Source organism: Meriones unguiculatus, chromosome 6, assembly GCF_030254825.1.
Source record: "Meriones unguiculatus strain TT.TT164.6M chromosome 6, Bangor_MerUng_6.1, whole genome shotgun sequence".
Classification (NCBI taxonomy): Eukaryota; Metazoa; Chordata; class Mammalia; order Rodentia; family Muridae; genus Meriones; species Meriones unguiculatus.
In genome coordinates, this window is record NC_083354.1 from 6825440 (window position 1) to 6969618 (window position 144179).

At 38.3% G+C, this 144179-nt stretch overlaps 1 pseudogene; it reads left to right on the forward strand.

Moving 5' to 3' along the window:
* The first annotated feature begins 14964 nt into the window (after positions 1 to 14964).
* On the forward strand, positions 14965 to 106824 carry LOC110548370 (condensin complex subunit 1-like; annotated as a pseudogene).
* Positions 106825 to 144179: the final 37355 nt, after the last annotated feature.

Here is a 144179-nt window from a genome sequence, read left to right on the forward strand (position 1 = left end):
CTTCTCCAGCAGCCATGCTGCCATGATTCCCACCATGATGATAATGAACTAAACCTCTAAAAATGTAAGCCAATTGCAATTAAATGTTTAACTGTGTAGCCTTGCCAGGCCACAGAGGAAGATGATGCAGCCAGCCTTAATGAGACCTGATAGGGGACTAGGAAAAGGGCATAGAGGGAGAAGAAGGAGGGTGGGTAGGACTAGGTAGAGATGAGGGAGGGGGCTACAGGAGGGATACAAAGTGAATAAATAGAATTAATTAATTATTTAATTAATTTTAAAAAGAGTCTTCCTGGTCATGATGTCTCTTTACAGCCATAAAACCCTAACTAAGACACAACATTAGGATGGCTGAGATTCAATGCATTAAACTATTAAACCAGTAAAGATACAAACTGAAGGGACTTATTTTGGAACTTATGATATTTATATAGGAGTTCTTGCTTTGTGATTTTCAAGAAACTATATGGCACCATTTTGTGTGTTTTTCTAAATGAATGTTCTTTGTTATTATAGCTCATTACCTTCAAAACATATTAGCGGAAAATAAATAAAGCATGCCTTTAATACGCAGAAGCAGGCAGATCTCTATGTATTTATGGATAGTCAGGGCTACTTAGTGAGATCTTGTCTCAAACCAAACCAAAGCAAACCAAACAAACAACTAAACTGAAGAGATTAACATAAGGTGAAATGTCTTTTACTAATAGTACTGGCTATGTTGTTAAAAACATGTTGACCTAGAAATGGAGAAATTTTTCATTGTGTTCAAATAAAAGCTGAACTTTTGTGAAAGTTTGAGTTCTTAATGAAATTTACAGTTTTTTAATGTTGACACTGTTTACAGTAATGAAGATGATTTAAGTGATGATTTTAATGAGTAAGAAAGCATCTAAGATACTCCAAATGTTTGGATGATGTTACAATGTGGAAATCAAAGAGAGATTAATATGTACATCTATGGTAATAACACTGAATATCTTACAGAAATATGCTAAGCAGCTGAACTGTATCATTTAACATTCATAAAAACATAGGCACTAGAAATTTCCAGTCTCAACATGAAAATGAAGAAGCTAAATCCTAGAGAGCAAAAGTCACCCTCCCCATTGTGTCTAGGCACTGGGGAAAGGCATTGCGTTTAGAGTTTGTGTTCTTGCCAGGCAAATGAAGCCAGAATGAGCTCACAGATAACAACATATTTAAAATCTCAAATCAGGCAAAGCAACTGATATTGATAAAGAAAAAAAAAATAGTTCTGACAGAGCTAGTCTTCAGGCTTAATAGAGAATTAATGGATCTTTTCTTATAGAGACACAATATTTGTAAATCTTTATAGTAATTCAGCACATATACATAATGGGTGCTAATCAAATCATAGTTTAAAACATTTCTGTCTCTTCAATGATTAATAATTTTACCTGCTGCTGATATTGCACTCTTGAATCATTTTGAAATGTATCATAGGTTGTTAAAACCTGCAGGTACACTGTTGACTTTCACTGGCCTGTGCAGAGCTTGCCTGCTGGGCCTGGAATCTGAGGACCTGAAAGAATGGGGCAGACTACAGTCGCATGCTGTAAACAATCTTTCTTCAGTTTCAGTGTACTTTTATATACAAATTTACTGAAGAAAGTAATGACCCAAGGAAGGTTGTTTGAGTTCAGAAAAAACATGTAATTGCCAATAAGCACATAGTAAATATTAACAGGGCAGCCTTTACCAGGACGTTCTCAGGACAGACCAATGTAAACAATTTAAATTACCTGGCACCCAATACAGATCATACCTGGGACACATATAAACATGTCTTATAAATTGAATGTAAATGTTTGCCACAGGAGGCATGAAATCAGGTCCAAGAGCAATCCAGGAAACAATTGGCACCGGAGGTAAAGGGTCCTCTGCCTTTTTTTCCTGGAGGCTCTCTCGTAGTTCCCCAAGGCACTGTTCGCCATAGGCCATTCTTCTGATGGTGTTCTGACTGTACACTACTGTCTTTGGGGCTTGCTTATTCCTTTGGGGCTGAGGGTTGTATTTAGGATCTCTTCCATGAATGTTCATGCTCGGTACACACTGTATTTGCCCAGCTTCATCCCTACCTCCAGGCAGTGTTTTGGTGATCCTTATTGAATTTATTTCTGTCCCTTTTCTCTCTGCATTTCTCAGTACTCCATTGTTCTCTGTGTTCTTCTATGAGACTGACTTTTTAGCTCCCACAAAGGAGTAAGAATATACGGTGTTTGTCTTCCTGTATCCGTATACTTTACCTTCCTACAATCATCTCCAGTTCTATTCAACTCAGGATTTCATTCTATTTATGAAGATTATATATAATCTGTTGTTTATAGTTACATGTTCTTTATCTACTCATCCACTGAAGGCAACTGAGTTGATATCATAGTTTAGTGCATGAGAACAATGCTTCAATAAACACGGGATGCAAGTATGTCTTGGGTATAACTATGTTATCTTCTTTGATTACATCATGTTACAGTGCTGTGGAGCTGTAGAATTTTAAGGTAGTCCTGTTTATTAGAGTTTTAAGAGAACCTCTGTATCAGTTTCCATAATGAAAGTATAATTTATATTCCCACTGATAGCATATAACAATTTTCCTTTTCATATCCCGGGTATTGATTTATATTGTGATGGATAATGTTATTGATGATTTGACAGAATCTAAAATTGCATGGAGAGAAGCCTTTCAGGCATGCCTATGTAGAACTATCTGATTATGTTGCCATCTGAAAGGAAAGGAACAGAAAGTTATGATGATCTTAGGGTTTGGGTCCTGACCACTAACAGTGGTTATATCACAGGAGAGCATGATTTACTTTGGGTGTGGAGAGCAAATCCAGCTAGTAGAGTGTGTACATAGCATGGCTGAGCAAAGACTTAAAATGTAAAATTTCCTGGGCTTGATATCCAGTAGCACAGAAACAAATTGGTAACTAAGAATATAAAGAACAACAGTGATTCTGTTGGTTGATGAAGTGTGGTGAATTTGAATACCCTCTCTTGAATCCCCTCCGCCATGGGGCAACCTATGCTGCTCTTAGCAACAAATCCCCAAATGTTTGCTGTTAGTAAAAAAGTCTAAAAAACTTCTCTAGGAAGTGAGAGTTCAATGCAAATGCAATATTATCAAATTAAATACAGTCACATTAATTTGTTCTGCTTATGGGTTCTGTTTTGGAGTAAGCACTGCTTATGTTGGAAAGCATGTGCTACAATTTTGCTTCTGCAAAACCAGCATTTGCCTATAAAATAAGTGAGCGGCATAGATCAATGCCTAGCCCAATTGTCATCAGAGCGGCATCATCCAGCAACTGATAGGAGCAGATGAGGAGACCCACAGCCAAACACAAAGCCAAGCCAGGAGAACCTCAAAGAAGAGGAAAAGGAAAGATTCTAGGACCAGAGGGGTCAAAGACACCATAAGAACAAGACCCACCTAATCAACTAAACAGAACTCATAGGGGCTCACAGACACTGACGAGACAATCATGGAGCCTGGGTGGATTCGAGCTATAATATACACTCTGTGCTTGTGTAGCTTTGTATTCTTCAGGGACCCCTAATGCCTGAAGTGTGGGGTATTTATGACTTTTTGCATGTGCTTGGGAGACTTTTTCTCCTACCAGTTTGCCTCATCCAGCCTTGATACGAGGATTTGTGCTTAGTCTTATTGTAATTTGTTATGCTATGTTTGGTTGATATCCCTGGAAGACTTGTTCTTTTTTGGTTTTGGGAGGGAGGGAGAGGAGGAGTGGATTTAGGGGAAAGGGAGGCATGGGAGGTAGGAGAAGCTGCAATCATGTTGTATTGAAGGTAAAGATTTTAAAAAAGGAAAAGAAAGTGAGTGGAACCCCAGATGTGTATGGGGCTTTTTAGAAGCATCAAAATACATGATAATGCATATCAGAAAAGTAGCCCAAATTTTCTCATTCTCCATTATTTTCAATTATATTCATAAACAAAGAAAGCTGTGCTCTTCACTTCTGACAATCCATTTTTCATATTCATTCTTTGAAAGCTTTGCTTCAGGACGCCTTCATTGAATTTCACAAATTCAGAGGGATGAAACAACACATGCGGACTTTCCAAATAGGGCCTTGTTTACCCCTGAGGTGAGTGATCTTCATATTTTCATTGGAATCATGTTTAGAAAAGTTCTGTGCTGGGTACAGTGAAGAAGAAAATAGTCTGTTTCATCCTGGGCCTTACACTTTTGTTGGTAAAGATTATGTGAGCTCTAAGAAGAAAACATTTAGGAAGAGTAGATTTAAAGCAAGATTGCCAGAGTCACACCCATATCCTCCCAGGAGCCTACCCTGTTGCAGGCCTTCAGGGTATGACCCCTTCAGGTTCCCTTCTTGTTCCTAGCCCTCTCACTCCTTCCCCTGTTCTCCCCACATCTGACCCTCATCCTTGTTTCCCTCCCCATTTCATCTCTGGGCCAGTTCCCTCTCTTCATCCACTTCTGCTGTCTCTTCTATTTTCCCTCCTGAGTGACATTCCAGCACCCTCCCTTGGTTAGCTTCTTTGGGTTTGTGGACTGTAGTATGGTTATACTGTACCTTAGGTCTAATATCTGCTTATAAGTGAGTACATACCATGTGCATCTTCCTGGGTCTGAGTTACCTCACTTAGAATGATCTTTTCTTTTTTTCTTTTTTTAAATTTATTTATTTTTATATTAATCACAGGTTATTTACTTTGTATCCCAGCCATAGCCTTCCTTCCCTCCTTCCCTCCCAATCACACCCTCCTCTCCTCATCTTCTCCCTGCCCTTTTCCAAGTCCACTAATAGGGGAGGACCTCCTCCCTTCCATCTGACCCTAGCTTAATAAGTCTCTTCAGGCCTGGCTGCAATGTCTTCTTCTGTGGCCTAGCAAGGCTGCTCCTCCTTTGGGTAGGGGGGTGGGGTCGAAGAGCTCTCTGTTGAGTTCATGTCAGGAATAGTCCTTGTTTCCTTTATTAGAGAACACATTTGGACACTGAGCTACCATGGGCTATATCTGAGCAGAGGTTCTAGGTTATATCCATACATGGTCCTTGGTTGGAGAAACAGTCTCATGAAAGACCTCTGTGCCCTGATATATTTGGTCCTTGTGGCACTCCTGTACTCTCCACATCTTACTAACTCCCTCTTCTTTCAGATGATTCCCTGCATTCTGTCAAAGCTTTGGTTATGAGTCTTAGTATCTGCTTTGATACACTGCTAGGTATAGTCTTTCAGAGGCCCTGTGCTGTAGGCTCCTGTTCTGTTACTTGTTTTCTCCTACATCCAATGTCCATCCCATTTGTCTTTCCAAGAGAGGATTGATCATCATACCCTGGGTCCTCTTTCTTGTTTATCTTCTTTAGGTGGATAGATTTCAGTATATTTATTGTGTCTTATAGGTCTATATAAGTGAGTATATACCATGTGTGTCTTTCTGCTTTTGGGATACCTCTCACAGGATGATCGATTCTAGGCCCCACCATTTGTCTGCAAATTTCATGATTTCCTTGTTTTTAATTGCTGAGTAGTATTCCATTGTGTAAAAGTACCACAATTTCTGTATCCATTCCTCAACTGAGAGACATCTGGGTTGTTTCTAGGTTCTGGCTATTACAAATAAAGCTGCTATAAACATGGTTGAGCAAATGTCCTTGTTGTGTACTTGAGTATCTTTTGGATATATGCTTAGGAGTGGTATAGCTGGGTTTTGAGGAATCACTATTTCTACTTGTCTGAGAAAGTGCCAGATTGATTTCCAAAGTGGTTTTACAAGTTTGCATTCCCACAAGCAATGTAGGAGGGTTCCCCTTTCTCCACATCCTCTCCAGCATGTGTTGTCACTTGAGTTTTTGATCTTAGCCATTCTGATGGGTGTAAGGTGAAATCTCAGGGTCGTTTTGATTTGCATCTCCCTAATGGCTAAGGATGTTGAGCATTTCTTTAAGTGTTTCTCTACCATTCTACAATCCTCTACAGAGAGTTCTCTGTTTAACTCCAGGCCCCATTTTTTTAATTGGATTACTTGATTTGTTGCATTTTAACTTCTTGAGTTCTTTATATATACTGGATACTAGCCTTCTGTCAAATGTAGGGTTGGTGAAGATCCTTTCCCAGTCTGTAGCCTGTCGCTTTGTTCTGACTACAGTGTCCTTTGCTTTACAGAAGCTTTTCAATTTCATGTGGTCCCATTTATTGATTGTTGCACTTATAGCCGGTGCTGTTGGTGTTCTGTTCAGGAAGTTGTCTCCTGTGCCAATGAGTTCTAAGCTGTTCCCCACTTTTTCTTCTAACAGATTTAGAGTATCTGGTTTTATGTTGAGGTCTTTGATCCACTTGGACTTTAGTTTTGTGCAAGGCGATAAATATAGATCTATTTTCATTTTTCTGCATGTAGACATCCAGTTGGACCAGCACCATTTGTTGAAGACGCTGTCTTTTTTCTACTAAATGGCTTTGGCTTCATTGTCAAAAATCAAGTGTTCATATACGTGTGGGTTTATTTCTGGGTCTTCTATTCAGTTCCATTGATCCTCCTTTCTGTTTCTATGCCAGTACCATGTGGTTTTTATTACTATTGCTCTGTAGTACCACTTGAGATGGGGGATGGAGATACCTCCAGATGATCTGTTGTTGTACAGGATCATTTTGGAGATTCTGGGTTTTTTGTTTCTCCATATGAAGCTGAGAATCTTTCTTTCAAGCTCTGTAAAGAACTGACTTGGTATTTTGATGGGAATTGCATTGAATCTGTAGATTGCTTTTGGCAGGATGGCCATTTTCACAATGTTAATCCTACCAATCTATGAGCACGGGAGATCTTTCCATCTTCTGAGATCTTCTTCAATTTCTTTCTTCAGAAACTTAAAGTTTTTTTTCAAACAGGTCTTTCACTTGCTTGGTTAGAGTCACCCTAAGGTATTTTATGTTATTAGTGGTTATTGTGAAGGGTGTTGTTTCCCTAATTTCTTTCTTGGCCCTTTATTCTTTGGTATACAGAAAGGTTTCTGATTTTTTTGAGTTGATTTTGTATCCTGCCATTTTGCTGAAGGTGTTTATCAGCTGAAGGAGTTCTCTGGTTAAATTTTTGGGGTCGCTCATGTATACTATCATATCATCTGCAAATAGTGACACTTTGACTTCTTCCTTTCCAATTTGTATCCCCTTGATCTTCTTTAGTTGTCTTATTGTTTTAGCAAGGACTTCAAGTACTATGCTGAATAGATATGAAGAGAATGGGCAGCCTTGTCTTGTACCTGATTTCAGTGGGATTGATTTAAGTTTCTCTCTGTTGAGCTTGATGTTGGCTATAAGCTTGCTGTATATTGCCTTTACTATGTTTAGGTATGTGGCTTGTATCCCTGATCACTCCAAGACTTTAAACATGAATGGGTGTTGGACTTTGTGAAATGCTTTTGTGGTATCTAAGGAGATGATCATGTGGTTTTTCTCCTTCAGGTTTTTTTATGTGGTGGATTACATTGGTGGATTTCTGTATGTTGAACCACCCTTGCATGCCAGGGATGAAGCCTACTTGGTCATGGTGGATGATATCTTTGATGTGTTCTTGGATTCAATTTGCAAGGCTTTTATTAAGTATTTTTGCATCAATGTTCATAAGAGAGATAGGTCTGAAGTTCTCTTTTTTGTTGGGTCTTTGGTTTAGGAATAAAGGTGACTGTGCCTTAATAGAATGAGTTTGGTAATGGTCCTTCTGTTTCTATTTTGTGGAATAGTTTGGAGAGAATTGGAGTTAGCATTTCTTTGATGGTCTGGTAGAATTCTGCAACGAATCCATCTGGTCAAGGGCTATTTTTGGAAGGGAGACTGTTGATGACTGTTTCTATTTCCTTGGGGGATATAGGACTATTCAATCTTTCTACCTGACCTTGACTTAATTTTGTTAGATGGAGTCTATCTAGAAAAATTTCAATTTCTTTTAGATTTTCAAATTTTGTGGCACATAGGCTTTTGTTATATGAACTAATGATTGTTTTGATTTCCTCACTGTCTGTAGTTATATCCCCCTTTTCATTTCTGATTTTGCTGATTTGGATAGTTTCTCTCTGCCTTTTAGTTAGTTTGACTAAGGGTTTGTCTATCTTGTTGATTTTCTCAAAGAACCAGCTCTTGGTTTCATTGATTCTTTGAATAGTTTTATTTGTTTCTAATTGATTGATTTCAGCCCTGAGTTTGATTATTTCCAGCCGTCTGTTCCTCTTGGGTTTTTCTGCTTCTTTTTTTTCTAGGGCTTTCAGTTGGGCCATCAAGTTGCTTGTATGTGATGTTTCAAATTTCTTCTTGGAGGCACTTAGTGCTATGAGCTTTCCTCTTAGCACTGCCTTCATGGTTTCCCATAATTTTGGTTATGTTGTGCTTTCATTTTCACTGACTTCTAGGAAGTCTTTAATTTCTTTCTTTATTTCTTCCCTAACCAAGCTGTCCTTGAGTAGTGAGTTGTTCAGTTTCCATGTATGTGCAGGCTATTTGCTGTTTCTGTTGTGGTTGAGGTCCAGCCTTAGACCATAATGGTCAGATAAGATACAAGGGATTATTTCAATCTTCTTGTATCTGCTGAGATTTGCTTTGTGACCAACTATATGGTCTATTTTGGAGAAGGTTCCATGGGATGCTGAAAAGAAGGTATACTCTTTTGATTTGGGGTGGAAAGTTCTGTAGACATCTATTAGGTCCATTTGATATAGGGCTTCTGTAAGTGCCCTTATTTCCCTGTTTTGCTTCTGACTGGATGACCTGTCCCTTGATGAGACTGGAGTGTTGAAGTCTCCCACTATTAAGGTGTTGGGATCAATGTGTGATTTCAGCTTTAATAATGTTTCATTTACAAATGTGGGTGGTCTTGTATTTGGGGCATAGATGTTCAAAATTGTGATGTCCTCCTGTTGGAATTTTCCTTTGATGAGAAGGAAGTGTCCTTCTTCATTTTTTTTTATTAATTTTGGTTGAAAGTCTATTTTATTAGATATTAGGATCACTACCCCTCTTGTTTTCTGGGACCATTTGCTTGAAAACATTTTTCCAGCCCTTCACTCTGAGGTAGTGTTTATCTTTTTTGCATAGGTGTGTTTCTTGAATGCAGCAGAATGTTGGATCCTGTTTCTGCAACCGTTCTGTTAGTCTGTGTCTTTTTATTGGAGAGTTGAGACCATTTATGTTGATAGATAATAGTGACCAATGACTGTTAGTTCCTTTTAGTTGAGCAAATGTCCTTGTATGGTTGAACATCTTTCAGATATATGCCCAGGAGTGGTATAGCTGGATCTTGAAGTAGAACTATTCTCTAGCTAAGACTCCTAACAGGGGGAACATGAGATTGAAGTGACCACCTTCTAGCTAGGTACAACTAGTGGAAGGAAGGGAACAACAAATCACCGAAATACCCTGTGATCCAAAAATCACCCTGCCTACAAAAAGTGCAGGGATAATGAAGGAACAGCAATTGAGGAAAAATCCAACCAATAATTGGCCCAACCTGAGACCCACCCCACGTAGAGAACCAACCCCATGACACTAATGATGATATTCTGCCATGCTTGCAGATAGGAGCCCAAGTTGACTGTTGTCCTGCAGGGGATGGAGACAGATGCTGGGACTTGCAGCCAAACATGGGGCGGAGTTTTGGGGGTCCTGTGAAAGTGTTGGGTGAAAGACAGAAGGACCTGGAGGCGGACAGGAACCTCACAAGAAAACCAGCAGAGACTACCAGTCCCATGGGGGCTTTCAGAGACTGAGACATCAACTAAGGAGCATGCATGATCTGCACCTAGGCCCCTGCACACATTTGGCCGGTGGGCTGCTTTGTCTTCACATAGGCTGCCTGATGAGTGGAGTGGGGGTGTGCTGTTTCTGACATGGACTCTTGCTTTCAGATAACTCCCCTCCTGGAAGGGCTGCCTTGCCTGGCCTCAGGGGATAAAGATATGCTCAGTCCTTATGTGACTTGATGTGCTGGGAAGGCTGATACAGGAGGAGGGGGTTCCCCTTTCTTCAGGGAAAAGGAAGAGGAAAAAGGGGATGGAGGAAAGGGAAAAAGGAGCCAACTGGGAAACTGGGAGGAAAGGATGGAGTAGGCACCCTTGTGATGAAAAATAAACAACAAAAAAAAAAGAAAAAGAAAGAAAGAAAGAAAATAAAAAATAAAAAAAACAAAGCTGGTTTTCCTCATTTTTTTTTTTCTTCTACTATCTCTAGTGGTTAATCACAGTATCTCATTTTCTAACTTCCCATTCTCACAGCTGCCAGTTCATAAGACTTCTGACCATGTTTTCACTTCTCCCACTGACTCTGGTATTATCTTCAACCAACACTCTCTTACAAAAGAGATATTCATTCTGCTTTCTACCTGACTTTGAGACATATATAGCAAAATCATTGTCAAATAATTTATTACATATGGAAAAAAAAACTCAGCCTACATGCACATAATAATTTCTTAGTCAATAAAATATACTTAACTGTCTACTTCCTTTGCACTCTTATGTGATATACTTAACAGCATTCCTAAGGAATGAAAATCTCTAGGTTTGGAATGTGATTATGTCACCTCTATTTTCAGATGATTTTATTGGGGGTGGGGTTGAAACAGCTTCTCAAACTCTAGCGCAGACTTGTACAGGTCCCTGTGTAGTCATGGCTGGACTGAGATTGTAACATTCTTTCTGCCTAGGCTCACTTAGTGCTTAGATTAGAGGCATGAGTCACCAAGCCCAGCCTGAAATCTTTGGACATTGTGTTGCTTTGTTCTCTAGATTTACCTCTAGTCAGATTCTCCTAGCACAGAAATGAACATATTAAAAAAAAATTAAACTGTTGCTTTCCACACCTAGTACCTTCACCTGCCTCCTGGTTTTTGTGCATGCTGTTTCTTTCCTAGGGTACACAGACTTTTTAATTTGCTAACACATTTTCTCCTCATCTCCCATGAAGGTGGCCTAAAAGCAAAGTGTGTGTCTCAAATGCTCCCCTAGAATCACACACTTCTGTTATCATAACGATAATGGCACTATATTTTCATTGCCAACTTACTCCTTCAAATGCCCAGGGATTTCAAAGTCCTTGAGTGCAAGGACTATATATGTTCCCCACCCCCTTAAATGTTGAGTGGCTAACATAACGCTACATGCATAGAGAATATGTAGAATTCATTTGCTAAGTTGAAATCCACAGTGCAGAAATTAAAGATATACGTGAGTCAGTGCCCAGTAAAAAATTGTTCTATCTTTATTAAACAGCTTTCTATATGTGCCAAATATGGACATACCTGCAGTCTTGGCGATACCATTGTGAACATTTTTAGAATTCTCATCATCCAATAGTTTAGTTGTGTATTTGTTGTTGTTGTTTCTCTTTTACATATGAACTACCATGTTAGTTTCTTTGTTCATTTTTACTTAAAATGGTTTAAGGAACCTTAAATCTTAATCCAGTTGTACTTCACAAAAAAATGAGAATTAAAGAAGGTTAATGACTTCTCTCTAAAGAATCACCACAAGTATAATAGAAAAAAAGTGTAGTTGATCTTCCAAATGGTATTCATAGCATGGAAAAAGGTCTAGAAAGTCTAATTTGATATAAAAGTAAGTGGTGCTTTGCTAAGTAGATGCAACAATTAAGCTAGGTTACAGATATGATGTGTGAGGAATGTAAGTGGGGCCTCAGTCATGAGAAAGGAACTTGAATGGATGATGACTCCCTCTGGCTCATATATTAGAATGATTAGTCTCCAGTCAGTGTGACTATTTAGCATGGATTAGGAGTGGCCTTGTTGTGGGACATGTGCTGGGCATGGCCATTCCCAGCTAGAATTCTCTCTCCCCCTTCTCCTCTCCTCTCCTTCCCTTCTACTCTTTCCATAAGCCACTTACTCATGGATTAGAATGATTAAGGATATAAATTCTCAGCTTCTGCACCAACACCATGTTTTTTGGCATGTTGCCAAGCTTCAATACATGGTGGCCATGAACTTACCCTTTAAAACTGCAATCTTTTCCCCCAGCAAACATTTTTTTTTAAGTTTCCTTGGTCATACAGTTTTGTTAGAGCAATAGAAGACATACCTAACACAATGACCTTGAGGAAGAAACAGATTATTTTTAGTAGATTTGCTGAGATTTGCAGGCAGAAGCAAATAATAGGTGGTTTTTACACAAGATCTGTACTGGTTTTTATGTAAGACACATAATAAGCATTTTCTATATTTAAGGGTTGCAGAAATATAAAATGAGAAAGTTGAAATTACAGTGAAAAGGCTGAAAACATGCTCAAACATCTTCAATTAATTTACAATGATAACAGGGCATTTTGTGGGCTAATAATTTTAGTCCCAAAAATTCAGTTAAATATTCATGCTGGCATAAATAACATTGGCCTTTAACAATTTTGTTGAAAATAGTCAAAATTATAAGCCTCATGACATTATAAGAATATGATATTTTCTATGTGAGAAAATTAACACATATACTTCACAAGTATTGTCTTCATTTTAAAGATAGCTAAATAAGGTGTCATCCCTCCAACTTACATCTTTTCTGTGAAGGATAAACAGGATTTCTCAGACCCTGAAGTAGAGGAAATGTGGGAAGGATACATGTAAAACTTTACGTGTATTAGGAATTGTTTAAGAATATTCTTTAAACTTTTAAAGAGAAAAGTTTATGCAAGAAGAAAGCATAGATATTTAAATGTACATTTGAAAATACATTTCACATTTTTCTACAATCTTTAAAGCAAATGAAACATATGATAATTTCTAAACAGAAGTATTTAGTTCATATTCCTTTCTTTTGAGGAGCTGTGCTTTATATCTTAATTTTTTAAATATACTTATTTTTTTAATTACAATTTATTCACTTTGTATCCCTGCTATGTCCCTCTCCCTCATCCCCTCCCAATTCCACCCTCCCTCCCTCTTCTGCTCCCTTGCCCCTTCACCAGTCCACTGATGGGGAGGTCCTCTTCCCCTTCCATCTGACCCTAGCCTATCAGGTCTCATCAGGACTGGCTGCATTGTCTTCCTCTGTGGCCCAGTAAGGCTGCTCCCCCCTCAGGTGGAGGTGATCAAAGAGCCAGCCACTGAGTTCATGTCAGAGACAACCCCTGTTCCCCTTACTAGAAAATCCACTTGGAACCTGAGCTGCCATGGACTACATCTGTGCAGGGGTGCTAGGTTATATCCATGCATGGTCCTTGGTTGGAGTGTCAGTCTCAGAAAAGATCCCTGGGCCCAGATTTTTTTGGTTCTATTGCTCTCCTTGTGGAGGTCCTGTCCCTTCCAGGCTGTCCATCTCCCCCTTCTTTCATAAGATTCCCTGAACTCTGCCCAAAGTTTGACTATGAGTCTCAGCCTCTGCTTTGATACCTTGCTGGGTAGAATCTTTTAGGGGCTCTCTGTGGTAAGCTCCTGTGCTGTTCCCTGTTTTCTCACTTTTCTGATATCCATCCCATTTGCCTTTCTGAATGAGGTTGAACATCTTACCCAGGGTCCTCCTTCTTGCTTAGCTTCTTTAGATGTACAGATTTTAGTATGTTTATCCTATTCAATTTGGCGCTTTCTTAGAAAATTAGGAATAGTGCTACCTCAAGATAAAAAAAATCCAGCTATATCACTTCTAGGCATATATCTAAAATATGCTCAAGTATACAAGGACATTTGCTCAACCATGTTATGTTCATAGCAGCTTTATTCATAATAGCCAGAATCTGGAAACAACCCAGATGTCCTGCAGCTGAGGAGTGGATACAGAAACTGTGGTACATCTACACAATGGAATACTACTCAGCAATTAAAAACAAGGAAATCATGAACTTTGCATGCAAATGGTGGGAACTAGAGAAGATCATCCCGAATGAGGTATCCCAAAAGCAGAAAGACACACATGGTATATACTCACTTATAAGTGGATATTTGACATATAGTTCAGCTTCCTTTAGAAAGCTCAATTTAATTTCATGTGGAGGTTACAGAAAACTAGAAATTTGATGAAGCATAATCAATAAGCAATAGGTGATTCATAAAGTAAGTTCTGAGTTTTGGACAAAGTATCCCTTCAAGAAAGCGTAGAACAAATAAAGTAGCTGGGGATTTCTCTGATAAGGCTGTGGAATGAGAGCTCTTTCCTCTGAAGTTTTTCTTTGAAACACATGTTTTATTTCAACACATTGATTTTTTTTTCTAAGAAAGGAAGAGAGATCAAGCTAAAAATAGAAAACAAAATATTTAGAAAGAGCAACAAGTGAGTAGAAAATATAAAAGCAAAAAAATAAAAACCAAGTAAGGGATACTATTTGAAGAGTGGATGATTTAAAGGAATATGGACTACTGCAAGAACCAGAGTTTCCTCTGAGAAGCCCACATGTCCATTAATAGTAATCTGATGTGGTCTTTCAGTCCATATCACCACATTTGGAAATTTTTGAGGCACCCATATTCCCGGGACCTGTTCCAAGACTTACTGAGTCAGTCTTCTGGGTATGAGGCACAGAAGTCTGTGTTTAATGAGCTCTCCATTTCTTTTGAGGACCATTTTTATTTATTGCTCCTGGAGCTGTTTATTGATGGTTCTCTCCAGGTGGGTTTCTTCTGTGTGATTCAGAAGGAACTCAGATATACTCATGTGAGTCTCCACAGAAGCCAGGGCACAGGTAGATTTGATTCTACTTCCTAGGAAGAACTCCCTGCTCCATGGTCCTGAGAAGAATCCCTGTTTCTCTTCCTTAGCCAAATTAAAAATTGATGGATAGCTTTTGAACATTAACAGTCCACTTCCTGCTTTCTCCTTGGGTATCTGAATGCTAGTTTATTTCACTTTTGTGAGATGGAGTGTCCCTCTTCGGTCCAATGTTCTGGAGCCCTAGGAATCTCCCTATACAGTCCAGCCTAACCTTACATGTATGATCTTTCTTCCCCAATCTCCTGACGCTGACTGGGATTATAGTCATGGCCACCACACCCTGGTAAATGATTTAAGGTCAAAATAGTTACAAATTTTTTAATATTAGTGTATGAATCTGGGGTCCTTAATTTCCTTAAAGTTCTTTCAATACTCAGACTACACACTTGACTTATATCCTTCTTAGGTGTTCTATAAGCCAGGTACCATAACTGTATCCTTGGCTATTTTTCTAAGCATAGTTCATAGGACATGATTATTCCCTAAGAATAGTTTTTGGTTGTTGTTCTTTTGTTTGTTCCTTTGTTTGCCTTGCTTCGCATATGTATTTCTGTTTTTCTTGGAGCCATCTAAAAACCATTGTTTAAAATAATTGTAGACATGCTAATTAAGGGGGAAGTAATTTTTGGTTTCCTTCTACGTTCCCTCACTGTGATGGTTTTAATAAGAATGGCCTCTTACGCTCATAGATTTACTGCTTGGTCATTGGTGTGCAGTACTACTTGAGAGGGTTAAGAGATGCATCCTTTCAAGAGTAGCCACGGCTTTGTTGGTGTAGTCACTGGAGATGGGCTTTTGAGATTTTAGGAACCCAGGCTCAGTGGTGCTGTTTTTTCCTGCTATATAGCTCTTATTTTCCCTAGCACCATGTTTGCCTACCTGCTGCCAAGCTCTCTGCCATGACAGCAGACTTATCCTCTGAACTGTAAGCCAGGCCCAGATTAATGCTTTCCTTGATAGGAGTTGCTATGGTCATGGTGTCTCTTTATAGCAATAGAATATTAATTATGACATGCACTTTCTCATATGTGTACAGATCACCCTTTACCTAAGGCCATTTCTTCCTCCTCTATGCACAGCTTGCACACCAGGGATTTAACAAATTTATGGCTGACAAAACATGTCACTCAAATGTACTACTCTGTTTCCTAACCTCTTCTCCCAGAGCGATAGATACTTGGTGTCTCTACTATGTTAATGGAGTTAACTTCATTTTCCAACAATATTTTCACAGGATAGTACAGCCCTGAAGATATTTTTTTTGTTTCTTATAGTATTTTTCTTATTTATTTACTTATTTATTTATACTCTGTAAATATGAAGTAAATACTTAAGTGGCAGCATTTATAATGGTACCAATATATATGTGAATTAAAGTAACACAAGCGTTGTTCTAGCTTGCTTTGAATTGCTGTGACAAAGTCACCAGGACCAAAAGGACTTTAAGGAGGAAGGAATAAACTAGAACACATGCTTCTACATATTCTATATGTGCTGTTTTTTTTTTTTTTTTTTTTGAGAGAAATATCCCTTGTGTATGGTTCACTCATACCATACTCTTGTGGAGGGCTGTTCCTCAAGTTTTCCCATTTGGAAAATAATAAAGAACTTTTCCCTAAGAGAACTTTACTTATTGTTATCCATAACTCCAAGTAAATGAAGGGTCCCACTTGAGCCTGAGATTTTATACACAAAATATTTTAGATTAAAATAGTTGAATCAGGACCCCAGTCAGAGAAGTGAAGGGTGAGCAGTGTTGGGGTGTCCAGGTGAACCAGTGGGGGAAGGCTGTCTCCCCAAAACTTTGAATTCCATACGCCCTTACCTCCAGAGGAGCTGCTGAAAAGTGGAGATATCAATCAGTATGTTGTTCAGGAGGTATTACCTGTCAAGCATCTTCCATCTCAGCTTAAAGCATTCTGGTCGGCTTTCTAAACTTGGAGGACCCTCACCATACTGAAACACTCTGATACTACCTACCGCATTTTACATCACTTTCAAAGTATAGATCCTGGTCTCAAGGAAGATACCCTGTAATTCCTGATGAAAGTGGTGTCTGGCCACTCCCGGGAACTTTCATCCATCTTGGATGATGCAGCTCTGAGTCTGTCAGATAGAAGTGCCCACCTGAATGCCCTCAAACAAACTGTTCTGCTCTGATATCCCTCTTGGAGTCCGTTGAGAATACGACCAGCCAGACAAGCCTTGCTGACCTGGACACAAAAAAAGCCCAGGCCAAAGAAGCCCTTGGCTCTGATGGAGATGGAGAGGAGCAACCAGTTCTTCAGCTTTTACCACAGCTGTTTCAGGTGGACATTTGTCGCATGTGGGACCACTCAGTAATCGAAGTAGAATTTGTCAGTCTGTTTTTTGGCTATTGCTACCGACTTTTGGAGAATCACACCATTAGTCCCCAGAAAAACTGCCCCACCAGGAAGCCATAGCACACCTGGTTGGGGTGGCCTTGGTTCGTTTCTAACCATATGCTCAGTGCAACTATGAAGATCGTCCAGATGCTGCAGCACTCTGAACACCTGCCATCTGTCCTGGTGACAGCTGTGAGTCTGTGGGCAACCGAGTATGGAATGAAGAGCACAGTGGGAGAGATTGTAAGAGAGAGTCGACAGAAGTGTCCTCAGGAGCTGAGTCGAGACACAGTCGGGGCAAGGGCTTTGCAGGTTTCCTCGCTGAGCTAGCAGAGCGGATCCCAGCTGTCCTGATGTCCAGCATGTGCATTTTGCTAGGTCATCTGGGTGGAGAGAACTACATAATGTGCAATGCTGTGCTAACAGCAATGACTGAAATGGCTGCAGGCTCTAAAAGGTAACCAACTAGAGGAAGCAGCCTGAGAAACCAGAAATCAGTTCTTGGACATCTTGCAAGCTCAAGCTCATGGTCATGATGTCAACTCCTTTTTTTCGAAACTGTGTTTTGCAGCTCTTTACCATAATTGTCCAGCATAAGGCACTGCCTCTGACCCTTTTTCAGGCAATAGTGGCCTTTACAGTGGGAGACATCTGGCAGATAAGTCAAGTTGGTGCTAGTGTGTAAAAATGCCATTCAGCTGCTGGCCAGGTTTCTAGCCAGTAAATCCCCTTTCCTGCAACTTTAGTGATACTGACCTTGCTGGACCACTTCAGAAGGAGACCTAGAAACTACAAGAAGTGAGAGCCCAGAGGCAAACTACAGATGTGTCTGCAGCACTAGATCCAGAGGAGGAATGGAAAGCCATGTTGCCAGAACTGAAGTCTACCCTACAGCAACTTCTAAAGCCTCCCTAGGAAGAGGTAGATCAACAAACCCTGGAAACACAGACTACAGAAGAGGTGAAAAGGACGCATCCACCAACTGCTTGCCAAAGCTAGTTACAAGCAGACTCTTATTATGGAAGCCACCAGCCACTTCCAGCAAACTGAGCCCTTCAGCCACACAGACACAGAGGAGAACAACATCCTGAATCTCTTGGGAATTATCTTCAAAGGCCTAGCAGCTTCCACACAGGGGTCTCTTGGAGACGAGGTCCCAGGGCTGACTGGTAGTAGAAACACTCCCAATGTGTCTGAGCCTGAAAGATTACAGAAGAGTGAGATGGAGAAGCAGCAGATACTTCTGCAGTATCTGAAGGATACCTACAGCTTCTCCCAGAAGGTTACAGAGACCATTGGTATCATCAGCAAGATGATGTATGAAAACACAGCTACAGTGGTGCAGGAGGTGATTGGATTCTTTGTGATGGTATTGCAATTTGGGGTGCCTCAGTCCCTGTTTAGGGCATGCCCTATGCTGCCTCTCATCTGGTCTAAGGAGCCTGGTATCCTGGAACCAGCTGCTATGGGAACGGGCCATGGAGAAGGTTCCCTACTCTCCTCTGGAGTGCCTTTCTCTGTCATGGTTCTCGGCATGATGGCACTAGGAAAACCAGAAACTGTAGGAAGGAACTTAGATACTCCGGTGAAGATAGGGTTGGATGAGAAGTTTCCACAGGACTACAGGCTGGCCCAGCAGCTGTGCCTTGCCATTGCCAACATCCTGGAAAGGAGGAAGCCTTCCCTGGGTGAACGTCATCCTCCCTTTTGGCTGCCTCAGGATCACAGATTGTTTGAACAACTTCGGGAGATGGTCACAGAGGACTTTGCACACACAGATCCACTCTGGTCCCATTCAAAAGAGGTTGCAGTGACCCTGAACTACCAACTGGCAGACGGCCCTGAAGTGATCTGTGCCCAGATATTGCAACACTGCGCAAAACAAACCTTCAAGAAGCCTGAGAAGAATACCACTGAGGAAGGGGACTTCTACAGGGACTGTCTCCGTACTGCCCACATTCCTGCTGATGAACTTGCTGTCACTGGCTGGGGATGTGGCCTTACAGCAGATGGTACATTTGGAATGAGCAGTGAGTAGAGATCTGGGTAGGCGGTGAGCAGGAGCACAGGGCCTAGGCCCCCAAGGAGAAGAATACAAGCTCTGAAACTACTATGGATGAAGAACTGGGGCTGGTCTGGGACAATGCCGATGACGTGGAGGCAGAGCTGATCTGTAGCATCTGTGAGAAGAACCTGCTGGCTGACAGTCTGCTTTTATCTGCAACAACTCTGGCTCTATACAAAAGCCCACTGGGGATCTGGCTACCCACTTCCCTAACCTGGTGGATCCCTGGACTCCTCATCTGTACGCCCGCCTCTGGGACCCAGCTTAACAGGTGAGGAGGACAGCTGGGCTGGTGATGATGCACCTGAGCCTGAAGGAGACGGTCAAAGTGAAGCAGCAGGTGAGCGAGATGGCCGTGCTGCTCATCAACCCCGTGCATCAGATGGCTACCCTGGCCAAGAACTTCTTCAATGAGCTCTACCACAAGGGCGATGCAATCTGTAATCTTATACCATCAGTTGCCTGTCCGACCCAGAGAGCCGGGTGGAGGAGGAGCCCTTCCACACCATCATGAAGCAGCTCCTCTCCTGCTTCATCATGGACAAACAGACCAGGAGCTTGGTAGAAAAGCTGTGTCAGCGGTTCCGCACAGCCCAAACTGAGCAGAAATACCAGGATCTGGCCTAGTATGTCCCAGCTGCCCCTCACAGAGCGAGGCCTCTACAAGATGCTGGACGACTTTGACTACTTTGGAGATAAGCTCTGTTACATGAATCTGTCTTCAGTGTATTTATTTTTATTTTTTTTTTATTTTATTTTATTTTATTTTATTTTATTTTATTTTTTGTCAGTTGTAGGTCAACTGCATCGTGGGACCAAGCCTGAGGTCAAGGCCATAATACATGAATTTGAGCAGAAGCTTCGTGCCTGTCACACCGGAGTCATGGATGGAATAGAGGAGCTTGAAACTGGTAAGGAGGAAGCCAGAGAGCCCTGTCTGCTAAGAAACGCACTGTCTTAAGGCGGCAGGCTCTGACTTCTGTAGACTCAAACAATGACATTGTCACACCTAAGCCTCAACATGCCAACCAACGTTGTCCAAATATTCAGCAATGCAAGCCCAAGAAGAAAGCTGTCTTCTCAAGTGACAAGTCCAGTGAGGACGAACTTTCAGCGGAGGTGACAGGAAAACCACCTCACCTGCAGAGACACAGGTCCTAGGAGTGGCCTCTGCCTCTTCCTATCCCTGCTGTGCAGTGTGTCTCGTCAGATGATCTTGATTTCAATACGCCCTTTGCATAAATATCTGTTGCCTCCTTGTTTTTAACATGTAAATGGTCTTCGCATTCAAGGCTTTTCTCTTAGAGCCCATGTGACTACTGCTTCCACAACCAAGAGACAGTTGGCAATCCCTGTGTTCGCTAAGGAAGAAATGTTTTTATAGACGTTAAAAATATAAAAAGAGTTTAATCTATAATTTAATATGAAATCTAAAAAGAAGTGTGTGTGTGGCATATGCACAATGTATTAGGAGAGTTCATGCCCACATGCACATGTGTTGAAGCTAGAGGAAGACCTCAGGGTTCTGCATTATCACTCTCTGACTTAGGTCCATGATGCTTCATTCATTGCTCATTCAGCTAGCAAGGCCAAGCAATGTGCCTGGGGTGACAGATACACATGGTGGCCATTCCTACCTTAAAAGAATTGTTACGAAAGAGTCTATGGAAAAATACAATTTATAAAAGAAAGAAGATTTAGTGTATTTTAAATTGTCAATATTATACAAATAAACCTATTCAGTTGAAAAGGTGAAAGGAATAAAATAGAAGAATTTATAGAAGGTTTAATGTATGTGTGCAAGAGACAATGAACGCTACTTGGATAATTACATGCTTAAAGTTTCGACACTCTCGTCTCTTATTCTTACAAAATTTAGACACGTGGGTTCACCAGGGTATCAGGCCCACATGCTTTCTTCAGCTGCCAAGGTTAGATTGCTCACCTTCCCCTGGGAGGGCCTCTAGCTACTGTTTGGTTTCTACTTTTTAAAGTAGAAAATTGTTAAACGCTCCCTTTGCAAATGATGAAACCCTTTACATCTTGGTTCTGCTGTGACCCAGGGCGGGAGTGTGAACATTTAAAATGGAATGAGTCCTTGTACAATGCATGAGGAGACTCTGGTAGAACCTTGTCACTAGCCTTTTTTTTTTTTTTTTTTTTTTTTATGATCATGTCAGTGAGAATATTTCTTAAAAGCTGAGTTATTGCTTGAAAAAGACCTTTAGGACTATGAGCCTTCACTGACTAGTCATAAAATATTTTTATCGACTATTGCAATAACAAATTTTCTTCTCTCTCGAGGTGAAGTTTTTGCTCTTTAAATTTTCCGGGTTAAGATATTTGAGTTTATAATTATAAGCAGTTCAAATTTAAGGGTACTTCAGAGAGCTTCTTGTTCTTTTTCTCTGCTACATTGATATGAAAATAAAATCTCAGGAAAGATTGTGACAAATACAAGTCAAAGAAGGCCCCAGGGTACAGGCTTTCTGGTCCTAATTCTATGATTTGTTTGCCTGACAATTCTTACTAAGGGAGGACTGGGTATCTTCCTCATGAAAATGGAACACCGGAATGCTGGATTTTTTTTATATATTGTTGATTCTGTACAACAATATTATTAAAATTACTTGGCAGACTCAACAACAGCATTATAGCTGGTCACACTTAAGTGTAGATATCCAATTTCAAACTCCAGAAGTCCAAGTACATGGTCAGCTGCATTTATTCAATTGTTCAAGGAACAACTATACCCATCACTGCAGTGGCAATTCTTGATAGATTTTGGAGGGTTTTTATTAGAATAATTTGATTGGTGTGATAGTGTTTTCCACTTGAGGGGCTCTAGAAGCACGTGAGAAACCAACCTCTGTGAGAAGGATTATCTTCACCACGTTATTGTGGGATTAATTAGTAGTTAATCCTGTGTTAAGTGTGGAAAGCAGCAATCCCAGACTGTATAAAATATAGGACTTGACTGATCAGCAGGTAATCCTTACATTCTGCTTCTTAGCTGTGAGCTAGTATGGCCAGTTCCCTCAATCCCTTCTGAAATGGAACTTGAACACAGAGCCAAAATACCCTTCTCCCTTTAAGGTGCTTGGTCAGAGTATTTTATCAAAACAACAGTATGAGAAACTAAGATAATTGCTAATGTAAATTGTTACCAAGTGTCCAAATTTATGATACTGTATAGACTTAAAAACTCAGACGCTTCATACAACTTACCTTGATTAGGTTGTAGACAAACTCTGAAAGAAAATAATGATGTGTTTTATGGGATTAAAGACTAAGTGAAAAGACAGAAATAGCTGAGCACAGGACTCAGAATGGACTTACAACATCATGTGGCACTATCAGGTTTTTATTTTATCAGAATAAAAAAAGAGTTTTAGAAAATAGTTTTTAAAATACTTAACAAATAGTTCTTAAAATACAAATCTCTGTAATAAACACTTTAAAGTAAGGTGGCTATAAAATTATCCTCATCAAGAGGAGCATAAATATACTTTACAGTACAAATAAAAAATGTTGTGGCAACTATTATCTTTTCTGTAGTCATAAACAGAGACATGAAAATAGTCTTTTGTGTAGTAAATAATATTTCTTCACTTAAAAATAACTACACCCATTGAAGAAAAATGAGAACAAATATTTCTTTGTTGTTGTTGTGTGTGTGTGAAACTCATGTAAAATGTAATAGAAAATAAGTCATCTTTTCCACTAAAAGCAAACAAGAGTACTAGTTTTAAAAAAGTATTTTTTTGGGGGGGGCTACTGATACTTTTGAAAGGAACGTAGGTATTAACCACTTGATAGTATTAAGAACTGCAAGCTATAAAGTATGAAGAATATGCCAAGAAAAGTATTTAAATGGTTCAATAGACTGTTTATTTGGGAAACTCAAATGAATAATAATGTGAGTCTATCTATACCAAATTAACTACATTTTAGCTTGGGAATGATGTCTTAATAAATGTCTATACGCCGTAGGCCCAAGAATAATTCATTAAAATATTGTCATAGCATTAAATGTAAATAAAATAGTATAATAGGATTAAAAATCCATGTCAAGGACAGGGAAAATACCTTCGTGTGTAGACTACTTGCCTGGGGCTCATGAGGACCTGAATTCGGATCCTCGGGACCTATGTGAAAGGTTGGGCCTGGTGGTGCACTCTGGCAGAATCTCTGAGGGTAAGATCGGAGGTGGTCACAGGGGACCCTGGGCACTTTGTGTAGTTGTACGCCAGTGAGACCCTCTGCTTCAAACATATGGTGGAGGGGCCTCTGACCTCCATAGGTGTGCACCCACATGGGTACATACAGGCAGCTTTCTCATACATACACACACACTCACAAATGCTGTTAAAATTTCAGTGATTTTTTTTTTCTTTCTTTAGTATCAAAATAGGGTAAAGTTTATCAATAAATCTGGATATTGAAAAAGAAATTAGAAAGTGCTTATATATTGTTGAAATACTACAAATTATTAGGTTACTGCAAATGTAATTGTAGATTTTTAAATTTCTCATTGAATATGGGAATACAATCTTAGTAAATGCTGTTATGTTACTTATCACTTAAATGTACATTTTTCTTTCTTTTGCTAATGACTCATTACTTGTTTCTTTTATGATTATTTTATGCCATGGAAACAATACTAGAAAAAAAAGAAAGAAAGAAACTAGGAGTATTCATATGTTGTAAATTGGTCTTAAAGAAGTGGCATAACTTACAATATCAACAAGACATTTGTCCCAGGAACTGCTAACATAGAGTGTGGTAGCTAAAGGCATTTTACAAAGGGAGTTGAGAGATCTCTGAAGATGGGGAACATGGCCATCAGAAGTTGACAGTGGCCAATTCAGAACAATCATTAAGGCACATTTCCTTACAACTGCATAGCAATTTGCCAAAGAACTCATTTAATGATCCTTAGCATTTGAAGCAAACTAGAAAGGCGAAACAACTCAATATTTGTGTGCCTCATAAACTGATCATGTTTTTAATTGTCATTTTTAGCTGTCATCTTTTCTTCTCTGTGAAACCGTAAACCATGTGCCAGTCAGACTTGAACGTGCAATGAACAGTGGATTCTTTATGACAGCTGATGTCTCAGTAGTGGCACTGAAAAGTTCTTTAGCACCTTTCAAAGCCAAACTTGCCCCTTCTCCAAATGTCATCATCACAGGTTATCTGGCTGTCCACGATCCACTGAAGATCTGGAAAGTGTGCTATGCAAATCCATGAGATACACTAAAACAGAATTTTCTATAACATTCATCTACAATTAGACAATCAATGCTTCAGCGTTTGAGTGAATTTGGTTATGAAGTTTTTTTTTTCTTTATCCAACATTCATACCTGATATCTTTCCACCACAATGCCATTTTTTGTTTGTTTGTTTGTTTGTTTTCAGATAGCTCCACACTTTGTACAGGGAAAATGCTCCCACAGGCAATAGTATGTAACAGATGCTTTCGATCCAAAAGGACATGTGGTTTTGGGGGAGGGATTACAGAAATAAGCAACTTTGTTTATTGTTGGAAAAAGTATCTTGATTGTAATGATTTGTATCTTGATTGATGCAAGAGTGTTTTAACTAGATATAATAATTTACATTTCATGGCCTAAAGCTGCCTTTGTCTTTGCTCTAACCTAATAGTTTATAACCAAGAAAATTACACCTGTGTGATGATTAATCTTGAACTTCAACATGATTGGATTTAGAAGGACTTTGGAGACAGCAAAGAATATGGTCTATGTCCATTTGAAAAGGCATTTCTGGAGAGGACTGACTGAGAGAAGAGGGTTACCTGGAATGTGGATAGGAATATCAGTTCCTCTGGGGATACAGGGAAAGCATGCGAGGATAGGCTTTACTTCTGCTTCATGACTATGGTATTGTAAGTTGCTTTGTTCCACCAGGCCCTCCACACAAAAACAAACAGAAACCTTTGGAAATAAAATCTTTCCTCTTTTAATTGTTTGCTAGGTATTTTGTCAGAAGGATGGATGTGATACCTTAAAAGTTATGATAGAATGGTGTAATGTAGATACTTCTTTTAAAAATAGAAGTCTGATAGCAAGGAGGTTAAGGTATGATGGTGAAACAGGCTCTCTGAAAGTGTGGGACTATACTTGCTCCCTTAAGTAGTTTATGTCAGCTGCTCTGACAGCCTGATAAGAAAGGTAACAGTATTTTTCAAAACCTAATTTCTCTTTATCTCTATTTTTACTAATAATTAAGAAAGTATAAATATTAGAGAAAAGATAGATAGATAGATAGATAGATAGATAGATAGATAGATAGATAGATAGATGTCTAATTAGACCGACATTGAGGAATTTAATTGATATCTTTAGGTTGTGTCCCTGGTTATAGCTGGAACAGACTTTGGGATCACTTAGAAACATTTACATATTTTCACCTAAATATATTTTCCAATAATTAAGAAGATGATGTTTTACCTTAATATTTTAATCAAAAGTAATTGTTGAATAATCACTTTAAGTTGTTGGATAATGTGTGTGTGTTTAAGAATATGAAGAAATTTTTTTTATCTTGCTTACTTAACTAATATAAAATTTCTGCTTTCACTGTCTTAGCTATAGTCTCTGAGTTTTCGTAGCTAATAAACATCTGCTTTTGAAAGAAGTAACTATATAGTATAACCCCACAACAACTGTGTAGTGCCTTATATAAGTTTCATCATGTTGACTCTTCAGTTTTTGTATGTTTTACTTGAAGCCAGGAAATCAGGAGGGGGCAATGATGGTCTGAATGAGAAATTCCCCTCCCAGGCTCCTTAAAAACTTGGTCTCTAGTTGATGGTACTGGATACTTACAGAGCTTCTCAACCTATGAGTCACAACTCTTTTCAGGGTCACATACCAACTATCCTGCATAACAGATATTTATGTTATAATTCATAGGTGTAGCAAAATTACAGTTACAAAATAGCATCAAAATAATTTTATGGTGGGGGGGAGCACCTTAATATGAGGATCTGTATTAGATGGTTTCAGCATTCGGAAGGTTGAGACCCACTGCTTCGGGAGGTGCGGCCTTTCCAGAAGAAATATAGCACTGAGGGTAGGCTCCCCTTTTGTTCCCATTGCTTGCTGTGAATAACTGAAGAGATAGTCTTTCAGCTTCTTTTCCAACTGCCCACTACCATGCTTCCTCTGCCATTATGGACTTTCCTGGAAACTTAAGCCAAAATAATTTCTTTCTTCTATAAGTTACTTCTGTTCATGTTTCGTTGTTGTTGTTCTTTTTTTTTTTTTTTTTTAATTACAGCAACAGAAGTGTAACTAATAAAGGGTCCATTGACCGTTGTAGGAGATGCATCAAGGGAAATGGAATAGTAGAATAAAAATTAAAGTGAAAGGAAGAATATTGAGTAGAGAAAGGTCTAAGCAGGGAATAAGTACGGAAGGAAAACAACTACTGATTGGGAAATTTCCTTTGGGTTTACCAGCTTTCATACTACTATGAAGGTTGATGGGGGATAAAAGACATAAATGGTCTTATCCATTGAAGGACTCTGCATACCACAATATTGACCTTCCTTGTAAGATTGAAGCACTATTTGTGCTATAGTGACATACTATAAATACAGCCTTTATATTAGTTGTAAAGTAAAACATAAGTTATATTCAACACATTTTAGCTTTTTCTTTTTTGTTGTGTGAAGTGCTTGATAGTTTTTCTTTATAATAATTTTTATTTTTCCAGTGTAATTGAAATTAATAGTTTAGATAAAATAATTGAAAAAAGATGTCAGTTTCTCTATTTTAACCCATTAAAACCAGTGCCTTCAAGGTGAACTTTATTGCAGTTTTCAAGTGTTTGAAGGGCATGATTTTTCGATAAAAATATTTGTAGAAACCTATAAAAACAAACAGCTCTTTTCAACCTTTGATTTGCCTTTGTCATCACATGCTTTACACAAAATTTATGTTCAGTTTGACATTTATGCTGATACTGTAACACTCCCATTAGCACATTTACACAATTTAGAAATTACAAAAACTTTCTGTTTGTATTATTTTATAAAAAGATTCCCAGGCCATTACCTGTGGACGTAGTGAGTACTTCAATGAACAGAAGGGAGAGGTACCCTATGAATCATCTGTTCAGGTTCATTGCCCAATTTTTCACAGAATGTTAACTTCCTCCTATTTATTTGTAAGAAACCTGAACAAGCTGTTCATCCTTTGCTAGTCTGGCACAGTAATTGGACAGATGGGTCAAAGCCAAATGGCTTGAGTGCAAATCCTAATTCCACCATTTTCTAGTTGAAATAAGCATTAAGAGTTTTTTTTTTATTAACCTTATGCATTCTCCTAGCTAAAAAATAATGACAATAAAATTATCCATCTCTTTCTACCACTAGCAAAGATAGTTATCAAATATATGCAAACAGTCTGTCTTGATTTTTCTCTTCCTTGAAATAGAGTAATGAGGTCTTTTTATAATACTAAAATACAAATAAAATCGTTCACAAAGCGGGAGAGACAGCTCAGTTAGTGAAGAGCTTGATGCAAGAGCATGCTGACCAGAGTTTGGATTCCAGAATCCACATAAAAAACAGATGCAATGGAGGCATGCTCTAGTCTCAGAACTGGGAGGCAAAGACAGGAAAATTCCCGTGAGCTTGTTGGCCAGCCAATTTAGTTGAATTGACAAGCTTCTGTAGGAGACCAGTCGCAGAAAATACGATGGAGAAGAATTGAGGAAGGAAACATGTCCACTTCGCCTTTGCAAAGCCCTTTATCAATTTGACTTCTGACCCCCTCTATCAGAAATGTGTCAAATTCGATTGAGTTCAGCCATCAAATGTATTCCTGTCAAAGCCCTAATGGGATATAAGCTATAGAGGAAAATCAAACAACCGGTACAACTAGCAACACTTTTATTTCAAAAGGGCAAACTTCAATATTTATATAGCATTGCCAGAAAATTCTATAGTGCCTTTTGAGTAATCTCTTTCTTTTTCTACATCTAAGTTTCTGAAAGGTTTTTCTTCCTTATCTGTGAACTTTTTCTTTATGGCTCGTGATAAGTAATGTATCAAAATTGATAATAAGGGTTCACATTTAGGGCAATTGAAGGACTGCTCTTAATTCTACTGAATCTACTGTTAAAATAACTTGCTTTGTATTATGTTCGGCTTTCAAATTTTTAATTTCTAAGCACTTCATTATTGTCATGTTCTATAAATTATCGTCCCATGGTATGATGAAATTAAAAATTAAAATTGTACTTTACCCCAGAAAATTTCAGAGATACTGTACAAGGTGTCTAATATATGTTGTCCATTAACTTAGTGAATAAATATGAGATGCCTTCTTAGGGAGATAAATTAGATTTATATGTATTACAAGGACCAAAATATCAGTTGTCCTCTTAGCTTCTTTATTCCTCTTGCCTTTGTCTTTCAGGTGTGGTAGTTGGACAACCAGAAGGTCAATAATACCAGGCCTGAAGAATGAACAGTAATGTAAATTTCAGCTATTAGATATTACTTACTCAAAATTTATCAAAAAAGATCTTTAAGTAAACCTTGTATATTAGTTATTTTTCTGTTGCCAGGATAAACTTCCCTGACCAAACCAACTCAGACACAGAAGAGTTTATTTGGAGTTAAGGTTCCAGAAGGGGAAAAGTTCATCTTGACTGGAAATAAAATCTTATATTCTCAATTTTAAGCATGAAAGTGAACAGGAAGTGGGGTGAGATTATAAAGACTGAAAACCACACTTAGTAATGGACTTCTACCATCACGGTTCTACCTCCCATAACTTCCTCAAACATTGTCGTTGACTAAGGACCAAGTGTTTGAATACCTGAGCCTAGGCAAACATTTCTCACTCAAACCACACATTCCAATCCTTGGCCCCCATAGGCTTGACCTATCATAATACAAGATGCATTAAGTCCACCTTCAAAAACCCTCATGTCTTTCTCAGTTTCAACACTGTTTAAAAGCCTAAAGCCTCAAGTCTCTTCAAAGACTCAAGATGATTTCTTAATTGTAACTCCCTGTAAAAGCACAAAGCAAATTTCATACTTTTACATATTGTCAAGATAATGGTATTGAATGTGCACTACTTTTAAAATGGGAGAAATGAAGACAGCACAGTAAGAAGATACCATCCTAAACTAAGACCAGAACACAGCAGGGCAAATGCTAAATTCTGTAACTCATTATCCATTCTAAAGAGATTAGATGGCTTTTCCCCACCAGCTTTGTTGTCTGAAACATACATACATATCTTGAGCTGGTTCTACTTCTATACAGCATTTTTTGGCAAATGTCTTCTGCCTCAAGCGTCCTTTCACAGTTTCATGAAATTGAGTCTCATAACTTTCATGCAGAGAAACCAGTGCCATATGCTACCTGGCTTCAGAAGCTCTTTGACACCATGAAGAAAAAAAAGTCCCAAACCTTTTCCTCTTGCATCAGTTTTTACTCTAAAGCACACAGAGACAATATTGTCAACTTTGGGTGCTATCATGGGATGTACCCTTAGTCACTTGAACCACGTTAGCAGAAATTATTGTTTGAAATTGCTTTCTAGGAACAAAAACAACAACAAAACCTGTGGTCTCTGCAAAGTTTGAAGCTTATCTGGGTAGGGTCTTTTTCTGAGGAAACATTTCCCTGTATTCCTGTAGAGAGTAGTCTTCTCCTTAATGCCAACAATCTTCTTGACAATTACATCCTGTCTTCAAGCACTTGCCCTGAGTGTAAAATTAAGCTTCCTAATGCTCTGTGTTTCTCCAAACTTTACATTTTATGTGTCCTTTTTGTCCTATTTGATTTTTTTAATTTTAGACCAAAATAATTATTATCAATTATAACCATACCACAGACTCAACATTATGCAATGTTGACAGTTCTACAGCCATAAACATTAGTCTATTACTTTTAAATTTAGCCTTCTATAGGACTTAGGAAGAAATCAGCCAAATATTACATGAATGGCCTCTAGCCTGGTTGCTGTTAAAATCCCTGTTTACCTCTACAATAACATTCCACATTACTCTTGACACTACAGTGTTCTAGAATCCTACTAAAATGGATCATTAATCTCTACATACAACATTCAACCACTTCTGGCCTAAGTTCCAAAGTCTTCCACATTACTGCCAAAACAATGTGATCAGGTTCTTCATATCAACAACCCACTTCTGGTACCAAATTCTGTCATAGATTAGTTTTTCTTGTATTCTTTTTGTTGTTGTTGTTGTTAGTTCCTTTTATTTTATTTTTTAAAATCTTTATTAATTACACTTTATTCACTTTGTATCCCCCCTGTGGTTCCCTCCCTCCTCCCATCCCAATCCGAAACCTTCCTTCACCCTCTGCATGCATGCCCCTCCCCAAGTCCACTGATAGGGGAGGTCTTCTTTTCCTTCCTTCTGATCCTAGTCAATTAGGTCTCATCAGGAATGGCTGCATTGTCTTCTTCTGTGGCCTGGTAATGCTGCTTCCCCCTCAGGGGGAGGTAATTAAAGAGCAGGCCAATCAATTCATTTCAGAGACAGTTTCTGTTCCCATTACAATGGAACCCACTTGGATACTGAACTGCTATGGGCTACATCTGTACAGGAGTCTTAGGTTATCTCCATGCCTGGTACTTGATTGGAGTATCAGTCTCAGAAAAGACCCCTGTGCTCAGATTTTTTGGTTCTGTTGCTGTCCTTGTGGAGTTCCTGTCCTCTCCAGATCTTACTGTTTCCCACTTCTTTCATAAGATTCTATGCACTCTGCCCAAAGGTTGCCCATAAGTCTCAGCATCTTGTACTCTTAAATGCAATAACAACAACAACAACAACAACAAACAACTTTGAGAAAAAGGTGATCTGAATAAGAATAGCCACCATAGGCTCATATATTTGAATTCCTGGTTCCCAGTTAGAGTAAATACTTTGAAAGAATCATTATGTGTGCCATTGTTGGGGTAGATCTGGCCTAGCTGGAGGAGGTGTGTCATGTGGGGTGGTATTTGAAGTTTCAAAAAACAGGCCTATTATGTCTTTCTCTGTCTGACTGAATGTAGATTAGGATATAAACTCTCTGCTACTTCTCCAGAACCATCACCGTCTGCTTCTCCATGATGATTATGAACTAACCCTCTAAAACTGGTGGTAAGCCTCCGATTACACATCATCTTTTATAAGAGTTGCCTTGGACCTGATGCCTTTTCAAGGCAAGGAAAAATGGTTTAGTTGGTTTAAGATTAGGGTTAATGAGATAGGAAAGCCAAGGCAGGAATCTAGAGGCAAAAACTAAAGCAGAGACTGTGGAAGGATGCTGCTTACTGGCTTTCTCCTAATGGACTGCTCAATTTGCTTTCTTACACCACCATGGACCACTTTTGATCAGGGTTGTTGTTACCCATAGATACCTAAGTCAGCTACAAGTTTGTCCCTAAGCAGTTATTATGAACATTAGTAAAAAAGAAAAAAAAAACAAAATAAACATTTTATAGATTATACAAACAACAAAACCCACTATAGACCAATAAATGAAAAAGAGAGGTGTTTCAATTTAACACCATAGTTTTTGCTAAGAGAAATTTTTAAACTTCTATCCATAACGAAAACATACATTTTTAGTTTTAACAAATATATTGATTGGTTTTCACTTGTAAGAAACAAGAAATGCCTCATTCTCTTGCTACTGAAATGAATTTTAAAGCACAGGTTGACAAATCTTAACAATATGAATGGACTGGTGGGCATTTTTCTCTTTCAGTGGTGAATTCTAAAAAAAATGATTGCTTTGTCTCCATGTGTGATATGAGAAGTTAAGTCTGGCAGTATGGTTATCTGATATTTTGAGGTGAATCTTGACACTTACTTTTCAGCGAAATTCAGTGGCCTTTTCTATATGAATCATTCTGATCTTTATGTAACTTTTCCCCTTACAGCATTTTTCTTTTGTGAATATGAAAAGAATTGTAGGGTCTCAGTAGAATTGTCTTGTACAATATGCCTGTCCAATTTGATATATTGTGTCTTACAGTGGAGGGGGGGAAGAACCTAGATATTTCCTAGGTGAAATTATTTGTATTTTAAGAAGAATCACTTTCAATTTCATCTTGGAGAATAAACGTTTTAGTGAGGTCTTTGGGGTTCAAGATGAAAGACACATCAAAGGTGAACAGAAGAATCAATCAGGCTCCTCTGTAGTTATGGTTCACATACTGGTATCCCTGATTGTTGATCCTGTTTCTGTGGTGGATGGTGTGGAAGCGTTTGGAATTTATATATGAAAAATTTGTATTTGAGTCTTGACACCATTTTCCACACACAAGGTAAACTCCTTTATCCTCACTACATTTCTCATAGGCTTCTCTTTGAATCAGCATTTGGTTATGTATACAGAACATAAGGCGCTCAGGACTTTGGTTATGCATACAGAAACACAAACATATTCACTGGCATAATTACCCTCCTTATTACACATCTGAAAAATAAAACTTTAAAATATACAATCAACCTTTCCTCGTCTTCTCCTCAACTTTTATACATTGAGAAGTTAGAGTTAACTCATTGTTGAGATCTCGGCTGAAACACTTTCTTGTTTTGTTTTATTTACCAAGCTAGGTTAGGATACCCATTAGGTATTTCTATAATAGTTTATAGTTTTTTGAAAGACTATCAGAATTTCAGCTAATGTACAATCATCCTCTCCTATATCACTTTCAAGGTGATATCACAAAATTCTCTGGTTAGTTGAACAGTCTATCAGTCATGACTAAAGCATTTAGGAGCCGATAATAGATGTTTATGGAATCAGTGTACTTGGAAGGTTGATGATGGCTTTGTTTGCTCAAAGGTTGTAGAGTGAAGCCTCAACAAGTACTTACCTTTTACTTGCATCTCCTTTTCTATTATCTCATCTCGAATGTGGAAATTACTCCATTTTTTCACCTGAATATATAAATACATGCAGTAATCAACTAGACACACCACTGTTAAGCTCTATGAATATTAGTGATTCAGGGACTGACTCTATACATATTTCTATCTCATTTACATTCCTTGGAAGTCTTGCCATTTCTTTGTGTTTTCAGGTGCCAGTATAACTGAAAATATGAAAAAAATAGCATAACAGCCTAATTTTGAAACATTTCTTCCATTTCCAAGCCTTAAAAGTGAAGAGGAGCTTTCTTTTCTTTACCATCAAGAGCACCTCTAGCTATCTGCTTTAATGTATTTGTGGGCCACAAATACTTTCTAGGCAGACTTGACCTGGCTGTTGGCTAGTTCATTTAAAGCAGTTCTAAGAACATTCAGAATTTTTTAAATTGAAAATAAATTCTTCTCTTATCCTGACCACAGTTTCCCCTCTCCACTCCTTCAAGCTCCCTCTTACCTCTCCTTTTCCCCCAGTCTACCTCCCCTTCATTGTCCTTCAGAAAGGACCATGCCTCCAAGAGACAACAACCAAGCATGTCAAAACAAGATAGGATAAGACAAGGCGAAGCTATTTATATGGAGGCTAGATAGGCAACCAACAGGAGGAACAGACAAGAATAGGCAAAGCAATCAGAGACAAACCTGCTTCCACTATTAGAAGTCCTGTAAGAATGCCATGCTAACAGCTATAACATATATGCAGAGAACCTGGTTCAGACCTATGTGGGCCCTGTTCTTTCTGCTTCAGCCTATGTGAGTTCACATGAGCCCTGCATAGTTGATTCAGTAGGCTATGTTCTCCTGCTTTTCTTCATTCCCTCTGACTCCTACAATTTTTCCTCCATTTCTTCCAAGGGGTTCCTCATACTCCACTGATGGAGGCTTCTCTCTCTGCATGTTGTCTGGCTGGGTTTTTACATATGCACCCATCTGCTGCGAGAGGAATCCTCTCTGATGAGGACTGCAAAGGCACTGATTAATGAGTATAGCAGAATATAATTTGGAATCCTTTCATTGATTTTCTTTTATAGACTAGTCACATTTGGTTCTTCCTTAGCTCTCAGGGCTAACCAGTCTCCAGTTTTGGGCTATACAGCTAGTTCTGGTCATGGTTTCCCTCTCATGGTGTGGGCCTCAAGTTAAACCAGATATTACTTGGCCTCTCCCACCATTGCAAATGGGGCAGATTATAGCTCAAAGGTTTTGTGATTCTGTTAGTGTCTGGGTTTCTCTTTTGGTAGCCTTCAGAGTAACTCCCTGCATCAAAGGGACTAGAGTGTAGTGTCGAGGGCTCCATGCCGGAACCAGCTCTTCTTCTCTATGTTCAATCATCTGTGTGAAAGTTGTTCTCAGCAATGGAGTCCTGCTTCCAGTCTTTGGAAAGCAAACTTCTATTCTAGCATCAGCCTGGGTTGTTTGAAGATTTTTACAGGACCCCCTCAACAAAGTCGATTGAATACATCCCTGGCCCAACTTTAGAAGCCTTCTCTGTCTATAAAAAAATGTCCAGTTGAGACTCCATATCTTTCATTACAAGGATTCCTCATTGGGGTCACCCCCATTGATTCCAGGAAGTTTCCACTGGACTAGGTTTCCACACTACCCTCCAAATGACCCCAATTCCTACCCCTCTGGCTCTAATATTCTTTCCTTTTTCCTTTCCTTAGAATTCCCTGAGCTCTGAGAGGAAGGATTTGATGGAGACATCCCATCTAGAGATGTGTGTTCCAAAGTCTCTCTCTCCATCTGGCTGTGAGGAGTTTCCACATCTGTTCTTGTCTGCTTCTGGAGGAAGCTTCTCTGATGACTGGACAAGGCACTGTCCTATGAGTATAGCAGAATATCATTAGGATTCATTTTATTAATACTATATTTTTAGACCAGTAGCCTTTGGTTTTATTCTGGATCTATTGGTTCTCTAGTCTCTGGTTATTGGTTACTCAAGCAGGGTCAGGTATAGCTTTCTTCTTGTGGAGTAGGCCTTAAGTCAAATCATACATTGGTTGGCTACTCCCACAGTTCTGTGCTTCCATTGCCCTAGCATACGTTGTAAGGACAGAATGTAGGTCAAAGGCTTTGTAGCTGGGCTGGAGTTTATGTTTTTCTTTTTGGTAGCCTGCAGAGTATAGCCACACACCAAAGATATTAGAATATAGGGGAGACATGTAAGTACCATCTCAACTTCTTAATGTTCAATGAGTTGTGTGGATGTTAGCCTCAGCATTGGGACATGGTTTCATTTTGCAGAGAGAAATCCATTATCTTAGTAACAGCTAGGTTGTTTGGGGATTTTCATGGAATCTCTTTGGCCAACAACTCAACTGAATGCAACTTAATCCTTGGTATATAAATCCTTGTTTGGTGACAAGAGATGGCCAGTTGGGACTCCATACCTACCATTATTAGACTACATTAGGATCACCTTCATATATTTTAGGAAGTTGTCTCTCAATTACAGATGTCTCTCCTCTCATTCTTTTCCTCAACAATTTCTCCTTTTTTTCCTCTCCATGTGATCCTCTGTCCTATTCCTGTCCCTATCAACCCTCCTGTCCACCCAAACAATCCATTTTATTTCCCCTTTCAGGAAAATCTATGTGTTCCCTGATTAGTTCCTTCCTCTATACCTACCCTCTCTGGATCTATAGATTGTAGGTTGGTTATCATTTATTTGAAGGCGAATATCTATATATAAGTGAATATATACTACATTTATCTTCCTGGATCTCGGTTACCTCACTCAGAAATTTTATGCTGCCTTCCCCCAAAGACTTGAGTAGCTAGTGTTCACAGTTCCACCATTCTAGAAACCATATATCTGTAAGGGGAATGCATGTTGATATTCTAACTTCAGTGGAGTCATAGAAGAAAGTGAACTACAAGATGTCAAAATTGCTGAGACTATTAATTTAAACAAATCATTTTTTTAAAGAAGTAATCACATTTAATGGGAAAAATGAAAAAAAAATAGAAAATGAGTACATGGAGATAAATCTTCAGTGATGTTATTCTGTTTCCAAGATTCCAACAGGAAATACACACTGGGCATCTGGAGAATACAACCCCATAGACTTTTTACATTGTGCTTGTCACTAATTTTAATTTTGATGAATAACCTTTGAAAGAAATATAGCAACCATGGAGATTCCATATGTTAGATATACTCAATTTTTCTGCTAGATACAAGTAGCTAGCCAATAATAGTCATACATAAATGTATGGCAATAATTATAGAGTAATTAAGACTAGAACAGATGGGCATGCTCTGGTACCTAAATTCTATAGGTTTTAATTACTGAATCCTGCATTTAAAGGTACATAGTCTGTCAGAAGAGATAACTTAAGCAATATAAAGATAAAAGGGAACCACAATCTGAAAAAAAGTAATGAAATAAATTTAATTCTGTAAGGTAGGTTTTGACTCTGAAATGATAACATTGAAGTTTGATGATAATATTGACTATTTGAATAAATTATCTCTTATCAGCCCATAAATCTAGTTTTATAATTCTTATTCACAAAAGCAATGAAGATTTTAAGGAAAAAAAGGAATATTCCAACAACTTATTGCTAGCAGTGTTTTGGGTTCTGATTTTACACCCTTTTTGATATTATCCTGAGGAAAAAAGAAATAAAATTATAAGAAATCTGTCATTTTGTCTTTCTTTAAATACAGAAAATCCATCATTGAGGAAAAAGAAAGACATGGTGGGAGTGAGCTAGGAGTGGAAAAAATAAAGATTTAATATGGTTCAAAATCTTTTAAAAACCAGCTAGGCTTTTCACCATTGATTCTTAATGTGGCAATGGTTTCCATCCAGACAGGATTCACATAGATCAATCTAATCTATCTAATAATAAATCACCACAAAAAATTAGGTAGACTGCAATTGTTTGTTTTTATGTTGCCTTCTGGTTTTGTAATTCAAGGCTTCTTTTATTGTTATTATTTTTTTATAGTAAATGGTCTGTATCTGCAACAGAGAGCTCTTCTAAGCCTCATTTCTAACCATGGAAATCTGGGATCCCAAAAGCTTCTCTTCATTTTGAGCTACCTCTATTATCTACAGAAGAGACTGATATAGCCTCCTTTAAAACACTGTTTGCCTGCTTTCTCATCACTTTCCCCTGATGAAATTTCTCTACAAGGCCACAGGGGAGGAACATGAACTCAGTCCTCATGTGAACAGATGACCTGGAGTGTCTGTGTAGGGGGAATGTGCAGGGGATGCAGGAGAGGAAAGTGGTACTGGGAGAAGAGGAGAGAGGGGCCTATGAACAAGAAGTAAATTGAATTAATTAATTTAAAGAAACAAACTGACTTCCTGGAATTCTGTTAGACTGTTCTCCCATGCCCCAAAGCCAGATACACCACTCATAATCTATATCCTTTCATTTAGCCACCTCCAGTATTTTTAACACTGATTCCTACCAATTCTCTGTGTTCTCACCTAAGGATATTACAAGAATGTATCTGAGTTGATTGTTCAATACTCAGATAGTTAAAGAACTGCAAAGTGTTTTTATTTTCTAACCTGCTGTCTTGATTTTTTTATATTTGCTCTAAATCCTGTTTTTCAGAGCAAGCACTGTCTTTTTAATCTCAATTTAATTCTAGACATATACAAAAACCCACTCTCTGTTTCAAGGTCTGCCTGGGTATCTCTGCACCATATTGCTGTGTATTATTATTCCTGGGGAAATGTGAACAAACATTTATTCTCCCCAGTCAGGTAACTAGCAACAAACCAAAGTATGGATGCTACCAAAGTCAAATTTGGTGAACCAATGAGTTTTATTGGAGTAAATGGCATTTAATAGGGTTAGAATATGAATGAGGCATTACTTGCAAGAGCAGAGATTACTCAAAGACAGCTGCATTGCCAGAGCTGAACCCAGGCATAGGTGATGAAAGCTAGAAATTTAATGTATTTATTATTTAATGAATTGCATAGCCATTAAGCAGCTCAATAGTTTGGAAGCTGTCCCTTCCAGGTAGCTCAACTGGCCTGAGAATCTTCTAAGCAGCTTGCTCACTTTGTTTTTTTTTTTTTTTTTTTTTTTTTTCTTGGCAGTTTAGCTTGTTTCTGCTTCTTCCAGGCTCCTGGTCTGGTCAGAGCCTCTTCTGGGCAGCTTGTCTGAGGATGTCTTTCAGCAGTTCTTATTTTTCTTAATTATCACTGCTTATTTATCTTTGGGAATTTAAGGGGGCTACTGAATCTGATCCATTTCAGAGACTATCTGAAGTTATTTTGTGTTGTTTACTTCCTGAACTTAATGAATTTTACCAGCCCCTTTGAGCAGTGGTTCTCAAACTGGGGGTCATGACGCCTTTGGCAAACTCTCTGTTTTCAAAAATATTTATACCATGACCCATAACAGTAGCAAAATTACAGTTAAAAAGTAGCAACGAAATGGTTGGAGATCACCACAACAGGAGGAACTGGAGTAAAGGGTATAAAAGGAAAGTTAAGAACCACTTATTGAGAACATAACTTTTTTCCACCTTCCTGTAAACATCCTGTCTTAAGAGAATGAGGGGGTGAGCATGTGATTCTATTTCATAAAAAAGAAAACAATAAAAAAATCCTATTAAATTAAATTGTTTCACTTTTGCATGTTACAACCTGTAAGCATCCTAAGGAGCTTTTCCCTTATCTGCTACATAACGTACTTTTACAAGTCAGAAGACTTCAACTTTTCTCTTCCTACTTAGGGAAGGATTCAGTTTTGACAATAATTGAGAAATGCCCTTCTGACATAAACAGCAGGGCCATTGTTTTTTCCATTTGTCTTCAGTGTTACAGTCTCTAGCAACAACTTCCCTGGTACTGTTTTATGTATTAGCTACTCATTCTTTGTAATAAGACACTCCAAAGTGTAGTGTCTAAGAAAACAAAACAAAACAAAACCAGAAAATTGTTTAATTTGTTCAGCCAGGCAATATTTTTGTTTTTGTTCTTGAGACAAGGTTTCTCTGGATAGCCTTGGCTATCCCGAAACTCACTCTTTAGAGTAGGCCGGCTTCGAACTCACAGAGATCTGCCTGCCTCTGCTGGTATTATAGGCATGTGCCACCATACCTGGCTTTTTATTTCCTAATACAGCTAATGTTGGTATTATTTGTCTTTGCATTCAACGTTATTACCCATGAATAGGGACTATATTAGAAATAGATAAACTATATACTTTCTGTTTTCTGTACAGCAATTGGGTCCAATAAAGTGCAATAGAGTTAGCATGTCACAAAACAAGTTACAAAATACAAAATAAGAATGAAGTTTAGTAATATTTAGTAAAAGGAAAAAGATTTATACAATCTGAGAGAAACCACAAGGAGAAAACAAGAAACAGGACAAGAGCCTATCACAGAGGGCCTCTGAAAGACTCTACCCAGCAGTGTATAAAAGCAGATGCTGAGACTCATAACCAAAGTTTGGGCAGAATGCAGGGAATCATATGAGAAAAGGTCTGGAGAGGATAGGAGCTCTACAAGGAGAGCAACAGAACCAAAATATCTGGGCATAAGGGTCTTTTCTGAGACTGATACTCAAACCAAAGACCATTCATGGGGATAACTTAGAACCCCTGCTCAAATGTAGCCCATGGCAGCTCAGTATCCAAGTGAGTTCTCTAGTAAGGGGAACAGAGACGGTCTCTGACATGAATTCAGTGGCTGGCTCTTTGATCACCTCCATATGAGGGGGGAGCAGCCTTGCCAGGCTACAGAGGAAGACTATGAAAGACAGTCCTGATGAGACCTGATAGACTAGAGGAAGACAATGCAGCCAGTCCTGATGAGACCTGATAAGCTAGGGTCAGAGGGAAGGGGAGGAAGACCTCACCTATCAGTGGACTTGGAGAGGGACATGTGAGGAGAAGAAGGAGGGAGGAAGGGATTGGGAGGAAATGAGGGAGGGGGCTACAGCTGGGATACAAAGTGAATAAACTGTAATTAATATAAAAAATAAAATGTAATTAAAAAGATTGAAGTTTAAATTTTATAATCATTAAAATTAAACACATGAAAACCATATAAATATGCACAGTACTTCTTACCTCTTTGCTTTTAGTTCTCATTTTTTTATTACCTATGGTCTATTTTTTTATTGTGTAAGTTTATTTATCTATTCATTTTACAGCCCGATCATAACCCTCTCCCTTCTCTCCTTCTGGTCCCACCCTCCTACCATTTTCCCCCTATTATACCTTACCTTCTCTTCAGAAAAGGGGAGCCCACACCCCCTACCAACCCTCACAACTGAGCTTATCTTCGTCTGCTGTGGCCAGGCAAGGTCTCCCCACCAGGGGGAAGTGATTGTAAAGTATGCAAGTGAGTTCATTTCAAAGACAGTATCTGCTCCACTTACTAGGACCCCCACATGGAGCTGCCTATCAGCTACATATGTGTAGAGGGGCTAGGACCAGTCCATTATGGTCCTTAGTTGGTCCTTCAGTCTCAGTAAGCACCCCTGGGTCCAGGCTAGCTGTATCTCTTGGTCTTGTAGAGTTCTTGTTCCCTCCTTGTCCTTCCCTTCTCTTCCCATCTCTCCAAACGACTCTTCCACCAGGCTCCCTGTGTTCTACCTAATGTTGGGCTGTGAATCTCAACCCACTGCTGATGGAGCCTCTCAGAGGACAGCTATGCTAAATCTCCCATCTCTAAGCATAGTATCATTAATAGTGTCAGAGGTTGCCTCTCTACTATAGTGTAGATTTCAGGTTTGGCCAGGCATTGATTGGACATTCCCTCAATCTCTACTCTCTCTTTATCCCAGCGTATTTGTATCCAGAGTAACTTTTGGGTCAAATGTTTTGTGGGTAAGTTGGTGCTCTCCTCCCTCCACTAAAGTCCTGTCTGACAAGAAGGGGCCTCTTCAGTCTCCACTAGCTACCACCCCTCCCCAGCCAGGCAATCTTGCACTATTTTTTTTTTTTCAGGTATGTGGACACTTTAATTGAAGTGGGCATTTCCAAGGTACTTCAGCTACATATCTGATAGTCTTTTCTACTGGGCTTCTTGTCATTCTGTAGCCACAAATTGCTTTTCATAATGAATGGTTCATTCCAAATAATAGAGAAAAGTAATTCAGTCACTTAAGAACTAGCGTAATTGCTCAACACATTATTTTGCACATATTTTGTTGTTAATTCTAATCTCAAAGTTCCAAAATTGCAAAGTAGAGAAATAGTCAAACATAAGAAACAAAGAAATGATAACATACAGTCAAAACTATGGATTCTAGATGTGTAATTTTCTAAGAATACCATCAAACATAGAGAAAAAAGACTAAGAAAAGGCCCTTGAGCCCAAATTGTAAAGTATACAACAAGGACATTTATTCACCATGTTCATAGCAGCTTTATTTGTAATAGCCAGAACCTGGAAACAACCCAGATGTTCCTCAACTGAGGAATGGATACAGAAATTGTGGTAATTTACACAATGGAATATAACTCAGCAATTAAAAACAAGGAAATCAGGAAATCTTCAGGCAAATGGATGGAACTAAAAAAGATCATCCTGAGTGAGGTATCCCAGAAGTAGAAAGACACACAGGGTATATACTCACTTATAAGTGGATATTAGATATACAATATAGGATAAACATACTAAAATCTGTACAGCTAAAGAAGCTAAGCAAGAAGGAGGACCCTGGGTAAGATGCTCAAACCTCATTCAGAAAGGCAAATGGAATGACATCGGAAAAGGTGAAAATAAGGAATAGGGCAGGAGCCTACCACACAGGGCCTCTGAAAGACACTACCTAGCAGGGTATTAAAGCAGATGCTGAGACTCAGCTAAACTTTGGGCAGAGTGCAGGGAGTCTTATGAAAGAAGGGGAAGATAGAAAGACCTGGAAGGGTGTGGAGCTCCATAAGGAGAACAACAGAACCAAAAAATCTGGGGCCTAGGGGTCTTTTCTAAGACTAATACTCCAACTAAGGAACATTCATGGAGATAACCTACAACCCCTGCACAGCGGTAGCCCATGGCAGCTCAGTCTCCAAATGCACTCACTAATAAAGGGAACAGGGACTGTCTCTGACATGAACTCATGGGCTGGCTCTTTGATCACCCCTCCCTGAGCGGGGAGCAGCCTTACCAGGCCAAAGAGGAAGACTATGAAAGACAGTCCTGATGAGACCTGATAGGCTAGAGTCAGATGGAAGGGGAGGAGGTCCTCCCTATCAGTGGACTGGGGAAAGGGGCATGGGAGGAGATGAAGGAGGGATGGCAGGATTGAGAGGGGATGAGGGTGGGGCTACAGCTGAGATAAGAAGTGAATAAACTGTAATAAATAAAAAATTATATGAAAATGAAAATTCAAATTGCCAAGATAAGAACTGAGGTTAGACTGTGTTCGTATCTTTCAATTGACTTGTGTTAATAGCTAAGCTGACTTACTTTAGAAACATACTTCTTGTTTGTCTTAAAGTAGTTAACTGAACATATTTTGCACAAACATTGCTGTATAGAGAATTTTTATAAAGAAATGAACAGTTACTGTATGTTCTAGTATAGTCTTTTCATATGCATCTGCACTTTCTTACAAGTTTCCATAGTAGTTTCTTGTTTATAAACTGCTTAATCAATGTGGTATTTTTTCATTTAAAGCAATGTAATGATATTTTTTCCAAGTCAATCACAAGCTTCATTGATCCACTGAATATGAAGTGAGTTAATATTATTGATTTCTGTTTGCATTTTTGTTGATATTTCTTTATTTCATCTAGTAATTAAAAATAGTTTGCAGCCTCATTTTGTTTTTATTTTAATTAATTTATTTTTTAATTTTAATTTTATTTATATTAATTACAGTCTATTCACTTTCTATCCCAGCTGTGGCCCTTCCCCATCCCCTCCTAATCCCACCCTACCTCCCTCTTCTTATCCTATGCCCCTCCCCCAGCCCACTGATGGGTAAGGTCCTCCTCCCCTTCCGCCTGACCCTTGTCTATCAGATCTCTTCAGGACTGGTTTCTTTGTCTTCCTCTGTGGACTTGTAAGGCTGCTTCCATTTCAAGTGGAGGTGATCAAAGAGCCAGCCTATGAGTTCATGTCAGAGATGGTCCTTGTTCCTATTATTGTAGAACCCTCTTGGACACTGAGCTGCCATGAGCTACTTCTGTGCAGGGGTTCTAGTTATCTCCATACATGGTCCTTGTTTGGCATATCAGTCTCAGAAAAGACCCCTGTGCCCAGATTTTTTTGCTTCTGTTGCTCTCCTTGTGGAGTTCCTGTTACCTCCAGGTCTTTCTATCTCCCCCCTCCTTTTTTTTTTTCAAAAGATTCCCTGCACTCTGTCCAAAGTTTGGCTATGAGTCTCAGCCTCTGCTTTGATACCCTGCTGGGTAGAATCTTTTAGGGGCTCTCTGTGATAGGCTCCTGTCCTGTTCCCTGTATTCTCCCTCTTCTGATGTCCATCTTGTTTGCCTTTCTGAATGAAGACTGAGCATCTTACCCAGGGTCCTCCTTCTTGATTAGCTTTCTTAGGTGTACAGATTTTAGTATGATTATACTGTATTATATGTCTAATATCCACTTATAAGTGAGTGTATACCATATGTGTCTTTCTGATTCCGGGATATCTCACTCAGGATGATCTTTTCTATATCCCACCATTTGCCTGCAAATTTCATGATCTCATTGTTTTTAATTGCTGAGTAGTATTCCATTGTGTTAATGTACCATAATTTCTGTATCCATTCCTTACCTGAGGGACATCTGCATTATTTCCAGGTTCTGGCTATTATGAATAAAGCTGCTATGAACATGGTTGAGCAAATGTTCTTGATTGGGAAAGGATCTTCACCAACCCTCTATCTGACAGAGGGCTAATATCCTCTGTCAGAATATATAAATATATATAATAAACTTATCTTATGTAAGAAGTGGGAAATAGTAAGATCTGGAGAGGGCAGGAACCCCACAAGGAGAGCAACAGAACCAGAAAATTTGAACACAGGGGTCTTTCCAGAGACACATACTCCAACCAAGTACCAAGCATGGAGATAACCTAGAACCCCTGCACAGATGTAGCCCCTGGCGATTTAGTGTTCAAGTGGGTTCCATAGTAATAGGAAGAGGGACTGCCTCTGACATAATCTGATTGGCCTGCTCTTTGATCACCTCCCCCTGAGGGGGGAGCAGCCTTACCAGGCCACAGAAGATGACAACGCAGCCACTCCTGATGTGATCTGATAGACTAAGATCAGAAAGAAAGAGAGGAGGACCTCCCTTATCAGTGGACTTGGGGAGAGGCATGCCTGAAGAAGGGGAAGGGAGGAGTGGGACTGGGAGGGGAGAAAGGAGGGACTTACAGGGGGATATAAAATGAATAAAGTATAATTAATAAAATAAAATAAAATTTAAAAAGAAGTTAAACAGTAACAAATCAAGTAGCCCAATTTAAAAATGGAGTACAGAGCTAAACAGAGAATTCTCAACAGAAGAATATTGAATTGCAGAGAAACACTTAAAGAAATGCTCAACATCCCTAGTCATCAGAGAAATGCAAATAAAAAATGACCCTGAGATATCACCTTACACCCAACAAAATAGCTAAGATCAAAAACTCAAATGACAACGCATGCTGGAGAGGATGTGGAGAAAGGGGAACCCTCCTCCATTGTTAGTAGGAATGTAAACTTGTACAACCGCTTTGGAAACCAGTCTGGCACTTTCTCAGACAATTAGGAATATTATTACCTCAAGATCCAGCTATACCACTCCTAGGCTTATTTCCAAAAGATGCAGCCTCATGTTGTTTGAATGATTTTCATCCCTGTTTCCTCCTCATATTTTTGTCTTTCTTGCCTCCTTCATTTTTGATTCGGGTTGTCTGAGAGATGTTTCCTATTAATTCACATTGAGATTCTAGTGTACTGTGTTAGCTTTTCTTCCTCTGTGATTAAAGCTAGGCGGCTTTATTGTTTTTATGAGACTTTGTTTGGAATCTCTTGTCTTGGGAGCCTGTAAGTCCTTATGAACCTTAGGCACAGATGCCAGGACAGTTAGCAGCCAGCCTTTATCTCTAAGCGATGCTGAAATTAGACACTAGGCATAAGGAGAATGTTTTGGTCCTTGCTAAATTTCTGAAACAAAACCTCAGTTTCCTGTTGCATTTTATCTAACCTGGTCTGAAGTGAGTTTGACTTCAATCCCGGCTTACACATATGTTTATCTGTTTCTAATGTTGTTTATTCTTTATTGTTTTTTTACTGTTATAATTCTTGTAGTACTATGCATATTAATTTAAAAGGACATAAAAGTTATGTAGGCAGCGGTCTAAATATTCTGTTTGTTCTTAGCACTTCTTCAAATTCAGAAGAATAAACAAAGGTTAGACATAGAAATCATAATTCTAATGAAAACTTATATTTCAACACAGAATTAAAGTCCTTGTCTTTTGGTGATATTGTCAAAACAGCAAGGATCCAGTGTCGTGGAAGACAAAGCTTATCATGCTGTAAGAATGTTTTCTATATGTTTCAAATGTACCTACTACATTTAAAATTAAGGCTAACTTCCTTTTATAAGTTATGTCTTATTCAGCAGTGCATCTGATAAAAAAATCTTCTCAAAGATATACAATGATGCAGTGCTTAGACCTAAAGGTAGAATATTAAAAAAAAAATAATAATAACACCACAAAAACAAATAAAATTATTTCCTTTCAAATACATTTTTTGTCACAAATAATGACAAAAATTTTACTAAGCTTTGCGTAAGGCTGAGATGTTGTGCTGTTTTCATTCTAATATGCTGATTAGGTGTTAATATGACTGTAAAATGGAAAACATTATCTGATATATAGATAAATACGAATGCATTTGAAAGAGAAACGTGGATATACACAAAAATACACACAAAAATAGCATTGCAAGCAGTTGATTATGGATTCTAAAGGAGATGACAGTGTAATGGTAGTTAAAATAGGATAGATCCTACCTGCTTATTGCTATTCACAATTTTTAAATATTCAGATGAACCAACTCAATGCAAGCATTATCATTAAGCAAGAGAGAATATAGCCTTTTTGCTCTTTCCCCAACATTTTCCCATGTTATGGGAAAAAAAAATTACATTAAACAGTAGGGTTTCCTGAGTATTCCGTATTCTTGTTAGTAGTTTAATAATAGTTCATCTAGGAAATCTTATTCACATGATAACACAGGTCTGACAGTTTGCTCAAACTGGAAAGTTTAGTATTTGGAAAGCTGAACTAAAGTTGCCAGAGCTTCCTGAACAATTTCAACTTTTCCCTGCTGTCTAACTCAGATTGTCTTTTGTGGGGAGCAATGTAACACCCCCTAACGACTTGTCAAATATTGTATGAGGAAGTAAATACTCCAACCTTCACTGAGATTTCAATGGATGCTGGTCTCAAACCCTGTGTGTCCTCTTCCCATAGGGACTTCCTCAGTGGGGAGTTTCAGAGAAGAACATTCACTGTGGGTTTCCTGGAGTTTCCGAAGCCATCAGTGACCTCTTGTTCTACAGATTCAGCACTTCCCACTCAGAAATCTTTTGCTTCCTCCTGATTGAGATATTGATACATTTACTGTTTAGTACTCTAGTCTTTTCTGTTCTTAGTGAATGGATACCCTGGGGGTTATTGATCTACGATACAGCATAACAAATTATACTCTTTTAACAGTATGGTTTTTAAAATGTATTCTCCAGGATTTTTCTTCTTGTATTTGTCATTTTTGTCTATATGATGTTTTATTACCACTCTGGCTAGCTAGAAATTCCCAGAGTGCTTTGGGATTACTTTAAAGGCAAGAGAAATTATTCCTTAAGATTAATAAAAGTCCTGTCTGATAGATCCTCATAAAACAAATTCAATTTCTATCATGATGGGTTCGTTCCCTAAGTGAAACTGCAAATCCTACATGAAAAAAATAATTGTAAAATTTTGTGTGCATTAACTTTTTGCCTTACGTAATTTATGAGAAAATTAAAATATGAAAATAATGACTGTAAGTCAAGGTATAAATACATTAAATATTTTACCAGATCTATTCATGCAGAGTGTCTCTCTGTTTCTTTAGTCAAGACATTCAACTGCCTCAGCTTATTGTTGATTTTTTAGTTTTGCATTTATCTACCTCAGCAAATTCAGGTACATGTATTTGAAAATATCTCCAAGATCTTCAATAGGGGTTGTGCTTTCATATAGGATGCAGAAAACTTCAGGGGACTATTATTCTTCCCTTAAAGACAAGGAGAAAACAAACAACCTGCACATTTTTACAGCCTGGAGACTTACTAAAGTGGAGGCCTCAAGGCCACCAAAGGAAGTGGATTCCAATATGAGATAGGCAGACTTTTCAGAGGAGATGGAACTCAATGAATCACTTCAGACAAAAGAGGGGGAGAATGAATAGGCATAGGAAAGCAGGTTAAAATGAGAATAATTCAGTTTCAGTTCACTGTTATGGCTTGGGTAGAAGTTAGTGTTAAAACTTAGAACAGCTTCTAAACTCTGCAGTCACTGAAGATACTCACTGGCCACTTAGAGTCTATGGGCCTCCACTGGCTACTCATAGGATAGAGGGGGTGGTAGAGAAGGAAGAAACTACTATTAGTTATGCATGGATGCAAAAGTTTATCTATATCATGGCCCATGCCGTTAAATGAAGGATATACATCAAGTAACGGAGGAGTGAAATCTAAGAAAAACTCACTGTAAGGAGAGGGTAAGGAACAAACCGTTTGTTGCTAAAGAAGGAAAAGCAGTATTCTGTTTCCTTTTAATAGGGAAAAGATATTCATGAGAACCCCATCCACAAACTGTGCATTGACTATCATACAAAGGAAAAACAAGGAATCATCTGGACTGTGAATTAGAGTAGGTTTGGTCAAATGAATCAGGGACTATCAATCTCTACTCCTACCACCATTGTTTGTTTTGTTGTTGTTGTTGGTAGTTTTTTTTTTTTTCTTTTTTCCTATGTAAAATTCTATGATGGCTGCCAATGAGGAGGAATAAAACCAGAGAGGCAATTATCTGTGGTTCACACGTGAAAGTCCTGTTGGTAGCTAAGGTTGGATAAGAAACACAGATGATTAGCTTCTGGTGTACCAACACAAAGTACTATCATTTCTAATCTGGAGGAATCAAAAGAAATTTATGGCCAAAAATGATACATAGAAACAAAAATTTTTAAGCTATCTCAATAAACTATTATTTTGACTTAATTTACTACCTAATACTCGTATGAAGAACAAAATTGTACACACACACACACACACACACACACATAGACCACAATTAAGAATAAACTTCTCACATTAACAATAAGTAAAAATAGTTATAGAAAACTATGATCATTAACAAACTATGACTAGTCAGTTAAGAGATGCATAGGAAATTATATAAGAAATCCATAAAAGAGGAACATTCCAGGAATTAGCAGGATATGTAAGAAAATGTGATAAAATATATGAGAGTTGAATTATTCTTTTGACAGAATTATCAGTGTGGAATAAAAGCATAGCAATAGAAATGCTAACACAACCTAGTAATTTAAAATCAGTTATTTTTTATTTAGTTCTAAACTATTTTATCTTGTTTTAATTGTTTTAATAAGAGCTGTATCTATTAATGGGTTGCAGTATGAAATGTTAATATATTATGTAATAATTAAATTGGGGTATCTAGCAAATTTATTATCTTTTATATTTATAATTTCTTATGATAAGAACATTCTAAGTCACTTCTCACAGCCATCATAAAATTCTTTTTATTTATTTTTTTATTTATTACAGTTTATTCACTTTTTATCCCAGCTGTAGCTCCTCCCCTCATTCCCTGCCAATCTAGCCTTCCCTTCCTCTTCTCCTCCCATGCCCCTCCCTGGTCCACTGATAGGAGAGGTCTTCCATCTGATCCTAGCTTGTCAGGTCTCATCAGGGCTGTCTGTATTGTCTTCCTCTGTGGACTGGTAAGGATGCCCCCCCACCTCCAGTCAGGGGGAAGTGATCAAAGAGCCAGCCACTGAATTCTTGTCAGAGACACTGAGTTCATGTGAGAGAGAGCCCCTGTTCCCCTTACTAGGGAACCTACTTAGAGACTGAGCAAAATTATTATCAACCATAGCCCTTGTGCTGTTCAAAAAATCCCAGAATTTGGTTTTCTTGACTCACCAGAACTAGTACCAACAGGCTCTCATTAACCCCCTTTTCCATAGCTTCTGTAACCTGAGGGTGGTTCCATGCCAGTGAATATGATATGAACATATCATATTCAGTCCACAGAGGACCTACAACAAAGACCTAGCAACTCCATATATAATCCATCATTCCTTCCTTTCCTTGTCTCTGATGGGTCAATTTGCCTCTGTAACCAAAACATTGGATATTATTTGTGAACCCCACTGAAATCTAAGGAAAAGGCACACTATACCAATCTTAAAATTTGGAATAGATTATTGCCATTTATTAGTAGTACAATGGTCATGTACAATCTACTAAATATATACAATGCAGATAAAATCTATTTAGCTATTCTTTAGATAAGTGCATAATTTTCCTTATTCTTTTGTGAAGACAGCACCCATATTTACCCAAATACCGTCTTGTTTTCTTTCTCACTTAGCATCAATAAAGTTCATGGGAAACTGCATCACTGCACTGCTTTTCCAAGCTCCTTCGGGTGAGAGACTTCTCCTATTCCTGTTACATATCTCTGTAAGAATGCAGCAAGGCTAAAGAGGAGAATAAAAAGTTACAGTTCTAAACAATGAGGACTCTGTGCTGTTACTTAATAATAACACATACTTCAGAAGCAGTCGTGATGACGCTCATGATACATTTCACGTGGATTGCCAGAGGTGACTTCTGAGTCTCATAAGTCACAAAATATCACTTTGTTTCTTCCCAAGGGCTTTACACATGAGTTAATATAATGGAAACATAAAAATATAAGTACTTTCAAATAATACATCCTTAGGTCATCACTAAAATCAAATTTTTTTTTTTTCAGAAAAATGTCCCCGAGCATCCGTAAAATCTTTTCAAACGTTAACTTATTTCTCAGTCTAGAAGCACAGGGTAAGCTGTAAACAGCAATATAAATTCACAGCTAATGTATAGAGCTCATTGTTTTAGAAGCAAAGAACTAACAAGACTGGCTTCTCATTCTTTATTGCTAAGGATGAGTTATTGTTATTATCTTTGATCCAACTCGAAATAATTCCACAATACATCTTTAAAGACCAAGTAGGTGAATGGGCATTACAAGGTGCTTGCAGAGATGAAATGAAAATTGAAAATACACTCTCCACCCTCTGGGTCTGATGTTAAAATGAAGGACAGACATAAACATGAATGAGCACCTCGGTTTATGAGGATGTAGAGTAAATACTTGCAGAGACCTTACTGTGCTTTGGAGCTGTATGATAGAAAAAACAAATCTTAATTCTGCCTGTGGGGGTGTGAAAAGGCCACATTTACTAGAAAATCTATAGTAGGAAATACTGATATCCCAATGATTTTTATTTTTTTAACAGTGATAGAAAAACAGTAGGCTGTGCTCCGAAATAGTGACAACACCAGTAGAGCAATGACTGTGGAGCTCAGGGGGGGGGGGAAGCCAGAGCCCTCTAGGATTTAACAGGGCTGAAATAAATCAAAGCACACAGAGAACAATCACAATTAGACATTCAGACATAGCTTTCTTATTAATGCTAGGAGAGGTGTCTGACTAGCAACTTGCTCTCTCCTTAATCCTGGGAAGTTACTGCGACAGCCTTAAACCAGCACTAAAAGTTTCTTAAATACATCGTCCTATGAGAAAATGATTTGTGTGTCTGTGAGTGTGTGTCTGTAGAAGTACTCTCCCTTCTCCATGAGAAGTTCCAACTGTTTTCTTTCTAGAATTCCACTGAATCATCTCATGGAGTGTGGGCTGAAATAACTTACCCAGAGAAAAAGGTGAAAAAAGCTTGGTGATATCTTGAAGCAGAAAGAAGGTGGCATGTGTAACTACAGCCACTCGCCAAGTCTACAAAGAGGCAAGACCTGGGTCGGCGGCTTCTGCTTTCTGGAAAATCGGCCTTTTGTGTTCCAAATAATTCTGAGATTTAAATGACTAAGAACTCCTTATCATCACACACTTTGCCCTTTACAAGATTGTAAGTGTGGAGATCCCAAGAGTCTTCATAAATCAAATGCTTCTCATTCTCTTGTTAACGTTTCATCCAAAGACTAAGATGCGGCCGGAAATGCTCCGGCTAAAACCCATCTAAGTGTAACAGAATGGAATTAAAAACCTTTGACTTTAACTATTCTCTTGGCTAAACTTATATACCCTTGTCTGAACTAAGTCAGATTTTACTATTGTTTGCAGAAGACACATTTTCTTCAGGAAATCATTTTTTAGCAAATGAGTCAGAGTGTAACATCCTAGTGATCACCTGGTGGAAAGGAACACAGTCTTTCCTCACTCTCCAGATTGCTCTCTGGAAGTGCACTTCCTTGGATGTAAACGACTGGCAGGTCAGTGCATTTCAAAGCAGTGGGACACTTGCTGGCACCAGCACAATCTGACATGCATCTGTGTAGGGTATTAAAAGTAAGTTCAATTTTTCAGTCTCTGGTTATATGAAATATGGAGCAGAAGGTGGTTAAATAAAACAGAGGCACACCTCACTAATAAAATCCTCTTACCTATGTGTTCCTTTTTCAGGGCCGTCATGTGGCTCCCTCGTGGACAATCACTCCTTAGTAAGCATGACTCCCTAACTATTCATCTGCAGAACTTGACTACCCCTCCTCCATTGGCCACAAGATGAATGTAGTGAATTTACATGAAGCAAAGACTGTATACCTTTGAAGATTTTATCTTCAAGGTGTGTGTCACCTGCGCCAATTCTGTTATGGGCACAAGTCACCAGCCTAGTGTTTTAAAGTTTCTGGCCAGAGTTCAGAAAGTTTTGAGTCCATTACTTTGTAAGGATGTTCCTTTTTATTGTAAGTATCAGTAAGTGTAAATTGATCTGCTTGCTTCTTTATAAGAGCATTATGCACTTAAGCCAGGGCAAAGGTGGCATGTTTATAAGAAATACAAGCTACTAATCAAATGCTTACTAGAAAATACATTCTTGGACAAGTCAGACATTAGAAGTCACAGCAGAAGGTTGGAGAGCAAGAATGTACACACTTGTAGACGGTGGACAGATTTCACAGTAGTGGTCTTCTACTCTAAAACCTGTCCTCATAGATTGTGTATGGGAAGAGGAGCAAATATGTGCCATGCATTGAACTAGTAAATAAACTTTAGAAACCTCTCCAGTGTGTTCCTTTTCTTGCACTTTGATTCTGAACCTGACCATAACCCTTAACAGTATCACCAAACATTGGACAGATAAATGAATTAACTGTCTTATTAGACATTGTGGATGATTATTGTTGTAGAAGAGAAAGACTGAGGGAACGTGGCTGTTTAATACAGGAACGAAGCTATGAAAAAGGACTGCATAGCTTGTCTCTTGACCTAAATAGTGCTGGACTGTTCCCTAGCCTTCAATTCCATAGCAAAATACACATTGTGGATGTTTATGCTTCTCTCTCTCTCTCTCTCTCTCTCTCTCTCTGTGTGTGTGTGTGTGTAGGGATGGGGGAGAGATACAGATAGACAGAGGAGGGCTGGTAAACAGTCTATTGGTAAGTTTAGAATAGGGCTGGGAATATTAGTGAAGGCTTGGTTCTAACAAAAAAAGAAATCCTTTAAGTTGCTATATGTCAATAAAAAAAACTGAAAGCTTCATGTATGTAAGCTATATTAATGTATAGCTTAATGCTATCAACAATGGAAATCAAGCTTACAACCTGCTTGTCACTTAGCTACCTCACAGAACTCTCAAATTTATTGTCGCCACTTGTACAGCTTAGGCAGAGATTCTGCCGTCCTATCAACATCGTTTTAAAATTTGTTATAATTTATCATCATATTAAACATGGTTTATATAATGTACAATGTATCTCTGTGCTTCTCCTTGCCTGCCTCTTCCCCTCGGGATGGTCAGGCTCATTGATTATCAAGGTTCACAGAAAGGAGGGAGGCTCAGGAGGGCAGATAGGGTCTGCCTGGTGAGTGCGCAGGCAAAGAACGGCTTCAGAGAACTGGTTCCATTCATTAGAGGGAAAATGGGGTCTTTACACCCATGGAGATGTGGGCAGACTATCTGGGGCAAGGTTTGTGTGGCCAGAATAGGGGTATTGAAAAATACCTCATCTGCATACTCCGGGGGAAAACTTTTTAAGGTCAAACAAGGAGTGAGGTATGAAAACCGTCAGAGCAGTACATTTTTATCAAGGTTGATGATGGGGCAGCTGACTTTCTGGGGTCAGATTGGGAGAGGGAAGGAAGACAATGCCTGCTGTCCTCACGAGGTACAGGGGTTGAATCTCTCTTTGAACCTTCCCACAGTTATCTTGGGCCATTACGTTTCCACATTTCTGTATTATCATCATCATGCTACATTTAGCTGACAATTTTGTCTAGTTTACACAATGGCACATAGCTTTTGATGTCTTACTGTTTTTGGTACATAGAATTCAATATAATATCAATTTTATAGAAATAATTATTTATAAATGCATTTCTGTAGACATCTGGATTTGGTGACTAATAATAGAGTTTCCCACTTACAAGGAGAAAATATAAAATTATTAAGAATATTTAAAAACAAACAAACAAAAAAACACTTGAGAGAGAGGATGGTGATTTAAAAAAGAAAACAAGTGTTTGGACCTTAGACCGCTTTGTTTAAGCTCAGAGGGAAACAAGGGCCAGGATTCCCTTCATCAAGATGGCTAGCTAGCCTCACCGAAAGAAAAACTCCAGATTTGGTGAAAGACCTTGGCTCAGTAAGGCATAGAGCAGCTGAGAAAGACATCCTAAGTCAACCTTGGGGAACTCCTCAGATGAGCGTGTGCTTTCACACATCACACTTCCATACATCACATATAAGTAAAAAGCTGAAGTAGCAGCAGCAGCAGTAGCAACAACAACAACAACAACAACAACAACAACAACAAAAAACCCTCCGGACTGCTGTTAAACTTGGGTTAGGGAAAACACCAAGTAGCTGGCAGCTTCCCCCATGGAGATTTCTTATCATCACTGAGTGCCTGCGGAGATGCAGAAGTCACTGGTTTCTGAGTATGAACAAAGTAGGCTCAGGTAGTCAAAGACGGTTTTTAATTTGAGGCTTCTAAAATTGTACATATTGATTGGCAGGCCACGTTGCTAGAAGCAAGAGATGAGGAAAAGGGTTACATGCCTCTTAATATTTTTGTTTGTTTTTTGTTTTTTATTACAATTTATTCACTTTTTATCCTAGCTGTCACCCCCTTCCTCATCTTTTTCCAATCCCACCTTCCCTCCCTCTTCTCCTCCCATATCCCTCCCCCAGTCCAACTGATAGGGGAGGTTCTTTTCCCCTTCCCTCTGACCCTACCCTTTCAGGTCTCATCAGGACTGGCTGCACTGTCTTTCTCTGTGGTCTGGTAAGGCTGTTGAGGTGATCAAAGAGTCAGCCACTGAGTGCATGTTAGTGACAGTCCTTGTTCCCCTTACTAGGGTACCCATTTGGAGCCTGAGCTGCCATGAACTACCTCTGTGCAGGGGTTCTAGGTTATCTCCATGCATGGTTGGAGTATCAGTCTCGAAAAAGACCCCTGTGCCCAGATTTTTTGCTTCTGTTGCTCTCCTTGTGGCGCTCCTATCCCCTCCAGGTCTTTCTATCTCTCCTTTCTTTCATAAGATTCCCTGTGCTCCTCCCAAAGTTTGGCTATGAGTATCTGCATCTGTTCTGATGATGTAGTTGTAATGTTACCATGTAATGTAACTTCATAGTCTCAGCTTTCAGGGTGTTGTATAGCTGGGATTGTAAAGCAAAGTCCTTTTAGATTGACTTTGTTAATGAGCAACCACAGATTAAGGATCTTTCAGTTTTATGGATTGATTGGTCATTGTGTGTGTGTGTGTGTGTGTGTGTGTGTATGTGTTTTCACAAAATAATATTCCATTGTAAGACCACATAAATTATTATCACTCTATTATTGAATACTCTCTTGGTTCCTTGCTGTTTTGAGCAATTATGAATATATAAATATATGTATATATAAATACACAAAGATCGTAGGCATACTCTTATGTTGAAATAAAAGTATGATATAAGCTCTTAAAAAATTTGGGGAAATACCTCGGGATGTGATAAGTGGATCACAGGATGATTACTCATAATTGGAAAGTTCTGTCAAACTGTTTCCAGAAGTACATAGAACAATTTGGATTACTACCGGCCATGAGCAAGTGAGCTTACTTTTTGTTTCATATCCCTGCATTCATCTGGAACCATCACTTTCTTAGGCATTATGCATTTTGACATGTCTGTTTCCTTGATGTCCTCCATTTCCAATGGCTCTTTTAATCTTCCATCTCCTCTTCTATAAACTATCCTGAGATTTGAGGGAAGGGATTTGATAGAGACATTCAATTTAAGACAATGTTCCAAAGTCTCTCATCCTCTGTAAATTGTCTAATTGTGGATATCTATCTTAGTTACCACATATCTCCAGTAGAAGTGAGCTTCTCTGATGATGGCTGAGAAAGTCATTGGTTTACGGGTGTTATCAGATATCGTTAGCCATCACTTTTGTTGCTGTTTTCCTTTAGAGAACAATAGTACCTGGTTCTACCCTAGATCTAGCTAGTCTATTCCATCTAGTCTCAATTTCTTGGCCACTTAAACAGTATCACTTAAACAGTATCATGAAATATGGATTTCATTTCATGAAGTGGGCCTCAAATTCTATCAGTTAATGGTTTGCTACTCCTTTAAATTTTGTGTCGTGTATCATCATACCCAGGCAGTTTACCATTGTACATAAAAGATTTTGTAGCTTGGTTCCAGCATCATGAACTCTCGTCAGTTGCCTAACATTTTAGTTAGGCAACAACATGACTTTGCCATGTTTAATGGGACATATAGGTGTTGGATTCAACAACAGGGCCTTATCATCAGTTTCTAGAGACCAACTAACAGCCTGTCAAAAGCCTAAATTTTTTGAGGGGGTTTACATGGGACTTCTTTGGCCAACAAATCAGTTCAATTAAACCCTTTTCTGACACTGGAGGTTTTACTTGGCAGGAATGATGTCTTACCAGAGCTTTGTCTTCCTTGCTATTTGGTGATTCCATTTAGATTTCCTTTATATTTTACAGTAACTTTTATGTGAGATTATTTACAAGAATGTGAACGGGTCATCAGTGACTATATTACAAAGAAAATGTCTCTCCCTTTCTCATCAACCATTATATAATATATACTTACAGAAGGATGTGGACTCATGAGTACCTTCTTTCTGGGTTATAGAAATTACATACTGCTTATAAATTTAAATTTAAGTGAGAAGTCTAAACTGGTGAGTACCTCTTTATGGCAAGATATGTATGAGTCCAATCTTATTAAAGGCTTGTACAGCTAGCTAATCACAGCTGCTAATAGTGGAATGCTTGGAAGACAGTGTTTTACAATTCTCTCCGGATCTTAAGGTCTTTCTTTCCTCTCTTCTGTGATGTCCACCAAACCTTACAGGGATGATAGATGTCTCATTTATAGATGAGCTCCTAGTAATCACTTCTTACGACTTTGGCCATTCACAGGTCTCTTCAATTACCATTCCCTGTTTAAAAAGCAATTTCTCTGAAAAAAAATTGACAGCATCATTAATCTATAGAAAAAAATAAAATTATTTAGAAGGCGATTTGACAGGCATATCATCTTTGGTGAATCAACAACATCATCATCCTCTCCCCACTATAGTCTATGGCATCCCTAGGATGTTGTTGGTTTTTACAGTACTAGATACATATTTCTGCCTGTGGTTTGGGATATAGTAAAGTTATTTTTCTTCAAACTAAAGCACTTTCTATTTTTCCTTTAATGTCTTCTGTGATTCAGCTATTTACAAGTACTTTATTTCATTTCCACCTACTTATATTTGTCTTTTGTTTGTGCTGTTCATTTCTAAATTAGTTAATTCCATTATGAGTTGCACAGATATATTGTACATTAATGTCGGGGTTGTTAGTGTCTGGAATATAGTCTGTTATAGACAGCAGCTGTGGCTCCAGTTCTGGAAGCTGCAAGTTATTCCTTCTTGGACTTGTATTAACTTCCTCTACATATATTTCTTAGTGCATGACTTTGATCCGTTTCTAGATCCTTGATGTTGTTATAATAACATTTTGTATAGTATATACTTTCTGCGGGAAAATGAAAAAAAAAAAAAGTCCTAGTGTCAACGATACCAGGGCCAGACATTGTTTGTTCCTCTATAGTAGACTGCATTGACTCAACTTTTGCTTTGCATAAGTTGACACTCAAGCTATATTCTTTTTTAGTTCCGTGATCTAGATGACCTTATTTTACTTCTGTTGCTGTGAGAAAACATCCTAACCAGAAGCAACTGTGGAACGAAATGATTTATTTGACTTAGAACTTTAGTTCACAGCCCATTGTGTGAAAGAAGTCAAGGAGGAACTGAGATAGCTAGAAACACCACACCAAGCACAGAGGGAAACAAATGCTGCCTGCTTGGTTCCTGCTTCTTAGCTAACTTTCTTCATTCTTACAGTTCCAAGCCCAAACCATGCAATGGCAGCACCCATGTGTAGGGTGGACCTAACTAACAGCTAAGACAATTTTCCACAGACCTGTCCACATGCTAATCTGAACTAGAGCAATCCTCAACTGAGACTCCTTTCTTAGGTGACCATAATGGATTTAAACTTGGTTTTTCTATTATACCATCATCCATTATATTTATAGTTTGCCCAAATCTCTAAGATATTTGTACTCCAATATTAGTTTCTGCTCATGTCTAATAAATTGTAGTAAAAATCATATCTGACAGACGCTTGTGATTTGGGAATAACATTATTCTAGGATAATAAATTCAGCTGCTTGCTAACATTCTTGTTTCCTCTGAGATCAATCTGACTTAAAATACGTCCGCTAGATCTCATGTTCTCTTTAGGCCTTTGGTAGTGACCACAAATTAAATGTTAATTGCATCCATTCATTTGTTCTTTTATGCTTTGAGAAAAACAATATCTTTTTATAACACTGAGATTTCTTAATTCAAGAACACCACTTAAAATAATTCAAAAGCTTTAGCCAATAGGAATATGCAGAATAAAACTATGTTGAGTTTTCATCTTACTTCAGTTAGAATGGTCAATATTAATAAAACAAATGGCAGCTCATGCTGGAAAATATGCAGAGAAAGAGCACCACTTAATCATCACTAGTGGGAGTGCAAACTGCAACAGCCATTATGGAAATAAGTGTGGAGGTTCCTCAAAAAGCTGAAAATATACATACAACAAGATGCAGAGATACCACTCTTGATATACTCACAGGACTCTACATCCTACCCCAGGGCTCCTGACTCATCCATGGTCTTTGCTGCTCTAGTCATAATCCTCAGAACTTGGAAACAGCCCAGATGTCTATTAACTAATGAACTGATAATGAAATGTGGCACCTTTACACAATGAAATCCGGAAATTTGCAAGTAAGTAGATGGAGCTAGAAATAATCATCCTGAATGATGTAACCCAGATCCAGGAAGATAAACTCTGCATGTTTTCTCTAATATGTGGATATTAGCTTTTAAGGTTTAGGTATGTACTTTTCACTCAGAATATGAGCAAAGGTGGGGTAGCTAGAAAATGGCTAGGGGATAAATGGTATCACCCAAGGAGATGAAAATAGAATTTAGTGTTATAAATGGATAAAGGAGAAATTAGAATAGGAGGATTAAATAAGGGATGATGGGAGGGCAGGGTACAGGAGAGAATATGGCCCAACATGCTGCTTACTTCCTGCTTCTAAAATGTGGGAGTCAGTATTTACAGCTGTGTGCCCCACAGTGTACTCTAAGATGTGCTCATCCACAAACTCATTTAAAACGAAAGTCCCTGTGCACACACCTTGCTGCATGCGCAGTCATTCCCTTGTAGGTTACAAACTGCACAGTGGATTATTGGTGTTTAGGAAGCCCAGATAATTGAAACTGGCTTCCTCCGCCGTGCCTTTACCAAAATTAAATACCACACGTGTTTAACTTGTAATTTACTTGTTCTATAAGGGGTTAATGGTCTGTGAGACACACTTTGGGAAAATCATCTCTGAGATTTTGTTTTATTTATTTTCTGATTTCATAGAGACAACTTTTCTTACTGTTGAGTGGTGAGAAAAGATGAATATAACTCTAGATGTAAGCGTTAAGTGGTGAATGGAAGCCCAAAAATCTCAAATCCAGAAGTAGATGTGATGGCAAGATCACAGGTTACAGGATTGTGGCAAAGACCCCACCCCAGCATCATAGATACCAGAATATATGACTCTCAATACTCTGTTCTCATTATTTTAAGGTCTGTGGTTTGAGTGAGATTGCTATTTTTTCCTGCTTCACATTATGTAATTGATTTGTTTCACATTCAAATGGAAACAGTAGCAAGACAAAATGCCTATTAGAGATCTAATTTAGCTGTGATGAATGTCATAGGATCCTGATAAAATAAAGGCAAGGCAGAATACAACAGAGGATATCCTGGCTTTTCTGCATTCTCTAATACTTCATTAGGTTTCATTAAATTATTGGAAGATTACACGAAGCGAATCTTGAAATTAGCAACAGCCCTAGTGTTGAAGCAAAATAATATCTCAAGGAGACTTTGATGTGACCACAAATAAGTCCTGCTTCTTCAACTCATTATGGACTGGAATAAGTTTTCTCAAAAACATCACTCATGTTGTTAAATTTCCTTAGTGTTAAATTTTCTTATTTTTGCTTTTTTAATGAAATTCAGTAATGAATCATCATTACTAAAGGGTGAAACTAAAATAAGAAAACAAAGCAAGTGTTTGGGTATATCACAACATGTAGAATTTTTTTCCCACAAGCTGTAGAGCAGTTGTTCTTAACCAAAATTAATCAAAAAAGATGAGGAGGGGCACTTCATTCTCAGCAAAGGAAAAATCCACCAGGGGGATATCACAATTCTGGACACTAAGTTTTTTATATAACCCTTTTTAGGTTAAAATTTGTCCTTTCAGAAAGATAGTGCCTCCCTATCTGCTAAGAAGAGTTCTGGAAAGTAATCAATAAACAATGTGTACACTTGCAACGTTCTGAGTATAAATGCCGTATCCTCAGGTGTGTTGCTTGGCCACTTTAAAATACAATACGTACAACCATAGACAATGATAGTCGCCCATTTTCCTTTTCCTGACTCTAAAAGCAATATGTCACATTACATGGAATCCATCTATGCGGCTGCTAATTTACCAAAGCTTTTATTTTTTTCAAATATTTTCTCCCTTGAAGTGGTTTGTGTTTACTTTTTAGTGTGACTACACTTTCTACCATGATTGCCACTGGGCTTTAGTCAAATGTCACTTTGCCATGAATACAAATATTTGAGTCCATGTAGCATCTATGAAACAATGGCCTCTCAGACTACAGTAAAATGAAAATGCTGCTGCGAACAGACACAAGATATCTGTTAAAAAGACAGTAAAGCCGTGCTTCCTGAAGGGATGCCCTTTTTCTTCTTCCACTCAGGAGGTTACATTTTCTTTCTTTTATTTCTAGAATGAGGATATATGGGTTGTCAGGCTTTCTGTTCTGTAACATTTCAGAGTTCTGGGTGTTTGTTACTATGTATCAGATTAATTACATCCCACAAAAGTTGTAAGGGAGCAGGGACTTTCTCTGGCATGAACTCAGTGGCAGGCTCTCTGATCACCTTACCCCTGGGGGGGAGGGGGATGCAGCCTTGCCAGTCTATATAGGAAGACAATGCAGGTGGTCCTGATGAAGCCTGATAGGCTAGGGTCAGACAGAATGGGAGGAGGACTTCCCCTATCAATGTACTAGGGGAGGAGCATAGGGAGAGAAGAGGGAAGGAGGGTGGGTTTGGGAGCAGTGGAGGAAGGGGGCCACAGCTGAGATACAAATTGAATAAATCGTAATAAATTATGATAATAATAATAATAAAGAAAAAAAATGTTTTAACATAGTGCCGCAATTTTGCCGCAATCAGTTCTTGTTTGACTAACGATACTGATAATTTATCTGTTGGTTTGAAGCCTGAGGTCTGCATCTTCCCTTACAGTCCTTTTAGCAACACAGCTCTCCCAGGGATGCAGCTCTCTTTATTGGAGAGATTAAGGACTATATAAATCTTAGAGATGTTAGTAGGGGTTTTCAGGCGAGTGAACAACATTGGCTAGGGCTAAGGTTCTGGAAATGCTTGATTTGAATGGCGAGGAATTCCAGGTGCTAGGCTACCTGATTACGTTGGTGAATCATGAGGGTGGTGGTTACAAGACTACCTGGGGCGGGGCATGTAGGCACAGAACAGGAAGGAAGCAATCCTTACTCCTGCCAGTCTCGGAACTGAGATTTTCAGTGTTTGGACACCTCTCGACCTCACTCTAGCTCCATATTGGTTTTCCCAGTTGCACAGTTCATGTTTCCCACATTTACCTTGTTTATAAATGTATAATTTAAACTTATCTCTTATTTTTTTCTTTTAAGGCTATGATTACTGTGTAGGATTCATAAGCCAATTCCTTGCTGTTTGAAATCTCTTCTAGGGTCCCTTCATAAATATTTGATATGTGCTTCAATATTATTTGTATTTTTATTTACTGTCCTAATGTTCTGTGCTTGTATCTTAGACCATTCAGCATAATTCTTCACATCCATAGTGACCATTTGCCATTTTAATGTATTATCTTCTGAAAGAGAGGTCTTAATGCTCCAATCTCTTTTTTCCCCATTGATTCATATAATTCTCATTTATAGGGAGTCTCTATAGCTGGCTCCATGACCAACACTTTCTGTTCTTCCAGAGGACCTAAGTTTATCTCCTAACATCCAGCTCAGGCCCTGTAATTTTAACTTTATGGATCCAATGCTCTTTTCCGGCTTCCACAGGTTCCAGCACATTAGTGGCACACAAATGCACATGCATGCACACACACACACTCATATGCACGGGTGCAAGGGGGAGCTTTTGGATTGTTACATATTTCCCATTAAATCATATTATATTTTAAAATAATTTCCTCAAACTTGACTTTATGTACAGTGTGACAGATTGATTAGATACAAATGTTAACAAGCCATCTTTTGCTGGTTTTATAGTATTAATAAATTATGTGTTTTACACATTAAATTCACAGCAGTGCATGGACCTAACAAATGTGTATAATCTAAACTCTCTAAAACAAAAGCCCAAATTTTGAACAATTGCCTCCTTCCCTGCTGTAAATAGTAAACAATGACAGAATTCACACAAGAAACAAAAGGCTCCTGGGGCAGATGTTTAAAGACATTCATACCAGCTCTCATGAACCCAGATCCTGAGCCGGCACCAGAATACTGTTTTCTTCTTTCCTTCCCTTCAGTGTCCAGTTTGTTTTTTGTTTGTTTGTTTGATTGATTCTTTTGATTCTTTTTCTTTCTTTCTTCTTTTTTCTGAACCGGAAGTTATATTGTATGCACTTTACTTACTGATTGCCCTTGAATATTTTAACAGAGATTGATTTAACAAACTACCTAGTATCTTTAGCTTGCTTCTGATTAATCTATGATATTATAAGTCGCTTTAATTTTGACCCTTCTTCCAACTTCCATGTTATTTCTGTGTGATATGGTTTTTGAACCTCTCTGAATTCATCAAAATTCCACTATTTTAGTATTTTAAAGTCTATCTTCAGGACTTATGCTTGAAATGCCATAATGACATTATGTAGCAGAAGTTTGTAAGCTTTTGTGGACACTGTAGACATCCACCATACAGGTATCTAGGGGCTGCTGGTATGACTGTCAGTAGCCAGTGTTTTTATGCAATAATCTAAACTTTAAACAGCTACTCCTTTTGACTGTACTTGGTACTAATAGTCTCTCTTTAATAGATTAATATATAACTTAAAGAAAATACAATATACCATATTGAGTAAATTTTTGGTATATTGTGAATATTCATAAAAATATATCCTTATAAACAGAATATGAAAACTTTCAGTATCTGAAACATCACACACCCACACACACACAAACACAGACCCAAACACATACTCTCTCACACATACACTCACACTGTACCTCATTGTTCTTTCCTTAAGCACGTGAGCTATACCTGTCAGGTACCATTTCTCTAAGCAGAACAGCAGAATTTTGGACACTTGAGTGATTTCTCATTGCAGTGAATAACATGGCTATTTGGTATGGCTACTGCTTGTCAATCACTCAAATTCAATTTCAGTAGTCCTCAACCTGTGGATCATGACCTCTTAGAGGCTAACTGATCCTTTCACAGGGGTCACATATCAGATATCCTGCATATCAGATATTTATAGTATATACAAATATTTAGAGATAGAACAGCAGCAAAATTACAGCTATGAAGTAGCAACAAAATAATTTATTTTTAGGGGTCACCTCACCATAAGGAAATGTGTTAAAGGGTCACAGCATTAGGAAGACTGAGAACTATTGACTCAGAAGTACCATCTCTCATTTGCTTGTTTTGCAAAGCCATGTTTGCTAAAGCCAAGCATTACAGGTTGATTAAACAGATTAAAATCTGTCTCCAGTGCTTAAGTTTTGTGAGAACTAGAGAGATGTCATTCACTTATCATGTTAAAAATAAGTACTGATTGCTTTATTTCCATAGCAACAGAAGAATCCGTCTTCCTACGGTGCAGGAACTCTTTTATTCTTTATACCTCCACTGCTTCCTTCTAAGCCCAAACAAGAGACACATCTGTGATTTCCAGTTCCCACCGCTGTTGTTCATTCTCTTTATGGGGGAATGTTGTGTGAGCAAGAATACTTTTTGCATTGAATAATATTTTTTTTCCCCTTTAGGTCCCGGAGTTATCTGTGAATTCATCTTCTCAGAACAACGATTATAGAAAAGTATTTAGATTTCTGGACAATGGAATTTGATTTCTAACAAACAAATATGAGAAAATAAAAAAAAAAGAATTTGATAGGTATTGTGTCATGAAGCTAAGGTTTGGCAAGCTTGAAGAAAGAAGCAGATATAGTGCAGGAAAGATGGATCAGTGAGTAAAGGCTCTGGCCAGAAAGCCTAATGACTTGATTTTGATGCACAGAACCCACGTGTTCCTCTGACCTCTATAGGTGTGCCATGGCATGCAAATGGTTTTATTTCATATGTGCACATACGAAGCAAATGTTAAAAAATAAAAACAAAAGTATTTTCTTCACTCATTCATGTGTTGATGAGTTCCTAACCTGGTACCATGGCTTCAATATTGTGAAGACTGCAGCAATAAACATGGGCATACAAATTTCTTTGGTATGTTAAGTTAGAATCTTCCATGAACATATGCAGTGGTTGCATGGTTAGATTACTTTGCTGTTCTACTTTTAATTTTCGAAGCATCTCCATTCTTTTCCTCCTGGCAGCTGCCAGGTTAGAACCTCACCACCAGAAAATAAGGATACTTCTTTCTCCACATCCTGTATAGTACCTCATAGTGTGTGTGTGTGTGTGTGTGTATGTATGTTTATGTATGTGTGCATGCACATGTGGAGACCAACAGTCAATACTGGGGGTCTTTCTGCATCTTTTTCCATATTCTTTTTTGAGACAATGTATCGTATCCCTGATTCTGGAGTGCCTCTTCTTAACCTCTCACTGGTTAGCCAGTGAGTCCCTAGGATATGCTTCTTTACATATAATGTCAACTCAAGTAGTGGGTTATGCAGGCATGTGTCCCCACACTTGAATATTTTATGTAGGTAACTGGGATATGAACTCTTGGCCTCATTCTCGATGAGCATTTTACCCACTGAAACATTACCCTATGCCTTCAGTGTTTTCAGCTTCTATTCACTTACAGGTCCGCTTCTGCTCTTTGACTCTGGGTTTCCTCACCAGTGAGTCATGTCTCTTGTGGATTATACATAGTTGCATCTTGTTTTTCAATCTAGTTGTCTGGTCAGTGTTATTTGTAAGTCGAGGATTACTCTTCATTTATTTTGAAGAGTGTTATTGAGAGTTTTTTCTAATCACTGTGGGGTGGCTGTTTTCCTGTTTGTTCAGATTGAGCTTTGTTCTTTTCTTTCTCTTATTAGCTTCATGATTTTTCTGGTTTACTGTGTTGGACACAATGGAGGCTTCGCTAGCTTTGTTCATTTGTTCCTGCCACAAAGTTAATTTTTCATAGTTGAGAGTGTCTGTCTTTCTCCTCTGAGTATGTTATTCATTTAAGTTTCTTTTTTTTTCTGAAGTGATGGTTTGATGGTCATAAACAGCCTTATTTTGTGCTTGTCTCATTTATAAAGTTTAATATATATATAATAAAATATATATATTTAATATATATATATATATCCTTTTTGGATAGATCAGTATTATTTCATAATTATTTACTATTCAGACTTGAAATATACCATCCTGAGTTTTCTTGGCTTTTGGGTTGCTAGAGAAAGTTGTAATGTGTTTTCTTTTATGAGTGAATTGGTATTTTACTACTTTTCTTTGCCTTTTTTAAAATGAGATTTATTTGCACAGGCATATCTATAGAAAGTGCTCATGGGGGTAAAGGGTAATTCATGTATAATCATACGACTTCCTTGCTTTAAGTAAACGTTTGCTTTTTGAGATATTTCTTTCTTTTTATTTATTTACTTTACACCCTTGTTGTAGCCTTACGCTCCTCACCTCCCAGTCCCACCCTCCTTCCTCAAAATGCTGGCCAGTGAGTCTATCCAGACCACGCTTCCCTTGCAAGAAGACCCACAGGAAGCCTAAGCTGCCCATCTGCTACATCTTTGTTGGGGACCTAAGTCCAGTTCATGCATGATCCTTGGTGCATGTTTCAGTCTCAGCAAGCCTGTCTGAGCCCAGGTTAGTTGGCTCTGTTGGTCTTCATGACGAGCTCCTGTCACCTCCAGGTCCTTTTCTCTTTCCTCCCACTTTTCCACAAGACTCCCTACTCATCTCCCAATGTTTGTCTGTAAGTTTCGGCATCTGTTTTGAGGCACTGCTGAGTAGAGCTTCTCAGATATCTTAGTTGTAATGTATTAATTAATTAAGCATAATCTCTGGATATGCCTAGTTGAGATTCCAAAGGCTTCTTGTTTTTTGCTTTATGTTTCTTTCTTCAGATTGAGAAAATCTTTTGTTATAATTTCACTGAGTACATTATTAGTTTTTGTATGAGTTCCTATTTTAGCTTCATCTATTCTTAGTTGTTTTTTTTCTTCTATACCAGAATTCTTGTTGGTGCTCATGCATGCACACACAATATACATATATATATATATACATACACGTGCATTATGTAGTACATTTATGTATCTATTCTACTTCCTTTTCCATATTTGAATGTAGTTATTTGTCAACAGTCTCTTCTATTCATAATATTCTTTCTTCTGCTTATGTAAGTCTATTGGTTATGCTTTCTACTGCATTTTATCTTTTTTCTTTATTTTTAAATTATAATATAATTACATAATTTTCACTTTCTCTTTTCTACCTACAAACTCTGCCATATATTCCCCCTTTTCTTCCTTCCTTCGTTTCTTTCTTTCTTGCTTGCTGCTTGCTTTCCTTTATATTCATGTACCATTTTGTCTTTAATTGTTACAAAAACACACACATGTGCATACACAATAATATTCCTAAATACATAAATACAACCTGTTCAGTACATATGATGTTAATTCTCTGTATGTCTTTGAGACTGACCATTTGGTATTGGCTAAGTAATTGGTGTGCTCTTAATGAAAGAAGACTATTTCTCCAGCTCTCAGCATTCTTAAGTTGTCTGTAGTTCTTTGTATATAGCTGAAACTTTTTAAAGGTTTTTGCATCTATGTTAGCATGTCTATCAGTTTCATTTTTTTTGTTTCAGCTCATTTATAGGTACTCATGTGCATTTCTTCTTCTTCTTCTTCTTCTTCTTATTATTATTATTATTAATGTCTTAATTTTCAACATATCTGTTACTTATAATCTGAATTTCCTTCCTCAATTTTCATTTACTTTTTTTTTCATTCACTTTGCTGAGTTTCCATTCCATTTTGCTGACTTTATCCTCTGACTTTCTCATTTAGGTCCCCTATGGGATTCATTAAATTGTTCATATATTCTTTGAGATCAGTGTCAGTTTTTTTAGAAAGCTTTGGTACTCTCCATGTGGGATTTAAACTCTTTCTACATTTCTGAATTCAGTAGTGGCAGATGTATGATCTTCAAAAGGGCCATGCTGCCTTTTCTTTGTATGAGCCCTCTGTGTTGCAGTTAACATATGTAGTCACCAGATATATCTTCATGTTTTCTCTAGGAATCTATAGCTTACACTTAAGTCTCCAGTCTCCAGCATAACTTAGAGAAGAGAAGACAAACTCTCATGGTAAAAAAGAGCACTAAAGTGAATGGGACATCAAAATATATCTAAAATTGATATGAAAAGTGAACATCTAATACAGAGTGTGCCCTGATGCTGAACATTGTTCAGGGGACACGTAGAAACAGTAAATACGTAATGAAAGGAGATAAGAAAGAAAAGTAGAGAAGTGCTGCCATATAAAAAAGGGAATTTTAAAATGTGGGGAATTGTACTGTAGATGTGAAAAATAGGTTAGGAAATAATAACGAAGATGTTCAGTAAATTGGGTGGGAAAACATTTTCTAAATTTGGGTGGTTATTAGTGGCTATTTTTTTTTCACATTCTCAGATTACTCAAAATGGTGCCAGTGACCTGTCTCAAGCAAGCTATCTAGATGTGTGTCTTAGTGGAGGAATCAAGGTGCGCTGATATATCACTCTGAGGGCAGGGAAAAGTCGATGGATGGCAGTGCAGAGAACATTGGTGGCAGTGTCCAGAAAACAGATGGTGCCTTAGCATGGTTTTAGCACAAGACCAGAATAAGGATGTAGTCATGCACTCAAGAATCCTGTCATTAAGCCATAAAACATTAATGAATTACTGGGCGAGAGACTAAAGTACTCCCTTGAAAGACCTGAGCTTAATACTGAGAACTCATTCAACAAACAATGGCCGAAATAACATTGCTGTAATCTCAGAACCAGAGAGACAAAGACAGGCAGATCTGCTGTCCTAGCTTATTTCATGGGTTCCTTGTCTCAAGGGAAAGGTGAACAACATTCCTGAGGAAGGACATCAAAATGGTCTTCTGGCTTCCAAATGCACACATATGGAAAACACACATGCATGTGTGTACATACATGCATATGTCCTTATCGTAGAGAGATACACACTAACATCTCTCCCAATTGATGCACTAATATCCCCCACAAAATTTAAATTATTTCCTAGTCAGTAAAATCAAATGCATGTAATAATCAGAGCTGTTGAATAGGTTTCTTCGTGAGGACAGATGCCAGGAAAGTGTGAGTTTTAATAGCTGCTACACATGTTATCTAAAGGAAAGATTGAAACAGGACTAGAGAAGCTTGACAATAACTTTTACTCATTCTGCAAATTTATGTGGGCTTAACTCCAAGGATGAATGCTGTTGGGGGGGGATGTTTTCTGTGATTTCATGCAATGAGAAATGAAGCACAGCAGAGCAGAAGTGAGCTCGTCAAGCTGAGGTTGGATAACCCTCTGACTTTATGATAAGTAAGAAAAACTGAATCAAGAAAGGATTGCAAAGAACTAGAAAACATTAAGCGTTCTGGTAGAAGAAAAGCATCTTCAGAAAGGCATTAATTCATTTCCTTTTTTTTTTTTATTGAAGGATAGGCAGGCAATGCTTTAGGCAGGACTTCAAAACATGATAACTCTGTAAATATCTGCCTATGACCAGAAGGACCTCAGATCCTCGGAAGGGTCTTTGGCACAGAGCACCCCAGTGCCTATTTCCAGTGACATTGTTTAATCTTTTAGTACTTATTATGGATAAGATATATACCGCACAAAACATTTTGATAATTTTTTTAATCAGTGTCACAACCATGTTCGTAAATAAAGGAAATGTTTGGTAAGTCAGTAACTATGAAATAAATGCTGTAGCACGTGATGAGGCTCTTAACGAATCAACTCGAAAGACACCATAAGCCTCTAGTCTGCTCAGTTCAAAAGTTATCTTATTAAGAGAGGTAAAGCCCTATTGTCTCTCTATTCCACTGAAAAGTCCCCAGAGACAGGAAATGCAAACATGCTATAATAAAAAGTGAATGTTTGGCAGTAATGTTGTTTTAATAAAAACTGTATAATGTTCTGCTGGGGAAACAAGTTTTTTTTCTCTTCTACTCCAGAGAAAATGAACTGTTGCTTAGCAGTAGGAAAACAGGGTGTGATTAAACTATGTATTCCAGTCAGAAGACCCTGCGAATCCTGGACACAAATTTCCTTCTGTCTAAGTAGCTCCAGGGATGTGCTGTGAAAAGGAAGACTTTAGGTAATAAGCGAAATTGCTGAGTTAAGTAGCATCCACCCCTCCATGTGGCCACACATTGCTTTCTCTATTATACACAGAACAAACCTCTAGACGTAAGGCCAAGGTGTGTCTGTCTGATATCATTGAAGGTAATAAGCATCATTACATACAGTGTCAATAACTCCCTTTAATCTAGGAAAGACAGTAATTACGTAAAATGAATGTTGTATAGACTGTTTCTCTGTTTCCCATGGTGTATGCCAATTGCTGAGGCTTCAGATCTATGCAGAGGATAGGCTGTCAGGCTTAAAAGTGCCTAAGTTTACTTATTTAGAAGTAATTTGAAAGGGAACAAATATAATGGCTTTTACTGTTGAGAAATCAAACATATATTGGAAACACACAAAATTTCAAACTCAAAAATTAGTGTTTTCAAAGAGCTACGGGCAAGTAAGGAATAGTAAAATGGAGAAATAGTATTTCCCATAGGGTGACATACCAATTGATATTCAACACCAAATGATTATCCTTGAAAACATACATATGAGTAACATCATATAGATGAGCAGGTTGTATTCATGTGTGTGTGTGTGTGTGTGTGTGTGTGTAAAAACAATTACAGAAGAAAGTCTATGAATGTGAAAGAGAGCAAGGGGGCTGGAGATCTATGGGAGACTTTAGTGGCAGGAAAAAGAACGGGGATGACATAATTATATTATAATCCTAACATTTTAAAGTAATTTAAAAGAGTAGTGTGTTTAATCACTTTCATGTTTAAAGTAACACAAGTGAAATATATGGTACTGTTTGGGAAAAAACTGTGTGCCAATAAAGAAGGTGGGAAATGGTCAGTATGTTAACCAGCAAATAAGAAAATCATGAGTGGAACCTGGAAGATTATGGCAGGAGTAAGATTGTATCATGGCCTAGCTATGCTCAAAAGCATTTTGATTATGTTCTTTAATTTTTTTTTAAAGACTAGCATTCTGAACAAAGTAATATACCCTAATTGATCTTAATGTGAACAGAAATTGTTGTGTGCTTCTGAAATCTTCCCTTGTGTCTTTCTCTATTTGTAAGTGTACATGTAGACTTACTGATTTGAAACTGTGAACATTTTCATTACATATCTTAACTCAGAGAAACAAAAGAATCTGTCTTCTTCTCCGAGGATATTATTCCTTTAAACATATTGATTTATTTATTCTGTTATGTGCAGCAGAATATTGATTACTCTCATTGAGACATGGCTTGTGCTGCAAAAATAAAATTGTTTCCTTTAAAGTATCCTAAAAATAGGCATTGATTGACAGATGACAATGCAGAGAAAGCCTTTAGAACAATGAAAGACATCTAAATGTAAGGCTCACAGCCAGATATCACACTGCTTGGAATTATGTAATATGAGAAATGAACTCCAGACACACTAGGAGTTCTGTAGCACAAACAAAAAGAGGTCTTAACAGAAAAAAAGAAAGGTTTCTGAAGGAATCTGAAGAAAATTAACATTTGAAGATGCAGCGTGGATATTACTTGGATATTACCTTCATTCCCTTAATGTGCTCTGAGTTGATAAAAAGAAGCAAGGACTGGGTATAAATTGGATGGGAACTATAAGCGCTCTGAGTACCAGACATTTTTTAGACACAATGGCTGGAACCATACTACTGGTCTACCTAAGTGAACAGATATATGTTCTTGGGCATTTGAAATTAGAATGGATAATGACCGGATGTTGTTTGAATGTTTCCTCCTCCAAGATCCAGGTATTGCCAATGAGACAGAGCTTAGATGTAAGGGCATTAGAGGTAACTGAGTGAATTAATCATGTGGGTTTCCCTATAAAAAAAGGATCCTTCAATAGATTTTTCTCTTGCACTTCTGTTCTTGCCCCACAAAGACACTAGAAGAGTCCTCATCAGACATCAAATATTGCTCTCTTGATCTGGGACATTTAGGTTCTAGGACTGTGAAAAATGAATTCATGTTCTTCATAAAAACCCAGTCTGTTGTGTTCTGGTACAATAGCACAAAAATCCAGAAGTCAACCCACAGCAACTTGTATGTGACTGTGATATGAACAACAGGCAAGATTTTGTGTATCTGTTCTGGGTTGTTCATTATTGCTTATCTCTTCATACCAGAACTAATATAAGGTCCTTATATTAGTATCTGTGAAAGAGCAAAGGAAAAACACATCCTTTCTTTCTAAGATGGTAGCAGAGAATAATGAAATGAGTGTGTTAGTTAAATCAAACATTCCAAAGGCAAATTAAAGGAAATCAGAGTTTATTACATCCTGTATGTTATAGAAGGAATCAGGGCAGGAACCCAAGGGAGGAACTTTAAGCAGACACCATAAGGGAATGTTGTTTGCTAGCATCTGTAGCTCATGCTTGTCTAGCTCTTTTTTTTTTTTTTTTTAATTCAGTTTATTCAGGAACCTTGAACAATCCTCGGACCCTGGGGAAAGCCAGCCCACAGCTTAAATAGCCTCTGGGTAGCCAACCCAGGCATGCCACGTGGGCAATGCAGATAGGTCCACATACATGGAAGCAAGCCAGATCCTCAGCCTTAGCCAAATGTGGAATTGTTCGTGACAGAGAGCACTCACCATCGGGAAGGTGGAAGGCGGAAACCAGCTCCATCTTTAAGGCATAGCATTCCGCAGCTCTCTACAGTTCCCCCTTTTTGTTTTAGACGCATCAGGCAAGAGTAGAGGTCTGATCTCTGATATTAGAAATAAATTGGGACTTTGTACCAATGTTCATTTAGGTGTCATCCACCCAAAGAGCATCAGACCCATCCGATACCTTTTTCTCAGAGGCGGGACCTGGGGCATCAACCCGCATGCAATCAGACATGCTCTTCTCTGGGTCCAAAGCGGCTGACCCTGAGTGCAGTGCTTAGCCTCGCATCCTGAGCGTATCATTTTAGCTTTTTATGGTATCCAACCATGCTTGGGGAGAATGTCCTGCTTCAATGGCTGTAAAGGATTGTCACAGTAAATTCTACCAGAGTGGACGCAGGACTAGCCACAGGATTATCATCATGGATTGCTGCAGCCATGAATCATCTGAAGGAATGGGCGGGCATGGGAGCGTTAGCAGGCCTTCTGGTGTTGGTCTCCTTGGTTTGCCTGTGGTATATATGCAAGATTAGAGTCTCACAACAGTGTCTAGCTCTTTTATATAGTCCAAGACTCCTTGCCAGAGGAATGGTGGTGCCTATAGTGGGCTGGCTCTCCTCTATCAATTGGCAATCAAGGGATCCCTAATAGATGTGCCATAGATCAACTTGATCTAATCTTTCCTCAATTGTGGTTTCTGCCATCAGGAAACTCTAGGCTGTGTAAAGCTGATAATTGATGTTAACCATGAAAAATCCTCTTCTACCATTTCTAAGTCTGGGTGATCTGTCTAGAATGTGTCAAAAGGCTCTTTGGACACAAGTTTCAGCTGGAGCTCAGTCACCGAAAGAATATCAGGGAAGAACTAAGGCTGGAAAAGTTTGCTGATAAAGGCTGGCCTGAATCAGGCTTTCCTCTTTGACACCAACAGAACCATGGACCCTTCAGCCTCATCACTGGTGGCAAACCTATTTACCTTTCTGTTTCCTTACTTCTCTTGTCCTCTTGGCTGATGGTTTGAACTACAGTTGAGATATGAAGGTAGCAATAAAATGAAACAAAAGACAAATAATGTTTTTTTTTTTTTTTCTGATGGAGTAGATATGGTCTTTTGGAAGAAAAAGGAAAAATAAATGTCTACATGTATGGAGGGGTAGAAAACACAACAGAATAAACCCCACATTCAGAATCCTACCCATTGCTACCCGTGACTCAGCTCTCCATTACTCTAATACTTGAGCTACTCAACATCTAAAGAAAAAAGCTTCTTTACCTCACAGTGTTCAGTGTCTTTGATGGCAAAGCAGCACATAGCAGGAGTCCAGTCACAGCTACCTCAGGCATGCCAAGTTGAAAGCTTCTCTACTCCTTGGGATTGGTTTTCCTGTGTCATTGTTGGGGACAGAGGCTATAGAGTCTTATTTATGTTTCCGCTAAGGCATCATGGCTCAGATGTGCATATCTTGCATGCTTCAGTTACCACAGCTAACACTAGACATCCAGAGGCTATGGGTTAACACAAAATGGCTGACATCAGCTGCCTAGGGACCCAAAATTATACAGTTGTATAGTACACTATATATTATTTTTGGCAGAGGTTATTTTGTTTGACTGTGTATAAATATAAGCCTGAATTTTTTTCCCTTGGCTAACCAGATTCTTTTTTTGTATTTATCTGCAAGCTGTGCACCAGCTTACATGTGTGCCGGTGTCTACCCGTATGTACAGACATCTGGCCCCGTGCATGCTGGCGGTTCCCTGCCTAACAGTCTTCTCAGAAAATGAATCAATGTGTCATTTCTTCTGTGAGTCTTCAATATCTCCTTAACCTTCCACCTCATAATCTCATCTGAAAATATCCCCAGGGAGAAATTCAAGGTGAGTCTGGTCTTACCCTCTGTGCTTTCTGTTTTTAATAATGTATAACTCCACCATGTTAGCCACTTGTGTATGTATTACAGCTTCTGTAACAGTGGTTTATGAACAGAAGCTGTGTCTAGTACTGGTCACTACTCTGTATCTATTGCAGTGAGTTTCTCGGCGTCTTAATAGTCATTGTGTTCTTCTTTTGCATTTTTAGTTCTGCTCACTTTTACATTCTTTAGTGTTATCCTGAAGACTATAAAATCCATTCTTAAATTAATATACATTAAAATTAGTATCTTTTGTGTTTCTAACAATTTTTTTTGTACCTACAAGTTGTACAGTTCATTTCCTTTCTGCTCATCTTTAAGTTGCTATCACACACCTAGTTCTTTACAAATATTTAATTCTACCGTAATTCTATTATTCTATAAACACAGATTGAGCTGTATTTTCAAATTTATATAATTCCTAGTACCTATATTTTTCTTCAACTCTGAACTTCAATTTAGAATTATTTTCATCCTCCTGAACAGTTCTCCTTGTATTTTCTTTACTTTTTCTGACTGACCTACTTTTGAATATTTTCACTGGATACAGCATTTTAGGTTGACTGATTTTTTTTTTTCTTGTCTGTTTAAGGTGCTAGTCCACTCTTTACTGGCTTTCGTTTCTGATGACAAATCTTTTTTTTAATGTTGATTTATTATTACCAAATGTGGCTCACAAAATATTGTTGATTTTAAATTTCAATGTTTGTTCTTTTTATCCTGCTTCAGGTTTTAATCTCTTCTTGAATCTCTCCTAATTATTTCTGCCCATATTTAAGATTCTTTTTCAATATCTCTGAAATAATATTGGCTTTCAATCTTTTCCCTTCTGTTTTTTATAACTCATAATTCCCAGTGACACATATGTCAAATGCTTTTACTGTCTAATATATGTACTTTATTCACACACATAAACATTTTCATTAAATTTGTGTACTTTCTGTCTAACATTTTCTCCCAGTTAACTATTTTTTTTCTTTCTAGCTGTGCCTAGACAATTGTCATAAATATACTCATCAATTTTAAACTTCTGATCAATAAATTTTGTATTAGGTTTTCTGTCTTATCTGACTTTATACATTCAAGTTCTTTGATAAATTATTTCAGCTTAATCTCTGTTTTCTTAATCACATTTATCACAATCATCTTAAAGCCCATGAATAACAGCATTATTTGTATCAATTTGTTTTTGTTTTACATTTTTTTCTCTTTTTAGTATGCCTTGATATGGCTGGTAATTTATACTTGACTGCCAGCTAGTACATGTAAAAAACATAAGTTGTTTCTAAGCACTTCTAAGTGATTTTAATGAGTTTCAACAATTGAATTCTTTACAATACAGAAGTCAATGATACAAGGTTAATGCAGATTCATGGGACAGTTTCTTTGTAGGGAAAATAAAATTGCAACAGTCCAATTCTTGCTTTCTAACTTTGCAATCATCAGCCTATGAAATAGAAGCCATGGAAGACTTCTTATATATTGTTTTCCAGTGCATATTACATTCTACATTAAAACATTATTATTATTATTTGTATTTCAACTTTGTTTCTCCCCTGATGACAAAGTACATCCCCTTTATTACAATAACTTTCTATTATAATATTTATCATGACTTTTATTAATAAATTATGATCAAAGCATAAATTAAGGATCAAAAAGTATTGTTAACTTACACAGGCTTACTGAATTTGTAGTCTATATTGCAAACTCCATTTACCTGTTTTGTTTTGTTTTGTTTTGTTTTTCAAAATCTATTCTGCGTCTCAGGGTCATCATATTTGATGTAAAAATGTTAATAATATTATTTTATAGTCCTCAAAAATTTTATAACATTGTATTATATTTTGTGCTTTCTTCTGTCTACTGAATTCAATGAATCAGAAAATTAGACTTTAAAATTAGACTTTCTCTTTCTTGCTAATGTCAGTTATGCTTGTCAGAGAGAACATGTATTTAAAAACCACATGTCCCATGAAATGGGACAGATGCATCTTGTTAACATGAATGCCTGAGAAACTCGCGCAGGAAGCAGGGAATGTGGGTGATAAGGTTGTCAAACTGCTTAGGGATGTTAAAGGGGGGAAAGATGTTTGATAAGCTTTCATGCTAAAACACTGCACAGCTAATCCTCAAATAGTGTTTGCTAAAGATATCCTGTAGACAGGCCTGAAAGAGTAGGCCAGAGCTATGGGTGTGCTCAAGGTAGGAAGCGGGTCTCCAAAGTATGGGCTTGGGATAGGATCATCACAATTCAGAAGGTTCCAGGAGACCCTTCCCTCCTCTAATCCACCCCCTCTTGACTAGTGCAAATCCAGGGTCAAAATCCTAATAACGAATCTGCAGAGAAATAAGCCTCCAGAAGTGATTTTCTCCCCACTGCAATGAATTTCAATTATCTAACTGCCACTGCAGAAGGATGATTTTCCAACTAACTTTCACTGAGAATGCCAGGGGACAACTGGGGAGAGAGGAGAATGCAGAGTCTTCTTGATCCTTTATCGCTAAAAACATACACAGGCAAAGAGAGCTGAAAGTAGTTCAACAGCTGTAATCCCCAAGGAGAAGACTGGGGGCCCAGCTGTCAACTCAAATGCCACCTGAGAGCACACAGAATAAATGAAAGGATGTTGGTCTCCTGTGAAAGCTGGTGTCCCTGGTATTCAAAGGTACATCTGACATGCTGTCCTTGAAGGATGACACAAAGGCTGGCATAAAAAAAGGGTCACCTCATATGACAACAGAAATAAGCCTCGAGACTCTGGAGTATCAGAGGCAAATTGAAATACCCAGATTTTCAAGGTTATTAACCTTGTAGTACGGTTCCCCTAAGTCAGCAGTGTCATTTTCCTCTCTTTACTGAGTTCAGTCACAGTTAAGGCCCTCAGCACAGAGATGTAGTTAAATCCTGAAATAAGTCTGAGAGAACTGAGTTCAAGTCTCCACTCCACCACTTGTAAGTCCAATTAACTGTATAAATGTGTTTAATCACTTCTAAATTTGTTTCTCAGTGTGCCATCTCCTGCCCTATGGGAATGTTATGTGGGTCAGCAACATAGAGAACTCAGTCTTTGGGAGTAAGTCTATAAACGGTTTAAAGACACATCTAAAAAGTTAACTATAATCCTTTGGGATTGAGACTGTTAAATACGAGATAACCCAAAGCAAGGGGCCCCTGGTCTTCATAGCTGGTCATGGGTGTAAAATCTAGGACAGCAGATTCTAAGAGACTTGTGTCATGTGATCTCTTGTAGAGAAACCGTATAAATAACTTATTTTTTCTTACATTAACTTCTTTACTTGTATGTGTCAGGCATGCTTGTGTCCCAGTGTCCCTGTAGAAGTCAGATCATATCTTATGGGTGTTGATTTTCTCCTTTTACCATGTGGGTCTTGGAGTGCCCACTCAGATTTTCAGGCTTGGTCATGACTATCCTTGTTCACCGAGCCATCCAACCTGTCCCAAACATCTTTTAGGAGGTTTACCTGCCAAAGAATAGTATTTACTTCCACAAATATTTGTTGGTGGCTACTGTACTCGGGTAATTTGTTGGGTGGTGGGTACGCAACACTCTTCAAGATCAGCAAAGAACTGAACATATAATCAATGTTGAATAAGTTTACTCTTTGCTACACACACACTAACACACACACAGTGAGAGAGAATATTAATGCTAAATTATATTCTCAGGTGTGATGACTTTAACATTTATTAGAAGAAAAGACAATGAAAACAGTGTTGAATTGTGAGAAAATTGTTGATTCAATCTTGAAATGTCGTTTTAAAGCCCTTGGGATAAAATTCGGCCTCATTTTAATACAAAGAACAATTAATCGGGTTGTTTTTCTCCAAAAGACATTGTGACTCTTAGTTGATAAGAAGTCCCCATCTGTATTTGGTTTTTAAAAAAGAAAGTACACAACCAAGTCAAATCTACTCTGCCAGTCAGTTTTTGCTTTAATGTCTTTTTTATAATTTGAATACTGTAAAAAAAATCTTAACACGTTTTTAAAAAGGAGGAAAAATTAAAATACACCACAATCCAACTCTATCTTTTCACAAGTCCCCTTGGGAAGGAAGATGGCAGGATTTCTTGCTGGGCTAAGTCAGCTGGTGTCTGAACACAAGAGTAGAACTGAAAACAGTGTATTATATCCTGTATCTTCTTCCTTCTGCCCCTCTCTGAAGATTCTGGCTAAATGAACATTGCAGAAGAAGAAAACAAATAGGAAGAGTGTTGTCAACCACGGGATAATCCAAGCTGAGCCCTCAGATGCCCAGCTTCATAAAGTGAACCATCCCACTGTGACATCCAGCAGAAAACTAGAATGAAGATAATAAGGTCTGATACAGGCCTCTGACATGTACTGAGTCCCTTCTGATTAAGATATTTCTAAAATTGCGTTTATATGATAGCAAATGGCAGAGGCAGGAATTATATTAAAGATTCGTAAAAGTCACTGAGTCCTCACCTCAGCCCCTTTATCCCTTTCTGCCTTCTTGGAGCCAGGCCATAGGGGAGACATGCCACATCTCAGCCTTTCCTGTATCTTCCCTAATAAGCTACCTTCTTTCCTGCTAATTACTATGGCGTTCAACTGCTATCATAAGCAATAATGACACAGACACCTGTTAGATTTTAGATTTGCCTTATTTCACCAAGGGCTGGAGAGATAAATCCACCTTTGCTTTCTCATTATCTTCCAGCCCCCATCCCAGGTGATCTACTTTAACCATTCCTATCTGGACCATTTTCCATTCATAATGCCAAAATGCTTGCTTATTTTTTCATCTAGGCCATTCCTTTCCACGCCACCCTTGGGGTCTTTCCTCATAGTTCTTTCTGTATCCCATGGTAACTCTGCTTTCTCCTCCACCTCATTTTCCTGTGATCCTCTCCTGTACCCATAGACCTGGATTGGCCACACCTACCCCATTCACCTTGTCCAGGTATTTTATTGGTCTAACAGAGAGGCAAGGTTTCCAAAGTTTTTTGGGATAAGTGAGTGTCTGCAGGCAAAAAAAAAAAAAAACCAAAAAAAAAACAAACAAACAAACAAAAAAAAAACCAGACCTCAGGTGGGAAAGTAAATAACATTAAAATAGTTAGCACTAGACCAACTTAACCACCAGAGCTAGGGAAGTCATGTATCTTAAAGAAGCAACTACCTCACTTCACTAAACCAGCATATCTCCTAACTGCATTCTAAATATTTATTCTTCTGCTCACAGATAAGTATAATTTAAAGCCTTTATGGAAGAAACCTCTCTTTGCATCAGATAAAGACCATTCCAGAAACACCACAACTGGCACAGATGTAAACAACAACAAAACAAAACAAAACAAAAAAAAAACATAGGAAAAAAACTGCAAGAATTGAATGATCTAAGGGAGGAAGAGTTAAGCCTTCCCCAGGGATGAGCCCCTAAAATGTTCACCAATACCAAGAGGTTATCCTTAATGTTACCAAATTAATCAGAAAATGACTTCAGATAAATTCCTGGGCCTAGATTGTAGCTGAGAGGTAAGAGCATACATCTAGTGTGTTTAAGGCCCTCAATCTCATCTGTAGCATCAAAATATAACTAACACCAAGAGAAAAGACTTTGACTTAAAATGGTCAACTATGCTCATCCATCTACACCTTACTCCATCTGGAATCAGACTGAAATGCTTATAAAATGATGTGATATGGCATACATGACAATAGCCACCCACGAAAGATCAGAAGGAAGCCAGTACGTGTAGAAAGTTTGACAGGCAGAGTAATGACCTGGAATGTCCACAATCAGTCCATAGGGGCGGCAGATATATGGCTTGGCACAGGAAAAAACACTTTGCAGATAGGAGTAAGGTTCAGGTCCTGAGATGCAGAGACAGATTCCCATTTTAACAGTAGATATCTCTAACCACAAGTTCTTTAGAGATCTGACTTGTTGGGTTGGATGGTTGGTTGATTGGCTATTGAGACAGGATTTCCAACTCGGGCTGTTCTCAGACTTCCTAGGGAAGCAGAGCTAGTCTTGAACACCTAACCCTCTTTTCTCTTACCCCAAAGTGTTTGATTAACAGGTGTGTGCCATACACACCGTTACATAGTAAAGGCAAAGAGTCTTTCCTGGCTTCATGGTTGGGATACAAAAGAGAAGGAAGGTAAAGAAGAGGGGGAGAAGCCAGGTGGTGATGGTGCATGGCTTTATTCCCAGAACTCAGGAAGCAAAGGCAGGCAGATCTCTGAGTTCAAAGCTAGTCTGGTCTATAGCGTGAGTTCAAGGACAGCCGAGCCTACACAGTGAAACCCCGACTCAGAGGAAAAAAAATGAAGAAAAAAAAAGGGGGAAAAGACAGAAGAGACTACAAGAAAAATGTACCATTGGCTTTGAAGTGGAAAAAAAAGAAAGGGTCGCTACTTTGAAAAATGGACTCAAACAGTCTTCTGAAGTAGTATAAGGCAAGGGAAGTTATTTTTCCCTAGATCCTACTGGGAAACAAAAATCCTGACAATAACTAATTTTAACCAATTCTCAGACCAATCAGGTATTAAATTTGTGTTTATACTATTGTGTTTGGAGTAGTTTGTCATTACAGCAATAGAGCAAATACAAAACTATTGGAAGGATGTTGATTGATGAAATAACAGGAAGAAAGCTGCAATCCATCATTGACAGTCACAGGACAGAAGCTAAACTGGGCAAAAATAAGTTAAAGGGGACTGATAGGCAGTTGTGATGCCAAACTCCAGGGAGTTGTGACCTGACAGTGTCAGGTCATTTTGTGGGTCCCCAGTTCATTCTCACCAGAGCAAGTTCTTATAAATGCGTGAGTCACTAGTGAAAGGTCAAAGATATCCTCAGTCCTCTTTGACTTTATGTTTGTCATGTGACCTCTCTAACCCACATCTGCCATTGCCATGCTGTCCACCCGAGGGCCTCACTAAAGCCAAGCCAGCACTGATACCATGCTCTGAACCGTGAGATAAATAAAACTTTTCTTCTTTACAGAGTTGTTCAGCCTCGCTATTTCATTACAGCTTTGGAAAAGAGATTAATACAGCAACACCAGGTGTTGAAACACAATGAGGAAGTATCCTGAAAATTCTGAAACAAAACTGATTCTTGAATTCCAGTATGAAGCCCGATTACCAAACAGATGTAGTAATACAATAAACCTCAAACTGATAAGAATTTTAATGACTTTTCTCCTGAACATGGAGCAGTAAACAGTGAAACAAATTCAGAACTGCCCAAACAAACAGCAAATAAAGGTAGTCCCTGAATGACAACTGAGCTCTATTCTCAGGCCACTAAAACCTGGAGGAAGACTCCTAAAACATTAGTTTCAAAATGAGCCATGTTTTTGTTTGTTTGTTTATTGTTTCCCTTATATTATTATTTCCCTTAGAAAGCCACACACACACACACACACACACACACACACACACACAGAGAGAGAGAGAGAGAGAGAGAGAGAGAGAGAGAGAGAGAGAACCTCAAAAACATAGCAAATACGAAACAAAGCTTGGAGTCTGTTCTGTGTTGGTTAGCTACTGTTGGGGGTGCAGATCACTCTAGGGCATCATTTACATACCCAGTGTCACCCCAAGAAGAAAAAATGATTTTCTCTTTCCACTACTCCATTTCATACAACCTTATCATCACTTCATGATGAACTATTACAGAGAGCCTCCCAAACTCCTCCCACTTCTAATCTCCATCATTCATTTTTATATAATGCCTATTATATAATTTTAACATATAAAGATGAACATGCTACTTGTTTTCCAAAGACTCAGTGGTTTCCCTCAGCAAGCACAAAGGAAAGATCCATATAATGGCCCCGAAGTATCTAAACAACAAGGCTCCTAACTGGCATTCAATCCAGTTTCATTTATCATTCTTCTTTCTCCCTTTCTTCTAATCTCAGGGTCTTTTTCAGGATTTACCAAACTTTTCTACCACACTTATGCTCAGAATCTTTGGCCTTGACTTTTATATATTAGAGATACAAATATGCTAACCTCCTTCAGTGGTCACCTTCACAAAGGACCAGTCCATATCAACTTCTCTATAAGATACCCTCTATTCTCATTATTCCACATGGCCTTGCATTACTCTATGTTTTCCACAGCATATGCCTTAGTCACTGTTCTACTGTTTTGAAGAGAAACCATGACAACTCTTGTATATGAAAGCATTTAATTGTGGCCTTGCTTATGTTTTTAGAGGTTTTAGTCCATTATCATCATGATGGAGAGCCTGGCAGCATACAGACAGGAATGATACTGGAAAAGTAGTTGAAAGGTACATCCTGATCCACAGGCACAGTGAGGGAGTTTGGGTCTGGTATGAGTTATTGAAATATCAAAGCCCACTGACACACTTTCTCCAGCAAGGCCATGCCTTGTAATCATGACAAACAGTTCTACTTCCTGATAAGCATTCGAATATATGAGCCCATGGAGTACACCTTATTCAAGTCACCAAAGTAAATGATACTACCTGACATTGCATATTTACTTGACTTTCTTCATAGTTGTCACACTTGACTCAGGATGTGTGATCTATTAGAGCAGAGATAATCATGTTTGTTTGTCCCACACACTATCTGTAGGCCCCACACATAACCTGCTGTAAGAGGAATGTGAGACTATGAAATTATGTAAAATATTGGCAAGGAATTCTCTCTGCAGCAAAGTCCAAGGATATACAACCACAGTAATGTCACTGCTTCTCTAATAAAGAGCAGTCACACCCTGTGATGAAATGTGGCTTCTTGTCTTTTAGCTTTCAGAATCAAAATGTATTTAAATAGTTCACAAAGCAATGTGCATATCTTTCCTTGACAATGTAAAAGTTGTTTCCATTTTTTAAAAGGAGAGGTTGGGCAGAGCCAGAAGAGCAGCAAAGACAATGTTTTCTTAATACAAATGTGCAGCCCCACCTCACCCCAATACCATTTGTTGGTGATGCAGAAAACAAAAACAAAAACAACAACAACAAAAACATGCAGTAACTTGTTTTTTGTTGTTGTTGCTGTTGTTTTTGTTTGTTGTTTGTTTTTCAGTGCAGGGATTGATAAAAGAGGAATGCTCTGAAAACAGTGACTCACCTCTCTTTGAAGGAGGAAGGGTACTGAATGCAGAGAGGTTTTTGTAATTTACCTCTTTGTATGATGGCCGGTGTTCCCTTTAGTGTAGCTAATTAGGTTGGATGCCATCAGTATTGGTTTAGTATTTGTGATTAAGAACCAGAAACACGTTGTCTTATTCCAGTGAGAATAATCTTGTGTTCATGTTCTTCTTGTGCATCTTAAAGGAATTTGTAGTTAGAAGGATTTTATGAAAAAAACTTTTTTTTTTAACTTTCAACCTGCTCACAGACATGACTAAAGGTTGGGATCATAAACCGTTAGCACTGGGCAGTGGTGGTCATTGATGGTGCTGTTATTTCTGGATCTTGTGGTAACAACGGTATCTCGTCTTAAGGAGCAGCACACTTATTCTAAGGTTGGCAGTTTGCAGGCTATACTTTGAATAATACTATTTTCATAGTTCCTCATTATGCCATTGTTCTGGTGATCTATATGCTATTGTACATAAGTCCTGTGTGATTGAACACCCACCTGTCATCCACACTTATCTCCCTATTCTCTAATATTCATGCATTAAGACAACGGAAGATTACTCCCACTGCTGAATTTTTGTCCATTCTGGCATCCTCTCAGAAATACTCACTTTTCTTTTCTCATTGATCAGCTTCTATTCATTCTCTGATGCCCCGACCCACGGTTTGAACTTCATTGTGAATTTTCTCAAAGGGGTGTGAATAAACTGGTGCTTTTGTTAATTCCTCTGTCACTCTCGACTGCTTTTATTCTCATAGTTCCATTCCTAATGGTTTTCTAATTAGTTCAGAAGTTTTCATGTAATCTCCCTGAAATAAGCAAATAGCTCTGTGTGTGTTTTGCTTTTTCTTTTTTGGGGGATGCACTACAGTTCTTGGCGCAGAGATGACTACACAGTTAGTGGTCAAAATGTTATTGATTAAACAAGTCAGTTATGTTTCAAGGTCACACCTAGGTCAGGACGTGTCCAAAGAGAAAAGGCATTCAGAGAGTAAAATAGAAGCATAAGTACTATCTGGTTCTTTCAAAATAGATGCTAGAAAACAAAACACAGCAACAATAAAACATCTGGAGGATCAGAAACCTGGGAACTGTTGAAAAGAAATGCATTATCAGGGGAATGACTTTTAAATGCTAACTGATTTCAGACAGAATCTGAAAAGCACAATGCAGAATATGCTCTCTACATTGGCAGGCTTCCCACTGCCATCAGTAAACCCCAGGCATTTGGCAAAACATGAGGTAAGAGTTATAGGTCACAGTCTCCCTTTCTGCTAGTTTTCAAACGGTAAAAGAGGGAATAAGAAAGGCTCTTGGTAACTGGGCGGAGGGATGAGCATTCCCATTGGTATTGTATGTTCCAACACTCAGCCAGAGAAGGGGAGGTGCAGAGAAAATGCCTGACACCTCCGAGGCATTGAACACAATTGCCCTGATGACCTTCAGCAGCTCTGCATCGGTCTCCCACTGAAGACTAAGAGGAGATGAGGTTAGATAAAGGGCTGCATGATTGGATTTTTGTTATATTTCATGTCTAGGCTCAATCTTGTTAATTATTGAAATTTTCAATAAAATCATAGTCAGAATAAACTCTTCTACTTTGAGTCCATTTCTGTGGAGTCTATAGCACCCATCCATTAGCTTATGATATGATATGCATTCAAATGAACTTCACATCTTCATTCTGAATAGGCAACATCTTCATTTAACCTTCCTATTGTGTAACCTTGTATAGAAATTCTGCTTTATTCCAGAATGTAGATTTTATGTTCACATCATTCCAAGGGCATGGATTTAGTCATAAAGTTTTGTGCCCTGTTAATTGAAGCAGTCTCCCTTGTGTTTTAGATAGATAAGAGGGCATGAAAAGTACCCCTCACAACTTGAAAGTGAGCAAAGAGGCTGTGATGAAGAGCAAGAAAGAAGGTCATGCCTGTAGGAGTTGGAAGTGCAGACAGCCTGAGGCCGTGCAAAGCTGAATGAATGGGCAACTCAGAGAATACAACAGATCCAGAGGTACATTTGCTCAGGAACACAGAGCTTCAAGGGACAAGCTTATGAATCCCTGTTGGATAAGGGACATACTGTGTTAACTTGCTCAGTACTTAGCCAAGCTTCCTTATTCACATCCAGTAAGCTGGCACACACTTGCAACCAGATCATCCTTATTTCTTTAGGTCTTATTTATTATTATTATTATTATTATTATTATTATTACTACTACTACTACCTCTTTCAATCTCAAAATTAAAGGGTAATTAAATATGGCTCTGTAAGTAATGAGACCTCAACTTCAGTCTCATGAGGTGCATGTTACATAAACTACTGCCTGTTTTTTCACCCCTCTGTTAGAATAAGCAGTTCTGCTGTGAGCGTGAGTGAAACACCACTTTCTTGAGTAATAGATTTTCTCTGTTTAACATTCATTGAACACAAATAGCTTTTATAACTTTAAGAATTAATTAAATTGATTTAGCACTGCAATGTATTATAGTCTAAATAAAGTATACAATGTTCCTTTATGTGCAAACCCAATAACAAATGTCTATGTCCATAGCAAACCAGTGAAGACATTTTGTTTTTATGTTGTATAACAATCTTCCAAGGATCCAAGCAAGAAGAGGCCTTTTTATAGGATGGATGGGGAGATTAGTTTATATATTCATCTAAAAAAAGACCTTATTGACCTCTTTTATAGGAAGTGTCAGAATAAAGCAAAGCACACATGAATTCAAATTAAAATTCCACAGCAGTAGCAGAGTAATTCAAGACAAATCCAAGGATAGCCAGGAAATATTGTGTGGGAGGCAAACTAAGGCCCTATAGAGTAAAAAAGAAGTGGATAGGGGTTGAGCCTAGCAAGCCTAATTGGGTGGGAATTGACATAAAAAACTAGTTAAAGTCACAATTTTAACTTTTCAATATATGCTGTATTTCAAAATACTTTCAGTTAGAGAAAGGCTGTGTCTGCTTGAATCTAGATTAAAACACTAATTTCATATTCAGTTTAACCACAGTGTTGTAGAATAGAGGAAGAACACAGTCAGTTATTTTCTTCTTAGCGTGCGGAAGTAGTATCTGCTTGACGGGGTCAGTGGAGATCGGGTCATGAAGTTCGAGAACACAGCAAGTACTGTATTAGGGAATGGGAGAGAGGCCACTCATGTCTCATACTGGCCAAGAATTTTCCTTCGTTCTGCTCATCAACTGAAAAGTTAGGCGAAGCCGAATTAAAGATAAGTAATGATTTGTTTGGTAGAAGAGATTTTTAAGACAGGAGAGCATTCAGACTATTATTGAGAAATAACTCTAACTGATACAAGAGATCAGAACTTCTAAAGAGAGCCCTCTTGTGAGACAATCGGAGAGTGGAAAAATGGGTCCCCAGGGGAAACCTCTATCCATCAGAGGCACCATCTCAATGTTAGCAATATTGTCCACAGGATGCTCATCTCAGTGCTAGGAAATGTGAAAAACGGAGGAGTCACGGAGACACAGACAACGCGTAGCAGGGTTGGAGTCTTTGCAGCGAGCCTCAGAGAGGCTTCTGCCTGAAGTTGTGAAGGTGAAGCCGGGGTTGTAGCGGGGATCCTAGGATGCTGTGGGTGCTAGATTGTGGAACCCATAATGAACACCGAGGGAACTGAGTAGAGCAGGCCCAAGAGAAAATCTGTATGTTGCAAATGGTGGCACAGGTACAGTGGGGCTAACTAGGTTCTTCGGGAGCCTGGATGTCTGCGTTAGCTCCACATGCTACACCGCTTGTCTTAGTGAATTTTGGCTTTGCTATGGTACTATTGTTTCTTCCTTTCCTCTGTTTCCTCCATTTTAGAACAAGAACGTTTGCTATACTAGTATATGTAGGAAGTACGCAAACTTATTTTATTATTATAAGAGCATACAGTTAAAAGACTTGGGGCTTTTAAAGTGTGATGTTTCTTAAATATTGGGGATATATAAAGTTGTATTATGGTGCTGAAGAGGTGGCTCAGCAGTTAGGAGCACATTCGGATGACCCAAGTTCAGGTACCAACACCCACATCACATGGCTCACAACTCCCTGTAATTTTAGCTCAAGGAGATCCAATGCTCTCTTTGGGACTCTGAGTAAGTGCACTCATGTGTGTGTGCCTGCACACACGCACACACACACACACACACACACACACACACACACATTCATAACCAAAAGCTAAAAATAAATAAAATCTTTAATGTTGTACTGTGTTCCACATTATGAGATAAACTTGCTACTTTGGGAACATGGAATAGAAATTTCTGGATTAAAAATGATGTGTCTGGGTGTCAGCTTCACCACTGATGGAGTTGTGATGGTTAATGTTAATTGAATAACCACTAAGATGGGCCTCTTGTGTCTGCGCAAAGGGGATTATCCGGATTACATTAATTGAGGTGGGAAACCACACCTAATTTGTGTGACACCGTTTCCCGCTGAGATCTCCTTCTGTATAAGGCAGAAGAAGCGTAATGAGCACCGACAGGCAGACATTCCTGGCTCTTTTGTTTATGGCGGCCACAATGTGACCAATGGCTTCCAGCTCCTGCTGCCTTGACTTCCCAATCAGAATGGGCTGTACTTTGAAATACGACCTAAAATAAACTTTTTTTTTGTTTAAGTTACTTTGTTATCATTGCAATACAATCATTAAGCTACAAGTGCTTTATAAATGCTAGTCATAATCTATAAGAAGAAAAATATTCCAAAACTCATAAGACAAGGAAAGCATCCTACCCTAGATGACAACTAGCAGACGGTTGTATGTGGGATAATGAGATCTAGGTAGGTAATCACTTTTGTCACTAGGGCAGAAGAACTAGACATGAGGTAAATATACAGTTTTGGATGAACTGTGTGTGTGTTTCATAGCTTCGCGTTAGTGAATGAAAGGGACACATACATACTTTACATAATGCCTCAAGGGCTTGGTTGTGTAGTTTGGAAATGTGATTCCTTGAAGAAACACACTTTTGTTTGGGGACAAGGACTTGAACATTGTAGTTGAAAGTATTAGATTCCATATTAGATTCCCTTATTCCCTTGGGATGATATCAAGAATCTACTCACATGTTTGCAGTAGATATAGGCCATATGTAAAGTTTATTGTATTGTATACCTTGCACAATTAGTTATATTTGCGATCCAAACACTTTGAGAATTCTGTGGAGACAGCGCTGATGTCTCTTTCAGTGAATACTTAACAGAGATGATGCTGAACTTTTCCTCATTATGTAAAAACAGCTACTTCCCTAGCATCCCTGATTCATCCCACTTCCCCACAAGTCCCTTTCTTTATTTTGCTTTTTGATTGACTGGTTTTAATTGAGACTTCCTATGTGGCAACAGGTTTGGAACTGTCCACTGGAGCTTGGCAGGCTCACAAATGGGCACATATATGAAGACAATGACTGTCCATCTTCCAGAATTTATCAGTAGCCAATAGTTTACCAGGGAGAGAGAGTATACTATGAATTGCTTCTTGATCCCTGACTGACTGTTGACAGACCCATTCATGTACAGACGGAGTAAAGCCAAGAGCAGCTACTGTGGTTTCGCATTTGTAGGGGTTATGCTCTGCCCTGAAGACAGAACATTGCATCCCTATTCACTCTCTTCTTGTTCTTACCAATTGTCTTCCCTTTCCAGGATTCTCTGTGAGCTTCAGAAGGCATGATGTACATGTCCTTTGGAGGGCCAGTCACTTCACAGACCCTTATTCTCAGCACCTGACACAGACTCTGCATTCAATAACATTTCATGTCCACATCAGGTGCTAGCAGGATGTTATTAGTTTTAAAGCGTTTTCAGCCAAATTTCCCGGTGTTGGAACATAGAAAATTGAAATTGTTCAATATTAAACAAACAATAGAAGCTTGTAAAATTTTAAAGAGAAGTGTTCTAACATGAGACATAAATAGTACACTCAGAGTGATGGTGACTTTTGCAGGCAGACTTGGGGGTTTGTTATGAGAATAAATTATCTCCAAGAGGTAAGACATCTCAGTACTCACAGCATCTTCCTGAACTCACCTGGCAAACTAGGCATTTCAGTGCAAAATTATGCACTGACAAACAAAAACCTACACAATTCTATGAGAATGAAACTCTTGGTTTTGGCTATTTGGGTGCTTGGTTTCAGCGAGGACGTCACATACAAAACTAGGATGGGCTATTAAATGAGACTTCTCACACAAATCTCTTGGTTTTTCAAAATCATATTTTCAAAATGCTTAAGACCCTTTCTTACCCAAACACAGCTGTTATTCCATCTTGTGAGTATATTTGGTTCTTAATGGGTTTTCTCTAACATTTTTGCTCTAATTTAAAAAATGAGGTGATAATGTCTTTATAACCCCCCACTCCATTTTTTTTTTTAAATAACTAGATTGATCAGCTTTTAAAAATATCCAGAATCAGTTGTCTGGCCTTAATTCTATGGATAAAATTTTTGCTATCTGTTATGTACTTAATTTTTCATGTCACCTATTTTATATTCTTATCACATAGCAAAGCCTGTAACTAGTGTGTGACCTATGTTTTTAGTATTCTATTTTTACTAACACTTGAAAAATGGCATTCGGCTTTGGTAAAATTAAAGGACTGTCATTTAAAGAAATAAGCACCATTAAATGTAAAAGAAATGATTGAACAGGAAGAAATTTGTTTAAACTAGCATTATTATTTACACCACTTTTCAAAGTGTGTCACTCAGCTTGGTTTTAATATTAGTGAACAAATAATAGTATAAGTGTTTTGTTCCACAGACATCACACTGAGGTTCGAAGGCAGTGGCAGTTTTCCCTCGCCACTCAGCCCTCTGCTGATTTTGAGACTTTGTTTTCTCTGCAGTTTGGTGTTCATTTTGAGGCTCTGTAGCATGCATGGCTTTCTTATGCTACTGGGAATGTGCAGGAAGAGGAAGGGAGAAAGAAGACAGACAGAGACCATCCTTAACGTTCTTTTCTAGACATCTCCACCCTGCACAGGATACAAGCAGCTGACAATTCTCTGACCTCCACACAAAGGCATTAGGGGCCTGAGGATGCCATGTAAGTGGGAAAGTGAGAGAAAAGACAACAGAAATCATTAAGGGAAATATAGGAGGAAATAGAAAGGAAAAAAGGCAGGTAAAGGATCTATGTCCTCTGCCCATTTTCCCAGTATATCTTCACATACAGATGATGAAAAGAGATGCAAAATAAAGGCAACCCACTTGTACTTTATGTGATACTTATGAACCATGAAATCTGCTCAAAACCCCAAGGCTTGGCCAATGCCATATTTACAGGAATGGAAAACAAACACATTGCAGATTCGAAAGAAGCCATAGAATTCAAAGAAGTTGAAACACCTAAACAAAGCTGGGCACATTATGCTTCTTCTGTTAAAAATTCATTATCAGCCAGTACTGATTAAGAGGATAGGTAATGCTCATGGAGGCCTGCCAGTCCCCAGGAACATCTAATTAGACCCCTCCCCTAAATCTACTGCCTATTGGGTCCACCTAGGGCACTGTCAGCCAAGGTGAGCAACATGCGGTTGTGTGCTCCATTGTCAGGCCCGCAGCTCTGCCTTCCTTCCGGAGGAGTCCTGTAGCATCAGAAACATTGAGCTAATACCAGGATAACCAGATGGTCAAAGGCCAGCATGAGAACACAATCAGCAAGAGCCAGGGAAATATGCCACCACCAAAGTCCAGTTATCCTACTACAACAAGGCCTGGATGCCACAATACAGCCACAGCCCAAGAAGATGACCTAAAATCCAACCTTCTAAAGATGATAGAGCTCTTTAAAAAAGGAAATAAATAGATCTCTTAAATAAATACAGAAAACTACAATCAAACCAGCAAGTAAAATTAAAAAAACTGATCATGACTTGCAAATAAAAAATAGAAAGAATAAAGAAAAAATGAACTAAGGGAATCTTAGAGATGGAAAAACCTAGGGAAGAGAACAAGAACTATAAATGCAAGCATCACCAACAGAATACACGAGATGGAGCAGAGAATTGCAAGCATAGAAAATACAGTTGAAGAAATTGATATATATGTCTAAAAAATGCTAAATCTAAAAAAATTCTTGACACAAACCATCCAAGAAATCCAAGGCAACATGAAAATACAAAACCTAAGAATAATAGGAATAGGGGAAAAAGAAGATTCCTTTCTCCAATGTCTAGAAAATATTTTCAACAAAGTCATAGAAGAAAATTTCCCCCAAACTAAAGAAAGAGATGGCAATAAACACACAAAAAGCTTATAGAATACCATATAGATTGGACTGGAAAAGAAAACCCTGTCACATAATAATCAAAATACTAAATTTAAAGAACAAAGAAAGAGTATTAAAAACTGTAAGAGAAAATGGCTATGTAACATATAAAGCATACTTACCAAATTACACTTGACTTATCAACCAAGAATCTAAGAGCCAGAAGGGCTGAGGCAGATGTCTTGCATACTCTAAAGACCACAGATGTCATCTCAGACTACTATACCCAGCAAAACTTTCAATCGCCATAGGTGGAGAAAACAAGATATTCCATGACAAAACCAAATTTATCTATAAATCCAGCCTACAGAAGATACTGGAAGGAAAACTCAAATACAAGGAGATTAATACACCGCAATACCCCAGACCAGCATAATCAAAAGAAGGTAATCACACACACACACACACACACACACACACACGGACCCACAGCCACACACACTACCATCACCAACATCAAAATAACAGAAATTAACAATCATTTGTGATTAATATTTCCCAACAACAATGGATACAACACCCTCCCCAATTAAAAAAAAAAAGACACAGGTTAAAAGAATGGATGTAAAAGCACAATCCATCATTCTGCTACATTCAATAAACAGACCCCAGTGACAAAAATAGATATTACATCAGAGTAAACGGCTGGGAAAAGGTTTCCAAGCAAACAGAACAGAAAAGCAAGATAGAGTAGCCATTCTAGTATCTAATAAAATAGACTTTCAACCAAAACTAATCAAAATAGATAGAGAAGGACACATCCTACTCATCAAAGTATGTTTATTTTTGACAAAGAAGCCAAAACCATACAAGGAAACAAAGTATCTTCAACAAATGGTGTTGGTCTAACTGGATCTCTGCATGTGGATGAATGCAAATAGACCCATACTTATCACCCTGAACAAATCTCAAGTCCAAGTGGATCAAAGAACTCAAAATAAAACTATAACACTAAATCTAATAGAAGGAATAGCCTTGAACTCATGGGTGGAGGAGACAACTTCCTGAACAGAACACCAACAGTTCATAAACTAAGATCCACAATTAATGAATGGGACCTCATTAAACTGCAAAGCTTCTGAAAGGCAAAAGACACTGTCAAGGACAAAATGGCATCCTATAGAATGAGAAAAGATCTTCACCAACTCTATATCCAAAGGAGGGATAATATACAATATATATATGATATTATACTCAAGAAATTAGACACAAAATAACCTAAACAAAATAACCCCATTAAAAAATAAGGTAGATAGCTAAACAGAATTCTCAACAGAAAAATCTCTAAACACCAAAAATCACCAAAGAAATGTTCAACATCTTTAGTCATCAGAGAAATGAAAATCAAAATGACTCTTACATTCTTTAGAATGGCTAAGATCAAAAAACTCAAGTGACAACATATGCTGGAGAGGATATAGAGTAAGGAAACACTTCTCTACTTCTTGTGGGAGTACAAACTATACTATCACTTTGGAAATCTGTTAGTTTCTCAGAAAATTGGAAATTGTTCTACCTAAAGACCCAGCTATACCACTCATAGGCATATGCCCAAAACATGCTCTACCATACTACAAGGACACTCACTCAACTATGTTCATAGCAGCTTTATTTGTAATATCCAGAAATTGGAAACAACCTAGATATCCCTCAACCAAAGAATGGATAAATAAAATGTGGTAGGTTTACCCGATGGAATATTACTCTGTTATTAAAAAAAGGACATCATGTAATTTTCAAACAAATGGATGGACTAGAAAATATCATCCTGAGTGAGGTAACCCAGACCCAGAAAGACACACATGGAATATATTCACTTATAAGTGGATATTAGCCATAAAGTACAAGATAACCATATTACAACCATAGACCCAAAAAAGCTAAGTAACAAGGAGGACCCAAGGAAGGATGCTTGAATCTCACTCATAAGGGGAAATAAAAATGGAAGTGGATGGAGGGAAGGAACTGGGTGGGAGAGGGCTTGGGGAAGGAAACATCAGTGGGGATCAGGTGTGAGTACACGTGGAGAGGCCTGGGAGAGAGAATGAAAATTGGTGTGGGAGGAGCATCTCTGCTGTGAGCATGGGACCTGGGATGAGGGAGGCTCTCGGGAGTCCGTGGGGATGACTTCTAGCAGCAGGGCATAAGGAGCCTAAAGTGTCTACCTCCTGTAGCTAGGTGGGACTTCCAGTGGTGGGAGGGGGACACCAACCCATCCACAATACCATCTACCCAAAGTTTGTCCTGCATAAAAGATGTAAAGGATAAAGATGGAGTAGAGATTGAAGAAATGACCAACCAATGACTGGCCCAACTTGAAACCCATCCCATGGGAAAGAGCCAAACCTTGACACTATTAATGATACTTTGTTATGATTGCAGTCAGGAGCCTAACATACTTGAATTATGAGAGGCTTCATCTAGGATCTGATGGAAACAGATGTAACAATCCACAGTCAAACAATAGGCAGGACTCCAGGAGTCTTGTGCAAGAGTTGAGAAAAGGATTGAGGGGACTGGAAGGTTCAGGGACACCACAAGAAGACCTTCAGAATTAACTATCCTGGGCATATGGAGGCTCACAGAGACTGAACCACCAACAAAACAGCATGAATGGGCTGAACCTAGGCCCCCTACACATATGTAGCAGATATGCAGCTTGGTCTTCATGTGGGTCCCCTAACAATTTGAGTAGGGGGCTTCCTCTGACTGTGTTACCTACATTTGATCCCTTTTGCCTAGCTGGGCTGCCTTGTCTGGTCACAGTGGGAGAGTATGTACCTAGTCCTTCTGACTCTTCATGTGCAAGGATGGGTTGGTGCCTATGGTGGGGCTCCTCTTCTCTGAAGAGAAGGAGAAGAGGATAGGGGGTGATGTGAGGGTAGGACTGACAGGAGAGGAGAGAGGTGGTCTGGAATCAAGATGTAAACTGAATAAATAAACTATTTTAAAAAGTGAAATGTGGGAACAACAACAGGATAGGAAATGCATGAAAATCAACACAAATTCCACTCTTGCAGAATAGAAAGCCCCCAAATAAAACCACATCAGTCAAGCTTAAAAAAAAATAGTAGGACAGTTAAAGGTAACAAGAAAATTTAAATAATTCAATTATAAGATATGAGAAGAACCCGAGTTGGTAATTTTTTTTTGGGAAAAAAGAAAGTATATGAATGAAAAATGTGATCCAACATCACTATTATGAATGGAGGAGACTAACTAAACAGTCATCAAGCATTCACCACACATCTGTTAGAGTAGCTGCTACCAAAAGGCAGGAGGTTACCAATGCTGGGGACAGTATGGTTAAGAAAAAAGTCTCCTGTGTGCAGTAGAGAATTGTAAAAGCAAGCGAAAAAATCTATTAAAACCAGAGCTACCAGGACACTTCATCTTGGTATTGATTTTTGGTGGAAATCAATGAAAAGATGAGCCTCTGGGCACCTCCATGAGGGTTACATAGGTTATGGTTAGCATCTGAGAATGTCTGGGAGGGTTTTTCTTGGATCGATTAGCTAAAGTGGAAAGACGCATTCTTAACGGGGGTGGAAACTTTTCAGGAGCATCCCAGATAGGAAGTCATAGGGGAAAGGCTTTTTTTCTGTCTGCCTTCCAGTCTTGCTTGCAAGCTCATGTATCCTGCCTGCAAGTTGATCTACTCTATTGCCACCACCGCTGCTGTTGCATTTCTTTACTGATATCAGAGCCCAGTTTCTTTGGGTCTCTTTTCCCTTCAGGCCCTCGTGAGAAAGGATGGCAATGATTTGCTTACTTATCTCCTAACTTCTCACATCAAAAAGAAATGAACTATACTGGCCATTGAATTATAATTCTTACTCATTGCTGTGTTAGCAAACAGTGTCAAGGACTTTGACTACAACGGTACTGAGTCCACTAACATCTCAACAAAGAGCACATAATAGCTTCCCAACACATGTATAATGAGGGTCACTCTCAAACTGCCCTCGGCAGGAACTATGACTCACACATAAAAGGATGCATGGTAGTCAACTCTCCCACATCACAGACTGCTTTTCTGATGCCACATACATTATATTCTGTGTTGCAAATGGCATTGTATGGTTCCATTTACAAAGCGACTTTGTCAAGGTCAGAGGTCAGGCATTGAATAAAAACGAGTATCAATTTAATGAGAACCAGTGATGGAAATACTAAATTATCTGGTCCTTGTTAGAGCCTGTATCAGGCCCTGTGGAGTGACTTTTTAAGCCACCATTTATTTGTGTGCTTCTTATAGCCGATCCTTGAGTTTAAACTTCTTTGAGCTATTGCTTTCTTTATACTGAGCTACAGAGCACATGCTCTATTGAAGATTTAAAAGGTCTAACCTTTCTGGAAAAAGAAGTAAAAAGAACAACAAAAGTGAAAGGTGATGCTCATTCTGCTGACCTTCTGGTCAATATTCTGTCTGACAACAGCAGAAAGCTTGGTAAACAAGATCTGAGTGTTCTACTTTCATAGAGTAAGGAACACAGCTGTTTACCTTACTCCGTCCAGCCTTCAAGTCCCATATGGATTTCTAGATGGAAGATAATGTTTCCATATAAACATTGAGATAAATGTTACTCTCAAATTCATTTCTTTTTAATAGTTTGCTGACTCACATGAGCAGCCTTCCTCTTCTTTATGTCATTAACATTACATGTTTACTAAGAGAAAGTCAAAGGCTGATCAACACTGTCAAAAACTCCATTGGGTCATCTCGTGCTCCACAGTTCATTTGTTACTGTCATCTATGAGTCTCTGCTCCACTCACACCGGTTTCCCTTTCTCCCTTCGGGTGATATCCCCCATACTTGCTAGGTAAAAGCTAAAAGTTGATGAATCCTGACCAGGAAAGATCTTTTTAAGACACCAAAGTCCTTTCCCTGATGATCTAAACCATAATTTTTGACTAATGCCATACCAACATCTGAACAAAAAGGATAAGTTAAGATATTCAGAAAACTATCACAACAGTTTTCGAGAATCATTCCCACTCAGTTGAACTTGTCCTGGCTCATTTTTAATTATTATTAGTTCCTGGATTTATTTACTTATGTTTTTTTTTCTCACAGGTTCATTCTTGATGTTGTTTTTCTCAGGTGTGACATAACAGATTTCTTACATTTGGATCAGCTTTACATGCCTAGGAAGTTCTTCTGCAAGAAGCCTTTTGTAGAGAATTTGCTAATGTCTTACCCATTTGCATCCAATCTTTATCTTGTTTCCTTTGGCCAGCATCATGACATCTACCTAGGTAGCTCAGGAGATGAAGTAAGCAACACCTCTGAATGAAAGAATATTTTATCCTGTGAAGTAGATAGTCAAGCTGGCCTCCTTCTAAATCTCTCCACATGTCACTTTCACTTCAGCTCCTCTTCTCCTCTTACCTAACTCTGCAGACTTCACTGGAACAGGGCACTATGAGGACCCCACAGAGCCCTGGACCTGATCTCTGTATAGTAACTCAGAGCAAACATTGCTTCTTACTGTTGTACCCAACGCTTTCTACAGTGGAAGTGCTACCCAAACCTTATGCTACCCATCTCTCTCTTCAAGATTATGAGCAGGGTCAATAGCTGACTCAGTTACTGACTTTGACTCTGAGACTATTACCCTAGATGAATGAATCTGTCTTATCCATATTATATTATTGACTTGGATTCCCTGCATCTTATTACTCCTTAATTTGGAGGTACAGCTCAACATCTCTCAGGCACACTTCCATTTCTGCAAGTCTCCCAGTCACTGCTTTCCCTGTACCACAGACAAAGTAGCTCCTGCCCTTGCCCGAGCCTATTTCCTTCATCATTCGTAGGATACATGGACAAAGCTTCACACTAACCTCTCAGTGAGGCCCAGACAGAGAAAATCATAATCATCTCTTTCAATTTGTTATTCATTTAGACTCCAAAGCCATGTTTCTGAGACAACCATTCTAGCAAGCCATAGCATCTTAGGTAAATTTATAAGTCAATGTCAAACAATGGATTAAGCATTACTGCAAACAGGAGCAACACATTTTGATAGGCAAATCTGCTTAGAAAACATCTGTGTTTACATGTCTTAAACACTATTGAGACTCTAACAGAATATTTAAGTAGTTGCATAGTGCCACACACATTGTGTTTTCTCAAATATGTTATTACATTGTAAAGAAGTCTCAATATGCAAACTATTAAAACATAAAATTATCAGTGTCTCACAAACATATGTCAAGTAGAAAATGCCTAACAGTCTGGAAGAGAAATGCAAGAAGCAACACAAGTCAAGAGTCTTACTAATATGCACAGTTAATAACCTTTCTTTAAGAAGAAAATCAAGAAATTGAAAGGAAGTATAGATAAATTATTATTTATACTATATTTGAAAAATGTATTTGTATTTGAAGGAAAAATAACTTAGGTATGTGATATTTTAAAAGTAAGCTACAGTGCACTCTGTTATATAAATTTTGAAATTAGGACATGCATATTTTTGTTATAGTGCCACATCCACAGAGCTATAGCCTCTTCTAATTATGCCTATGAATGACTTGTCTTTTTCAGTTTCCCTATCTGTAAAATGGAGATAACAGTATTTACTTTCCTCAGAATGTGCTAAGGTGTATGAATTTTATAATGTGTATAATGCATTTTGAAGATGAACACCTCCACATAAATGCTAAGTCTTATTATTGTGCACAAATTTATGAGTTACCACAGATGCACAATTCCAAAGAATACATTAAGGGCAAAATTTATCATGAATATTCTCTGGGTTGTACCCCTGAATTAAATATAAAGGTAAGAAGAGGTCTTTAAATACTAAACACAGACAAGAGTGATTTTGTTCAGATTTTCCTTGTGTGTAGACTGTTGTCTATTACAATTAGACAAAGAATTAAAGAGGCATAATTTATATTAAGAATTGTGAAGTGTTTGGCTTTCAAAGCTTTGCCCATTTTTCTTGCAATTCTCAATTATGTAAGGTTAATAAAAACTACCTCTTTTCAATTACTTTATGACTGTAGGAATTTATTGGAGAGCATTGGGATTTTACTTTCAATCATCAAGAATAAAATTTTATCCCCAAAATAATTATAATACTTTCAGTCATTAAATGTTGCCTTCATTGTCAAAAGGTATAACTTCTTTCAATATACAAGTGCCTCAGGAAAAATAAATCACATTACTACAGAGAATGCCTTGTTGGAGGTCTCCTGAGTTCATTATCAAAGTGTCTACTTTGTATTTTCTACCTCTGTTGTAATAAAGATGAAGCATACATTTTTGTTAAACTTACGACAAGTGGCATTTATTCCCAGGTAGCTATATGTCTGAGTATTCACTCTTCTCCTTGGCTATGCTACAAATTCATGAGGATAGTGTCTTAGAAAAACAAAACACAACCCCAACATGATAGCCAATGGCAAGATTCTCAGGGTTATTCTACCATCTCAGTGCTGGGTTCTAAGGCATGGCTCTCATCCATTGCAGAAAGTTTAAACAATCTCAAAAGTACAACTATTTGCTTTTGTTTTGTTTTTTGTTTGTTTTTGTTTGTTTGTTTGTTTGTTTTTTGCTTTTATTTTTAGCTCTTTTAATGGTAAACATTTAGAAGTGCAAGGGGATAACTCCAGTGCAGGGAAGAAAGGAATCATTGAAGACAACAGTAAAAGTCAGTTACCATTGCCTCTTACGTTTCCTTCATTTTATTTTTGACAAAGAATTGCTGTTACTTATAAGCCATCATTTCTCAGAGGGATGTTCAGACTAACCATTCATGTGTCTAAGTAACCATGAAAAATGTTGCCTTCCATCTTAAGAGTAGCATTAATTTGTTTTAAGCGTGAGTGCTGCCAGCTAGCTCCATAGACAAAGCCATTTGTTGAAATGGGGCTTTACTGAGAGGAAAGTTAATGCAAATGAAGGATTGAGTAAAATCCATGCTAGCTGGAAGAATCTAGTTTACATTGGACAATGTTTTTCAAAAGTTAAAATGAAGTAAACAAATGAAAAAAAAAAGACAAAAGTGATGGCAATAAACACAATATTAGTTTAACTGGGGAGAATGTCACTATGCTTTCTGAAAGATGCTTCAAAAGCAAGGTCAAGGCATCATCTATCTCCTTATTCAACTGACTCATGTTTATTTACATTAAACCCATTCTGTATGCCAAATACGCATTCTGTGAGGCATACAGAAAAGAAAAGAAAATCACCTTTATAAAGATTATTTATTTTCTATTTTTTTATGAAATCCTCAGATAGTTCAGGAGTAGAAAGAAATTCTGGGGCCTGTCGACACTTCTGGAAGTCCCTTTTCTCACCAGGATGAGTTATCTTAGAGAAAATGAAGAAGGCGTAAAGAAAGAAGGGAGAAGAAAAGGGTGAATGATGGGTACATGAGGGAAAGAAAATGGGAGTGAGTGAGGGCAAGAAAGAGGAAGGAACAAAGGAAAGAAAGAAAAGGCCAGCTTTTATCAGTACTCAAAGTAAAGTCTCAAGGAAAGTAGCAATAACAACAAAGGTAGTTTAAATTCTAAAATTTGTCACTAATGACTCATTCTGGAGAGACTTTTGAACTGCCATGTTTGCCTGACATTGCAGCTTTGAGAAGTCAAACTGATGAGGCTCCAGTCCCGAGAAAGAAGAAATATATCTAGTTTTGGAATAAATGATATAGATCATTTAATCTGTAATGATATTTCTTATGTAGATAATTCATTTACATTGGAAAATGAGAATTAATTGGAATGAGTCATATATATTATCTAATAGGATAAATGTAGTTCTTATTTTCTAAACTGTGTCTAAATAATTACCCTATACCTACAGATAGGTATAATTTTCACTCCTCATAGAAGAACCTTCTCATTGCAGCAGAGACCATTTCAATAAAACACAGTGGTCAAAGTATAGAAAACAACTAATTGTGGAGATGCACAGCTCTAATAGACTCATATACAACACAAGTCCCACAACTAAGGCTCAGAGCACATCTTGAGAGAAACACTATGTATTTCAGGTCAATGTCACATGTATTTCTCATTATGATATTAAACACGTTAATTCCACTCCCCTTATGTCTGTTTTCTTGTTGGAATTTAGAAGTTGCCTCAGGTTGTTGTCTCTGCTGCCTCACTCTTTTTTATTTTTATTTGTGTGTGTGTGTGCCTTCTCCACGTGGGCTTTTGCTGACTGCTCCAAGGAAATGTGTTTAACACGGTTACCAGTGCTTTTGTCACACGCCCTTCCCTAGGTAGACAAACTTCTTACCAGTGTATTTAAAGAGTTGTTTATTATCCAGTTGTCTAGACTGACAAAAATAAATATTCAAGTATGTCTTAAGTAGAATTAAAAGAATGGATTTGCTTAACATGCTCTAAACTTATCTGACCAAAAGCCAACACTTCTCCATTCCAAATATATTAGAGCTTGGATATGAAAATTACTCTAAATCAATGAATTAAATATCTTACTAAACCTGAACATGAAGATGTCTGAAGGAAAAGCAAAAAAATATAATAATAAACTGAAAGGACCAAGCCTGACCCCCTCTCCCCAAAGTCATCAGTCCTAGAAACAAGGCCATAAAATTCCCTAACAAAGTAACAGCCTGGAGGTAACCACAAGACTGGGAAGGTATCTTATCTCAGGGTGGAGCATCTGTGCTGGGCAGCCCACCAACCTAACATTCCTGAAGTCTATAGTTAGCTCACTCAGTGTTAGTTGTGTTAGTTAGCCAATCACTTGGTAACAAGCTTGCCCTTACTGAATGTCATTCAATCATGTAACTGCTAAGCTGGGAATTCTGGGTTCTTGCTCAAGCCCCAAATAAAAACTCTGCCATGCAGCTGCTAGGGGATCTCCTCTCTGAAACATGGTGATGGTGATGGAGGAGAGACTGAGCTTAAGCCGGAATGGAATAAAGATCTTTGCTCTTGCATATGTGGTCCGGCTGGCTGGCTCTTGGTGGTCTTTGAGGACCCTAAGATCTGGGCATAACAAAACCTAGTCTAAGAGTTATTTTTAGGAATATGCCTCTAATTAAGTCATATTATTGAAAACCTAGACAGACAAACTCTGCAAAGTTATTATAGTTAAAGCTTTTCATATAGGTGAGATGGAAAAACCCTTCCCTAATGAGGACAGAAACTCCACTCCTTGAGACTTACATAACCCAGATGTGCCTGGCCCTGAGAAGCAACTTCCTTTTTTCCCTTCCCCATTCCCACCTTGAAAGTGAGCTTTGTACTTCAAAACAGAGCCTAAATGAGATTCGATTCAATGTGCATTAAAGGAGGCAGTTATTTTCCTAAAGAATAATTCCATAAGAAGCAGAGCAAAAGAGTCTCATTATTTCATCCACAGCAGAACTTACAAACACTTTAAAGTATTTTTCCTTGCACGCTTCCCTGGAGGTGCTCCAGAGTGGCTGGCGACCTTATTTTAAAGTCCTTTACTCATTCCCCGATCTTGTTCTGCTTTATCAACACAAGCCCCGTGGTAAACCCACAGTGGCCTCTGATCCCATAGCTCAGGAAAGCCAGGCTGAAGTGCCATTGCTTTTCACAAGTAGCTCCTCCAGATACATAAATAGCAATGTACTACTTAGAAACTAAGTTACCCAGCGTATCACATTGTCTCATTTGTTTATGTTAGATTTTTGCCATTTATGAGCAAACAAGGTCAAGTGTTTTTTTTTTCTTCAAATAAAAATTTCATACAAAGATTTTCATACAAAGATATTTGTGTGTGCCATGAAAAGGTTCTGCACCCAAGGTGTGGCACAGATGTGTTAATTTAGAGCAACCTGCCACCCTCCAATTGCAATATGCAGATTTTCCTAAGTTATAATGGAAATAAGGCATTCAAATCAACTTCAAACATCATCTAATGAACTGAAAGTTAAACAAAGCCATTGGAGAATGTGTAGTGGTGATCAGACAGACTCCACAGAAAGGCACTGGTGTTCTGGTGTTCCCTTTCTTCTGACTTTGGCAGACATGACATTGCATAAATGAAGAATGAAAGTAAGGTATGCCTATAGCAGACTCGATGTTTGGAAAATTCTGAAGCATTTATAGATAGCCGTGGAAGGAGAATATGCAGGGAAAAAAAAGAGGTCTACAGGTCTGGCCGGTAACAGTCTTCTTAATGCAGATACAGGAGAAATTTTAAATGAGGAATTGTGCCCGTCACTTATGTTGGCTCCCATATTGACCAATACCCTTTTCTGTGCCATGTCAAAGAATGTAAATTTGAGACCTGGGTAGATGGAAAGGCAGGAGAACCTCCCCTATCAGTGGACTGGAGGAGGGGCAGGGGAGAAGAAGAGTGATGGCGGGTAGGCTGGGGAGGGAATGAGGGAGGGAGCTACAGCTGGGATACAAAGTGAATACATTGTAATAATTTAAAAAATAAAGAAAGAAAAAGAAAAAAATTAAAAAGAAGAAGCATTTTATAAGTAAGAGCTAAAAGAGCTATTTTCCCTGAAAGACGTCCAGGGCACAGAATACAATTTAAAAGGGTTAAAGAGGAAGTCTTTTCAGTGCTGCAAAGGAAGCAGAATTAATTGCTTCAGAGCCTAGAGAACTCCCAAGAACAAAAGCATCACTTTGATACTTTGAAGGCCTTAGGGTAGAGCAATAGAGTTCTCTAGGGTCAGGGCAAAATGCCAGGTGATGGAGAAACATCAGCAAGGTGAAAAAAAAAACAAAAAACAAAAAACAAAACCTGGAAAAGTGTATCAATACAGTTTTCTAGGAGAATCAATATTGTGTTCTAGGCTCTGGAAGGTATTAATGCACTTTGAAATTGTGAGAGATGTTGAAATATAGGATAAAATAAAGTTTTGATAACAGGGAAGCTGAAGAGAGAAGAACCAAGATGATGGATGTGAACAGATAGATGGTATATGATAGCAGATGATAGATACATAGAATGGGTGATAGATATATAATATACAGGTAGGTAAGTGATATAGACTGATACTTAGATGATGAATAATAGATGTATAGATGATGGGTAGATAGATAAATAGAAAGATAACAGATGGCAGATGTTAGAAAATAAGCCAGAATAAAGAATCACTGACTTGTAGTTGTCCTAATAGGAGACATGTCAATAAAGAGGCCAAAACCAGAAAGAAGGACCCAAGCAATAGATGACTGTGTTTGCTTGGAGGGACATATGATTGTGCCACTGTTAATGACGTCTTTCCATAACCAAAGAGGAAAAAAAGCAGTGAATTATGGTTATCGCTAAACAATGATCCTAAAATTGGCCTTGTTAGATAACCTGACATTACATTTCTCTGTGCTAGAAATAAAATATAATGGGGAAATTTTGGATGCAGAAAGGTGATACACTAGACTACTGTACACTTAAAAAATCTTGAATAAAAATGTTGACATTTATTTCACATATAAGTAGTTTGCTGCATAGACATATATATTTATTGTTATTTTTCTTTATTTTTTTTGTTTGTTTTTTTTTATTATTTTATTTTATTTTTTAAAATTTCATATATATTAAAGAGCCAAAGGGATGGATACGAATAGATACATGATAGACAGATGATAGATACATATGATGGGTGATAGCTATAGAGTAGATAAATATTAGGTAGATTAGTAAATGACATATATATGGAATGAAATATTATATCCATCCTCATTCCCCTTATCTAATCTAGCTTCCCTTATATTCATTCTAATTTATTCCCCCTCCTAATTGCATGTCTGCTTTGCTCATTTATTTTTTTATAAACTACTAACTTTAATTACCACAGCACATGTGTATGTAGGTAGGGGCTTATCCATTGGAGCATAGAGCATAGTGGTCACATCGTCAAAAAGGAATGATTCTCCCTCTTCCACCATTTAGCCCCTCTGTAAGTCTCTTACTCTAAGCACTTTGATCAGTGATGCATTTCTCCACTGAGTGATGACCACTACAAAAAAGAAGTTTCTCTGACCAAGTTTAAAAGTAGCCCAAGTCTACAGTCATAAACACAAATACCATACAACCATTTAAAAAATAACAATAGCAAGTTCTACCCTAGTGCCTGTGACCTTCCAGCCTTTGTGTCTATGTTTTTTTTTACCAGCTCTCAGATCTGGTCGCTGCCCTGGGTCCTAAGCTTCCATTGAAGCAACTGAGAAATGCAGAGCTCCTGGCTTGCTTGTGAGACTTACCATACATGCCCTCAAGAATCATGATTTTAACAAGTAAACACCATAGACTAAATCATGTACACTAAAACTATTTAGAGAGTCACATCACAGGGTTTTATCTTCACATACATCCACCTTAAATAAATTTGTTTTCAGAGTATAAGTGAGACAATCATACTTTAGAAGTTTCACTTATTCTAGTTTATATCTGTGCTGTTTTTCTCAAACATACAGTCTTAAAAATAGAAATCAGTTTTCTCCAATGGAGGGTCACTGGGTACACAGACACACTGCAGGGGAGGCCCCATCCTCAGGATGAGTTGTCCTACACAAAATGAACTCAAGGGTATTTTTTCAGAATTTTTTTTAATTCATTTTATGTAGTTTTGGCTTTTTTTTTTCTTTTTGGTCTTTTGATTGTCTCACTTTCGTTTTTGAGTATTGCATTATTTTGCATGAGTTTTCTGTCTTAATTTTGAGTCTGGGTATTTATTATTTATTTAGTTATCTCTCTAGAGTAAGACTATAAAGTTGGGTATGTAGGAAAGGGGAGTAGAAGGAAGCTAGGAGGAAGTAGCATGGGAAAGTACTCTAATAAAGTCTTCATGATATCCTGGAAATAAAAAAAAAAAAAAAATAGAAGTGACCTTTGCAGCCCAGCCACACACTATATTCTCCTCTAACAAGTCCTATCTGTAAGTGAATTGCTCATTCTCACAGATCCTGGATGTCTGCCATTCCCTCTGCATGCTTCTTGCCCTCGTGCTTATGTATTCTTCTTCTTATTGTTTTGATGAAACGTAATTTTAAATGTTTCAATTTTCTGATTTAACTTCTTCATTTCATTTCTTTCTTTTGGTTTTAATTCTTTTCTCTCACTACTATGCATTACTTTCACAATTCAATGTCTTTATGATTTTATCTACTTTACACTTACATATGTGAATGTGAGGGGATGGCATTATAAAGATGATTAAAGGTGTATTATTTCTCAAGTGCAAGTGACAGTCAATGATGTAATGAGAGAACTTAGGAACACAAGACAGTGGGAACACAAAGAGCTGAATAGTTAAAGACTGTAAATCTTGCTTGTATTTTGTAATCTATTGAAATTATTTTGTGGTGTGTTGGAATTTATGTACAGGTGGCTGTTCGTGCACTTTTGTAGGTACTTGTGTACAAAACACAGAGGTCCTCATTGTGTGTCTTTTCTCAAATGCTCCTAACTTTTAGGTCTGTCATTTAACCTGTTTTTTACTGGGTGGCTGCAGTGGCTGGCTTTAATTTGTAGCAATTTTTTTTTTAACTTTTAAAACTTTCAAGAGAAAGATTCCTATTGAAAAGTATGAAAAATAACCATTGTTGAAACACTGGCTTATATTAGAATTTTTAATTGTTTATCTATGTGTATGATTAATTTTCAGTTATTAAGAATATGTGGAACAGAGTCTTATTTTCCCTGTCGTCACACCCAGAGACTGCTGAATCTGTGATACCTGCAGTGACCCACCCTACACACAGAATATCCAGTCACAGATATGAGTGAGCTAGAGCAGACAGTCATATACATGCCAAGTCAGGTGCATGATATGAAGACATGGAGTTTTCATGAAATCTTTAGCCAAGTGAGACGCTAAGGAATGAGGAGAGCTACTTATCCAAATGTCAGAGGAGCCCCTAAGTCTCCTTGGATCATCATCTAAAGTATTGAAAAACAATAAACTGGGATGAAACAAAAAAAGCAGATGGCTGAAAAATAGAAATGGAGAATTGAGAAGAAGTCAAGTGATATTAGCAATGCTGTGCTGTCTTTTGGGGAACATTTCTTGATTCCTAGAGCACAAGCAGAAAGTCTTACGTTTGAAAATGAAGGAAGGCCACCATTCTACTTGGCTGAGGTTGCTGCTGGCTCTAACAAGAAAGGGCTTGTAGATCTACCTGAAGCACACCAGGAAGCCTTTGAAACCAGCAACAAGGAAGTGAGAGCAACACATCCCAGAATCATGTCAGTGTTTAACTTCTCTGTGTACTCTCATGAGATGCTGAACCTCCCAGATGAAGCCTGCTCTCCTGCACAGACAGCCTTTGATGCACTCATTGTTGAACTGGGTACAGTAAATGAAGAGTCATAGACAGACGACATGAGAATAATGCAGCTACTGAGAGGTAACTTGACTGCAGACATCGCATACTCAAGGAAACAAGCTGGCACAGGTGAAGTGTGTCTTTTGCTTGCCTCATTTTAAATTCTACATGGTAGATCAATGTCATCCACTCTGCCCTACAAAACACTTTGTTTTTTGGTTTATGATTTATGTCATTTTTACCTTACTTCTTTTGAGTTGCAGTATTTCACATGCAGATTTGGATATGGTAATGTTTGAGTGGAACCAGGTAACACTGGTAGAGTTATTCGGATCATCTTGAGCTGGCTATTCTGGGGATGTGTAATTTTCATGCAAGTTATAAATATTTGGAATAGTACTTTTATTGCATTGTGGCTTCACAGTGCTAAAGCTACTTCCCATCTAAGCATGAAAGTTTTTAGTTCCATTGGCGGGCATAAAAGATAATTGGTAGAGTCATAAGTGAGGTGTCATGGATACTTTAGGTTTTGGAGCACTTATACAGCTGTTTAACAAATAGGCATCTCATGGGCGCATGTTGGAAATGTTGCCATGAAATAGTCTCTGAGTGGTGCCTTTGAAAGCAATCTTCAGAAGTGTTCTTTTGGATGAAGCTGTGACCCAGTTTATTCTAGGTATGGACACATTTCATGATTTGTAATGTCGCCTGCTGTGGCCTTTTATTTTTGATATATTTTGGTTTATTTAAATATTTTAGGCCATCTGAGAACAAACGCAAAGCCAAGTTGCAGCAGACATGACTACATGGTTTTCACTGTTTCACCGTTAGCACAGCAGAACACAAACAAAAGTCCCATGCACCTAAAGATTTTTAGGTTGTTATCTTGATTTTCTGAGTTTTTCTGGATGCTCAACATGCATGTACTGTAAAAATCATTAATGGAGAAATAAGTTACCATGATGGTTAGCACAATGTCTGATGAAACGCTCCTAAAAAAAATCCTAAAATAGGGGTTAACTTCAAGTAAATAGAATAAAAGCTTTAGGAATCCACTTTTCAAATGCTTTCTCTGTATCTTTTTTATGCAAATGAAATTTTGGGCTTTTAGACTTGTTTACAGGAAAGTTGTAGGTTTTTTGCTCATTTTATTCTTCTTGGCTGATAATAGAATTTGTCAAGTTCAAATGCAAAGGAAATTCTGGAAGTGGGAAGTGAAAAATACCATTTACCCTTCTACAATAGCAACCCTGTGACATTCTCTTTAAATTTCATTGACCAGAGTTAGTTACATAGTCACTGAAAAAAAAAAAAAAGAAGAGAGAGACATTGAAAGGTTTGTATTGGCTCAGCAAGAAACTCTAGGAGCACAGGCAAACAGAGAAAGAGGAAGGAGGGACACTTGCTACATGTATCTCACATGCATAGATTACTAATGTAATGTATCATAGTACAAATAAAGGATGCCCATGACTCCCCTTCTCCAGAATTTTGGTAAATCTCTTTGCCAAATTTGAAGTTTGGGTTTCAATAATTTCTCTTCCTCTTTTTTTTGGAATGCACAAGTGTTTGTCTCAATGCTATGCTGGAAGTTGTAACCTTGTTGTTAATGCTACCCCCACATTCATGCGCTTAAATATTAAGCTCTGGTGTTATGATGCTAGGTCCGGGCACTGAGGAGTGATAGGTCAGAAGGAAGAGACTGTGGAGCAGTTAGGGTCCCTATGAGAAAATAGGGTCCTCTCACTCCTTTGCTAATGTGCGATTACTGAGGGTAGACGGTCATCTGTAAAAGCCAATTCTCACTGGACACCCAATTTACCAGCACCGTGATCTTGGACTCTTCAGCCATCAGACCTCTACAAAATGCATTTTTGATATTTGTAATCTATACTGCCCAAGATGTCTATGACAGATGCTTACACTGACTGCTGTAGCAGTTAACTCTGGAACTGACCAAGCTTCTCCATCGGCACTGACTAATATACTCTTAGTAGGGAGCTTCGTTTCCGTATTTGCAGCTTGGCAGCATTCATTCTGCACAGGTGCCATTGTCCTGGTCGCTGCACAGTTCCACACTGTGAGAGTGCACCCTCAGAGCTGACACCTCTGACACCCTTTGAAGGGGGCAGGCCTAGAGCTAATTTCTCAGGGCAAAGATTGTAAAGTGGCCCCTGCCTTTAAGGCATTGCACCATTGACTTGTTGGGCTTATCATCACTAGAAGTGTTTTTTAATCAATATTCCCATCAATATTCATAAGAAAAATGGTTTTGTAATTCTCCCCCTTTGTTGAGTCTTTATGTCATTTGGGTTTCAGGGCAATTGTGCCTCATAAAAAGAATTGGTCAGTGTTCCTTCTGTTTCTCTTTTGAGAAATAATTTGAGGAGTATTAGTTTAAATTCTTCTTTAAATGTCTAGTAAAAGTTTGTGCTAAAAACTATGCAGCTCTAGCTTTTTATACTCCTATTTCATTAGGGGTTATAGGTCTATTTAATTTTTTTATCTGATCATCATTTAACTTTGGTAAGTGGTATATATTGAGAATTTTTTTCATTTATTTCAGATTTTCCATCAAATTATCAAATTTAAATATGTTTTTGTTATTTAGAATTAGCAAAAATATGAAATATCAGGTAGTAGTGATTCAAGTCCCTGTCAGCTATTTTTTCTTTTTTTTGTATTTTATTTTTAGTATTATCATTAATTACACTTTATTCACTTTGTATTCCACCTGTATCTCCCTCCCCAATCCCATCTCAATCCCACCCTCCCTCCCTATTCTCCACCCATGCCCCTCCCCCAGTCCATTGATAGGGGAGGTCCTCCTCCCCATCCATCTGATCCTAGTCTATCAGGTCTCAACAGAGCTGGCTGCATTGTCTTCCTCTGTGGCCTGGTAAGACTGTATCCCCTTGACGGGGAGGGGATCAAAGAGCAAGCCAATCAGTTCACATTCTATCAGCTATTTTTTTTAATCAAAGATAAATACTATTGGTTTCTATTTTTCATTTCTTGAGAAATTAAAATTCAAATGACAAGATGTACTTACTGTGGTGATTTGAATGAGGATAATGCCCCCATAGGCTCATATGTTTGAATACTTGGTCCCTAGATTATGGATCTGTTTGGGAAGGATTAATCTGTGCCTGTTGGAGGAGTCACCTGGAATAGTCTTTGAGGAGTCTGTTTACCTAGTGCCTGCACAGGATACATACAATTAGATCCACAAAAGGTCTGGAAATTTTGGTAAAAGTAGTGATTGATTTAAACCTTTCAAGATCCCAGTTACTGCTCCAGCAACATGCCTGCCTGCCTTCCTGCTGCCATGCTCTGTGCCATGATAGTCTTGGACTTTAACCCTGTGGAACCATGAACCCTGAAATTAAATGCTTTCATAAGTTACCTTCATCATCCTGGTTTGTTATGGTAATGAAAATAATTTAGACACCTTTTCCATTTTATCCAGAATAAGCACATCCACAAATTAATCATATAGATATCTGCAATGACAGGAAATGCATGAAAGGTTTAAATCAAGCATCAAGTTTCTCAAAATTGCCAGGCTTCTCCAGTTTCCAATTTGTATGTGTTCCATGTCATAATTAGAAATCTGATTTTTTTTGGAATTAATAATAAGAAAATGATTTGTTCCTTCTTGCTTATAAGAGGTCACTGGAAAAATGTTGATGCTTTCCAAGTGACAGAAAAACAGTAGTTGTAAAAAAAAAAAAAAAAAGATTTGATTTTTAACAAGAAAATGAATAGGCCATTCCAATTCTCAAATGGTTTCAAAGTGGTTTTTGTTTATATTTGGTTATATTGGGTACCACCTTTTAGAGGTAGGTGTTGATTTTAGAGAATCAATGTTACTTCTCTATGTTTACTCATTACTGGCATATGGATTGTAATCGATTTATTAGTATTTTAAAATCATAACAGTATTTAAATGTTATTATGGGTATATTTTAATATGTTAAATAGAGAATTTTACTTTAAGGTTTTTTTCTTTTTCTTTTTTCTTTTTTTTAATTAATTACAGTTTATTCACTTTGTATCCCAGCTATAGCCCCCTCCCTCCCTCCCTCCCTCCCTCCCAATCTCACCCTCCTTCCCTCATCTCCTCCCAAGCCCCTCTCCAAGTCCACTGATAAGGGAGGTCCTCCTCCCCTTCCATCTGATTCTAGCCCATCAGGTCTCTTCAGGACTGGCTGCATTGTCCTCCTCTGTGGCCAGGCAAGGCTGCTCCCCACTCAGGGGGAGGTGATCAAAGAGCAGGCCACTGAGTTCATGTCAGAGAAAGTCTCTGTTTGTCATCAGTGTATTAAAGCAGATGCTGAGACTCACAACCATACTTTGGGCAGAGTGCAGGGAATCTTATGAAAGAAGGGGGAGATAGAAAAACCTGGAGAGGACAGAAGCTCCACAAAGAGAGCAACAGTACCAAAATATCTGGGCACAGGAGCCTTTTCTGGGACTGACACTCCAACCAAGAACCATTCTTGGATATAACATAGAACCACTGCTCAGATGTAGCCCATGGCAGCTCAGTATCCAAGTGAGTTCTTTTTCGTTTTTATTTTATGTGTATAAGTGAGTGTTTTGCCTGGATGTATGTCTGTGCACCACAAATGCCCCTGGTGTCCATGAAGGTCAGAAGACAGTGCTGGGTCCTCTGGAATTGGAGGTATGATGATTGTGACTTGCCATGTATGGTCTGGAAATCAAACTCAGATTCTCTGAAAGAGCATTAAGTACTCTTAACAACAGAGCAATCTCCCAGCCCCCTATTTTAAGACTCTTAATATCTTGCTTTACAGTTTTTATGACTTGTCCAGCATTCCAAATAACTAAAACAATAGTGGGCCTAATCTTCATTAAAGTCATAGACATATTAGAATTGCACAAAAGCAAAAGTCAGTTATTCATGTAATTGGTTACAACAGAGCATTAACAAGTTAGCAGAAAAAAAAAAGATTATCTTTCTACTTTTCAAGACACTCACTCAAAAAAAAAAAAGAAAAGAAACCCAAACACGCAAGTTATAATCAATGCCAAGATTATCCAGATCTGTTAATTTTCTTTAACATGCACAGATTTGAGAAATATAATTAACAACAATAAAAAATGCATAACAATGCCATTGTCTTGATAACTGCTAGCTACCTCTAGTTAAGACTACCCTTGAATACAACAAAGACATGTCAGTCATTCCCTCTTTTGAGACTGGTTCCACATATTTACATCACCACCTTTACAGAGAGTGATAGGGTTTACTGATCTTGACTTTTAGAAAAATAAATGACTGGATGTGAAAGAGTGCCTGCAATGTAGTCAAAGTGAGAAGATGATTTCAAATTGCACTAAACCTAACAAATAAAATGTTATTGAGTTCATAGTCTCCATTTGGAAAAGCTTGCTACTCTCTGATAAGAGAAGAGTTTGTTGGAACTCCTTCTCAAATATTCATTTTCTCAGTGTAATGGAGCTTAAAGAGAGTAAGAGAAATCACAAAAATTTAAGATTTAATTCCTAAAGAAATATTCTAAACGAGGAAGGATGGAAGGTATAATAAATGTGAGAAGATTGTTGGAAGAACAAAATCAAGAGGTGTCTGTGAAATAATTTTGAAACCTGAGTTATGAAATCTAAACACAGGTTATAAAAGGGCAAACCATTGTATGGTTTTGGCGTCTTTGTGAAAGATCAGGTGTCCATAAGTGTGTGGGTTTATTTCTGGGTCTTCTGTTCAGGTCCATTGATCCACCAGTCTGTTTCTATGCCAGTACCATGCAGTTTTTATAACTGTTGCTGTATGGTACAGCTTGAGATCAGGGATGGAGATACCGCCAGAAGATCTTTTATTGTAGAGGATTGTTTTAGCAATTCTGGGTTTCTTGTTATTCCATATGAAGTTGAGAATTTTTCTTTCCAGGTCTAGAAAGAATTGTGTTGGTAATTTGATGGGAATTGCATTGAATCTGTACATTGCTTTTGGTAAGATGGCCATTTCTACTATGTTAATCCTGCCAAGCCATGAGCATGGGAGATCTTTCCATCTTCTCATATCTTCTTCTAATTCTTTCTTCAGAGACTTGGAATTTTTTCATACAAGAATGGAAAAAAGATAGCATCTTCAACAAATGGTGCTGGTCTAACTGGATGTCTACATGCAGAAAAATGAAAATAGATCCATATTTATCACCCTGCACAAAACTAAAGTCCAAGTGGATCAAAGACCTCAACATAAAACCAGACACATTAAATTGGTTAGAAGAAAAAGTGGGGAAGACCCTAGAAGTCATTGGTACAGGAGACAACTTCCTGAACCAAACACCAACAGCACAGGCTCAAGGATCAACAATCAATAAATGGGACCTCACGTAACTGAAAAGCTTCTGTAAAGCAAAGGACACTGTCCTCAAAACAAAATGACCGCCTACAGATTGGGAAACAATCTTTACCAACCCTCTATCTGACAGAGGGCTAATATCCAGTGTACATAAAGAACTAAAGAAGGTGAAAAGCAACAAATCAAGTAATCCAATTAAAAAATGGGAAACAGAGCTAAACAGAGAATTCTCAATAAAGGAATATCAAATGGCAGAGAAACACTTAAAGAAATGCTCAACCTTATTAGAAAATCAAAATGACTCTGAGATTTCACCTTACACCCATCAGAACGGCCAAGATCAAAACCTCAAGTAACAACACATGCTGGAGAGGTTGTGGAGAAAGGGGAACCCTCTTCCACTGCTGGTGGGATTGTAAACTGGTACAATCACTCTGGAAATCAATCTGGCACTTTCTCAGACAACAAGGAATAACGCTTCCTCGAGATCCAGTTATACTACTCCTAGGCATATATCCAAAAGAGGCTCAAGTACACAATACAAACATTGCTCAACCATGTTTGTAGCAGCTTTATTTGTAATAGCCAGAAGCTGGAAACAACCCTGATGCCCCTCAACTGAAGAATGGATGCAGAAATTGTGTTATATCTACACAATGGAATATTACTCAGCAATGAAAAACAAGGAAATCATGAAATTTGTAGGTAAATGGTGGGATTTGAAAAGGATCATCCTGAGTGAGCTATCCCAGAAGCAGAAAGACACACACGGTATATATTCACTCATATAGACATATAATATAGGATAAACCCACTAAAATTTGTACACCTAAAGAAAGTAATCAAGAGGGTGGATTCTGGCTAAAATGCTAAATTCCCACTCCAAAAGGCAAAGAGGATGGACACCAAAAGAAGAAGAAAACAGGAAACAAGTTAGGAGCCTCCCACAGAGGGCCTCTGAAAGGCTTTGTCTGCAGACTATCAAAGCAGATGTTGACACTTACGGCCAAACTTTGGGGAAAATGCAGGGAATCTTATGAAAGAAGTGGGAAATAATAGTAAGAGCTGGAGAGGACAGGAGGTCCACAAGGAGAGCAACAGAACCAAAAATTTGAGCACAGGAGTCTTTCCTGAGACTCATACTCTACCATGCATGGAGATAACCTAGAACCTCTGCACAGATGTAGCCCATGGCAGTTCAATGTCCAAGTGGGTTCCATAGTAATGGGAACAGGGACTGCTTCTGACATGAGCTGATTGGCCTGCTCTTTGATCACCTCCCCCTGAGGGGGAGCAGCCTTACCAGGCCACAGAGGAAGACAATGCAGCCACTCCTGATGAGACCTGATAGACTAAGATCAGAAGGAAGAAAAAGAAACCCTCTCCTATCAGTGGACTTGGGGAGGGGAGTGTGTGGAGAAGGAGGAGGAAGGGAGGGATTGGGAGGGGAGGAGGGAGGGAACTACAGGGGGGATACAAAGTAAATAAAGTGTAATTAAAAATTAAAAAAGGGCAAACCATAAAGAAATTGAACAAGTCTCTTTAGTAGTGAACTTGTCTTCCCTCCATCTTTAGTGCCTCTCTCTTTTCTCTTTTCCCTGGTTTATATTCTTACCTCAAGCTTTTGTTTTTCTCTCTCAGAAGTTTTTAACTTTAGATTGTTTAACAGGTCACTAGCTTATTACTGTCATAGATTTCAAAAGAATTTTTTAAAATCAGGACTATTTGAGTCTTTTCATGTGGCATGCATTATCTCATGACAGTATGTATTTACTGATATTCATATTTTCTCATTTTTCTTTTTACAGTATGTCTGTTCTCTTTGTCCCACCTCTACTGAGATTTGATTTTCATAGTGTACAGGATGCTTGTTTTTCTAACTGGTGAGCTCTGGGTTAGAATATGTTCTGGCTCATGGTTCTCTTCAACAGCCAGGAGGAAATGAATGAGAAAGCAGAATGGCAGCAGTATGGCAATCATTCTTTTCATAAGATCTTAGCTATCTCAATAAACATTTCTAGAGAATGTATGACTGTCTCACATTTTAAATCCAACCATCAATCTTGTCTTTCTAAGGCTATGAATATTTTCCAAAGAATCTCTGCTATTACATATTTTGTCAAGTTTAAGCATGCCACTGTATCTAAACAAAGTAGAATTTATACCCTCCATAATGTTCTCTAAACTGAACTTAGAGTCTGTTTTTGCAGCTAGTCCTGCTAAAATTATGCTTTGGCACTTACATGGTTCTAGGGATCCAAACTCCCTAAGCCTTTGAACATCGTGATTTCTAGGAGTGTATCTGTTTACTTGGCAACTTTATATTATCCCAGGTAGTTTCTGCCAACAATGTGATTTAGGTCTGGAGATTTAGATAATACCATGTAAGACTGAAATTTAGAAAGACAAGAGAGTGAGAACAGATAGGTGGCATATATCATATAAGCATGGCCAAGGCCAATAAAGAGCCCTGTCCTAAGGCTTGGTTCAGCCTCTCTTTTGGACACTATGCATACTCAAATATTGCTGGTGTGAGAAATCCACACAAAATCCTGGGAGCAGCCAGAGACTTTACATCTTCTCTTCCCTAGATCCTGTCCTGTGTACCTCTTTGTTGACTTCCTGGCTAGTTATTGTTCATATATTTTCCTTGCTATAAACTTTATCCATAAGTACTAACTGAAATTTGTTATTCCATTTAGTGAATTATTGACCACAAAGACAGTCTCAGATACCTCACCATAGAATAAGGTAGCATAATGGATAAAGCCAGTTGAATCTCTCCTTTGCTGCTCATTTATGACCACATGAATGTGTCATCTGCATGCTGTCCAGGCTTTTGTGGATATATAATTGAACAAAATCTCACATTTAATTCCAGAAAATAAAGTAATCAAAACATACAGCACTTACTAGGTTAAAGAAATGGACTAAAAGTGAATTGACTTAAAGAGTAATGCTATAGCAAAGTAAATAGGAGGACATTAAAAGGAATGTAAAAACGCATAAAGATCAGGAATGAAGTTCTAGGAAGCAAGAGGTAAATGTAGATACCGAAAAAAAAATAAACAACAACAACAATGGGCTGGAAAGATGGCTTAGAAGATAAAAACACTATCTGTTCTTCCAGAAGACCCAGACTCAATTCCCAGCACCTATAGGGCGCATGAGTGTTTGTAGTTCATAAATCACTACTGCATTTCCATCATTTCCACCCCAACATATCCTTCTATGTCCCCATCTCCCTTACAAATTCATGACCTCTTCTTTAATTGCTATTATATAACCCCTTCTTTAATTATTGTTGCATAAATTCACACACATATACATAAATATGCACATATGAAAATATAAATACAACCTACTAAGTCCATTAAGAGTTGATCATGTGTGTATTTGTTTAAAGTAGACCTTTAGGGATTGTCCCAAGAGAAGGTTAATTTTCCCTCTCAGAATCCACTAATTACAGTTCTTTATTTAGGGGGTTAGGCCTTGTGAGATTTTTTTTTTCCCATCCAGATTTGGATCTCAACTGGTATTGTCATTGTGCAGATCATGTTTAGGCAATAATTTTTTTCTCTCTTTTTAAAATTACAGTCTTATCTTACCCCCTCCCTCCTCTTCTTCCAGTCCAAGCCTCATGCACCCTTACCTCCATTCCTCCCTCTCCTTATCAGAGAAAAAGAGGCCTCCAAGAGATACCAATCCACCCTGGCACCTCAAGAGACAGCAGAACTAAGCACATACTCTTCCATTCACTGAGGTCTGACAGGCCGCTCAGCTAGAAAACAAAGAATCAGGGATCAGGCAACATAGTCAGAGGCTGCCTCTATTCCCACTGTTAGGACACCCATATGTCGACCCTAGCTGCACACCTGCTACATATGTGTAGGGAGGTCTGTGTCCAGCCCCTGTTTGCTTCTTGGTTGGTGATTCAGTCTTTGTGTGTCCCAGGGTACTCAGGTTAGTTTACTCTGCAGATCTTCTTCTGGTTTCCTTGACAGATACCACTTACCAAACTTATGGGACACAGTGAAAACAGCGCTAAGAGGAAAGCTCATCGCACTAAGTGACTCCTTAAGGAAAGTGGAGAGATCTCATACTAGCAATTTAAAAGCACACCTGAAATCTCTAGAACAACAAAAGCAAACACAGCCAAGAGGAGTAAGCAACCATTTTTAATTAACTCATACTCAACTTACAAAGTGTGGAATGATACAAAGTAATGAACACATATCACTTAAATACTTTTGGTTTTCTTGAGTTTCTGAGACTTGTACCAACTAGTCAACATCTGTCACTTCTCCCCACCACTAGCATTTCCATGGTTAAAACCATTCTATCCTCTTCTGCTTTTATATACATGCAAGTCATAAAACAGAATCCTTCTGTTCCTGGTTTATTTTACTTAGCAGAATGTCATCTTGGCTCATACACATTGTGAATTGCAGCCCCGCCCCCACATTTTAAAGGCTAAATAATTTTCTACCATGTACAACGAATGTGTTTTAATCCCCCCATTGACCATCCACTGATGAATATTTATGTTGAGTCCATAACTTTGACTTTGCAGACAATGTTACAGTGAACATAGACCTTCTAAATCTTGAAAATTGACGACTTACAGCTCATAGAGTATATGTGCGTTTATTGGACTATTGGATCATTTGGTAAGTATGGTTTTAGACAGTAGTACTTGTTATCATTCATACGGTCAACACATAATTCTAAAATCAAAGCAGTGGTAATCCACTAGTGGCTTGAATATTAATTTCTTATTTTTAAAGTTATTTTGCTTTTGAGGTTTTAATATAATTACATCGTTTTCCATTTCCTTTTCCTTCCTCTGAATCCTCTCATATACCTTGTTCTCTTTCGCACTCTAAGCCTTTTTTCTCATCAGTTATTGAGCATATTCACATGTCTGTTTGTCTTGGGATGAGATGTCTATTAATGCCTTTGTGCATATATAGGTGTATGTGTCTGTGTGTGTCTGTCTCTCTGTATATATCTCTGTGTATATCTGTGTGTGTCTTTATGCCAGAACAAGCTTGAACAGTTTTCTTGCACATTTGTTTTAGTTTTTAGTTTCCAGATTTACACCTATATCTATAATACATTTTGAATTTATTTTGTATGCTTTGAAAGATAAGTTAATTTTCTTGTTCTGTGAAGTTTACTAGTTTTTCTAATGTCTTCTATTGAAAAGAAGATCATTTTCTTACTGTGAAATGTGGAACTTTATTGAAAAATCAATTGATTGTAAATGCTCAGTGCTTTGTTCCATGAGTCGTTGGTTTTATTTTTATGCCATATACTGTTTTAATAATCATATCTGTAGCAAATAGTGTTTGTAATCAAATGATGCCAGCATTGTTTTTGGCTAAGAAGTGCATTGGTTATTCTCATTTTATGGTAGTTCCACATGGGCATTAAGAATTTTTTATGTCTATGTAAAAGATGCTCTAATGTTAATGGATTTTTTTCAAGTTATTGAGACTTTCTTTAGGGATGTGACATATGCTATATCCTGAAAACAGGGTGTGTCTTCTACCTGGAAGGCTGTGGTGATAAATCTTTTGTGCATTTTTTGTCTATAGTGCAAATTAACTTCCATGATTTTCCATTGGTTTTCTGTATTTGAGTGCTCTGGGATTGGGGTGATATCTAATGCATGTATATTTATATTTGTTTCATTCTTTTGCTAAATTAATCCTTCTGTCATTGCATAATGACCTTTATCTGTTTTAATGGTTTTTGACTTAAAGTAAAACAACAGCAACAACAATAAAACACCTACTAGCTTTTAAAATTTAATTCTGGAGGGGTCATTATTCTTTGATTCTTAATAATCTCTGAGTATTAACAAATTGAAAAAAGTTTAAATTAAACTAAATGTATTTTCTGAGTACTATATAACAAACCTAGAAGATCACAATAAAAACAATACAAGCAAAACAAAACATGAAGCATATGCAACACACTCTTAGATAACAAATGAGTCACTGAAGAAATTACAAGTCATCGAAATCAAGCTTTCTAGAAAATGAAAACATATCGTTATAAGCCCTGTGGGATACAACCGGAGCAGTGACAGGTAGGAGGTTTAAAACAGTAAATACAAACATAGAAATAGAAAGGTTTAACTTACAGAATAAACGATGAGCCTCTAGGATGTAGAGAACTGTGAACAAACCACCCTTGGTAGTAATAGCTTACGAAATAAAGGTCAGAGCAGAAAGAGATGAAATTGAGACTGGAAACAAAAGCATCGATGGAACAAAAAGTTGTTTTTTAAAAGAAAAACAAGCCAAGGAGATGTTAGAAAGCTGGACAAAGCAAAACAAGAGGGGAAAATGCAAGTCAATGAACTCAAAGGAGGGGATAGATACATTGCAACTGTTAGGCAAAAGTTCAGTTGTCATACCTTGTTGTCATACCTTGAGTGCATATCGTCTAGCAGCTTACCTGTGAGGACCTGGATTCTAGGTGATATTTCTAACTTGAAAGTGTGTGGGACCTTGAAGATTGATGAGTAGCCAGCAGAAATGGTTTAGCAGGGGCCAGCCTTTGGCTCTTTCTGGTTTAGCTGTCTGCTCTGAGATCCTGAATGATGTGAGGAGGTATAGCCACACTCTCCCACTATGACAGAGCTACACACTTGCCACTCAGAAAGTGGCGTAATGTTATTAAATAACCAACCAACTCTCTCTCTCTCTCTCTCTCTCTCTCTCTCTCTCTCTCTCTGTGTGTGTGTGTGTGCGTGTGTGTGTGTGTGTGTGTGTGTGTGTGTGTGTTTAAGGCCTGTGGTGGCCTTATCCTTTCATGGGGCTTTGAGTAGGCTTTGAGGTAATGTTGAGCTACAATTTTTTTTTATTATACAGGAGGATAAGTGTAGACTTTGTAGATTACTGAAATACTTTGAAATAGATATATTTCTATCTATTGTGGCCTTTAGGTGGTTTCTGAGACTGGACCTTGAGGCTGACTATCTTAAGAACTCATGCCCATGCTAAGAGAACTTCTATCAGGCTTTAAGGAACATCCAGGTCAATTTTGCCCACGTTCTGTGCACTGATACTTCTGATTAAGTTTCTCCTATGATAGTAAGAGCGAGCTGTAGTCAAGATGGGTTCTCTTTTCTCTTTGACCTCAGGTGGTCTGGCTTTGTTAGTTTCCCCAAAATTCCCATTGAGGTGACATCAGTGTGAGCTTTCTAAAGGACACCTTGGGATGCTAGGAAGATCAAATTGCTCTGTTCAAACTCTCTTCCCACTGTACAAACAGTGGACTCATGGGAAGTCTTGTGTATTTTACCAGCATAGGGAAACAAAGGAGCAGCAAAAGGTAAAAGCAATTTTCTGTCTTCTGATGGAGCCTGCGTTCAGTCTGTGGTACACAAGGCTTCTCAGGCTTATTCCCCAGGTGCTGGAGTTTCCACAACATTAGTCTTCTCTGCAGATAGCTGCTAGCTGAACTTTCTGTTGGAGGAAGAAAAGCGTGGAGTCGCTCACTGCTCACCCCCATCTTGGTTATTAGAATCACTCACAGTGATTTTTATTTTTCAAATCTCTCTCTTGCTTCTCCTGGACTTGCCTCTGTTTTCTCCCAAATTTACCCCTACTTTGCTAGCTACTCTTTGTGTCTCCTTTGCCAATCTCTTCCTTTGCAGTGTAGGCTCTTACACCGGATTTGGTAAGAACCGATGCAAAAACTACTCTATTTTCACTTCTACGCCATTTTCATTTAATCATTTCATTGCTCACTTATTTTTTCAATATGGTGATCGCTCAAGCCCATTTTTATCTTCGCCATTCTTATCTATCCAAGCATATATGGAATTTACTCTTTTGCAATTCATAGGATCCACAAACTTAAATTTCCTAAGCCCGGGGTTTAAATTACATCCTTGATTCTATAGCATGTTTTCTTTTCTCTATTTTACTCCCTGTCAAAGCAATACCCAACTTCCAGAACCCTGCATGTTTTACTGAAAGATTTTCTTTGACAATGGAGTATGCTCTGCCCAAATGTTAGATAATTAATTACCTTTGAAAGAGCCACAGTGAGTACAGGTGGGAATTACTATGTAAATGCCTTCAGTTTCAGCCCTTAGAATCTTAATTTGTATGCTTCTCAAACAATTACGCTGACTTCCAGAGTTCATCTGTGGCATTTTGATTAATTTGTCATGGTGTTAACCTAACACCTAACTCACCCGCTATCGACGTATTTGCTTCCCCTTGTTACTGCCCATCAATGCGCGAACAGTATCCTTAAATAACCTCCTAAGCAGACTTAGAGCTGAGCTAAACATGATTTTATTCCCCCCATGCTGTACTCACTATTCAGTCTGGGAATATAGACAACTATGGTTCCTCCCCCTCCCCCTGCCTTCCTGTCTCCCCGCCTGTGAGTTCACACATTGTAACTAGGAAGAAGAGTATGATTTTGCCCTCTTCTCCTCATCACTAGCCTTAACCCTCACATAGATGGCTATCTTTTGGTGGAAGTGTTGAAGTAACATAGATCTGAGGCTAGTTATAGTTTTCTAAGCTAGTTCTAGAGCCTCTGAAGCACTGCCCAACCTTTTCATCCCCTCCCACACTACATGATTCTTTACAAAGAAGCCAACATGGTCTTTTGCAAGTAATTCAATTGTTATGATACTTCAAAGTTTGACATGTTCAAGAGATTCCTGTTTCACAAAGGAGATGCCAGGGCCAGGCATCTTCCCCTGCTCTGTAAAGCGTTATATTATCTGTCTTTACTATGTTTTCAAACACATTTTGATTGGAGGTTCTCAATTAAGAAACAGGACAGAATTGTTTCTTTTTGTTCTTGTCAAACATGAACATTCATTTCTTGTGTGAGTCTGTATGCAACTGTTCCATTGTGTCTGGGATAATAATTCTCTCTCCTGATTCCATGTGGCACTGACTCTAAGACATTGTGCTTCTAGTCTCGTTTCCCTCCTTTCCCCCACCACACCACACAACCCACTGACGAAATAAAAACTAAGACCTTATGAGTGCTACAACTACTCTACTCTACCTCTGCATTATGTCCACGGGCTCCAACATCTTTCACTATACCATTCTGAGAAGGAAATATATATATATATATATATATATATATATATACACACACATATACATTTTGCCATAAAGTTTGTTGGCTACTAGTATTTCCTCCTTCCTAAACTGTAGGCTGTGAGAGTAAGTACTGTATTTCAACTACTATTGAGAAATCAGTGTCTATCATGGAATCTGAGGTCTGGCAAGCCCTTAATAAAACTGGTTAAACAGGTAAGAATGTCTTAAAGAAAAATACACCATAAATATTATTCCTCAAAATTTTCCTTTAAAGTGTCCGCATAGAATACAGGTACAGATGTTTTGTTTTTCTTCAGTTTAGTAGTATTATATCTATATCACATACTTTCATAAACATAAGTGTATAATTTCAAAGTGGATTAATTTTAGAAGCAATCCTTTCCAATTGTGGTTATCCTCTTTCTCTTTCAAGTATCTCGGTGAAGATATGTATCCTGCCCACCAAACATAAAATTGAAATCAACACCTTGCTTTTTGTTTCTCTCCATTTCACAATTCACACAGGGAAAATTACAGAAACACACATGTTTTCACTCACACAGAGACATAAGTGTACTCTGTGACTAAAGTGCACACTTTAACAAAAGGGGTCCATCAGACATATCAGACATTTTTCTCTATATTTCACTTCTCTCACTCATTAGGAGTGCCTCAGATAACAGGCAAATATCCAATTCATTTTATTAATGGTTATAAACTTCTGTGATGCAAAGAAGCCTTGATTTATTGACTCTTTCGTCTCTTTGATGTTCACTGACTTTACAGCCACTTTCTTGCTTTGAACATTACTATAATAAACCCGCTAGTAAATATATCATTTTCACTGCTGCTTTTATTTCCGTGGAGCATATTTCCAGGATTGAAATTGCTCAGTGACATGGCATGTACTTTTAATTTTGATGAATGTAGTTAGCTTGCTTTCTCCAAATGCAGTGAAAAATTGCATTTCATAGAAACATACATGCATTTGCCCTTCCCCGTCAGCCATGGGTACTATTTCCATTTAACTTTTAACAAACTACTGCGTGGAATGTGATCTGTCTTCAATTTATGTTTTCATTAGTGGCAGTGAGTCTGAGTTTTGTTGTGTCTGGCTGACAGTTGAAATATATTCTTTTGTGACCTGTTGAAATTTTGTGTGGTGTTCTGTTTGTTCTTCCTGTGCCATCAAGTAATACAGGCCTTTAGTTAGTTATGTGCCTTGGAAGTGCTGTAGATATTTCTTTCATTTGTCTGTTTTTGCATATCTTTACGTCCCTCTGTTTTTAATAGCCAGAATTGTAAAAATATTTCAGGATATGTGATTTCAGGAGATGTACATGTGGAGTGGAAGTGTGCCCACATGTGGAGCCCCGGTTCAGCATCAGAGTGTTCTGCTTTTGTTCTTCACCTCATGCTTTGAGAAGGCATCTCTTCCTGTCCCTGAAGCTCATGGGTTTGTCTGGACTTACTGTCCAACAGTCCTGGACTCAGCTTGCTGTTGTCCTTGCTTCAGAAACTGGGGCTACAACCACACCCAGCTCTTACATGGGTGATAAACATACGAACTCACGTCTCCATGCCTATATGACACTTTCTGTACTGAAGCATCTCACTGCCCCAGGTGTGCTGGCTCATTTTTGGCAACCTGATCAAAACCTAAATATATCTGAGAAGAGGCAATCTCAATTGAGGAATTGTCTCCGTAAGATTGGCCTGTGGGCCATACTATAGTGACTTTTCTTGATTAATTACTGATATCGAGGTGCTCAGCTCATTGTGGTATGACCTCCGAGCAGTGATCAAATGTTGTATAAGAAAGCAAGTTGAGCAATCTGTGAAAAGCAAGCCAGTAGGTGTCCTTCATTCATGGTTCTGCTTCCCTTGCAACTCTAGGTTCCTTTCTTGAGCTCCTGTTCTAACTTTTCTTCGTGATAAACTTTAGGCTGTAAGCTGACCTAAACCCATCTCTGCCCAAGCTGCTTTTGGTCATGGTCTTTATCATAGCAATGGAAAGCAAATTAAGACACCCAGGTTTCTTATTTTGATTAAGACATTAATTTGTGATATTTGAATATGTATTTTCATCTTTTAAAGCATATTGTTTCAATTTTACATTAATTTTCTCTAGTAGCAAACATATTCTTTTGTCATTTATCATATTTTAACAACTTTGACCTACTAGTCACTTACATTAGCTGTTCATATTTGTGAGTCTCTTACATTTTCTATTCTATTGCATGGATCCATTTAATTATCAAGTGTAATATATTTCACCTACTTTTTAAAAAAATGTAAGACAAAATTCATTTCTTTTACTATTTCATACATTTTGCTATGTGTGAATGTTAGCTATGGCATATTAATTAACTCGCTGTCTAATTAATAAAAATACAACTCTCTTGATAGCTTAGAATATAATGATTGTTATTGTATTTAATTCATGTTCTAGCTTTAGAGAAATACATATTGTTCAATGGTAATTATTTAATAGTGCATGTGCTAATTTATGGATTTTTTTCATCACATCTTAATTACAAGTAATAAATTTCCAAGTTAATATATTGCCTCCATATGTATATATGCTATATGGAAGCAATATGTTCTATATATGATACATATAAGTGAGTAGAAAACCAGGCTATATATAGGGAGGGAAAGAGACTAGAAAGCATTATTTTTCTTTGCCAAAACAGCTAATCACTGCTTCTCTGCATTTGCTTTGCTTCTTTCTAGTGTAAACATATTCCACATTAAATAGAAATCCATGGCTCTGTTAACTGACTTTTGCAGAGTAACCAAAATTAGGTGTCTGCAACTGGTTTTAAAGAAAAGCAAGAACTATCTTGGATTTCTTAGCCTTGCCTTGCATTGCTTTGCTGGGCTGTGTGGTCTTTGTGTTTTCATTTGCATTAGCCTCCCCGTGACTGCAGTTTATTTCTCCCAGGAATCACACTTGCCTTCAATTCTCTCTTTTCAGTAGAGATTCTTTCCAAGTAAAGAAAGCCATGCATTAGTTGGTTTACTCTATCCCCAAGGCTTGCCTTTCCTACACCAATTTAGCATGTTCAGATTTCATTTTGAAGCTTGGAGCAGCATTTTATATACCACTGGCCTTTATACTAAATAAAAGAGAAAGTAAAGTTAAAGTTAAAACTTTCCAAAGTTTGTTCATCCACTTGTTACACTTAGAACAAGATTGCACTTTTTGGTTTTGTTTTGTACTCCACTCCTTTGCTTTATTCCCTGTCACCTCTTTCACCTTCTTCTTCCTTTTGGTCATTTGAGGTGTTTGTTCCCAGGCATTTGTCCCAGAGCAATTTTCATTTTGCTCTAAATCTCTTTGGCAGTCTCACTGCTTTATCTGGTTTGCTGAGAGTCTTCAATCAACTTCCTAGTTCTAATCTCAGTAGTGAAATCCGAACCTTTATGATAGGCAGCATGATCCACAGATATTACTCTTGTTTTCCAATAATAAAGGGATTAGAAGTCTTACAAAATTAAGTCTTTGGTTCTCAAATGTCCTGTTCTTCTACCATAAGGAAGGTTATACTGATGAGAATGAAAATATCTTTTTTTTTTCAATAAAGTAGCGCCAAAGTTGATCTGGTGTCTCACTATCTACTACGTGGATGACTAAGGTGAGTGTAATTTCCTATTGCACTCTAAGTAACCTCATATTAAGGTTCCATTCTCCTTTATAATGCCCTCTTAGCCCTTGAACATTTTTCCCTTCTGTACTTAGCTTCTCAGATTTTGAAATTTCAAGCAGAATCATTAAAGGTCTCCAAACATGTTCTTTTTTGTTTTGTTTTGTTTTGTTTTTCATCATAGAAAGGCTTGTTCACATGTGTATTCTTTCTTAAAATAGTTTCCAACATGGAATTGACACTCAATGATACACTTTATTGTTGTTCTGGGGATGTTTTTTTGTAAAGAAACAACTATAAAATTTCCTTTCTAATTCTATCCAACATGCTATCTAATATGTAGCCAAAGCAAATGTAGATCTGTCTTCAGATTTTTTTTTTCTCAGCTGTAACATGTGGAATAATTTCTCTTAAGGCTGTTTCATTAATTAAATGGCAAGGGAGGATGCTAGAACCCCACTCAGAAAGGGAAATAAAATAATCGTTAGAGGTGGAGGGAGGGAGAGAACTGTATAGGGAAACAGGGATGGGGATTATGAGTAGGTGGGAGGCATCTCTGGGATTTGCTAGAGACAAGAATAGGGGAGGCCACAGGAAGTCTGTAGTGGCACCCTAGCCGAGCCTCTGACAACAGGGGATTTGGAGCCCGAAGTGACCACGTCTTATAGCCAGGCAGGACTTCCGTGGAGGATAAGGACACCAATCCACCCACAAAACCTTTGACCCAAGTTTTTTCCTGCCTACAAGATGTGCAGGGAGCAAAGAGGGAGCAAAGATTGAAGGAACGGTCAACCAAACACTGGCCCTACTTGAGACCCATGCCGTGGGAGAGAACCAATCCCAACACTACTAATGTTACTGCGCTATGCTTGCAGACAGGAGCCTAGCATAACTGCTCTGAGAGGCTTCACCCAGCAGCTGATGAAAACAGATACAGAGATCCACAGCCAAACACTAAACAGAGCTCGAGGAGTCACACAGAAGAGTTAGGGGAATGATTGAGGGAGCCAGAAGATTAACCTACAGAGTCAACTAACCTGGGTCCACGAGGGTTCACAAACTGAACCTACCAACCAAAGAGAATGCTTGGACAAGTCCTAGGCCCCCTACACATATGTAGCGGATACACAGCTTGGTCTTCGTGTGGAGGACCCACCAACAACTAGAGCAGGGCTCTCTCCTACTCTAATGCCTCCCTTTGGATCTCATTCCCCTACCTGAACTGCCTTGTTTGGCCTCAAAGGGACAGGATAGGCATAGTTCTGCAGCAGTGCAATGTGCCAGGGTAGGTTGGTATCCATCGGGTCTTCCCACTTCTCTGAGAAGAAGAATAGGGGAGAATAGAGTGGAAGGGATGTGCTAGAGACGGGGATGGGGATGAGAGAAGGGGGGTGCTGCAATCAGAATGTAAACTAAATAAGAAAAAATATTTTTAAAGGAAACAATACATAATGAAGAAATCAATAAATACTAACTAATGATTAATTATTTAATGCTGTAGTCACTATTTCACTTTCACTCTTTTGTAAATCTTAGCACTAGGATTTCTTTTTTTATGATTATGTATCTTCCGTGTAAGGATAGAAGTTAAAAAAAATGTTTAAAACAGCGGGTTCATTCCTAAGGATGAATAATTCTTTCTCTCTGAGAAGTCGTTAATTTTTCTAAGGGTGGGGCTCAATGAGATATCTCCCTTCCATATTAGCATGCCTGTCAGTGATGTCACTTTTTTTTTCAAGTCTTGTTAGGCAGCCATATTGTTGAGATTATTGTTAAGATTTCACTTGTGTAATTTCCCTGTCATTCTTAGAAGGAATACTTTTTCAGCACACTTCCTAGTCTTCTGCTGTTAGAATCTTTCTGCCCCTCATTCACAATATTACCTGAGCCTTACCAGTTGTGGTTGTGCTGTAGACATATCAATGAGGGCTGCATACCCAATATTAGTTATTCTCTGCATTTTGACCACCTATGGCTCTCTTTAATAGTCTTGTCTGCTACATAAAGAAGCTTCTTCCATAGAGGTGAGAACTTCACTTAATGGTGGATATCAGGATGTGCGTGTAGGTCTTTGTCAACTTGACACTAACCTAGGCATATGTAAGAAAAGGGAACCTTTTTATTGTTGTTGTTGTTGTTGTTTTGAGACAGGTTTCTTTGCGTAGCCTTGGCTGTCCTGGACTCACCTCGGAGACCAGGATAGCCTCAAACTCAGAGATCTACCTGCCTTTTCCTCTCCAAGTGCTGGGATTACAGGCATGGATCACTGTGCCCAGCAGAAGAGAAATTCTTAATAGAGCAAATACCTTTAGCAGATTGCCTCTAGGAAAGTCTGTGATGTTTTCTTGATTAATGATGAATGTGGGCAGTCCTATGTCATGAGGGCAGTGCCACCCCTGCCTGGGCAGGTGGCCCTGATTTGTGTAAGAAAGCAGACTTAGCAAGCCATGAGTATCAAGCCAATAAGCAGTATTCCTCTCTGGAACCCGTGTCAGTTCCTGCCCTGTCTTCCCTCGGTGATAGAGTGAGGTCGAAGAGTCAGTTATGAAATCAGATAAAACCTTTACTTCTCAGATTGATTTTTGTCATAATGGCTTGTGAAGGCAATAGAAACCTACCTACTGTAAGTATTTAGAATGCATTTCAGGTTCATACTGGTTTGGTACAGTGCTAGTAGTAGCTTCCCTTCAAAAATCCATGACCCCAGTCATCATGTCTATCTGAACACATTTTCAGTACTAGGCATGATTTCTATCCTGTTAACTGGGCTTTACCTCCCACTGTATAACTGTTGGTTACTGACGAGATGTGAGTGCCATTGCTGCTGGTCATTGCTGTGGTTCAGAGATGTGGCAGCTGTGTAGGACTGTTGATTGCTTCCTTTCTTTGACAGCTTGCCTAGAACCTTCCAACACGAGGAAATATTGGTCCTTGGAGAAGAGGCTCTCATATTGAGATGCAATTTGCTTTCTCCAAGTCTTGTGTCCATCATGCCTGGTGTCTTCAGCGACAGGAACTTACATTCAACTTTTAGAAGGTAAGCAAAAGCAATAGCCTATCTATATCATTTTGGACTTTTAAACTATTAAGTGTTGAAATATAAAATTTACAATCTGAACAAAAAGAAAAACCTCCAAAATACTAGACTAGAAAGTAAACAAAAGTCTGACTATTTTAAAATACAATGATAGAGTAATAGGAGAATCCATATTCTATCTTGAAATAATATAACTAGAGAGGAAAAACTTAACCAGGCATGGTGGTGTACAGCTATTATTCCAGTGCAGGAGAAACGTAGAAGCAGGAAGATCATGAATTCAAGTAGGCCATATATCACTCAGGTTACATGTTGAAACCACTGAAGGGAGGCAGATAGGGACCATAGGAGTTGAAAACATTGAAAGAAACAGGGATTCAAAGATGACAACTGAAAATTATACATCTACATGTGAAAACTAAGGTTCTGGAAATTAAAAAAAAATCAAATGAGTCCAAGAATTAATCTCATATACAAATTTACTAGAGGTGTAGAATGTGTGTGTGTGTGTGTGTGTGTGTGTGTGTGTGCATATGTGATTAACCAAAACAAGTAAGTGAGTAAGGACTGAAAAATCAAAATAAGATTCACAATGTTCAATTCTTGCCTTAATTACCTTTCTATTGCTGTGATAAGATACCATGACCAAGGCAGCTTATAGTAGAGTTTATTAGAAACATATAGTCTCAGAAAGCAGAGTACATGATCACTATGATAGGGTATATGATCGCAGCAGGTAGGTATGGTCCTGAAGCTCTAGCTGAGAGCTCACATCTTGATTTACAACCAGGAGGCAAAGAGAGATAGCTGGGAATGGCATGGGCTTTTGAAGTCTGAAAGCCAGACCCAGTGAAAGACCTCCTGAAACAAGGCCTCATCTCCCCGACCACTCACTTAGGACCAAGTTTTCAAACATAGAGAGGCCATTCTTATTTTCAAACCACCGTGATTCCTAGAGAAGTAAAGAAAGCCTTGGTGGTACATGCAGTTCTCTTTGGGTGGTACATGCAGTTCTCCTGTGATGTGGGGGCGAGAGAACAGTTCAAGGCTCTTTAGAGAACCCATTCAAGCCACATGAGCCCTTATCTGAATATAATAGCCTGGTGGGACTAATGATTAAGAAAACTGAGGAGACGATGATGAGTAAGAATTTTGCAGAATTAAAAACCTTTTACTCAAAATCAAAGAACGTGAAATCTAAAATGAAATTAATAGAACAAGATGACACCGAAATGAACATCAGTACAAAGTCCCAGTTTATTTCTAATATCAGAGATCAGACCTCTACTCTTGCCTGATGCGTCTAAAACAAAAAGAGGGAACTGTAGAGAGCTGCGTAATGCTGCGCCTGAAAGATGGAGCTGGTTTCCGCCTTCCACGTTCCCGATGGTGAGTGCTCTCTGTCACAAACAACTCCACATTTGGCTAAGGCCGAGGATCTGGCTTGCTTCCATGTATGTGGACCTATCTGCATTGCCCATGTGGCATGCTGGGGTTGGCTACCCAGAGGCTATTTAAAGTGGGCTTTCCCCAGGCTCAGATGATTGTTCAAGGTTCCTGAATAAACTGCATTGGAAAAAAAAAATTTAGCTCAATAGACTATAAAGGAAATACAAAATGCTCATTCTCACACAAACATATACAAAAAAAGACTTTTAAGAAAAGGCAACTAAATATATTAAACAGAGCTTGTTGCTGCCTCAGATGGGTGTGAACACATATGTGTATGCTTATTGGAGTGGTGTTTATTCGTGTCTGTAGCTCTGTGCCACCTTGATATTTCCCCAAAACTAGCGCCTGAAAAAGTAACAAAGCTAAATAAATAAGAATTTCATAAACAACTCAGAGATCACCATACCAAATCCATCACACTGTGCTGGGCATACAGAAATCATAGCCTTCTTATGTGCTTTTAATATTTTACAGACATTTGTTTTTAATCAACTTGTCTATCTCTAGACCTATGTGACTTACATTGATTTAGATACTTCAGACATATTTGTGTTTAAAGGAAGCACTGTTCTCTTATTTCTCTAAATCTGCCTTGACAAAATATAGAGAAGCTTTGCTTTGATTTTTGAATGTCTCAGTTCATGCTTAGTTATGAATGGCTCCTTCTGAAATCATGGTGCTGGCTGACTGGTTCTGGGGCAGCTGGACAAGCAGAATTTTATTTGTGAGAAACAACTTCAGAGCCTGCATGCTAAAAAGAAAACGGGCTCCAATAAAATATTCCAGCCAAGTCACTAGACAGATAAACAAGCAAACAATACATCCCAGAAAGGAGATGGGGAAGGTATTGCAGACTTCACAGTAGCTACAATATATTTCCTGAAATGTGATGTTCTCTGTGAAGGGGAGGGGTAGATAGAGTAGCAGAGAGGATCAACAAATGCACAAGGAAGGAAAGCAAGTCATAAAGGCTGCTTTAAAGAGCCAGGAGTCAGATAATACCAACAGATTTCAAAGTAACTAGTATAAACATGTACAAATCAGTAAAGAAAACCATGTGGATGGAATAAAAGAAAGGCATTAAGAATTTTCTACAATAGGGAATAGTAATGAAAGATAAGCTATAAAAACATAGCAATTGAAAACACTGAAAATGAACAATTGACACAAGAGATGTATTTCTATTTATTTCCCCCATACTATATTGTGCAAGGGAATTTAATGTATCATTATATTACCTCTGGATATCCTTACTGCTCAGCAATTACCATTAATTCAATGACTTCTCTATTTATCTATTCATTTAATTATTTATTCAACACAAAGCTGACAGTCTGGAGAGTTAACCGCAGCAAATGTCACACACTAACGTGTGTTTATGGTAACCCAATGAAATATGCTTTCCTGAAACTGGGAGAAGTTAAACGTATCCAGTGAGTCCGCAGGGGATACAAAGTATGTGTAGCCTTTCAGGACCAATGCTCCGTCTCCCATGAAAGAGATTCTCAGGGTCCATTAAGTGCAGAATTCTGCTACCTCCTTCAATTCTTACGGAGATAGTACATTTACCATTTCTGTCTTTTAAAATTGGAGACCTGGCGTTAGAAAACGTTGTTTTGCTCAATCAAGTTATTTGTAGGAATCAAGTCTTTTGTCAAGTGCACTATTTTTGATTGCTTTGAATTATTAAGAAAAAAAAGAAGAAAAAAAAGATACACATTTATATTCTAGAAACCACATCAATAAACTTACAATTGCTTTTAATGTTCAGATTACCTAGACTAAATGATATTTTCTACATAAAATTAAAACTTAAATATTTTCTGAACTAAAAAGTTTCTTTTTATGTAAATATTTAGCATTATATATGACCTTTCTTAATTTTTTTCTAATTTATGTAGTAGCTTTAATTAGGGCAGCTTTAAATCATTAAACTGTCAAAATAATATTGATTTCACATAATTTAATATGCAGTAAATTCTTTTTTTTTTTCTTTTATGGGTCACAATTTTGATGTGAAAACTACAGTAATGAAGGTAGCTGTAAAAAAAAAAAAAAAAGGGAATTCAGCAATAAGAGAAGAATAGAACGATCCTGCTTCTTTGCCTCTAAAAGGCTGGGTAGAACAATGAGACAATAGCACTTTGTCATAATTAAATTTTACATCCACTTCTTCCCTCACTTTTCTAAGATCATTTTCATGTGGTTATTACAGTCAGTCAGAAGTGATTGGCATTTCTATTCTTCTTAAATCTAGTAAGTGACATGCACTTAGAGATGTGTCACACTGCATGTAAATTTATTCAAAGCACTGAACCATTTTTTATTGGTGCTTTTATTCATGGTGAAAGCAAATTCTTTGCTTCAGTAGTTTAGCACATGGCCTGGGGAGGCGGGATGCCTGATTTCAGACTGTGACTCTGTTCTCCATTTGTATGCTTCAGTCCCCTTACTTGTGAAATGGATACAGCGATAGCCTTATGACACAGATTGCCATGGGGGAATCCATGTGCTGCTATTTAAAATGTTTCACACAATTCCTACTGCATCAATTACTCATTCTCTCTTAAAGCACGGATTTGTTCAGGACTGACAGGTACGCATTAAAGTTTAATTTAATATTACAATAATTCAAATGACGCAGCTGACAGAATATTGAGCCATGTAAGAAAACTTTATACGTAGATATCTATGATATGGACAGGCAGTCCTGTGACTGGAAGCACCTTCTCTGCAGATGTGACACTCTGCAAGGGGTACTTTATTATTTCCTTATGAAGGTAGTTTGTTTCAGACTCTACAAACTCTCATTCCGAAATTTTAAAACATTTTAAAAATGTGTGTGTGTGTCTGGGTATTTCTGCCTGCAGGTATGTTTGTGTACCATATGTGTGCCTGGCACCTGCAAAATCTGGAAGAGGGAATCAGAGATCCTGGAATTGGAGTTATAGTTGGTTGTAAGCTGTCATGTGGGTGCTGGGAATTGAAACTGGGTCCTCCGGAAGAACGGCCTGTACTCAACCATTGAGCCATCTCTGCAGCTCCTCATTCTAAAACTTTTGTCTTTATTTTTTTGTCTTTATTTTTTATGATTTGAGATTACACACATTGTAAAACATGGAGGCATGTTATTGAGAAAGTAAAAGAGCAATATTTAAAAGAGCAATATTTAAGGTGAATTATGCTGTCACACTAATCTAAATGCTGAGATAATAAAACCTGATTTTCTCCCAAATTAGGTCCCAAAGGATCATAAGTCAGTCATTTCTTTTCAAGCTTTTTGAGTACTAACACAAAGCAAGAACCATTTATAACTGCAGTTCTTTTTTTAACATGCATTTTTTATTTTTTTATATTATTTACAGTTTATTCATTTTGTAACCCAGCTGTAGCTGCCTCCTTCATTCCATCCTAATCTCACCCTCCCTCATCTCCTCTCATGCATCTCTCCAAGTCCACTGATAGGGGAGGTCCTCCTCCCCTTCCATCTGACCCTAGACTATCAGGTCTCATCAGAACTGGCTGCATTGTTTTCCTCTGTGGTCTGGTAAGGCTGCTCCCCCCTCAGAGGGAGTTGATCAAAGAACCAGCCACTGAGTTCATGTCAGAGACAGTCCCTGTTCCCCTTGCTAGGGAAACCCACTTGGATACTGAGCTGCCATGGGCTACATCTGTGCAGGGGTTCTAGGTAATATCCATGAATGGTCCTTGTTTGGAATTTTAGTCATGGAAAAGACCCCTGGGCCCAGATTTCTTGGTTCTGGGTTGCTCCTCTTGTGGAGCTCTTGTCCCCTCCAGGTCTTTCTATCTCCCCCTTAACTGCAGTGCTTTAAAGGGTCTGGGTCATGATGGGAGTCACTCCCCACACTGTCCCATACTGTCCCAGTTTTCCACATTGTTTCACACTTTTCCACACTGTCCTTGTACCCATGTACCCTGTGCACAGTGGGGTTTTGTGCTCTTCTTTTTGAGTCTTTCACCCATGAGTGTTTTATCTCTCTGTGAAAGCCATGCAAACAGCATTGCACTGGCTGTGATTATGGTGATTATGATCATGGCTATTTCTGCAACACATGTTTCTGAATTTTACTGATGTCCTAGGTAACTCAGGCACACATTCTTTCTTTTTCTGTTTTTTTTTTTTAATTTTTATTAATTAATTTAGTTTACATCTAGGTCATAGGCCTTCCCTCCTTTCCTCCCAGACCCATCTTCCCTCCCTTATCCTCCCTCCATCATTCTTCAGAATAGGGAGCCCCCCTACCCACACTCCCCAGCTCATCTACTCACATGAGGTCTGAGTTCATCTTCTTCTCCTGTGGCCTGGTAGGGCAGTCTCATCAGGAGGAAGTGATCAAAAAGCAGGCAGCATAGTCCATGTCAGAGATATCCCTACTCCCCTAACTAGCGGGCCCATGTGAAGCCTAAGATGCCCATTGGCTACCTTTAAGTAGAGGACCTGGGTCCAGAATATGCATTTTTCCTTGCTTCATACCCCATAGGCCCCTCTGGGCCTTAGTTGGTTGTCTCTGATGGTCTTCTTGTGGAGATTTTGTCACCTCTAGGTCCATTTTTCCTTCTTCCCTCTTTTCCAGTAGATTCACCCAGTGTTTGGCTGACTCTTCGTATCTGTTTTGAGCAGTTGTTGGGTGGAGTCTCTCAGAGGACAACTCTGGTAGGCTCCTGTCTGCAAGCATATCAGAGTGTTGCTAATAGTGATAGGGGTTTGCTTTCTTTCATGGGGTGGGTCTTAGGGTTGGGTCAGGCATTAGTTGGACATTCCCTGAATCTCTGCTCTATCTGTTCTATCTCTGTCCCTGTAGGTCTTGTAGGTGAATTTTGGACTGAGGTTTTGCAGGTGGGTTGGTGATCTCCATTCACTAGGAGTCTTGTCTAGATAAAGGGTGTCCTCGTCAGTCTCCATGGCACCTGCTACTAGGAGTCTTAGCTAGAGCCCTCCTTATATCCTCCCAGAGGCCTATTCTGATTTATGTCTGCAGCTTGTCACAGAGATGCCCCCACCCACCATTTCTTTCTTCTCTGCCTCCCATCCCTGCTCTCCCCAGGTCTGATCTGCACCCTTATTTCTGTCTGTGCTCGCTTGCCTACCTTTTCCCACTCTTCAACCATTAGCTCTGTTTTCTTTCCCCTTCTGAGTGATATTTACTCGTCCTCCCTTGGGCCGTTCTTGTGACTTATCTTCTTGGGGTCTGCAAGCCCATATTCTTTATTTACTTTTTTTATTTTTTATTTTTTTAAGCCCATATTCTTAAACTGTGCTGTCATACTTTAGTAAGTAGCCAGGCAAGTGATGGGGTTTGAAAACCACTAACTGCCCTTGGTTTAAACAAACAAACAAACAAACAAACCAAAAACTGAATGCTATCTCTTGCCAGCAGAAACACTGTTTTTAAATGGTTTCTATGTGTTCTAAGAGCCACAGTGCAAAACCAAGCAAAACAAACCCCCACTGACCTGCTCTGAACTCCTGAGCTAGGGTACTGGGACAGCTTTCATATTTCTAGGCTATCCACTCTATCTGAAAAGGAAGAAATTTCTAGGAACAAAAATTACTGAAAAAAAACAATTTTATCCAATCCCAGGGAGGGGAGATAAATTTCCTAATTTGACATAACAATTAACTTTAAATTGTTTTATTCAGGATTTTTAAAAAATCAGTATTCTGGTATCTAATGCTGGTTTAGATATTTCTTAAAGCCACATCTTTGACAATATTGTATATTTCCCTTATATATTTAATGATGTCACCAAAACACAATACCATTGATTTTGGGGTTGCTGTTGAAGCCATGATGTCCTGATCTTTGTTGGATATGTAAGCAGACCTCCAGCCATCTGCTTATCCATATCCTTCGCTGTTTGTTTCTGGAGTCTGTACTTTAGACTGGGTCTGTCTGTCTCTGGTGTCCGGAGCGTTCTTCAGGAAGGTGAGAGAGGTCCATGGGTTCGAGAGTATGCATTGGTGTTTCAGCTGTAGCTAAGGGAGGAAAGTGACACCTGCCTGTGAGTAAGTGCAGGTGTGTGTGTGAAAGTGTGCCTTGAAGGACAGGGTCCTAGAGAGTGTGGATGCCTGGAAGGGCGGAGTGTAATCACAGGAGGGCATGCCATGTGCAGGTGCCCTGAACACCTCAGTGGCCCACAGGCCTGTTGTACAATCCTCCTGGCATTCAGATCTGTCTGGGCTCCAGGAATTGTTTGCCCGACTCCACCAAAAAATAACAAACCAAACCAACCAACCAAACAACAACAACAAAAAGATCAAAATAAGTCAGAGGCCTTAATGTAAGACCTGGAAGTTCAAAAGTATCAGAGGTAATCAAATAGTTCACATCAGAGAGAGGCCCTGCTCCCCTTATTAGAGAACCCTCTTGGAGACTGAGTCTATGGGCTACATCTGAGCAAGGGTTCTAGGTCCTCACCATGCATGGTTCTTGGTTGGAGTATTGGTCTCTGCAGGAGCCCCTGGGCCCATATTTTTTTTAGCTCTGTTGGTCTTATTGGTCTTCCTGGGGGGCAGAGGTGTATCCTTACCAGGCCACAGAGGAAGACAATGCATCCAGTCCTGATGAGACCTGATAGGCTAGGGTAAGATAGAAAAGGAGGAGGACCTCCCCTATCAGTGGACTTGGAGAGGGGCATGGGAGGAGATGAGGGAGGGAGGCTGAGATTGGGAGGGAATGAAAGAGGGGGCTACAGCTGGGATACAAGGTGAATAAACTATAATAAATAATGAATATTTTTTTAAAGTGCCAGAGGTAAACATATGAAAATAATTTTGGATGTAGGTTAGAACAGTTTTCTGAAAAGTAATGTTTCCCTCATTACCATGCAGTTGATAAAGATACGGAATACGCAGCACAGCCAACTAAGATGAGCTTACGAAGCACATGTAATATTGAAGGTATTGTTTCCAGTGCTACAGCCTAAGCCATGCATAAGCCTAATTTCCTCTAAGGACTTTCCCGAGTTAATACACAGCAACTTCCAGATGAATATAACTTAATGACTTGTTTAAACACCACATGAAAAAAATGCATTAATTTCTTCATCCTATCATGCCCTTAAGATTTGCCTGTGGCTGATGACCTTTGATGGTCACATGAGAATGACTCAAATTTTTATGTCCAGGCATTAAGAAGTTGGCTCAGCTCAGGCTACTGAAGCTCATGCGTGCCTGCTCTACTGAGCACTTTTTTAAGGTGACCATCTGTAACCCCTCTCTTCATTTATGGTTATGAGTTCCAGGACACAAAGCTCAAAGACTTTTTCTTTTCTTTTTTTTTTAACTGTGAAATTTTTATTTATTGAATTATTTTTTATTTTTTTTATTAATTACACTTTATTCACTTTGTATCCCCCATAAGCCCTTCCCTCCTTCCCTCCTGATCCCATCCTCCCTCCCCCTTCTTCACGCATGCCCCTCCCCAAGTCCACTGATAGGGGAGGTCCTCTTCTCCTTCCTTCTGATCTTAGTCTATCAGATCACATCAGGAGTGGCTGCATTGTCATCTTCTGTGGCCTGGTAAGGCTGCTCCCCCCTCCTGTAATTCACAGACTAAGATTGTCCAGGAATCTGAACCTCTATAGGTTATTAAATATTTAGGCAGGCTACCTGATGGTTATCTGCATATTTTACATCACTCTAGTCTGTTATCAAACTCTATTTTGGGAAAGGCTGCGGGACTCTTTGTGGTCTGATTTCTCTTTTGAAAAATTGTCTTCAATAGACTTCTGTCTTCCTTTTATAAATAAGAGTTCCAAAGTGTGGGAAAAAATGAAAAGGGAAACAGTTAGGCTACCTTCCGCTCAATCTCTCACTTATACCTTAGAACTCAACTTAGAATTTAAGATATTTGCCCTGCAGTGCCCTCAACTTTGACAGGTGAGCTCTGACATGGGGGCAGCACATAATGTTCTCATGCACATCCCAATTTTGAGCAGAACAGGAGCTATTTGCAGCAAATATATCACAATGGCTAATTTGCCTAAAAGTTAATGAAACATAAACCCTGGGATGTATTATTTACTTCCCAAGTCCCTTTGCTTCATTTTGCATTTATCATTTTATATTAATTTCTGTAAACCTTCCTTTCAGTAAACAAGCCCCGGCAACCACAAAACTTGGCTGCACTCCTGAAGGTGCATGATTATATAAAAACCATCATTCTCTCTCATATAAGCATCAAAATCACTCACTAAAGCCTTTTAGGGAAGAATGGAATTTAAGGATTGCACATTTTACTGGTGGGAGGAACCAGGTAACTTGGGTCTTGTCAGAATCCTTATGAAGGCAGATAACATACTCCCTGCATCCTACATGCAATTATACCATTTTTAATACTATTGGAAACAGAAGAAAGAATAAAAATACTGTGTTATCACTGAAACAGACATTGCATGAAGTTATTTTGGAAATGGACAGAGTAATCCATGAGAATGCAACACACACCACCTCTCACCACAGCACATCTGTACATTACACTTGATTCATGATCATGTATATCCTTGCAGTGACCTCTTGCACTCTATATCCTAAAATGTGTGTGTGTGTGCATTTATTCACATACTTTAGCCTGTAAAGTAATACATACATATTTACAGGTGTGAATATATATATATGCACACATATACATGTGTATATATAATACCTATGAATATTTTGCATATGACTTCCTTTGTACTTCATCTAATGAGCTCACTGTCTTCTCTATTTTTCCTTCACTTCATTCCATATTTAGCTTTACCTTTACTATTTTAGCTCCATTTTTTTCATGTTTTTATGTCAGAAAATATACTAACCACGTCAAAAGCTTTCAATGTTTTGGTTTTATTCTATTTCTTCTTCCATGAACACTATTTTTTCTGCTAGTTTTTAATGGGAATTTTTTTCTTTGACATGTTTCCCTTTTGTGTCAAACATTCTTTCTTTTAAGAGATTTTTAATCTCCCTTTTGTCTAGTTCCTCTTTGTTTATAAATTATTGCTGTCTTGTAGGAAAATCTTTGTCAAGTGGGATTGTTTTTTGGTATCCTCTCTGCTTACAGAAATTATAAAAGTCCTTATAATCATAAAGTGTCCACATTGCTTTTCACAGTGTTGTCTTCTCCCACTACCCTATTACCAAGAAGACTTGCTGCTTTTTAATTACACAACTCTTTCAGTATTGGAAGTAGCCATTCAGTATCTCCTAAAGATGCTATTGTTCCAATCCATCAGGAAAACAACCTCTGTGTGCTTGATTTCTACCCCTACTTTCAGGAGAATAACTTGGGCCATTTTCATTCCAGCTATAGAACAAGCCAGGAACTTGAAGTCAAGAGACAGCTGGAAGAAGTGTAAGAAGTATGAATATGTAGAGTGTTAACAAAACCAATAGACATTGTTCTCAATAAAAAAAGATTATCATTCTAATGTCACGTATGGGTGACTTGTAAGATGCATATTAACAGTTCTATGATGGAAGATGACACTTTGTTGCCCCCAGGAACCAGGCTGATGTCCCAGATCTGAACTGCTGGCAACCATGTCGGAGTTTATGACCCAGGCTTCCTCTGCCTGCTATGGGCATGGAAGCTTCTTTGGCAGTGATATTTCTGATTCATGACTGAGAATATAAGAAACATTGAAGGCTTCTGTGACAACCCACACACACACATGAAGAAGTGGTCCACATAGGAAGCTATTGAGGAGAGTACCTAAAAACTGTGATAAAAATTCTGAACTTCAGTTGTTCAGAGTTGATGGCAATTGGAGGGAGGGTGAGGTGAAGAAGGATTCAGTTTTCATTAACAGGCTGGACACTGGGAGTTTGTCCATGCTTCAGTGTGTATATGGGCAAAACAAATTGGAGTTGGTGGGTTTTGTTGTTGTTTTGCTTTGTTTTGTTTCTTTTGGTGGTGGTGGAGGTGTGTGGAGCTTGGAAGAATAGAAAGCAAATGTGATCAGAGCGCATTGTACAAAGTTACCAAGTAGTTAATAAAAATATGTTTGGGGAGATTGAAAAACAGAAAAAAAAAAAGTACTGGAAAATAATAAAACATGCACTTGGGTCTCATTCTTTCCTACAGTAAAATGGTGCTTCTAAAATAATTCTGTACCGCATATAGAAATAATGAAGACTCACATTACATACAATGAAGGCAAATATATTTGTAGTTACATATATTGGTAGAATACAACATGTTAGTTATGTGTGAAATGAGGCTTTGCTCGTTAAGAGTGTGCACAAAGCTAACTGAAACTTTTTTCCTTTACTTCAAAAGTTTGATATTCAGTCACCTAAAAATTCTAAAAATCCATTTTAATTATTTCCCCAGATGTAAGGATATTAACTATACCCTTTGTTTGCTTTTGAAACCATTCGCATTTCCAGATTCTGTTTCAGTGTCTAACATCTGAAGAGTATATTTGGGGCATGAAGCTGATGCCAAGCCGTATCAAAGCAAAGACAATGAAGTGATGCAGCTTCCAAGAGTAAATGAAGAATTGTGAATGCTGTGGCTGATCCAACTCTCAAGCCTAATGTAGCACTTTAATTTTGTTTCATCTTCCTTTACAACTCATAGTAAAACTCTTTTGAAATTCATATGGCTCTTTTTCATAGAAAGTAACTAAAAAACTTTCATCTTGTCAAGAGCATAATAAAGTGTTTTCTATTCACAGATTTGTGGCACTCTTGATATGTTTCTCCTCTAATTGAATGCCTAAAATAACCACCGCACAATTCTCTTAATCTATTTTGCTAAAATGACAATAATGGAGCTAGAGGATGAATGTTAGAATGAAAATTCCTTCTATAAAAGAAGAATAATTATTCATGTTGGAAAATTATCAGAAATAATATCAAGCTTCATTAATAACATATGAAGTGATTTTTGGTATTCAGCACAATAGGAAATATTTACTACTTACAAATCACTGCAAGAATCAATATGGCTATAGAAATGAAGAGTGAGAGAATATAGAAGTATACTTTAGAGTTCAAATGAGCTGAGTGGTAATCTAATCTAAACTTCTTAATTTATGCTTGTTTTAGTTATTGTTTTATTGTTGTGAGGTGACACCATGACCAATGCAACTTCTAAAAGAAAACATTTAACTGGAAGATTGCAAACAGAACTATAATTTTTAACTAAGGAACTATTGCCCTCAGTTTTATTCAGTACTAGGTAAAACTATACCAAGCAATTTCTTTATACAAAGCCAAGATAAGAGCCTTCTCATGAATCCTTAGCATGAATGACAAAACTGATCGTTATTACTTTAAAAAAAATATTTGGAACTCCGTTTCCTTGACCATTGCAGTGGCTGAGGTATGAACGGCTCCCATAGTTTTATGTATTTGAGAGTTTGGTTTCCAGTTGGCAGAGCTGCTTAGGAGGGATTAGGAAGTATGACTTTGTTGGAGGTGTGGCACTGGGGATGGGCTTTAAGGTTTCAAAAGCCAACACCAGGCCTTCTCTCATTCTCTTTGCCTCCTGGCTGCAGATCAGGACTTAAAGCCTCAGCTCCTGCTCCAGTCAGTTCTAAGCCTGACTATCTGTTATCATGCTCCCTGCCATGGTGATCGTAAATTCATCCTCTGAAGCTTTGGAATCTGAGCAAGCCAGGCTGATAAGATGCCAGAACTGTTGAAAATATTATCACAAACTACCTGAAAATTTATTTCTTAGATGGAAGAGGAGGACCTCCCCTATCAGTGGACTTGGGGAGGGGCATGGGAGGAGAAGAGGGAGGGAGGGCGGGATTGGGAGGGGATGAGGAGGGGGGGCTACAGCTGGAATACAAAGTGAATAAATTATAATAAATAAAAAGAAAATTTAATTCTTTACTGCCAGCTTTGGGTTTAAGAATATAATTTCCTAAGTATTCTAAATATGTTCTCTATGTTGTTTAAAAACCTAAGTCCAGTATATCCAAAACAAAATTAAGTCTTGAATATTTATGTTGGTTTCCTAAGGTCCCTCACATCCCCTTTATATTCTAATTTGACTGACTTCCTGAATGGAACAGTAATGAGAAAGAGAAACAAAAACCTAACTTCGAGTCTGAGGTCTCAAAAGCAGTGATTAAGGGATATTGGCTAGTGAACAACTTTGGCTCCTTCCAGAAATTAGACCTATACCTGCTGTGTCTGCACCATTACAGAAGGTAAATATGATTATGTTTACTGAAAGAATGCAAATTATAAAATCCTTTAAAGTCCTTATGAAGGTCTTCCATCCCTTGACTCAGTTATCTTCTTTTAAGTGCACACATGCACTGATGCCCAAATGGATGGAGGTGTGTCCATGCGGAAGCCAGTCGCCAGTCCTCTGATGCCTTCCATCTTTTTATTTTATTTTATTTTTATTTTTTTGGACAGGATCTCTCATTGGTCTGAGTTTGCTACTTAAGCCAGACTGGCTGTCCTGTGTGCTTCCCAGGATCTACCTGCCCCTACATCCCATCATTCATCTCTGTGATTACAGGTGCTGGATCCTGCTCCCATTCTTATATGGGGTCAGAGGATCCAAACTCAGGCCTTCATGCTTCCAAGGTAAGTGCTTCATCAAATGGGCCATTTCTCCTGCCTCTCAATTTGCTTGAAATTGCGATGATTTCCATAATTATAAAGCTACTTCTCTAGAGCCATGTTTCAAAGAGGTATATCAAGAGGGTGAGTAGAAGCATGCATGATCACTTTAACAGATGTGTGCACTGTTAACGCACATGAGGTCCAAGCACAATCTCTCTGGAACCTGTGTCTGTGTCCTCATCCATGGCCTCATCTGTCTCTTCTCTTGCATCTGCCAGAGCAGTTTTCCTGTTTCTCATTTACTCCCTGAGTTGGTCTACATCAGCATAAAAGGTGGGGTAATCTACCCAGAGGATAATGAATATTGATCTTCCAATTTAGCCCCATAACACCAACAGCAGTGGATTGAGTTGGAAAAAATCAGGTGTAAAAAAATCTAATGGTCAAACTGAAAACAGCTGCAAGCTGTGCTTCGTGAACCGTGTTCTCAACTGCATGAATTCTGCCTTCCCTACAGACTTTTAAATGGAAAACATAAAAAATTGCCTGGTGTGGGCCCTAAACCAAATCTCCTTAAAAAGGGCAAATAGGGGCATTATAATCACACATGGTTCTCAAAAACATGCATAAAAACTGAAGTACTTTTGTTATTCTACTCCAGATCTACCAAATTCAGGTAGTGTTTGGATCATTAAAATTAAAATAAACTGAAATGCTTATATAGCTACTTGTATATTTTTCTTTTTTATAATTTCTCAGATATTTTTGATTGAATGCTACATGATATTTGCCCCACCTCACCCCCTTTGCAGCCATTAGATTCCAGTGTTTAAAAATGTAACACGACAGTATCTTTAAAGCACTCAGGTTTGATTTCAAAGGGCATGAGGCGATCACACTGTATCTAGAGGTGGTGAATTATGTATCCCTACTCCTGTGGTTAAAACGCCTGCCCCCCCAACTCTTTCTTGAACCTCATGTGTCCTCATTTATAAAGTGCCCCACAATTCTGCTAATGTTTACTGGATCCTATACTGACTTTCCATCTATGACAGGCACAGCTATTTCAAAGGTTCAGATCAAAACAAGAATTCTTCCATGAACCCTTTTCTGATTCTTTAGTGGAAAGTAACCTTTCTCTCCTTTGATTGTGCACTTTTTGATGCATTCAACATAAATTCCATTTAACACATCTGGACACCACAGCAGATGGCAGTCACATATAAGATAAAACCTTGCCTTCATCTTAGGACCCAGTTTTCCCTAATTTTATATGCT